A 144,179-nucleotide genomic window follows, 5' to 3' on the forward strand; every position below is an offset into this window, starting at 1 on the left:
AAATGTTTGAAGCTACTGACTGAATGAAAGGAGCTGGCATCTCACTCTCTTTGAATCTTCTTTATCATGCTAAGAGGAGCAGGAAAAAGCAAAAAATTTCAGAATTGCACCTTGCAATGCGGAGAAATTACTGTTTGTGCATTCACATTATTCATTGATTTTTGCCATTGAAAAACATCATGTTATTCATATACCAGAAATGTTTGAAGCTACTGACTGAATGAAAGGAGCTGGCATCTCACTCTCTTTGAATCTTCTTTATCATGCTAAGAGGAGCAGGAAAAAGCTAAAAATTTCAGAATTGCACCTTGCAATGCGGAGAAATTACTGTTTGTGCATTTACAATATTCATTGATTTTTGCCATTGAAAAACGTCCAGAAATGTTTGAAGCTACTGACTGAATGAAAAGAGCTGGCATCTCACTCTCTTTGAATCTTCTTTATCATGCTAAGAGGAGCAGGAAAAAGCAACAATTTTCAGAATTGCACCTTGCAATGCGGAGAAATTACTGTTTGTGCATTTACAATATTCATTGATTTTTGCCATTGAAAAACGTCCAGAAATGTTTGAAGCTACTGACTGAATGAAAGTAGCTGGCATCTCAATCTCTTTGAATCTTCTTTATCATGCTAAGAGGAGCAGGAAAAAGCAAAAAATTTCAGAATTGCACCTTGCATTGCCGAGAAATTACTGTTTGTGCATTCACATTATTCATTGATTTTTGCCATTGAAAAACATCATGTTATTCATATACCAGAAATGTTTGAAGCTACTGACTGAATGAAAAGAGCTGGCATCTCACTCTCTTTGAATATTCTTTATCATGCTAAGAGGAGCAGGAAAAAGCAAAAAATTTCAGAATTGCACCTTGCAATGCGGAGAAATTACTGTTTGTGCATTTACAATATTCATTGATTTTTGCCATTGAAAAAAGTCCAGAAATGTTTGAAGCTACTGACTGAATGAAAAGAGCTGGCATCTCACTCTCTTTGAATCTTCTTTATCATGCTAAGAGGAGCAGGAAAAAGCAAAAAATTTCAGAATTGCACCTTGCAATGCGGAGAAATTACTGTTTGTGCATTTACAATATTCATTGATTTTTGCCATTGAAAAACGTCCAGAAATGTTTGAAGCTACTGACTGAATGAAAGGAGCTGGCATCTCACTCTCTTTGAATCTTCTTTATCATGCTAAGAGGAGCAGGAAAAAGCAAAAAATTTCAGAATTGCACCTTGCAATGCGGAGAAATTACTGTTTGTGCATTCACATTATTCATTGATTTTTGCCATTGAAAAACATCATGTTATTCATATACCAGAAATGTTTGAAGCTACTGACTGAATGAAAGGAGCTGGCATCTCACTCTCTTTGAAACTTCTTTATCATGCTAAGAGGAGCAGGAAAAAGCTAAAAATTTCAGAATTGCACCTTGCAATGCGGAGAAATTACTGTTTGTGCATTTACAATATTCATTGATTTTTGCCATTGAAAAACGTCCAGAAATGTTTGAAGCTACTGACTGAATGAAAAGAGCTGGCATCTCACTCTCTTTGAATCTTCTTTATCATGCTAAGAGGAGCAGGAAAAAGCAACAATTTTCAGAATTGCACCTTGCAATGCGGAGAAATTACTGTTTGTGCATTTACAATATTCATTGATTTTTGCCATTGAAAAACGTCCAGAAATGTTTGAAGCTACTGACTGAATGAAAGGAGCTGGCATCTCAATCTCTTTGAATCTTCTTTATCATGCTAAGAGGAGCAGGAAAAAGCAAAAAATTTCAGAATTGCACCTTGCATTGCCGAGAAATTACTGTTTGTGCATTCACATTATTCATTGATTTTTGCCATTGAAAAACATCATGTTATTCATATACCAGAAATGTTTGAAGCTACTGACTGAATGAAAAGAGCTGGCATCTCACTCTCTTTGAATCTTCTTTATCATGCTAAGAGGAGCAGGAAAAAGCAAAAAATTTCAGAATTGCACCTTGCAATGCGGAGAAATTACTGTTTGTGCATTTACAATATTCATTGATTTTTGCCATTGAAAAACGTCCAGAAATGTTTGAAGCTACTGACTGAATGAAAAGAGCTGGCATTTCACTCTCTTTGAATCTTCTTTATCATGCTAAGAGGAGCAGGAAAAAGCAAAAAATTTCAGAATTGCACCTTGCAATGCGGAGAAATTACTGTTTGTGCATTCACATTATTCATTGATTTTTGCCATTGAAAAACATAATGTTATTCATATACCAGAAATGTTTGAAGCTACTGACTGAATGAAAAGAGCTGGCATCTCACTCTCTTTGAATCTTCTTTATCATGCTAAGAGGAGCAGGAAAAAGCAAAAATTTCAGAATTGCACCTTGCAATGCGGAGAAATTACTGTTTGTGCATTTACAATATTCATTGATTTTTGCCATTGAAAAATGTCCAGAAATGTTTGAAGCTACTGACTGAATGAAAAGAGCTGGCATCTCACTCTCTTTGAATCTTCTTTATCATGCTAAGAGGAGCAGGAAAAAGCAAAAAATTTCAGAATTGCACCTTGCATTGCCGAGAAATTACTGTTTGTGCATTCACATTATTCATTGATTTTTGCCATTGGAAAACATCATGTTATTCATATACCAGAAATGTTTGAAGCTACTGACTGAATGAAAAGAGCTGGCATCTCACTCTCTTTGAATCTTCTTTATCATGCTAAGAGGAGCAGGAAAAAGCAAAAAATTTCAGAATTGCACCTTGCAATGCCGAGAAATTACTGTTTGTGCATTTACAATATTCATTGATTTGTGCCATTGAAAAACGTCCAGAAATGTTTGAAGCTACTGACTGAATGAAAGGAGCTGGCATCTCACTCTCTTTGAATCTTCTTTATCATGCTAAGAGGAGCAGGAAAAAGCAAAAAATTTCAGAATTGCACCTTGCAATGCGGAGAAATTACTGTTTGTGCATTCACATTATTCATTGATTTTTGCCATTGAAAAACATCATGTTATTCATATACCAGAAATGTTTGAAGCTACTGACTGAATGAAAAGAGCTGGCATCTCACTCTCTTTGAATCTTCTTTATCATGCTAAGAGGAGCAGGAAAAAGCAAAAAATTTCAGAATTGCACCTTGCAATGCGGAGAAATTACTGTTTGTGCATTTACAATATTCATTGATTTTTGCCATTGAAAAACGTCCAGAAATGTTTGAAGCTACTGACTGAATGAAAGGAGCTGGCATCTCACTCTCTTTGAATCTTCTTCATCATGCTAAGAGGAGCAGGAAAAAGCAAAAAATTTCAGAATTGCACCTTGCAATGCGGAGAAATTACTGTTTGTGCATTCACATTATTCATTGATTTTTGCCATTGAAAAACATCATGTTATTCATATACCAGAAATATTTGAAGCTACTGACTGAATGAAAAGAGCTGGCATCTCACTCTCTTTGAATCTTCTTTATCATGCTAAGAGGAGCAGGAAAAAGCAAAAAATTTCAGAATTGCACCTTGCAATGCGGAGAAATTACTGTTTGTGCATTTACAATATTCATTGATTTTTGCCATTGAAAAACGTCCAGAAATGTTTGAAGCTACTGACTGAAGGAAAAGAGCTGGCATCTCACTCTCTTTGAATCTTCTTTATCATGCCAAGAGGAGCAGGAAAAAGCAAAAAATTTCAGAATTGCACCTTGCAATGCGGAGAAATTACTGTTTGTGCATTCACATTATTCATTGATTTTTGCCATTGAAAAACATCATGTTACTCATATACCAGAAATGTTTGAAGCTACTGACTGAATGAAAAGAGCTGGCATCTCACTCTCTTTGAATCTTCTTTATCATGCTAAGAGGAGCAGGAAAAAGCAAAAAATTTCAGAATTGCACCTTGCAATGCGGAGAAATTACTGTTTGTGCATTTACAATATTCATTGATTTTTGCCATTGAAAAACCTTCCAGAAATGTTTGAAGCTACTGACTGAAGGAAAAGAGCTGGCATCTCACTCTCTTTGAATCTTCTTTATCATGCCAAGAGGAGCAGGAAAAAGCAAAAAATTTCAGAATTGCACCTTGCAATGCGGAGAAATTACTGTTTGTGCATTCACATTATTCATTGATTTTTGCCATTGAAAAACATCATGTTATTCATATACCAGAAATGTTTGAAGCTACTGACTGAATGAAAAGAGCTGGCATCTCACTCTCTTTGAATCTTCTTTATCATGCTAAGAGGAGCAGGAAAAAGCAAAAAATTTCAGAATTGCACCTTGCAATGCGGAGAAATTACTGTTTGTGCACTTACAATATTCATTGATTTTTGCCATTGAAAAACGTCCAGAAATGTTTGAAGCTACTGACTGAATGAAAGGAGCTGGCATCTCACTCTCTTTGAATCTTCTTTATCATGCTAAGAGGAGCAGGAAAAAGCAAAAAATTTCAGAATTGCACGTTGCAATGCGGAGAAATTACTGTTTGTGCATTCACATTATTCATTGATTTTTCCCATTGAAAAACATCATGTTATTCATATACCAGAAATGTTTGAAGCTACTGACTGAATGAAAAGAGCTGGCATCTCACTCTCTTTGAATCTTCTTTATCATGCTAAGAGGAGCAGGAAAAAGCAAAAAATTTCAGAATTGCACCTTGCAATGTGGAGAAATTACTGTTTGTCCATTTACAATATTCATTGATTTTTGCCATTGAAAAAAGTCCAGAAATGTTTGAAGCTACTGACTGAATGAAAAGAGCTGGCATCTCACTCTCTTTGAATCTTCTTTATCATGCTAAGAGGAGCAGGAAAAAGCAAAAAATTTCAGAATTGCACCTTGCAATGCGGAGAAATTACTGTTTGTGCATTTACAATATTCATTGATTTTTGCCATTGAAAAACGTCCAGAAATGTTTGAAGCTACTGACTGAATGAAAGGAGCTGGCATCTCACTCTCTTTGAATCTTCTTTATCATGCTAAGAGGAGCAGGAAAAAGCAAAAAATTTCAGAATTGCACCTTGCAATGCGGAGAAATTACTGTTTGTGCATTCACATTATTCATTGATTTTTGCCATTGAAAAACATCATGTTATTCATATACCAGAAATGTTTGAAGCTACTGACTGAATGAAAGGAGCTGGCATCTCACTCTCTTTGAATCTTCTTTATCATGCTAAGAGGAGCAGGAAAAAGCTAAAAATTTCAGAATTGCACCTTGCAATGCGGAGAAATTACTGTTTGTGCATTTACAATATTCATTGATTTTTGCCATTGAAAAACGTCCAGAAATGTTTGAAGCTACTGACTGAATGAAAAGAGCTGGCATCTTACTCTCTTTGAATCTTCTTTATCATGCTAAGAGGAGCAGGAAAAAGCAACAATTTTCAGAATTGCACCTTGCAATGCGGAGAAATTACTGTTTGTGCATTTACAATATTCATTGATTTTTGCCATTGAAAAACGTCCAGAAATGTTTGAAGCTACTGACTGAATGAAAGTAGCTGGCATCTCAATCTCTTTGAATCTTCTTTATCATGCTAAGAGGAGCAGGAAAAAGCAAAAAATTTCAGAATTGCACCTTGCATTGCCGAGAAATTACTGTTTGTGCATTCACATTATTCATTGATTTTTGCCATTGAAAAACATCATGTTATTCATATACCAGAAATGTTTGAAGCTACTGACTGAATGAAAAGAGCTGGCATCTCACTCTCTTTGAATCTTCTTTATCATGCTAAGAGGAGCAGGAAAAAGCAAAAAATTTCAGAATTGCACCTTGCAATGCGGAGAAATTACTGTTTGTGCATTTACAATATTCATTGATTTTTGCCATTGAAAAACGTCCAGAAATGTTTGAAGCTACTGACTGAATGAAAAGAGCTGGCATCTCACTCTCTTTGAATCTTCTTTATCATGCTAAGAGGAGCAGGAAAAAGCAAAAAATTTCAGAATTGCACCTTGCAATGCGGAGAAATTACTGTTTGTGCATTCACATTATTCATTGATTTTTGCCATTGAAAAACATCATGTTATTCATATACCAGAAATGTTTGAAGCTACTGACTGAATGAAAAGAGCTGGCATCTCACTCTCTTTGAATCTTCTTTATCATGCTAAGAGGAGCAGGAAAAAGCAAAAATATCAGAATTGCACCTTGCAATGCGGAGAAATTACTGTTTGTGCATTTACAATATTCATTGATTTTTGCCATTGAAAAATGTCCAGAAATGTTTGAAGCTACTGACTGAATGAAAAGAGCTGGCATCTCACTCTCTTTGAATCTTCTTTATCATGCTAAGAGGAGCAGGAAAAAGCAACAATTTTCAGAATTGCACCTTGCAATGCGGAGAAATTACTGTTTGTGCATTTACAATATTCATTGATTTTTGCCATTGAAAAACGTCCAGAAATGTTTGAAGCTACTGACTGTATGAAAGGAGCTGGCATCTCAATCTCTTTGAATCTTCTTTATCATGCTAAGAGGAGCAGGAAAAAGCAAAAAATTTCAGAATTGCACCTTGCATTGCCGAGAAATTACTGTTTGTGCATGCACATTATTCATTGATTTTTGCCATTGAAAAACATCATGTTATTCATATACCAGAAATGTTTGAAGCTACTGACTGAATGAAAAGAGCTGACATCTCACTCTCTTTGAATCTTCTTTATCATGCTAAGAGGAGCAGGAAAAAGCAAAAAATTTCAGAATTGCACCTTGCAATGCGGAGAAATTACTGTTTGTGCATTTACAATATTCATTGATTTTTGCCATTGAAAAACGTCCAGAAATGTTTGAAGCTACTGACTGAATGAAAAGAGCTGGCATCTCACTCTCTTTGAATCTTCTTTATCATGCTAAGAGGAGCAGGAAAAAGCAAAAAATTTCAGAATTGCACCTTGCAATGCCGAGAAATTACTGTTTGTGCATTTACAATATTCATTGATTTGTGCCATTGAAAAACGTCCAGAAATGTTTGAAGCTACTGACTGAATGAAAGGAGCTGGCATCTCACTCTCTTTGAATCTTCTTTATCATGCTAAGAGGAGCAGGAAAAAGCAAAAAATTTCAGAATTGCACCTTGCAATGCGGAGAAATTACTGTTTGTGCATTCACATTATTCATTGATTTTTGCCATTGAAAAACATCATGTTATTCATATACCAGAAATGTTTGAAGCTACTGACTGAATGAAAAGAGCTGGCATCTCACTCTCTTTGAATCTTCTTTATCATGCTAAGAGGAGCAGGAAAAAGCAAAAAATTTCAGAATTGCACCTTGCAATGCGGAGAAATTACTGTTTGTGCATTTACAATATTCATTGATTTTTGCCATTGAAAAACATCCAGAAATGTTTGAAGCTACTGACTGAAGGAAAAGAGCTGGCATCTCACTCTCTTTGAATCTTCTTTATCATGCCAAGAGGAGCAGGAAAAAGCAAAAAATTTCAGAATTGCACCTTGCAATGCGGAGAAATTACTGTTTGTGCATTCACATTATTCATTGATTTTTGCCATTGAAAAACATCATGTTATTCATATACCAGAAATGTTTGAAGCTACTGACTGAATGAAAAGAGCTGGCATCTCACTCTCTTTGAATCTTCTTTATCATGCTAAGAGGAGCAGGAAAAAGCAAAAAATTTCAGAATTGCACCTTGCAATGCGGAGAAATTACTGTTTGTGCACTTACAATATTCATTGATTTTTGCCATTGAAAAACGTCCAGAAATGTTTGAAGCTACTGACTGAATGAAAGGAGCTGGCATCTCACTCTCTTTGAATCTTCTTTATCATGCTAAGAGGAGCAGGAAAAAGCAAAAAATTTCAGAATTGCACGTTGCAATGCGGAGAAATTACTGTTTGTGCATTCACATTATTCATTGATTTTTCCCATTGAAAAACATCATGTTATTCATATACCAGAAATGTTTGAAGCTACTGACTGAATGAAAAGAGCTGGCATCTCACTCTCTTTGAATCTTCTTTATCATGCTAAGAGGAGCAGGAAAAAGCAAAAAATTTCAGAATTGCACCTTGCAATGTGGAGAAATTACTGTTTGTGCATTTACAATATTCATTGATTTTTGCCATTGAAAAAAGTCCAGAAATGTTTGAAGCTACTGACTGAATGAAAAGAGCTGGCATCTCACTCTCTTTGAATCTTCTTTATCATGCTAAGAGGAGCAGGAAAAAGCAAAAAATTTCAGAATTGCACCTTGCAATGCGGAGAAATTACTGTTTGTGCATTTACAATATTCATTGATTTTTGCCATTGAAAAACGTCCAGAAATGTTTGAAGCTACTGACTGAATGAAAGGAGCTGGCATCTCACTCTCTTTGAATCTTCTTTATCATGCTAAGAGGAGCAGGAAAAAGCAAAAAATTTCAGAATTGCACCTTGCAATGCGGAGAAATTACTGTTTGTGCATTCACATTATTCATTGATTTTTGCCATTGAAAAACATCATGTTATTCATATACCAGAAATGTTTGAAGCTACTGACTGAATGAAAGGAGCTGGCATCTCACTCTCTTTGAATCTTCTTTATCATGCTAAGAGGAGCAGGAAAAAGCTAAAAATTTCAGAATTGCACCTTGCAATGCGGAGAAATTACTGTTTGTGCATTTACAATATTCATTGATTTTTGCCATTGAAAAACGTCCAGAAATGTTTGAAGCTACTGACTGAATGAAAAGAGCTGGCATCTCACTCTCTTTGAATCTTCTTTATCATGCTAAGAGGAGCAGGAAAAAGCAACAATTTTCAGAATTGCACCTTGCAATGCGGAGAAATTACTGTTTGTGCATTTACAATATTCATTGATTTTTGCCATTGAAAAACGTCCAGAAATGTTTGAAGCTACTGACTGAATGAAAGTAGCTGGCATCTCAATCTCTTTGAATCTTCTTTATCATGCTAAGAGGAGCAGGAAAAAGCAAAAAATTTCAGAATTGCACCTTGCATTGCCGAGAAATTACTGTTTGTGCATTCACATTATTCATTGATTTTTGCCATTGAAAAACATCATGTTATTCATATACCAGAAATGTTTGAAGCTACTGACTGAATGAAAAGAGCTGGCATCTCACTCTCTTTGAATATTCTTTATCATGCTAAGAGGAGCAGGAAAAAGCAAAAAATTTCAGAATTGCACCTTGCAATGCGGAGAAATTACTGTTTGTGCATTTACAATATTCATTGATTTTTGCCATTGAAAAACATCCAGAAATGTTTGAAGCTACTGACTGAATGAAAAGAGCTGGCATCTCACTCTCTTTGAATCTTCTTTATCATGCTAAGAGGAGCAGGAAAAAGCAAAAAATTTCAGAATTGCACCTTGCAATGCGGAGAAATTACTGTTTGTGCATTCACATTATTCATTGATTTTTGCCATTGAAAAACATAATGTTATTCATATACCAGAAATGTTTGAAGCTACTGACTGAATGAAAAGAGCTGGCATCTCACTCTCTTTGAATCTTCTTTATCATGCTAAGAGGAGCAGGAAAAAGCAAAAATTTCAGAATTGCACCTTGCAATGCCGAGAAATTACTGTTTGTGCATTTACAATATTCATTGATTTTTGCCTTTGAAAAATGTCCAGAAATGTTTGAAGCTACTGACTGAATGAAAAGAGCTGGCATCTCACTCTCTTTGAATCTTCTTTATCATGCTAAGAGGAGCAGGAAAAAGCAACAATTTTCAGAATTGCACCTTGCAATGCGGAGAAATTACTGTTTGTGCATTTACAATATTCATTGATTTTTGCCATTGAAAAACGTCCAGAAATGTTTGAAGCTACTGACTGAATGAAAGGAGCTGGCATCTCAATCTCTTTGAATCTTCTTTATCATGCTAAGAGGAGCAGGAAAAAGCAAAAAATTTCAGAATTGCACCTTGCAATGCGGAGAAATTACTGTTTGTGCATTTACAATATTCATTGATTTTTGCCATTGAAAAACGTCCAGAAATGTTTGAAGCTACTGACTGAATGAAAAGAGCTGGCATCTCACTCTCTTTGAATCTTCTTTATCATGCTAAGAGGAGCAGGAAAAAGCAAAAAATTTCAGAATTGCACCTTGCAATGCCGAGAAATTACTGTTTGTGCATTCACATTATTCATTGATTTTTGCCATTGAAAAACATCATGTTATTCATATACCAGAAATGTTTGAAGCTACTGACTGAATGAAAAGAGCTGGCATCTCACTCTCTTTGAATCTTCTTTATCATGCTAAGAGGAGCAGGAAAAAGCAAAAAATTTCAGAATTGCACCTTGCAATGCCGAGAAATTACTGTTTGTGCATTTACAATATTCATTGATTTGTGCCATTGAAAAACGTCCAGAAATGTTTGAAGCTACTGACTGAATGAAAGGAGCTGGCATCTCACTCTCTTTGAATCTTCTTTATCATGCTAAGAGGAGCAGGAAAAAGCAAAAAATTTCAGAATTGCACCTTGCAATGCGGAGAAATTACTGTTTGTGCATTCACATTATTCATTGATTTTTGCCATTGAAAAACATCATGTTATTCATATACCAGAAATGTTTGAAGCTACTGACTGAATGAAATGAGCTGGCATCTCACTCTCTTTGAATCTTCTTTATCATGCTAAGAGGAGCAGGAAAAAGCAAAAAATTTCAGAATTGCACCTTGCAATGCGGAGAAATTACTGTTTGTGCATTTACAATATTCATTGATTTTTGCAATTGAAAAACGTCCAGAAATGTTTGAAGCTACTGACTGAATGAAAGGAGCTGGCATCTCACTCTCTTTGAATCTTCTTCATCATGCTAAGAGGAGCAGGAAAAAGCAAAAAATTTCAGAATTGCACCTTGCAATGCGGAGAAATTACTGTTTGTGCATTCACATTATTCATTGATTTTTGCCATTGAAAAACATCATGTTATTCATATACCAGAAATATTTGAAGCTACTGACTGAATGAAAAGAGCTGGCATCTCACTCTCTTTGAATCTTCTTTATCATGCTAAGAGGAGCAGGAAAAAGCAAAAAATTTCAGAATTGCACCTTGCAATGCGGAGAAATTACTGTTTGTGCATTTACAATATTCATTGATTTTTGCCATTGAAAAACGTCCAGAAATGTTTGAAGCTACTGACTGAAGGAAAAGAGCTGGCATCTCACTCTCTTTGAATCTTCTTTATCATGCTAAGAGGAGCAGGAAAAAGCAAAAAATTTCAGAATTGCACCTTGCAATGCGGAGAAATTACTGTTTGTGCATTCACATTATTCATTGATTTTTGCCATTGAAAAACATCATGTTATTCATATACCAGAAATGTTTGAAGCTACTGACTGAATGAAAAGAGCTGGCATCTCACTCTCTTTGAATCTTCTTTATCATGCTAAGAGGAGCAGGAAAAAGCAAAAAATTTCAGAATTGCACCTTGCAATGCGGAGAAATTACTGTTTGTGCATTCACATTATTCATTGATTTTTGCCATTGAAAAACATCATGTTATTCATATACCAGAAATGTTTGAAGCTACTGACTGAATGAAAAGAGCTGGCATCTCACTCTCTTTGAATCTTCTTTATCATGCTAAGAGGAGCAGGAAAAAGTAAAAAATTTCAGAATTGCACCTTGCAATGCGGAGAAATTACTGTTTGTGCATTCACATTATTCATTGATTTTTGCCATTGAAAAACATCATGTTATTCATATACCAGAAATGTTTGAAGCTACTGACTGAATGAAAAGAGCTGGCATCTCACTCTCTTTGAATCTTCTTTATCATGCTAAGAGGAGTAGGAAAAAGCAAAAAATTTCAGAATTGCACCTTGCAATGCGGAGAAATTACTGTTTGTGCATTTACAATATTCATTGATTTTTGCCATTGAAAAACGTCCAGAAATGTTTGAAGCTACTGACTGATTGAAAGGAGCTTTCATCTCACTCTCTTTGAATCTTCTTTATCATGCCAAGAGGAGCAGGAAAAAGCAAAAAATTTCAGAATTGCACCTTGCAATGCGGAGAAATTACTGTTTGTGCATTCACATTATTCATTGATTTTTGCCATTGAAAAACATCATGTTATTCATATACCAGAAATGTTTGAAGCTACTGACTGAATGAAAAGAGCTGGCATCTCACTCTCTTTGAATCTTCTTTATCATGCTAAGAGGAGCAGGAAAAAGCAAAAAATTTCAGAATTGCACCTTGCAATGCGGAGAAATTACTGTTTGTGCATTTACAATATTCATTGATTTTTGCCATTGAAAAACGTCCAGAAATGTTTGAAGCTACTGACTGAATGAAAAGAGCTGGCATCTCACTCTCTTTGAATCTTCTTTATCATGCTAAGAGGAGCAGGAAAAAGCAAAAAATTTCAGAATTGCACCTTGCAATGCGGAGAAATTACTGTTTGTGCATTCACATTATTCATTGATTTTTGCCATTGAAAAACATCATGTTATTCATATACCAGAAATGTTTGAAGCTACTGACTGAATGAAAAGAGCTGGCATCTCACTCTCTTTGAATCTTCTTTATCATGCTAAGAGGAGCAGGAAAAAGCAAAAAATTTCAGAATTGCACCTTGCAATGCGGAGAAATTACTGTTTGTGCATTTACAATATTCATTGATTTTTGCCATTGAAAAACGTCCAGAAATGTTTGAAGCTAGTGACTGAATGAAAAGAGCTGGCTTCTCACTCTCTTTGAATCTTCTTTATCATGCTAAGAGGAGCAGGAAAAAGCAAAAAATTTCAGAATTGCACATTGCAATGCGGAGAAATTACTGTTTGTGCATTCACATTATTCATTGATTTTTGCCATTGAAAAACATCATGTTATTCATATACCAGAAATGTTTGAAGCTACTGACTGAATGAAAAGAGCTGGCATCTCACTCTCTTTGAATCTTCTTTATCATGCTAAGAGGAGCAGGAAAAAGCTAAAAATTTCAGAATTGCACCTTGCAATGCGGAGAAATTACTGTTTGTGCATTTACAATATTCATTGATTTTTGCCATTGAAAAACATCCAGAAATGTTTGAAGCTACTGACTTAATGAAAGGAGCTGGCATCTCACTCTCTTTGAATCTTCATTATCATGCTAAGAGGAGCAGGAAAAAGCAAAAAATTTTAGAATTGCACCTTGCAATGCGGAGAAATTACTGTTTGTGCATTCACATTATTCATTGATTTTTGCCATTGAAAAACATCATGTTATTCATATACCAGAAATGTTTGAAGCTACTGACTGAATGAAAAGAGCTGGCATCTCACTCTCTTTGAATCTTCTTTATCATGCTAAGAGGAGCAGGAAAAAGCAAAAAATTTCAGAATTTCACCTTGCAATGCCGAGAAATTACTGTTTGTGCATTTACAATATTCATTGATTTTTGCCATTGAAAAACGTCCAGAAATGTTTGAAGCTACTGACTGAATGAAAGGAGCTGGCATCTCACTCTCTTTGAATCTTCTTTATCATGCTAAGCGGAGCAGGAAAAATCAAAAAATTTCAGAATTGCACCTTGCAATGCGGAGAAATTACTGTTTGTGCATTCACATTATTCATTGATTTTTGCCATTGAAAAACATCATGTTATTCATATACCAGAAATGTTTGAAGCTACTGACTGAATGAAAAGAGCTGGCATCTAACTCTCTTTGAATCTTCTTTATCATGCTAAGAGGAGCAGGAAAAAGCAAAAAATTTCAGAATTGCACCTTGCAATGCGGAGAAATTACTGTTTGTGCATTTACAATATTCATTGATTTTTGCCATTGAAAAACGTCCAGAAATGTTTGAAGCTACTGACTGAAGGAAAAGAGCTGGCATCTCACTCTCTTTGAATCTTCTTTATCATGCTAAGAGGAGCAGGAAAAAGCAAAAAATTTCAGAATTGCACCTTGCAATGCCGAGAAATTACTGTTTGTGCATTCACATTATTCATTGATTTTTGCCATTGAAAAACATCATGTTATTCATAGACCAGAAATGTTTGAAGCTACTGACTGAATGAAAAGAGCTGGCATCTCACTCTCTTTGAATCTTCTTTATCATGCTAAGAGGAGCAGGAAAAAGCTAAAAATTTCAGAATTGCACCTTGCAATGCGGAGAAATTACTGTTTGTGCATTTACAATATTCATTGATTTTTGCCATTGAAAAACGTCCAGAAATGTTTGAAGCTACTGACTGAATGAAAGGAGCTGGCATCTCACTCTCTTTGAATCTTCTTTATCATGCTAAGAGGAGCAGGAAAAAGCAAAAAATTTCAGAATTGCACCTTGCAATGCGGAGAAATTACTGTTTGTGCATTCACATTATTCATTGATTTTTGCCATTGAAAAACATCATGTTATTCATATACCAGAAATGTTTGAAGCTACTGACTGAATGAAAAGAGCTGGCATCTCACTCTCTTTGAATCTTCTTTATCATGCTAAGAGGAGCAGGAAAAAGCAAAAAATTTCAGAATTGCACCTTGCAATGCGGAGAAATTACTGTTTGTGCATTCACATTATTCATTGATTTTTGCCATTGAAAAACATCATGTTATTCATATACCAGAAATGTTTGAAGCTACTGACTGAATGAAAAGAGCTGGCATCTCACTCTCTTTGAATCTTCTTTATCATGCTAAGAGGAGCAGGAAAAAGCAAAAAATTTCAGAATTGTACCTTGCAATGCGGAGAAATTACTGTTTGTGCATTTACAATATTCATTGATTTTTGCCATTGAAAAACGTCCAGAAATGTTTGAAGCTACTGACTGAATGAAAAGAGCTGGCATCTCACTCTCTTTGAATCTTCTTTATCATGCTAAGAGGAGCAGGAAAAAGCAAAAAATTTCAGAATTGCACCTTGCAATGCGGAGAAATTACTGTTTGTGCATTCACATTATTCATTGATTTTTGCCATTGAAAAACATCATGTTATTCATATACCAGAAATGTTTGAAGCTACTGACTGAATGAAAAGAGCTGGCATCTCACTCTCTTTGAATCTTCTTTATCATGCTAAGAGGAGCAGGAAAAAGCAAAAAATTTCAGAATTGCACCTTGCAATGCGGAGAAATTACTGTTTGTGCATTTACAATATTCATTGATTTTTGCCATTGAAAAACGTCCAGAAATGTTTGAAGCTACTGACTGAATGAAAAGAGCTGGCTTCTCACTCTCTTTAAATCTTCTTTATCATGCTAAGAGGAGCAGGAAAAAGCAAAAAATTTCAGAATTGCACATTGCAATGCGGAGAAATTACTGTTTGTGCATTCACATTATTCATTGATTTTTGCCATTGAAAAACATCATGTTATTCATATACCAGAAATGTTTGAAGCTACTGACTGAATGAAAAGAGCTGGCATCTCACTCTCTTTGAATCTTCTTTATCATGCTAAGAGGAGCAGGAAAAAGCAAAAAATTTCAGAATTTCACCTTGCAATGCCGAGAAATTACTGTTTGTGCATTTACAATATTCATTGATTTTTGCCATTGAAAAACGTCCAGAAATGTTTGAAGCTACTGACTGAATGAAAGGAGCTGGCATCTCACTCTCTTTGAATCTTCTTTATCATGCTAAGCGGAGCAGGAAAAATCAAAAAATTTCAGAATTGCACCTTGCAATGCGGAGAAATTACTGTTTGTGCATTCACATTATTCATTGATTTTTGCCATTGAAAAACATCATGTTATTCATATACCAGAAATGTTTGAAGCTACTGACTGAATGAAAAGAGCTGGCATCTAACTCTCTTTGAATCTTCTTTATCATGCTAAGAGGAGCAGGAAAAAGCAAAAAATTTCAGAATTGCACCTTGCAATGCGGAGAAATTACTGTTTGTGCATTTACAATATTCATTGATTTTTGCCATTGAAAAACGTCCAGAAATGTTTGAAGCTACTGACTGAAGGAAAAGAGCTGGCATCTCACTCTCTTTGAATCTTCTTTATCATGCTAAGAGGAGCAGGAAAAAGCAAAACATTTCAGAATTGCACCTTGCAATGCCGAGAAATTACTGTTTGTGCATTCACATTATTCATTGATTTTTGCCATTGAAAAACATCATGTTATTCATAGACCAGAAATGTTTGAAGCTACTGACTGAATGAAAAGAGCTGGCATCTCACTCTCTTTGAATCTTCTTTATCATGCTAAGAGGAGCAGGAAAAAGCTAAAAATTTCAGAATTGCACCTTGCAATGCGGAGAAATTACTGTTTGTGCATTTACAATATTCATTGATTTTTGCCATTGAAAAACGTCCAGAAATGTTTGAAGCTACTGACTGAATGAAAGGAGCTGGCATCTCACTCTCTTTGAATCTTCTTTATCATGCTAAGAGGAGCAGGAAAAAGCAAAAAATTTCAGAATTGCACCTTGCAATGCGGAGAAATTACTGTTTGTGCATTCACATTATTCATTGATTTTTGCCATTGAAAAACATCATGTTATTCATATACCAGAAATGTTTGAAGCTACTGACTGAATGAAAAGAGCTGGCATCTCACTCTCTTTGAATCTTCTTTATCATGCTAAGAGGAGCAGGAAAAAGCAAAAAATTTCAGAATTGCACCTTGCAATGCGGAGAAATTACTGTTTGTGCATTCACATTATTCATTGATTTTTGCCATTGAAAAACATCATGTTATTCATATACCAGAAATGTTTGAAGCTACTGACTGAATGAAAAGAGCTGGCATCTCACTCTCTTTGAATCTTCTTTATCATGCTAAGAGGAGTAGGAAAAAGCAAAAAATTTCAGAATTGCACCTTGCAATGCGGAGAAATTACTGTTTGTGCATTTACAATATTCATTGATTTTTGCCATTGAAAAACGTCCAGAAATGTTTGAAGCTACTGACTGATTGAAAGGAGCTGGCATCTCACTCTCTTTGAATCTTCTTTATCATGCTAAGAGGAGCAGGAAAAAGCAAAAAATTTCAGAATTGCACCTTGCAATGCCGAGAAATTACTGTTTGTGCATTTACAATATTCATTGATTTTTGCCATTGAAAAACGTCCAGAAATGTTTGAAGCTACTGACTGAATGAAAAGAGCTGGCATCTCACTCTCTTTGAATCTTCTTTATCATGCTAAGAGGAGCAGGAAAAAGCAAAAAATTTCAGAATTGCACCTTGCAATGCGGAGAAATTACTGTTTGTGCATTCACATTATTCATTGATTTTTGCCATTGAAAAACATCATGTTATTCATATACCAGAAATGTTTGAAGCTACTGACTGAATGAAAAGAGCTGGCATCTCACTCTCTTTGAATCTTCTTTATCATGCTAAGAGGAGCAGGAAAAAGCAAAAAATTTCAGAATTGCACCTTGTAATGCGGAGAAATTACTGTTTGTGCATTTACAATATTCATTGATTTTTGCCATTGAAAAACGTCCAGAAATGTTTGAAGCTACTGACTGAATGAAAAGAGCTGGCTTCTCACTCTCTTTGAATCTTCTTTATCATGCTAAGAGGAGCAGGAAAAAGCAAAAAATTTCAGAATTGCACCTTGCAATGCGGAGAAATTACTGTTTGTGCATTCACATTATTCATTGATTTTTGCCATTGAAAAACATCATGTTATTCATATACCAGAAATGTTTGAAGCTACTGACTGAATGAAAAGAGCTGGCAGCTCACTCTCTTTGAATCTTCTTTATCATGCTAAGAGGAGCAGGAAAAAGCTAAAAATTTCAGAATTGCACCTTGCAATGCGGAGAAATTACTGTTTGTGCATTTACAATATTCATTGATTTTTGCCATTGAAAAACATCCAGAAATGTTTGAAGCTACTGACTGAATGAAAGGAGCTGGCATCTCACTCTCTTTGAATCTTCATTATCATGCTAAGAGGAGCAGGAAAAAGCAAAAAATTTTAGAATTGCACCTTGCAATGCGGAGAAATTACTGTTTGTGCATTTACAATATTCATTGATTTTTGCCATTGAAAAACGTCCAGAAATGTTTGAAGCTACTGTCTGAAGGAAAAGAGCTGGCATCTCACTCTCTTTGAATCTTCATTATCATGCTAAGAGGAGCAGGAAAAAGCAAAAAATTTTAGAATTGCACCTTGCAATGCGGAGAAATTACTGTTTGTGCATTTACAATATTCATTGATTTTTGCCATTGAAAAACATCCAGAAATGTTTGAAGCTACTGACTGAATGAAAGGAGCTGGCATCTCACTCTCTTTGAATCTTCATTATCATGCTAAGAGGAGCAGGAAAAAGCAAAAAATTTTAGAATTGCACCTTGCAATGCGGAGAAATTACTGTTTGTGCATTTACAATATTCATTGATTTTTGCCATTGAAAAACGTCCAGAAATGTTTGAAGCTACTGACTGAAGGAAAAGAGCTGGCATCTCACTCTCTTTGAATGTTCTTTATCATGCTAAGAGGAGCAGGAAAAAGCAAAAAATTTCAGAATTTCACCTTGCAATGCCGAGAAATTACTGTTTGTGCATTTACAATATTCATTGATTTTTGCCATTGAAAAACGTCCAGAAATGTTTGAAGCTACTGACTGAATGAAAGGAGCTGGCATCTCACTCTCTTTGAATCTTCTTTATCATGCTAAGCGGAGCAGGAAAAAGCAAAAAATTTCAGAATTGCACCTTGCAATGCGGAGAAATTACTGTTTGTGCATTCACATTATTCATTGATTTTTGCCATTGAAAAACATCATGTTATTCATATACCAGAAATGTTTGAAGCTACTGACTGAATGAAAAGAGCTGGCATCTCACTCTCTTTGAATCTTCTTTATCATGCTAAGAGGACCAGGAAAAAGCAAAAAATTTCAGAATTGCACCTTGCAATGCGGAGAAATTACTGTTTGTGCATTTACAATATTCATTGATTTTTGCCATTGAAAAACGTCCAGAAATGTTTGAAGCTACTGACTGAAGGAAAAGAGCTGGCATCTCACTCTCTTTGAATCTTCTTTATCATGCTAAGAGGAGCAGGAAAAAGCAAAAAATTTCAGAATTGCACCTTGCAATGCCGAGAAATTACTGTTTGTGCATTCACATTATTCATTGATTTTTGCCATTGAAAAACATCATGTTATTCATAGACCAGAAATGTTTGAAGCTACTGACTGAATGAAAAGAGCTGGCATCTCACTCTCTTTGAATCCTCTTTATCATGCTAAGAGGAGCAGGAAAAAGCAAAAAATTTCAGAATTGCACCTTGCAATGCGGAGAAATTACTGTTTGTGCATTCACATTATTCATTGATTTTTGCCATTGAAAAACATCATGTTATTCATATACCAGAAATGTTTGAAGCTACTGACTGAATGAAAAGAGCTGGCATCTCACTCTCTTTGAATCTTCTTTATCATGCTAAGAGGAGCAGGAAAAAGCAAAAAATTTCAGAATTGCACCTTGCAATGCGGAGAAATTACTGTTTGTGCATTCACATTATTCATTGATTTTTGCCATTGAAAAACATCATGTTATTCATATACCAGAAATGTTTGAAGCTACTGACTGAATGAAAAGAGCTGGCATCTCACTCTCTTTGAATCTTCTTTATCATGCTAAGAGGAGTAGGAAAAAGCAAAAAATTTCAGAATTGCACCTTGCAATGCGGAGAAATTACTGTTTGTGCATTTACAATATTCATTGATTTTTGCCATTGAAAAACGTCCAGAAATGTTTGAAGCTACTGACTGATTGAAAGGAGCTGGCATCTCACTCTCTTTGAATCTTCTTTATCATGCTAAGAGGAGCAGGAAAAAGCAAAAAATTTCAGAATTGCACGTTGCAATGCGGAGAAATTACTGTTTGTGCATTCACATTATTCATTGATTTTTCCCATTGAAAAACATCATGTTATTCATATACCAGAAATGTTTGAAGCTACTGACTGAATGAAAAGAGCTGGCATCTCACTCTCTTTGAATCTTCTTTATCATGCTAAGAGGAGCAGGAAAAAGCAAAAAATTTCAGAATTGCACCTTGCAATGCGGAGAAATTACTGTTTGTGCATTTACAATATTCATTGATTTTTGCCATTGAAAAACGTCCAGAAATGTTTGAAGCTACTGACTGAATGAAAAGAGCTGGCATCTCACTCTCTTTAAATCTTCTTTATCATGCTAAGAGGAGCAGGAAAAAGCAAAAAATTTCAGAATTGCACCTTGCAATGCGGAGAAATTACTGTTTGTGCATTCACATTATTCATTGATTTTTGCCATTGAAAAACATCATGTTATTCATATACCAGAAATGTTTGAAGCTACTGACTGAATGAAAAGAGCTGGCATCTCACTCTCTTTGAATCTTCTTTATCATGCTAAGAGGAGCAGGAAAAAGCAAAAAATTTCAGAATTGCACCTTGTAATGCGGAGAAATTACTGTTTGTGCATTTACAATATTCATTGATTTTTGCCATTGAAAAACGTCCAGAAATGTTTGAAGCTACTGACTGAATGAAAAGAGCTGGCTTCTCACTCTCTTTGAATCTTCTTTATCATGCTAAGAGGAGCAGGAAAAAGCAAAAAATTTCAGAATTGCACCTTGCAATGCGGAGAAATTACTGTTTGTGCATTCACATTATTCATTGATTTTTGCCATTGAAAAACATCATGTTATTCATATACCAGAAATGTTTGAAGCTACTGACTGAATGAAAAGAGCTGGCAGCTCACTCTCTTTGAATCTTCTTTATCATGCTAAGAGGAGCAGGAAAAAGCTAAAAATTTCAGAATTGCACCTTGCAATGCGGAGAAATTACTGTTTGTGCATTTACAATATTCATTGATTTTTGCCATTGAAAAACATCCAGAAATGTTTGAAGCTACTGACTGAATGAAAGGAGCTGGCATCTCACTCTCTTTGAATCTTCATTATCATGCTAAGAGGAGCAGGAAAAAGCAAAAAATTTTAGAATTGCACCTTGCAATGCGGAGAAATTACTGTTTGTGCATTTACAATATTCATTGATTTTTGCCATTGAAAAACGTCCAGAAATGTTTGAAGCTACTGACTGAAGGAAAAGAGCTGGCATCTCACTCTCTTTGAATCTTCATTATCATGCTAAGAGGAGCAGGAAAAAGCAAAAAATTTTAGAATTGCACCTTGCAATGCCGAGAAATTACTGTTTGTGCATTCACATTATTCATTGATTTTTGCCATTGAAAAACATCATGTTATTCATAGACCAGAAATGTTTGAAGCTACTGACTGAATGAAAAGAGCTGGCATCTCACTCTCTTTGAATCCTCTTTATCATGCTAAGAGGAGCAGGAAAAAGCTAAAAATTTCAGAATTGCACCTTGCAATGCGGAGAAATTACTGTTTGTGCATTTACAATATTCATTGATTTTTGCCATTGAAAAACGTCCAGAAATGTTTGAAGCTACTGACTGAATGAAAGGAGCTGGCATCTCACTCTCTTTGAATCTTCTTTATCATGCTAAGAGGAGCAGGAAAAAGCAAAAAATTTCAGAATTGCACCTTGCAATGCGGAGAAATTACTGTTTGTGCATTCACATTATTCATTGATTTTTGCCATTGAAAAACATCATGTTATTCATATACCAGAAATGTTTGAAGCTACTGACTGAATGAAAAGAGCTGGCATCTCACTCTCTTTGAATCTTCTTTATCATGCTAAGAGGAGCAGGAAAAAGCAAAAAATTTCAGAAATGCACCTTGCAATGCGGAGAAATTACTGTTTGTGCATTCACATTATTCATTGATTTTTGCCATTGAAAAACATCATGTTATTCATATACCAGAAATGTTTGAAGCTACTGACTGAATGAAAAGAGCTGGCATCTCACTCCCTTTGAATCTTCTTTATCATGCTAAGAGGAGCAGGAAAAAGCAAAAAATTTCAGAATTGCACCTTGCAATGCCGAGAAATTACTGTTTGTGCATTCACATTATTCATTGATTTTTGCCATTGAAAAACATCATGTTATTCATATACCAGAAATGTTTGAAGCTACTGACTGAATGAAAAGAGCTGGCATCTCACTCTCTTTGAATCTTCTTTATCATGCTAAGAGGAGTAGGAAAAAGCAAAAAATTTCAGAATTGCACCTTGCAATGCGGAGAAATTACTGTTTGTGCATTTACAATATTCATTGATTTTTGCCATTGAAAAACGTCCAGAAATGTTTGAAGCTACTGACTGATTGAAAGGAGCTGGCATCTCACTCTCTTTGAATCTTCTTTATCATGCTAAGAGGAGCAGGAAAAAGCAAAAAATTTCAGAATTGCACCTTGCAATGCGGAGAAATTACTGTTTGTGCATTCACATTATTCATTGATTTTTGCCATTGAAAAACATCATGTTATTCATATACCAGAAATGTTTGAAGCTACTGACTGAATGAAAAGAGCTGGCATCTCACTCTCTTTGAATCTTCTTTATCATGCTAAGAGGAGCAGGAAAAAGCAAAAAATTTCAGAATTTCACCTTGCAATGCCGAGAAATTACTGTTTGTGCATTTACAATATTCATTGATTTTTGCCATTGAAAAACGTCCAGAAATGTTTGAAGCTACTGACTGAATGAAAGGAGCTGGCATCTCACTCTCTTTGAATCTTCTTTATCATGCTAAGCGGAGCAGGAAAAAGCAAAAAATTTCAGAATTGCACCTTGCAATGCGGAGAAATTACTGTTTGTGCATTCACATTATTCATTGATTTTTGCCATTGAAAAACATCATGTTATTCATATACCAGAAATGTTTGAAGCTACTGACTGAATGAAAAGAGCTGGCATCTCACTCTCTTTGAATCTTCTTTATCATGCTAAGAGGAGCAGGAAAAAGCAAAAAATTTCAGAATTGCACCTTGCAATGCGGAGAAATTACTGTTTGTGCATTTACAATATTCATTGATTTTTGCCATTGAAAAACGTCCAGAAATGTTTGAAGCTACTGACTGAAGGAAAAGAGCTGGCATCTCACTCTCTTTGAATCTTCTTTATCATGCTAAGAGGAGCAGGAAAAAGCAAAAAATTTCAGAATTGCACCTTGCAATGCCGAGAAATTACTGTTTGTGCATTCACATTATTCATTGATTTTTGCCATTGAAAAACATCATGTTATTCATAGACCAGAAATGTTTGAAGCTACTGACTGAATGAAAAGAGCTGGCATCTCACTCTCTTTGAATCTTCTTTATCATGCTAAGAGGAGCAGGAAAAAGCTAAAAATTTCAGAATTGCACCTTGCAATGCGGAGAAATTACTGTTTGTGCATTTACAATATTCATTGATTTTTGCCATTGAAAAACGTCCAGAAATGTTTGAAGCTACTGACTGAATGAAAGGAGCTGGCATCTCACTCTCTTTGAATCTTCTTTATCATGCTAAGAGGAGCAGGAAAAAGCAAAAAATTTCAGAATTGCACCTTGCAATGCGGAGAAATTACTGTTTGTGCATTCACATTATTCATTGATTTTTGCCATTGAAAAACATCATGTTATTCATATACCAGAAATGTTTGAAGCTACTGACTGAATGAAAAGAGCTGGCATCTCACTCTCTTTGAATCTTCTTTATCATGCTAAGAGGAGCAGGAAAAAGCAAAAAATTTCAGAATTGCACCTTGCAATGCGGAGAAATTACTGTTTATGCATTCACATTATTCATTGATTTTTGCCATTGAAAAACATCATGTTATTCATATACCAGAAATGTTTGAAGCTACTGACTGAATGAAAAGAGCTGGCATCTCACTCTCTTTGAATCTTCTTTATCATGCTAAGAGGAGCAGGAAAAAGCAAAAAATTTCAGAATTGCACCTTGCAATGCCGAGAAATTACTGTTTGTGCATTCACATTATTCATTGATTTTTGCCATTGAAAAACATCATGTTATTCATATACCAGAAATGTTTGAAGCTACTGACTGAATGAAAAGAGCTGGCATCTCACTTTCTTTGAATCTTCTTTATCATGCTAAGAGGAGCAGGAAAAAGCTAAAAATTTCAGAATTGCACCTTGCAATGCGGAGAAATTACTGTTTGTGCATTTACAATATTCATTGATTTTTGCCATTGAAAAACGTCCAGAAATGTTTGAAGCTAATGACTGAATGAAAGGAGCTGGCATCTCACTCTCTTTGAATCTTCATTATCATGCTAAGAGGAGCATAAAAAAGCAAAAAATTTTAGAATTGCACCTTGCAATGCCGAGAAATTACTGTTTGTGCATTCACATTATTCATTGATTTTTGCCATTGAAAAACATCATGTTATTCATATACCAGAAATGTTTGAAGCTACTGACTGAATGAAAAGAGCTGGCATCTCACTCTCTTTGAATCTTCTTTATCATGCTAAGAGGAAAAGGAAAAAGCAAAAAATTTCAGAATTTCACCTTGCAATGCCGAGAAATTACTGTTTGTGCATTTACAATATTCATTGATTTTTGCCATTGAAAAACGTCCAGAAATGTTTGAAGCTACTGACTGAATGAAAGGAGCTGGCATCTCACTCTCTTTGAATCTTCTTTATCATGCTAAGCGGAGCAGGAAAAAGCAAAAAATTTCAGAATTGCACCTTGCAATGCGGAGAAATTACTGTTTGTGCATTCACATTATTCATTGATTTTTGCCATTGAAAAACATCATGTTATTCATATACCAGAAATGTTTGAAGCTACTGACTGAATGAAAAGAGCTGGCATCTCACTCTCTTTGAATCTTCTTTATCATGCTAAGAGGAGCAGGAAAAAGCAAAAAATTTCAGAATTGCACCTTGCAATGCGGAGAAATTACTGTTTGTGCATTTACAATATTCATTGATTTTTGCCATTGAAAAACGTCCAGAAATGTTTGAAGCTACTGACTGAATGAAAGGAGCTGGCATCTCACTCTCTTTGAATCTTCTTTATCATGCTAAGAGGAGCAGGAAAAAGCAAAAAATTTCAGAATTGCACCTTGCAATGCGGAGAAATTACTGTTTGTGCATTCACATTATTCATTGATTTTTGCCATTGAAAAACATCATGTTATTCATATACCAGAAATGTTTGAAGCTACTGACTGAATGAAAGGAGCTGGCATCTCACTCTCTTTGAATCTTCTTTATCATGCTAAGAGGAGCAGGAAAAAGCAAAAAATTTCAGAATTGCACCTTGCAATGCGGAGAAATTACTGTTTGTGCATTTACAATATTCATTGATTTTTGCCATTGAAAAACGTCCAGAAATGTTTGAAGCTACTGACTGAATGAAAAGAGCTGGCATCTCACTCTCTTTGAATCTTCTTTATCATGCTAAGAGGAGCAGGAAAAAGCAAAAAATTTCAGAATTGCACCTTGCAATGCGGAGAAATTACTGTTTGTGCATTTACAATATTCATTGATTTTTGCCATTGAAAAACGTCCAGAAATGTTTGAAGCTACTGACTGAATGAAAGGAGCTGGCATCTCAATCTCTTTGAATCTTCTTTATCATGCTAAGAGGAGCAGGAAAAAGCAAAAAATTTCAGAATTGCACCTTGCATTGCCGAGAAATTACTGTTTGTGCATTCACATTATTCATTGATTTTTGCCATTGAAAAACATCATGTTATTCATATACCAGAAATGTTTGAAGCTACTGACTGAATGAAAAGAGCTGGCATCTCACTCTCTTTGAATCTTCATTATCATGCTAAGAGGAGCAGGAAAAAGCAAAAAATTTCAGAATTGCACCTTGCAATGCGGAGAAATTACTGTTTGTGCATTTACAATATTCATTGATTTTTGCCATTGAAAAACGTCCAGAAATGTTTGAAGCTACTGACTGAATGAAAAGAGCTGGCATCTCACTCTCTTTGAATCTTCTTTATCATGCTAAGAGGAGCAGGAAAAAGCAAAAAATTTCAGAATTGCACCTTGCAATGCGGAGAAATTACTGTTTGTGCATTCACATTATTCATTGATTTTTGCCATTGAAAAACATAATGTTATTCATATACCAGAAATGTTTGAAGCTACTGACTGAATGAAAAGAGCTGGCATCTCACTCTCTTTAAATCTTCTTTATCATGCTAAGAGGAGCAGGAAAATGCAAAAAATTTCAGAATTGCACCTTGCAATGCGGAGAAATTACTGTTTGTGCATTTACAATATTCATTGATTTTTGCCATTGAAAAACGTCCAGAAATGTTTGAAGCTACTGACTGAATGAAAGGAGTTGGCATCTCACTCTCTTTGAATCTTCTTTATCATGCTAAGAGGAGCAGGAAAAAGCAAAAAAATTCAGAATTGCACCTTGCAATGCGGAGAAATTACTGTTTGTGCATTCACATTATTCATTGATTTTTGCCATTGAAAAACATCATGTTATTCATATACCAGAAATGTTTGAAGCTACTGACTGAATGAAAGGAGCTGGCATCTCACTCTCTTTGAATCTTCTTTATCATGCTAAGAGGAGCAGGAAAAAGCAAAAAATTTCAGAATTGCACCTTGCAATGCGGAGAAATTACTGTTTGTGCATTCACATTATTCATTGATTTTTGCCATTGAAAAACATCATGTTATTCATATACCAGAAATGTTTGAAGCTACTGACTGAATGAAAGGAGCTGGCATCTCACTCTCTTTGAATCTTCTTTATCATGCTAAGAGGAGCAGGAAAAAGCAAAAAATTTCAGAATTGCACCTTGCAATGCGGAGAAATTACTGTTTGTGCATTTACAATATTCATTGATTTTTGCCATTGAAAAACGTCCAGAAATGTTTGAAGCTACTGACTGAATGAAAAGAGCTGGCATCTCACTCTCTTTGAATCTTCTTTATCATGCTAAGAGGAGCAGGAAAAAGCAAAAAATTTCAGAATTGCACCTTGCAATGCGGAGAAATTACTGTTTGTGCATTTACAATATTCATTGATTTTTGCCATTGAAAAACGTCCAGAAATGTTTGAAGCTACTGACTGAATGAAAGGAGCTGGCATCTCAATCTCTTTGAATCTTCTTTATCATGCTAAGAGGAGCAGGAAAAAGCAAAAAATTTCAGAATTGCACCTTGCATTGCCGAGAAATTACTGTTTGTGCATTCACATTATTCATTGATTTTTACCATTGAAAAACATCATGTTATTCATATACCAGAAATGTTTGAAGCTACTGACTGAATGAAAAGAGCTGGCATCTCACTCTCTTTGAATCTTCTTTATCATGCTAAGAGGAGCAGGAAAAAGCAAAAAATTTCAGAATTGCACCTTGCAATGCGGAGAAATTACTGTTTGTGCATTTACAATATTCATTGATTTTTGCCATTGAAAAACGTCCAGAAATGTTTGAAGCTACTGACTGAATGAAAAGAGCTGGCATCTCACTCTCTTTGAATCTTCTTTATCATGCTAAGAGGAGCAGGAAAAAGCAAAAAAATTCAGAATTGCACCTTGCAATGCGGAGAAATTACTGTTTGTGCATTCACATTATTCATTGATTTTTGCCATTGAAAAACATAATGTTATTCATATACCAGAAATGTTTGAAGCTACTGACTGAATGAAAAGAGCTGGCATCTCACTCTCTTTAAATCTTCTTTATCATGCTAAGAGGAGCAGGAAAAAGCAAAAAATTTCAGAATTGCACCTTGCAATGCGGAGAAATTACTGTTTGTGCATTTACAATATTCATTCATTTTTGCCATTGAAAAACGTCCAGAAATGTTTGAAGCTACTGACTGAATGAAAGGAGTTGGCATCTCACTCTCTTTGAATCTTCTTTATCATGCTAAGAGGAGCAGGAAAAAGCAAAAAATTTCAGAATTGCACCTTGCAATGCGGAGAAATTACTGTTTGTGCATTCACATTATTCATTGATTTTTGCCATTGAAAAACATCATGTTATTCATATACCAGAAATGTTTGAAGCTACTGACTGAATGAAAAGAGCTGGCATCTCACTCTCTTTGAATCTTCTTTATCATGCTAAGAGGAGCAGGAAAAAGCAAAAAATTTCAGAATTGCACCTTGCAATGCGGAGAAATTACTGTTTGTGCATTTACAATATTCATTGATTTTTGCCATTGAAAAACGTCCAGAAATGTTTGAAGCTACTGACTGAATGAAAGGAGCTGGCATCTCACTCTCTTTGAATCTTCTTTATCATTCTAAGAGGAGCAGGAAAAAGCAAAAAATTTCAGAATTGCACCTTGCAATGCGGAGAAATTACTGTTTGTGCATTCACATTATTCATTGATTTTTGCCATTGAAAAACATCATGTTATTCATATACCAGAAATGTTTGAAGCTACTGACTGAATGAAAAGAGCTGGCATCTCACTCTCTTTGAATCTTCTTTACCATGCTATGAGGAGCAGGAAAAAGCAAAAAATTTCAGAATTGCACCTTGCAATGCGGAGAAATTACTGTTTGTGCATTTACAATATTCATTGATTTTTGCCATTGAAAAACGTCCAGAAATGTTTGAAGCTACTGACTGAATGAAAAGAGCTGGCATCTCACTCTCTTTGAATCTTCTTTATCATGCTAAGAGGAGCATGAAAAAGCAAAAAATTTCAGAATTGCACCTTGCAATGCGGAGAAATTACTGTTTGTGCATTTACAATATTCATTGATTTTTGCCATTGAAAAACGTCCAGAAATGTTTGAAGCTACTGACTGAATGAAAGGAGCTGGCATCTCAATCTCTTTGAATCTTCTTTATCATGCTAAGAGGAGCAGGAAAAAGCAAAAAATTTCAGAATTGCACCTTGCAATGCCGAGAAATTACTGTTTGTGCATTCACATTATTCATTGATTTTTGCCATTGAAAAACATCATGTTATTCATATACCAGAAATGTTTGAAGCTACTGACTGAATGAAAAGAGCTGGCATCTCACTCTCTTTGAATCTTTTTTATCATGCTAAGAGGAGCAGGAAAAAGCAAAAAATTTCAGAATTGCACCTTGCAATGCGGAGAAATTACTGTTTGTGCATTCACATTATTCATTGATTTTTGCCATTGAAAAACATCATGTTATTCATATACCAGAAATGTTTGAAGCTACTGACTGAATGAAAAGAGCTGGCATCTCACTCTCTTTGAATCTTCTTTATCATGCTAAGAGGAGCAGGAAAAAGCAAAAAATTTCAGAATTGCACCTTGCAAAGCGGAGAAATTACTGTTTGTGCATTTACAATATTCATTGATTTTTGCCATTGAAAAACGTCCAGAAATGTTTGAAGCTACTGACTGAATGAAAAGAGCTGGCATTTCACTCTCTTTGAATCTTCTTTATCATGCTAAGAGGAGCATGAAAAAGCAAAAAATTTCAGAATTGCACCTTGCAATGCGGAGAAATTACTGTTTGTGCATTTACAATATTCATTGATTTTTGCCATTGAAAAACGTCCAGAAATGTTTGAAGCTACTGACTGAATGAAAGGAGCTGGCATCTCAATATCTTTGAATCTTATTTATCATGCTAAGAGGAGCAGGAAAAAGCAAAAAATTTCAGAATTGCACCTTGCAATGCCGAGAAATTACTGTTTGTGCATTCACATTATTCATTGATTTTTGCCATTGAAAAACATCATGTTATTCATATACCAGAAATGTTTGAAGCTACTGACTGAATGAAAAGAGCTGGCATCTCACTCTCTTTGAATCTTCTTTATCATGCTAAGAGGAGCAGGAAAAAGCAAAAAATTTCAGAATTGCACCTTGCAATGCGGAGAAATTACTGTTTGTGCATTTACAATATTCATTGATTTTTGCCATTGAAAAACGTCCAGAAATGTTTGAAGCTACTGACTGAATGAAAGGAGCTGGCATCTCACTCTCTTTGAATCTTCTTTATCATGCTAAGAGGAGCAGGAAAAAGCAAAAAATTTCAGAATTGCACCTTGCAATGCGGAGAAATTACTGTTTGTGCATTCACATTATTCATTGATTTTTGCCATTGAAAAACATCATGTTATTCATATACCAGAAATGTTTGAAGCTACTGACTGAATGAAAAGAGCTGGCATCTCACTCTCTTTGAATCTTCTTTATCATGCTAAGAGGAGCAGGAAAAAGCAAAAAATTTCAGAATTGCACCTTGCAATGCGGAGAAATTACTGTTTGTGCATTTACAATATTCATTGATTTTTGCCATTGAAAAACGTCCAGAAATGTTTGAAGCTACTGACTGAATGAAAAGAGCTGGCATCTCACTCTCTTTGAATCTTCTTTATCATGCTAAGAGGAGCATGAAAAAGCAAAAAATTTCAGAATTGCACCTTGCAATGCGGAGAAACTACTGTTTGTGCATTTACAATATTCATTGATTTTTGCCATTGAAAAACGTCCAGAAATGTTTGAAGCTACTGACTGAATGAAAGGAGCTGGCATCTCAATCTCTTTGAATCTTCTTTATCATGCTAAGAGGAGCAGGAAAAAGCAAAAAATTTCAGAATTGCACCTTGCAATGCCGAGAAATTACTGTTTGTGCATTCACATTATTCATTGATTTTTGCCATTGAAAAACATCATGTTATTCATATACCAGAAATGTTTGAAGCTACTGACTGAATGAAAAGAGCTGGCATCTCACTCTCTTTGAATCTTTTTTATCATGCTAAGAGGAGCAGGAAAAAGCAAAAAATTTCAGAATTGCACCTTGCAATGCGGAGAAATTACTGTTTGTGCATTTACAATATTCATTGATTTTTGCCATTGAAAAACGTCCAGAAATGTTTGAAGCTACTGACTGAAGGAAAGGAGCTGGCATCTCACTCTCTTTGAATCTTCTTTATCATGCTAAGAGGAGCAGGAAAAAGCAAAAAATTTCAGAATTCCACCTTGCAATGCGGAGAAATTACTGTTTGTGCATTCACATTATTCATTGATTTTTGCCATTGAAAAACATCATGTTATTCATATACCAGAAATGTTTGAAGCTACTGACTGAATGAAAGGAGCTGGCATCTCACTCTCTTTGAATCTTCTTTATCATGCTAAGAGGAGCAGGAAAAAGCAAAACATTTCAGAATTGCACCTTGCAATGCGGAGAAATTACTGTTTGTGCATTTGCAATATTCATTGATTTTTGCCATTGAAAAACGTCCAGAAATGTTTGAAGCTACTGACTGAATGAAAAGAGCTGGCATCTCACTCTCTTTGAATCTTCTTTATTATGCTAAGAGGAGCAGGAAAAAGCAAAAAATTTCAGAATTGCACCTTGCAATGCGGAGAAATTACTGTTTGTGCATTTACAATATTCATTGATTTTTGCCATTGAAAAACGTCCAGAAATATTTGAAGCTACTGACTGAATGAAAGGAGCTGGCATCTCACTCTCTTTGAATCTTCTTTATCATGCTAAGAGGAGCAGGAAAAAGCAAAAAATTTCAGAATTGCACCTTGCAATGCGGAGAAATTACTGTTTGTGCATTCACATTATTCATTGATTTTTGCCATTGAAAAACATCATGTTATTCATATACCAGAAATGTTTGAAGCTACTGACTGAATGAAAAGAGCTGGCATCTCACTCTCTTTGAATCTTCTTTACCATGCTATGAGGAGCAGGAAAAAGCAAAAAATTTCAGAATTGCACCTTGCAATGCGGAGAAATTACTGTTTGTGCATTTACAATATTCATTGATTTTTGCCATTGAAAAACGTCCAGAAATGTTTGAAGCTACTGACTGAATGAAAAGAGCTGGCATCTCACTCTCTTTGAATCTTCTTTATCATGCTAAGAGGAGCATGAAAAAGCAAAAAATTTCAGAATTGCACCTTGCAATGCGGAGAAATTACTGTTTGTGCATTTACAATATTCATTGATTTTTGCCATTGAAAAACGTCCAGAAATGTTTGAAGCTACTGACTGAATGAAAGGAGCTGGCATCTCAATCTCTTTGAATCTTCTTTATCATGCTAAGAGGAGCAGGAAAAAGCAAAAAATTTCAGAATTGCACCTTGCAATGCCGAGAAATTACTGTTTGTGCATTCACATTATTCATTGATTTTTGCCATTGAAAAACATCATGTTATTCATATACCAGAAATGTTTGAAGCTACTGACTGAATGAAAAGAGCTGGCATCTCACTCTCTTTGAATCTTTTTTATCATGCTAAGAGGAGCAGGAAAAAGCAAAAAATTTCAGAATTGCACCTTGCAATGCGGAGAAATTACTGTTTGTGCATTCACATTATTCATTGATTTTTGCCATTGAAAAACATCATGTTATTCATATACCAGAAATGTTTGAAGCTACTGACTGAATGAAAAGAGCTGGCATCTCACTCTCTTTGAATCTTCTTTATCATGCTAAGAGGAGCAGGAAAAAGCAAAAAATTTCAGAATTGCACCTTGCAAAGCGGAGAAATTACTGTTTGTGCATTTACAATATTCATTGATTTTTGCCATTGAAAAACGTCCAGAAATGTTTGAAGCTACTGACTGAATGAAAAGAGCTGGCATTTCACTCTCTTTGAATCTTCTTTATCATGCTAAGAGGAGCATGAAAAAGCAAAAAATTTCAGAATTGCACCTTGCAATGCGGAGAAATTACTGTTTGTGCATTTACAATATTCATTGATTTTTGCCATTGAAAAACGTCCAGAAATGTTTGAAGCTACTGACTGAATGAAAGGAGCTGGCATCTCAATATCTTTGAATCTTATTTATCATGCTAAGAGGAGCAGGAAAAAGCAAAAAATTTCAGAATTGCACCTTGCAATGCCGAGAAATTACTGTTTGTGCATTCACATTATTCATTGATTTTTGCCATTGAAAAACATCATGTTATTCATATACCAGAAATGTTTGAAGCTACTGACTGAATGAAAAGAGCTGGCATCTCACTCTCTTTGAATCTTCTTTATCATGCTAAGAGGAGCAGGAAAAAGCAAAAAATTTCAGAATTGCACCTTGCAATGCGGAGAAATTACTGTTTGTGCATTTACAATATTCATTGATTTTTGCCATTGAAAAACGTCCAGAAATGTTTGAAGCTACTGACTGAATGAAAGGAGCTGGCATCTCACTCTCTTTGAATCTTCTTTATCATGCTAAGAGGAGCAGGAAAAAGCAAAAAATTTCAGAATTGCACCTTGCAATGCGGAGAAATTACTGTTTGTGCATTCACATTATTCATTGATTTTTGCCATTGAAAAACATCATGTTATTCATATACCAGAAATGTTTGAAGCTACTGACTGAATGAAAAGAGCTGGCATCTCACTCTCTTTGAATCTTCTTTATCATGCTAAGAGGAGCAGGAAAAAGCAAAAAATTTCAGAATTGCACCTTGCAATGCGGAGAAATTACTGTTTGTGCATTTACAATATTCATTGATTTTTGCCATTGAAAAACGTCCAGAAATGTTTGAAGCTACTGACTGAATGAAAAGAGCTGGCATCTCACTCTCTTTGAATCTTCTTTATCATGCTAAGAGGAGCATGAAAAAGCAAAAAATTTCAGAATTGCACCTTGCAATGCGGAGAAACTACTGTTTGTGCATTTACAATATTCATTGATTTTTGCCATTGAAAAACGTCCAGAAATGTTTGAAGCTACTGACTGAATGAAAGGAGCTGGCATCTCAATCTCTTTGAATCTTCTTTATCATGCTAAGAGGAGCAGGAAAAAGCAAAAAATTTCAGAATTGCACCTTGCAATGCCGAGAAATTACTGTTTGTGCATTCACATTATTCATTGATTTTTGCCATTGAAAAACATCATGTTATTCATATACCAGAAATGTTTGAAGCTACTGACTGAATGAAAAGAGCTGGCATCTCACTCTCTTTGAATCTTTTTTATCATGCTAAGAGGAGCAGGAAAAAGCAAAAAATTTCAGAATTGCACCTTGCAATGCGGAGAAATTACTGTTTGTGCATTTACAATATTCATTGATTTTTGCCATTGAAAAACGTCCAGAAATGTTTGAAGCTACTGACTGAAGGAAAGGAGCTGGCATCTCACTCTCTTTGAATCTTCTTTATCATGCTAAGAGGAGCAGGAAAAAGCAAAAAATTTCAGAATTCCACCTTGCAATGCGGAGAAATTACTGTTTGTGCATTCACATTATTCATTGATTTTTGCCATTGAAAAACATCATGTTATTCATATACCAGAAATGTTTGAAGCTACTGACTGAATGAAAGGAGCTGGCATCTCACTCTCTTTGAATCTTCTTTATCATGCTAAGAGGAGCAGGAAAAAGCAAAACATTTCAGAATTGCACCTTGCAATGCGGAGAAATTACTGTTTGTGCATTTGCAATATTCATTGATTTTTGCCATTGAAAAACGTCCAGAAATGTTTGAAGCTACTGACTGAATGAAAAGAGCTGGCATCTCACTCTCTTTGAATCTTCTTTATTATGCTAAGAGGAGCAGGAAAAAGCAAAAAATTTCAGAATTGCACCTTGCAATGCGGAGAAATTACTGTTTGTGCATTTACAATATTCATTGATTTTTGCCATTGAAAAACGTCCAGAAATATTTGAAGCTACTGACTGAATGAAAGGAGCTGGCATCTCACTCTCTTTGAATCTTCTTTATCATGCTAAGAGGAGCAGGAAAAAGCAAAAAATTTCAGAATTGCACCTTGCAATGCGGAGAAATTACTGTTTGTGCATTCACATTATTCATTGATTTTTGCCATTGAAAAACATCATGTTATTCATATACCAGAAATGTTTGAAGCTACTGACTGAATGAAAGGAGCTGGCATCTCACTCTCTTTGAATCTTCTTTATCATGCTAAGAGGAGCAGGAAAAAGCAAAAAATTTCAGAATTGCACCTTGCAATGCGGAGAAATTACTGTTTGTGCATTTACAATATTCATTGATTTTTGCCATTGAAAAACGTCCAGAAATGTTTGAAGCTACTGACTGAATGAAAAGAGCTGGCATCTCACTCTCTTTGAATCTTCTTTATCATGCTAAGAGGAGCAGGAAAAAGCAAAAAATTTCAGAATTGCACCTTGCATTGCCGAGAAATTACTGTTTGTGCATTCACATTATTCATTGATTTTTGCCATTGAAAAATATCATGTTATTCATATACCAGAAATGTTTGAAGCTACTGACTGAATGAAAAGAGCTGGCATCTCACTCTCTTTGAATCTTCTTTATCATGCTAAGAGGAGCAGGAAAAAGCAAAAAATTTCAGAATTGCACCTTGCAATGCGGAGAAATTACTGTTTGTGCATTTACAATATTCATTGATTTTTGCCATTGAAAAACGTCCAGAAATGTTTGAAGCTACTGACTGAATGAAAAGAGCTGGCATCTCACTCTCTTTGAATCTTCTTTATCATGCTAAGAGGAGCAGGAAAAAGCAAAAAATTTCAGAATTGCACCTTGCAATGCGGAGAAATTACTGTTTGTGCATTCACATTATTCATTGATTTTTGCCATTGAAAAACATAATGTTATTCATATACCAGAAATGTTTGAAGCTACTGACTGAATGAAAAGAGCTGGCATCTCACTCTCTTTGAATCTTCTTTATCATGCTAAGAGGAGCAGGAAAAAGCAAAAAATTTCAGAATTGCACCTTGCAATGCGGAGAAATTACTGTTTGTGCATTTACAATATTCATTGATTTTTGCCATTGAAAAACGTCCAGAAATGTTTGAAGCTACTGACTGAATGAAAGGAGCTGAAATCTCACTCTCTTTGAATCTTCTTTATCATGCTAAGAGGAGCAGGAAAAAGCAAAAAATTTCAGAATTGCACCTTGCAATGCGGAGAAATTACTGTTTGTGCATTTACAATATTCATTGATTTTTGCCATTGAAAAACGTCCAGAAATGTTTGAAGCTACTGACTGAATGAAAAGAGCTGGCATCTCACTCTCTTTGAATCTTCTTTATCATGCTAAGAGGAGCAGGAAAAAGCAAAAAATTTCAGAATTGCACCTTGCAATGCGGAGAAATTACTGTTTGTGCATTCACATTATTCATTGATTTTTGCCATTGAAAAACATAATGTTATTCATATACCAGAAATGTTTGAAGCTACTGACTGAATGAAAAGAGCTGGCATCTCACTCTCTTTAAATCTTCTTTATCATGCTAAGAGGAGCAGGAAAAAGCAAAAAATTTCAGAATTGCACCTTGCAATGCGGAGAAATTACTGTTTGTGCATTTACAATATTCATTCATTTTTGCCATTGAAAAACGTCCAGAAATGTTTGAAGCTACTGACTGAATGAAAGGAGTTGGCATCTCACTCTCTTTGAATCTTCTTTATCATGCTAAGAGGAGCAGGAAAAAGCAAAAAATTTCAGAATTGCACCTTGCAATGCGGAGAAATTACTGTTTGTGCATTCACATTATTCATTGATTTTTGCCATTGAAAAACATCATGTTATTCATATACCAGAAATGTTTGAAGCTACTGACTGAATGAAAAGAGCTGGCATCTCACTCTCTTTGAATCTTCTTTATCATGCTAAGAGGAGCAGGAAAAAGCAAAAAATTTCAGAATTGCACCTTGCAATGCGGAGAAATTACTGTTTGTGCATTTACAATATTCATTGATTTTTGCCATTGAAAAACGTCCAGAAATGTTTGAAGCTACTGACTGAATGAAAGGAGCTGGCATCTCACTCTCTTTGAATCTTCTTTATCATTCTAAGAGGAGCAGGAAAAAGCAAAAAATTTCAGAATTGCACCTTGCAATGCGGAGAAATTACTGTTTGTGCATTCACATTATTCATTGATTTTTGCCATTGAAAAACATCATGTTATTCATATACCAGAAATGTTTGAAGCTACTGACTGAATGAAAAGAGCTGGCATCTCACTCTCTTTGAATCTTCTTTATCATGCTATGAGGAGCAGGAAAAAGCAAAAAATTTCAGAATTGCACCTTGCAATGCGGAGAAATTACTGTTTGTGCATTTACAATATTCATTGATTTTTGCCATTGAAAAACGTCCAGAAATGTTTGAAGCTACTGACTGAATGAAAAGAGCTGGCATCTCACTCTCTTTGAATCTTCTTTATCATGCTAAGAGGAGCATGAAAAAGCAAAAAATTTCAGAATTGCACCTTGCAATGCGGAGAAATTACTGTTTGTGCATTTACAATATTCATTGATTTTTGCCATTGAAAAACGTCCAGAAATGTTTGAAGCTACTGACTGAATGAAAGGAGCTGGCATCTCAATCTCTTTGAATCTTCTTTATCATGCTAAGAGGAGCAGGAAAAAGCAAAAAATTTCAGAATTGCACCTTGCAATGCCGAGAAATTACTGTTTGTGCATTCACATTATTCATTGATTTTTGCCATTGAAAAACATCATGTTATTCATATACCAGAAATGTTTGAAGCTACTGACTGAATGAAAAGAGCTGGCATCTCACTCTCTTTGAATCTTCTTTATCATGCTAAGAGGAGCAGGAAAAAGCAAAAAATTTCAGAATTGCACCTTGCAATGCGGAGAAATTACTGTTTGTGCATTTACAATATTCATTGATTTTTGCCATTGAAAAACGTCCAGAAATGTTTGAAGCTACTGACTGAATGAAAAGAGCTGGCATTTCACTCTCTTTGAATCTTCTTTATCATGCTAAGAGGAGCATGAAAAAGCAAAAAATTTCAGAATTGCACCTTGCAATGCGGAGAAATTACTGTTTGTGCATTTACAATATTCATTGATTTTTGCCATTGAAAAACGTCCAGAAATGTTTGAAGCTACTGACTGAATGAAAGGAGCTGGCATCTCAATATCTTTGAATCTTATTTATCATGCTAAGAGGAGCAGGAAAAAGCAAAAAATTTCAGAATTGCACCTTGCAATGCCGAGAAATTACTGTTTGTGCATTCACATTATTCATTGATTTTTGCCATTGAAAAACATCATGTTATTCATATACCAGAAATGTTTGAAGCTACTGACTGAATGAAAAGAGCTGGCATCTCACTCTCTTTGAATCTTCTTTATCATGCTAAGAGGAGCAGGAAAAAGCAAAAAATTTCAGAATTGCACCTTGCAATGCGGAGAAATTACTGTTTGTGCATTTACAATATTCATTGATTTTTGCCATTGAAAAACGTCCAGAAATGTTTGAAGCTACTGACTGAATGAAAGGAGCTGGCATCTCACTCTCTTTGAATCTTCTTTATCATGCTAAGAGGAGCAGGAAAAAGCAAAAAATTTCAGAATTGCACCTTGCAATGCGGAGAAATTACTGTTTGTGCATTCACATTATTCATTGATTTTTGCCATTGAAAAACATCATGTTATTCATATACCAGAAATGTTTGAAGCTACTGACTGAATGAAAAGAGCTGGCATCTCACTCTCTTTGAATCTTCTTTATCATGCTAAGAGGAGCAGGAAAAAGCAAAAAATTTCAGAATTGCACCTTGCAATGCGGAGAAATTACTGTTTGTGCATTTACAATATTCATTGATTTTTGCCATTGAAAAACGTCCAGAAATGTTTGAAGCTACTGACTGAATGAAAAGAGCTGGCATCTCACTCTCTTTGAATCTTCTTTATCATGCTAAGAGGAGCATGAAAAAGCAAAAAATTTCAGAATTGCACCTTGCAATGCGGAGAAACTACTGTTTGTGCATTTACAATATTCATTGATTTTTGCCATTGAAAAACGTCCAGAAATGTTTGAAGCTACTGACTGAATGAAAGGAGCTGGCATCTCAATCTCTTTGAATCTTCTTTATCATGCTAAGAGGAGCAGGAAAAAGCAAAAAATTTCAGAATTGCACCTTGCAATGCCGAGAAATTACTGTTTGTGCATTCACATTATTCATTGATTTTTGCCATTGAAAAACATCATGTTATTCATATACCAGAAATGTTTGAAGCTACTGACTGAATGAAAAGAGCTGGCATCTCACTCTCTTTGAATCTTTTTTATCATGCTAAGAGGAGCAGGAAAAAGCAAAAAATTTCAGAATTGCACCTTGTAATGCGGAGAAATTACTGTTTGTGCATTTACAATATTCATTGATTTTTGCCATTGAAAAACGTCCAGAAATGTTTGAAGCTACTGACTGAAGGAAAGGAGCTGGCATCTCACTCTCTTTGAATCTTCTTTATCATGCTAAGAGGAGCAGGAAAAAGCAAAAAATTTCAGAATTGCACCTTGCAATGCGGAGAAATTACTGTTTGTGCATTCACATTATTCATTGATTTTTGCCATTGAAAAACATCATGTTATTCATATACCAGAAATGTTTGAAGCTACTGACTGAATGAAAGGAGCTGGCATCTCACTCTCTTTGAATCTTCTTTATCATGCTAAGAGGAGCAGGAAAAAGCAAAACATTTCAGAATTGCACCTTGCAATGCGGAGAAATTACTGTTTGTGCATTTGCAATATTCATTGATTTTTGCCATTGAAAAACGTCCAGAAATGTTTGAAGCTACTGACTGAATGAAAAGAGCTGGCTTCTCACTCTCTTTGAATCTTCTTTATTATGCTAAGAGGAGCAGGAAAAAGCAAAAAAATTTCAGAATTGCACCTTGGAATGCGGAGAAATTACTGTTTGTGCATTTACAATATTCATTGATTTTTGCCATTGAAAAACGTCCAGAAATGTTTGAAGCTACTGACTGAATGAAAGGAGCTGGCATCTCAATCTCTTTGAATCTTCTTTATCATGGTAAGAGGAGCAGGAAAAAGCAAAAAATTTCAGAATTGCACCTTGCAATGCCGAGAAATTACTGTTTCTGCATTTACAATATTCATTGATTTTTGCCATTGAAAAACATCATGTTATTAATATACCAGAAATGTTTGAAGCTACTGACTGAATGAAAAGAGCTGGCATCTCACTCTCTTTGAATCTTCTTTATCATGCTAAGAGGAGCAGGAAAAAGCAAAAAATTTCAGAATTGCACCTTGCAATGCGGAGAAATTACTGTTTGTGCATTTACAATATTCATTGATTTTTGCCATTGAAAAACGTCCAGAAATATTTGAAGCTACTGACTGAATGAAAGGAGCTGGCATCTCACTCTCTTTGAATCTTCTTTATCATGCTAAGAGGAGCAGGAAAAAGCAAAAAATTTCAGAATTGCACCTTGCAATGCGGAGAAATTACTGTTTGTGCATTCACATTATTCATTGATTTTTGCCATTGAAAAACATCATGTTATTCATATACCAGAAATGTTTGAAGCTACTGACTGAATGAAAGGAGCTGGCATCTCACTCTCTTTGAATCTTCTTTATCATGCTAAGAGGAGCAGGAAAAAGCAAAAAATTTCAGAATTGCACCTTGCAATGCGGAGAAATTACTGTTTGTGCATTTACAATATTCATTGATTTTTGCCATTGAAAAACGTCCAGAAATGTTTGAAGCTACTGACTGAATGAAAAGAGCTGGCATCTCACTCTCTTTGAATCTTCTTTATCATGCTAAGAGGAGCAGGAAAAAGCAAAAAATTTCAGAATTGCACCTTGCATTGCCGAGAAATTACTGTTTGTGCATTCACATTATTCATTGATTTTTGCCATTGAAAAATATCATGTTATTCATATACCAGAAATGTTTGAAGCTACTGACTGAATAAAAAGAGCTGGCATCTCACTCTCTTTGAATCTTCTTTATCATGCTAAGAGGAGCAGGAAAAAGCAAAAAATTTCAGAATTGCACCTTGCAATGCGGAGAAATTACTGTTTGTGCATTTACAATATTCATTGATTTTTGCCATTGAAAAACGTCCAGAAATGTTTGAAGCTACTGACTGAATGAAAAGAGCTGGCATCTCACTCTCTTTGAATCTTCTTTATCATGCTAAGAGGAGCAGGAAAAAGCAAAAAATTTCAGAATTGCACCTTGCAATGCGGAGAAATTACTGTTTGTGCATTCACATTATTCATTGATTTTTGCCATTGAAAAACATAATGTTATTCATATACCAGAAATGTTTGAAGCTACTGACTGAATGAAAAGAGCTGGCATCTCACTCTCTTTGAATCTTCTTTATCATGCTAAGAGGAGCAGGAAAAAGCAAAAAATTTCAGAATTGCACCTTGCAATGCGGAGAAATTACTGTTTGTGCATTTACAATATTCATTGATTTTTGCCATTGAAAAACGTCCAGAAATGTTTGAAGCTACTGACTGAATGAAAGGAGCTGAAATCTCACTCTCTTTGAATCTTCTTTATCATGCTAAGAGGAGCAGGAAAAAGCAAAAAATTTCAGAATTGCACCTTGCAATGCGGAGAAATTACTGTTTGTGCATTCACATTATTCATTGATTTTTGCCATTGAAAAACATCATGTTATTCATATACCAGAAATGTTTGAAGCTACTGACTGAATGAAAGGAGCAGGCATCTCACTCTCTTTGAATCTTCTTTATCATGCTAAGAGGAGCAGGAAAAAGCAAAAAATTTCAGAATTGCACCTTGCAATGCGGAGAAATTACTGTTTGTGCATTTACAATATTCATTGATTTTTGCCATTGAAAAACGTCCAGAAATGTTTGAAGCTACTGACTGAATGAAAAGAGCTGGCATCTCACTCTCTTTGAATCTTCTTTATCATGCTAAGAGGAGCAGGAAAAAGCAAAAAATTTCAGAATTACACCTTGCATTGCCGAGAAATTACTGTTTGTGCATTCACATTATTCATTGATTTTTGCCATTGAAAAACATCATGTTATTCATATACCAGAAATGTTTGAAGCTACTGACTGAATGAAAAGAGCTGGCATCTCACTCTCTTTGAATCTTCTTTATCATGCTAAGAGGAGCAGGAAAAAGCAAAAAATTTCAGAATTGCACCTTGCAATGCGGAGAAATTACTGTTTGTGCATTTACAATATTCATTGATTTTTGCCATTGAAAAACGTCCAGAAATGTTTGAAGCTACTGACTGAATGAAAAGAGCTGGCATCTCACTCTCTTTGAATCTTCTTTATCATGCTAAGAGGAGCAGGAAAAAGCAAAAAATTTCAGAATTGCACCTTGCAATGCGGAGAAATTACTGTTTGTGCATTCACATTATTCATTGATTTTTGCCATTGAAAAACATAATGTTATTCATATACCAGAAATGTTTGAAGCTACTGACTGAATGAAAAGAGCTGGCATCTCACTCTCTTTGAATCTTCTTTATCATGCTAAGAGGAGCAGGAAAAAGCAAAAAATTTCAGAATTGCACCTTGCAATGCGGAGAAATTACTGTTTGTGCATTTACAATATTCATTGATTTTTGCCATTGAAAAACGTCCAGAAATGTTTGAAGCTACTGACTGAATGAAAGGAGCTGAAATCTCACTCTCTTTGAATCTTCTTTATCATGCTAAGAGGAGCAGGAAAAAGCAAAAAATTTCAGAATTGCACCTTGCAATGCGGAGAAATTACTGTTTGTGCATTCACATTATTCATTGATTTTTGCCATTGAAAAACATCATGTTATTCATATACCAGAAATGTTTGAAGCTACTGACTGAATGAAAGGAGCTGGCATCTCACTCTCTTTGAATCTTCTTTATCATGCTAAGAGGAGCAGGAAAAAGCAAAACATTTCAGAATTGCACCTTGCAATGCGGAGAAATTACTGTTTGTGCATTTGCAATATTCATTGAATTTTGCCATTGAAAAACGTCCAGAAATGTTTGAAACTACTGACTGAATGAAAAGAGCTGGCATCTCACTCTCTTTGAATCTTCTTTATTATGCTTAGAGGAGCAGGAAAAAGCAAAAAATTTCAGAATTGCACCTTGGAATGCGGAGAAATTACTGTTTGTGCATTTACAATATTCATTGATTTTTGCCATTCAAAAACGTCCAGAAATGTTTGAAGCTACTGACTGAATGAAAGGAGCTGGCATCTCAATCTCTTTGAATCTTCTTTATCATGCTAAGAGGAGCAGGAAAAAGCAAAAAATTTCAGAATTGCACCTTGCAATGCGGAGAAATTACTGTTTGTGCATTCACATTATTCATTGATTTTTGCCATTGAAAAACATCATGTTATTCATATACCAGAAATGTTTGAAGCTACTGACTGAATGAAAAGAGCTGGCATCTCACTCTCTTTGAATCTTCTTTATCATGCTAAGAGGAGCAGGAAAAAGCAAAAAATTTCAGAATTGCACCTTGCAATGCGGAGAAATTACTGTTTGTGCATTTACAATATTCATTGATTTTTGCCATTGAAAACGTCCAGAAATGTTTGAAGCTACTGACTGAATGAAAAGAGCTGGCATCTCACTCTCTTTGAATCTTCTTTATCATGCTAAGAGGAGCATGAAAAAGCAAAAAATTTCAGAATTGCACCTTGCAATGCGGAGAAATTACTGTTTGTGCATTTACAATATTCATTGATTTTTGCCATTGAAAAACGTCCAGAAATGTTTGAAGCTACTGACTGAATGAAAGGAGCTGGCATCTCACTCTCTTTGAATCTTTTTTATCATGCTAAGAGGAGCAGGAAAAAGCAAAAAATTTCAGAATTGCACCTTGCAATGCGGAGAAATTACTGTTTGTGCATTCACATTATTCATTGATTTTTGCCATTGAAAAACATCATGTTATTCATATACCAGAAATGTTTGAAGCTACTGACTGAATGAAAGAGCTGGCATCTCACTCTCTTTGAATCTTCTTTATCATGCTAAGAGGAGCAGGAAAAAGCAAAAAATTTCAGAATTGCACCTTGCAATGCGGAGAAATTACTGTTTGTGCATTTGCAATATTCATTGATTTTTGCCATTGAAAAACGTCCAGAAATGTTTGAAGCTACTGACTGAATGAAAAGAGCTGGCATCTCACTCTCTTTGAATCTTCTTTATTATGCTAAGAGGAGCAGGAAAAAGCAAAAAATTTCAGAATTGCACCTTGGAATGCGGAGAAATTACTGTTTGTGCATTTACAATATTCATTGATTTTTGCCATTGAAAAACGTCCAGAAATGTTTGAAGCTACTGACTGAATGAAAGGAGCTGGCATCTCAATCTCTTTGAATCTTCTTTATCATGCTAAGAGGAGCAAGAAAAAGCAAAAAATTTCAGAGTTGCACCTTGCAATGCCGAGAAATTACTGTTTGTGCATTCACATTATTCATTGATTTTTGCCATTGAAAAACATCATGTTATTCATATACCAGAAATGTTTGAAGCTACTGACTGAATGAAAAGAGCTGGCATCTCACTCTCTTTGAATCTTCTTTATCATGCTAAGAGGAGCAGGAAAAAGCAAAAATTTCAGAATTGCACCTTGCAATGCGGAGAAATTACAGTTTGTGCATTGACATTATTCATTGATTTTTGACATTGAAAAACATCATGTTATTCATATACCAGAAATGTTTGAAGCTACTGACTGAATGAAAGGAGCTGGCATCTCACTCTCTTTGAATCTTCTTTATCATGCTAAGATGAGCAGGAAAAAGCAAAAAATTTCAGAATTGCACCTTGCAATGCGGAGAAATTACTGTTTGTGCATTTACAATATTCATTGATTTTTGAAATTGAAAAACGTCCAGAAATGTTTGAAGCTACTGACTAAATGAAAAGAGCTGGAATCTCACTCTCTTTGAATTTTCTTTATCATGCTAAGCGGAGCAGGAAAAGCAAAAAACTTCAGAATTGCACCTTGCAATGCGGAGAAATTACTGTTTGTGCATTTACAATATTCATTGATTTTTGCCATTGAAAAGCGTCCAGAAATGTTTGAAGCTACCGACTGAATGAAAGGAGCTGGCATCTCACTCTCTTTGAATCTTATTTATCATGCTAAGAGGAGCAGGAAAAAGCAAAAAATTTCAGAATTGCACCTTGCAATGCGGAGAAATTACTGTTTGTGCATTTACAATATTCATTGATTTTTGCCATTGAAAAACGTCCAGAAATGTTTGAAGCTACTGACTGAATGAAAAGAGCTGGCATCTCACTCTCTTTGAATCTTCTTTATCATGCTAAGAGAAGCAGGAAAAAGCAAAAAATTTCAGAATTGCACCTTGCAATGCGGAGAAATTACTGTTTGTGCATTTACAATATTCATTGATTTTTGCCATTGAAAAACGTCCAGAAATGTTTGAAGCTACTGACTGAATGAAAGGAGATGGCATCTCAATCTCTTTGAATCTTCTTTATCATGCAGAGAGGAGCAGGAAAAAGCAAAAAATTTCAGAATTGCACTTTGCAATGCCGAGAAATTACTGTTTCTGCATTCACATTATTCATTGATTTTTGCCATTGAAAAACATCATGTTATTCATATACCAGAAATGTTTGAAGCTACTGACTGAATGAAAAGAGCTGGCACCTCACTCTCTTTGAATCTTCTTTATCATGCTAAGAGGATCAGGAAAAAGCAAAAAATTTCAGAATTGCACCTTGCAATGCCGAGAAATTACTGTTTGTGCATTCACATTATTCATTGATTTTTGCCATTGAAAAACATCATGTTATTCATATACCAGAAATGTTTGAAGCTACTGACTGAATGAAAAGAGCTGGCATCTCACTCTCTTTGAATCTTTTTTATCATGCTAAGAGGAGCAGGAAAAAGCAAAAAATTTCAGAATTGCACCTTGCAATGCGGAGAAATTACTGTTTGTGCATTTACAATATTCATTGATTTTTGCCATTGAAAAACGTCCAGAAATGTTTGAAGCTACTGACTGAATGAAAGGAGCTGAAATCTCACTCTCTTTGAATCTTCTTTATCTTGCTAAGAGGAGCAGGAAAAAGCAAAAAATTTCAGAATTGCACCTTGCAATGCGGAGAAATTACTGTTTGTGCATTCACATTATTCATTGATTTTTGCCATTGAAAAACATCATGTTATTCATATACCAGAAATGTTTGAAGCTACTGACTGAATGAAAGGAGCTGGCATCTCACTCTCTTTGAATCTTCTTTATCATGCTAAGAGGAGCAGGAAAAAGCAAAACATTTCAGAATTGCACCTTGCAATGCGGAGAAATTACTGTTTGTGCATTTGCAATATTCATTGATTTTTGCCATTCAAAAACGTCCAGAAATGTTTGAAGCTACTGACTCAATGAAAAGAGCTGGCATCTCACTCTCTTTGAATCTTCTTTATTATGCTAAGAGGAGCAGGAAAAAGCAAAAAATTTCAGAATTGCACCTTGGAATGCGGAGAAATTACTGTTTGTGCATTTACAATATTCATTGATTTTTGCCATTGAAAAACGTCCAGAAATGTTTGAAGCTACTGACTGAATGAAAGGAGCTGGCATCTCAATCTCTTTGAATCTTCTTTATCATGCTAAGAGGAGCAGGAAAAAGCAAAAAATTTCAGAATTGCACCTTGCAATGCGGAGAAATTACTGTTTGTGCATTCACATTATTCATTGATTTTTGCCATTGAAAAACATCATGTTATTCGTATACCAGAAATGTTTGAAGCTACTGACTGAATGAAAAGAGCTGGCATCTCACTCTCTTTGAATCTTCTTTATCATGCTAAGAGGAGCAGGAAAAAGCAAAAAATTTCAGAATTGCACCTTGCAATGCGGAGAAATTACTGTTTGTGCATTTACAATATTCATTGATTTTTGCCATTGAAAAACGTCCAGAAATGTTTGAAGCTACTGACTGAATGAAAAGAGCTGGCATCTCACTCTCTTTGAATCTTCTTTATCATGCTAAGAGGAGCATGAAAAAGCAAAAAATTTCAGAATTGCACCTTGCAATGCGGAGAAATTACTGTTTGTGCATTTACAATATTCATTGATTTTTACCATTGAAAAACGTCCAGAAATGTTTGAAGCTACTGACTGAATGAAAGGAGCTGGCATCTCAATCTCTTTGAATCTTCTTTATCATGCTAAGAGGAGCAGGAAAAAGCAAAAAATTTCAGAATTGCACCTTGCAATGCCGAGAAATTACTGTTTGTGCATTCACATTATTCCTTGATTTTTGCCATTGAAAAACATCATGTTATTCATATACCAGAAATGTTTGAAGCTACTGACTGAATGAAAAGAGCTGGCATCTCACTCTCTTTGAATCTTTTTTATCATGCTAAGAGGAGCAGGAAAAAGCAAAAAATTTCAGAATTGCACCTTGCAATGCGGAGAAATTACTGTTTGTGCATTTACAATATTCATTGATTTTTGCCATTGAAAAACGTCCAGAAATGTTTGAAGCTACTGACTGAATGAAAGGAGCTGGCATCTCACTCTCTTTGAATCTTCTTTATCATGCTAAGAGGAGCAGGAAAAAGCAAAAAATTTCAGAATTGCACCTTGCAATGCGGAGAAATTACTGTTTGTGCATTCACATTATTCATTGATTTTTGCCATTGAAAAACATCATGTTATTCATATACCAGAAATGTTTGAAGCTACTGACTGAATGAAAGGAGCTGGCATCTCACTCTCTTTGAATCTTCTTTATCATGCTAAGAGGAGCAGGAAAAAGCAAAAAATTTCAGAATTGCACCTTGCAATGCGGAGAAATTACTGTTTGTGCATTTGCAATATTCATTGATTTTTGCCATTGAAAAACGTCCAGAAATGTTTGAAGCTACTGACTGAATGAAAACAGCTGGCATCTCACTCTCTTTGAATCTTCTTTATTATGCTAAGAGGAGCAGGAAAAAGCAAAAAATTTCAGAATTGCACCTTGGAATGCGGAGAAATTACTGTTTGTGCATTTACAATATTCATTGATTTTTGCCATTGAAAAACGTCCAGAAATGTTTGAAGCTACTGACTGAATGAAAGGAGCTGGCATCTCAATCTCTTTGAATCTTCTTTATCATGCTAAGAGGAGCAGGAAAAAGCAAAAAATTTCAGAATTGCACCTTGCAATGCCGAGAAATTACTGTTTGTGCATTCACATTATTCATTGATTTTTGCCTTTGAAAAACATCATGTTATTCATATACCAGAAATGTTTGAAGCTACTGACTGAATGAAAAGAGCTGGCATCTCACTCTCTTTGAATCTTCTTTATCATGCTAAGAGGAGCAGGAAAAAGCAAAAATTTCAGAATTGCACCTTGCAATGCGGAGAAATTACAGTTTGTGCATTCACATTATTCATTGATTTTTGACATTGAAAAACATCATGTTATTCATATACCAGAAATGTTTGAAGCTACTGACTGAATGAAAGGAGCTGGCATCTCACTCTCTTTGAATCTTCTTTATCATGCTAAGATGAGCAGAAAAAAGCAAAAAATTTCAGAATTGCACCTTGCAATGCGGAGAAATTACTGTTTGTGCATTTACAATATTCATTGATTTTTGAAATTGAAAAACGTCCAGAAATGTTTGAAGCTACTGACTGAATGAAAGGAGCTGGAATCTCACTCTCTTTGAATTTTCTTTATCATGCTAAGAGGAGCAGGAAAAACTAAAACATTTCAGAATTGCACCTTGCAATGCGAAGAAATTACTGTTTGTGCATTTACAATATTCATTGATTTTTGCCATTGAAAAACGTCCAGAAATGTTTGAAGCAACTGACTGAATGAAAGGAGCTGGCATCTCAATCTCTTTGAATCTTCTTTATCATGCTAAGAGGAGCAGGAAAAAGCAAAAAACTTCAGAATTGCACCTTGCAATGCCGAGAAATTACTGTTTGTGCATTCACATTATTCATTGATTTTTGCCATTGAAAAACATCATGTTATTCATATACCAGAAATGTTTGAAGCTACTGACTGAATGAAAAGAGCTGGCATCTCACTCTCTTTGAATCTTCTTTATCATGTTAAGAGGAGCAGGAAAAAGCAAAATATTTCAGAATTGCACCTTGCAATGCGGAGAAATTACTGTTTGTGCATTTACAATATTCATTGATTTTTGCCATTGAAAAACGTCCAGAAATGTTTGAAGCTACTGACTGAATGAAAGGAGCTGGCATCTCACTCTCTTTGAATCTTCTTTATCATGCTAAGAGGAGCAGGAAAAAGCAAAAAATTTCAGAATTGCACCTTGCAATGCGGAGAAATTACTGTTTGTTCATTCACATTATTCATTGATTTTTGCCATTGAAAAACATCATGTTATTCATATACCAGAAATGTTTGAAGCTACTGACTGAATGAAAGGAGCTGGCATCTCACTCTCTTTGAATCTTCTTTATCATGCTAAGAGGAGCAGGAAAAAGCAAAAAATTTCAGAATTGCACCTTGCAATGCGGAGAAATTACTGTTTGTGCATTTGCAATATTCATTGATTTTTGCCATTGAAAAGCGTCCAGAAATGTTTGAAGCTACCGACTGAATGAAAGGAGCTGGCATCTCACTCTCTTTGAATCTTCTTTATCATGCTAAGAGAAGCAGGAAAAAGCAAAAAATTTCAGAATTGCACCTTGCAATGCAGAGAAATTACTGTTTGTGCATTTACAATATTCATTGATTTTTGCCATTGAAAAACGTCCAGAAATGTTTGAAGCTACTGACTGAATGAAAGGAGATGGCATCTCAATCTCTTTGAATCTTCTTTATCATGCAGAGAGGAGCAGGAAAAAGCAAAAAATTTCAGAATTGCACCTTGCAATGCGGAGAAATTACTGTTTGTGCATTTACAATATTCATTGATTTTTGAAATTGAAAAACGTCCAGAAATGTTTGAAGCTACTGACTGAATGAAAAGAGCTGGAATCTCACTCTCTTTGAATTTTCTTTATCATGCTAAGAGGAGCAGGAAAAACTAAAAAATTTCAGAATTGCACCTTGCAATGCGGAGAAATTACTGTTTGTGCATTTACAATATTCATTGATTTTTGCCATTGAAAAACGTCCAGAAATGTTTGAAGCTACTGACTGAATGAAAGGAGCTGGCATCTCAATCTCTTTGAATCTTCTTTATCATGCTAAGAGGAGCAGGAAAAAGCAAAAAACTTCAGAATTGCACCTTGCAATGCCGAGAAATTACTGTTTGTGCATTCACATTATTCATTGATTTTTGCCATTGAAAAACATCATGTTATTCATATACCAGAAATGTTTGAAGCTACTGACTGAATGAAAAGAGCTGGCATCTCACTCTCTTTGAATCTTCTTTATCATGCTAAGAGGAGCAGGAAAAAGCAAAATATTTCAAAATTGCACCTTGCAATGCGGAGAAATTACTGTTTGTGCATTTACAATATTCATTGATTTTTGCCATTGAAAAACGTCCAGAAATGTTTGAAGCTACTGACTGAATGAAAGGAGCTGGCATCTCACTCTCTTTGAATCTTCTTTATCATGCTAAGAGGAGCAGGAAAAAGCAAAAAATTTCAGAATTGCACCTTGCAATGCGAGAAATTACTGTTTGTGCATTCACATTATTCATTGATTTTTGCCATTGAAAAACATCATGTTATTCATATACCAGAAATGTTTGAAGCTACTGACTGAATGAAAAGAGCTGGCATCTCACTCTCTTTGAATCTTCTTTATCATGTTAAGAGGAGCAGGAAAAAGCAAAATATTTCAGAATTGCACCTTGCAATGCGGAGAAATTACTGTTTGTGCATTTACAATATTCATTGATTTTTGCCATTGAAAAACGTCCAGAAATGTTTGAAGCTACTGACTGAATGAAAGGAGCTGGCATCTCACTCTCTTTGAATCTTCTTTATCATGCTAAGAGGAGCAGGAAAAAGCAAAAAATTTCAGAATTGCACCTTGCAATGCGGAGAAATTACTGTTTGTGCATTCACATTATTCATTGATTTTTGCCATTGAAAAACATCATGTTATTCATATACCAGAAATGTTTGAAGCTACTGACTGAATGAAAGGAGCTGGCATCTCACTCTCTTTGAATCTTCTTTATCATGCTAAGAGGAGCAGGAAAAAGCAAAAAATTTCAGAATTGCACCTTGCAATGCGGAGAAATTACTGTTTGTGCATTTGCAATATTCATTGATTTTTGCCATTGAAAAGCGTCCAGAAATGTTTGAAGCTACCGACTGAATGAAAGGAGCTGGCATCTCACTCTCTTTGAATCTTCTTTATCATGCTAAGAGAAGCAGGAAAAAGCAAAAAATTTCAGAATTGCACCTTGCAATGCAGAGAAATTACTGTTTGTGCATTTACAATATTCATTGATTTTTGCCATTGAAAAACGTCCAGAAATGTTTGAAGCTACTGACTGAATGAAAGGAGATGGCATCTCAATCTCTTTGAATCTTCTTTATCATGCAGAGAGGAGCAGGAAAAAGCAAAAAATTTCAGAATTGCACCTTGCAATGCGGAGAAATTACTGTTTGTGCATTTACAATATTCATTGATTTTTGAAATTGAAAAACGTCCAGAAATGTTTGAAGCTACTGACTGAATGAAAAGAGCTGGAATCTCAATCTCTTTGAATCTTCTTTATCATGCTAAGAGGAGCAGGAAAAAGCAAAAAACTTCAGAATTGCACCTTGCAATGCCGAGAAATTACTGTTTGTGCATTCACATTATTCATTGATTTTTGCCATTGAAAAACATCATGTTATTCATATACCAGAAATGTTTGAAGCTACTGACTGAATGAAAAGAGCTGGCATCTCACTCTCTTTGAATCTTCTTTATCATGCTAAGAGGAGCAGGAAAAAGCAAAATATTTCAAAATTGCACCTTGCAATGCGGAGAAATTACTGTTTGTGCATTTACAATATTCATTGATTTTTGCCATTGAAAAACGTCCAGAAATGTTTGAAGCTACTGACTGAATGAAAGGAGCTGGCATCTCACTCTCTTTGAATCTTCTTTATCATGCTAAGAGGAGCAGGAAAAAGCAAAAAATTTCAGAATTGCACCTTGCAATGCGAGAAATTATTGTTTGTGCATTCACATTATTCATTGATTTTTGCCATTGAAAAACATCATGTTATTCATATACCAGAAATGTTTGAAGCTACTGACTGAATGAAAGGAGCTGGCATCTCACTCTCTTTGAATTTTCTTTATCATGCTAAGAGGAGCAGGAAAAAGCAAAAAATTTCAGAATTGCACCTTGCAATGCGGAGAAATTACTGTTTGTGCATTTACAATATTCATTGATTTTTGCCATTGAAAAGCGTCCAGAAATGTTTGAAGCTACCGACTGAATGAAAGGAGCTGGCATCTCACTCTCTTTGAATCTTATTTATCATGCTAAGAGGAGCAGCAAAAAGCAAAAAATTTCAGAATTGCACCTTGCAATGCGGAGAAATTACTGTTTGTGCATTTACAATATTCATTGATTTTTGCCATTGAAAAATGTCCAGAAATGTTTGAAGCTACTGACTGAATGAAAAGTGCTGGCATCTCACTCTCTTTGAATCTTCTTTATCATGCTAAGAGAAGCAGGAAAAAGCAAAAAATTTCAGAATTGCACCTTGCAATGCAGAGAAATTACTGTTTGTGCATTTACAATATTCATTGATTTTTGCCATTGAAAAACGTCCAGAAATGTTTGAAGCTACTGACTGATTGAAAGGAGATGGCATCTCAATCTCTTTGAATCTTCTTTATCATGCAGAGAGGAGCAGGAAAAAGCAAAAAATTTCAGAATTGCACCTTGCAATGCGGAGAAATTACTGTTTGTGCATTCACATTATTCATTGATTTTTGCCATTGAAAAACATCATGTTATTCATATACCAGAAATGTTTGAAGCTACTGACTGAATGAAAAGAGCTGGCATCTCACTCTCTTTGAATCTTCTTTATCATGCTAAGAGGAGCAGGAAAATCAAAAAATTTCAGAATTGCACCTTGCAATGCGGAGAAATTACTGTTTGTGCATTTACAATATTCATTGATTTTTGCCATTGAAAAACGTCCAGAAATGTTTGAAGCTACTGACTGAATGAAAAGAGCTGGCATCTCACTCTCTTTGAATCTTCTTTATCATGCTAAGAGGAGCATGAAAAAGCAAAAAATTTCAGAATTGCACCTTGCAATGCGGAGAAATTACTGTTTGTGCATTTACAATATTCATTGATTTTTGCCATTGAAAAACGTCCAGAAATGTTTGAAGCTACTGACTGAATGAAAGGAGCTGGCATTTCAATCTCTTTGTATCTTCTTTATCATGCTAAGAGGAACAGGAAAAAGCAAAAAATTTCAGAATTGCACCTTGCAATGCCGAGAAATTACTGTTTGTGCATTCACATTATTCATTGATTTTTGCCATTGAAAAACATCATGTTATTCATATACCAGAAATGTTTGAAGCTACTGACTGAATGAAAAGAGCTGGCATCTCACTCTCTTTGAATCTTTTTATCATGCTAAGAGGAGCAGGAAGAAGCAAAAAATTTCAGAATTGCACCTTGCAATGCGGAGAAATTACTGTTTGTGCATTTACAATATTCATTGATTTTTGCCATTGAAAAACGTCCAGAAATGTTTGAAGCTACTGACTGAATGAAAGGAGCTGGCATCTCACTCTCTTTGAATCTTCTTTATCATGCTAAGAGGAGCAGGAAAAAGCAAAAAATTTCAGAATTGCACCTTGCAATGCGGAGAAATTACTGTTTGTGCATTTGCAATATTCATTGATTTTTGCCATTGAAAAACGTCCAGAAATGTTTGAAGCTACTGACTGAATGAAAAGAGCTGGCATCTCACTCTCTTTGAATCTTCTTTATCATGCTAAGAGGAGCAGGAAAAAGCAAAAAAATTTCAGAATTGCACCTTGCAATGCCGAGAAATTACTGTTTGTGCATTCACATTATTCATTGATTTTTGCCTTTGAAAAACATCATGTTATTCATATACCAGAAATGTTTGAAGCTACTGACTGAATGAAAAGAGCTGGCATCTCACTCTCTTTGAATCTTCTTTATCATGCTAAGAGGAGCAGGAAAAAGCAAAAATTTCAGAATTGCACCTTGCAATGCGGAGAAATTACAGTTTGTGCATTCACATTATTCATTGATTTTTGACATTGAAAAACATCATGTTATTCATATACCAGAAATGTTTGAAGCTACTGACTGAATGAAAGGAGCTGGCATCTCACTCTCTTTGAATCTTCTTTATCATGCTAAGATGAGCAGGAAAAAGCAAAAAATTTCAGAATTGCACCTTGCAATGCGGAGAAATTACTGTTTGTGCATTTACAATATTCATTGATTTTTGAAATTGAAAAACGTCCAGAAATGTTTGAAGCTACTGACTGAATGAAAAGAGCTGGAATCTCACTCTCTTTGAATTTTCTTTATCATGCTAAGAGGAGCAGGAAAAACTAAAAAATTTCAGAATTGCACCTTGCAATGCGGAGAAATTACTGTTTGTGCATTTCCAATATTCATTGATTTTTGCCATTGAAAAACGTCCAGAAATGTTTGAAGCTACTGACTGAATGAAAGGAGCTGGCATCTCAATCTCTTTGAATCTTCTTTATCATGCTCAGAGGAGCAGGAAAAAGCAAAAAACTTCAGAATTGCACCTTGCAATGCCGAGAAATTACTGTTTGTGCATTCACATTATTCATTGATTTTTGCCATTGAAAAACATCATGTTATTCATATACCAGAAATGTTTGAAGCTACTGACTGAATGAAAAGAGCTGGCATCTCACTCTCTTTGAATCTTCTTTATCATGCTAAGAGGAGCAGGAAAAAGCAAAATATTTCAGAATTGCACCTTGCAATGCGGAGAAATTACTGTTTGTGCATTTACAATATTCATTGATTTTTGCCATTGAAAAACGTCCAGAAATGTTTGAAGCTACTGACTGAATGAAAGGAGCTGGCATCTCACTCTCTTTGAATCTTCTTTATCATGCTAAGAGGAGCAGGAAAAAGCAAAAAATTTCAGAATTGCACCTTGCAATGCGGAGAAATTACTGTTTGTGCATTCACATTATTCATTGATTTTTGCCATTGAAAAACATCATGTTATTCATATACCAGAAATGTTTGAAGCTACTGACTGAATGAAAGGAGCTGGCATCTCACTCTCTTTGAATCTTCTTTATCATGCTAAGAGGAGCAGGAAAAAGCAAAAAATTTCAGAATTGCACCTTGCAATGCGGAGAAATTACTGTTTGTGCATTTACAATATTCATTGATTTTTGCCATTGAAAATCGTCCAGAAATGTTTGAAGCTACCGACTGAATGAAAGGAGCTGGCATCTCACTCTCTTTGAATCTTATTTATCATGCTAAGAGGAGCAGGAAAAAGCAAAAAATTTCAGAATTGCACCTTGCAATGCGGAGAAATTACTGTTTGTGCATTTACAATATTCAATGATTTTTGCCATTGAAAAACGTCCAGAAATGTTTGAAGCTACTGACTGAATGAAAAGAGCTGGCATCTCACTCTCTTTGAATCTTCTTTATCATGCTAAGAGAAGCAGGAAAAAGCAAAAAATTTCAGAATTGCACCTTGCAATGCAGAGAAATTACTGTTTGTGCATTTACAATATTCATTGATTTTTGCCATTGAAAAACGTCCAGAAATGTTTGAAGCTACTGACTGAATGAAAGGAGATGGCATCTCAATCTCTTTGAATCTTCTTTATCATGCAGAGAGGAGCAGGAAAAAGCAAAAAATTTCAGAATTGCACCTTGCAATGCCGAGAAATTACTGTTTCTGCATTCACATTATTCATTGATTTTTGCCATTGAAAAACATCATGTTATTCATATACCAGAAATGTTTGAAGCTACTGACTGAATGAAAAGAGCTGGCACCTCACTCTCTTTGAATCTTCTTTATCATGCTAAGAGGAGCAGGAAAAAGCAAAAAATTTCAGAATTGCACCTTGCAATGCGGAGAAATTACTGTTTGTGCATTTACAATATTCATTGATTTTTCCATTGAAAAACGTCCAGAAATGTTTGAAGCTACTGACTGAATGAAAGGAGCTGGCATCTCACTCTCTTTGAATTTTCTTTATCATGCTAAGAGGAGCAGGAAAAAGCAAAAAATTTCAGAATTGCACCTTGCAATGCGGAGAAATTACGGTTTGTGCATTCACATTATTCATTGATTTTTCCCATTGAAAAACATCATGTTATTCATATACCAGAAATGTTTGAAGCTACTGACTGAATGAAAAGAGCTGGCATCTCACTCTCTTCGAATCTTCTTTATCATTCTAAGAGGAGCAGGAAAAAGCAAAAAATTTCAGAATTGCACCTTGCAATGCGAAGAAATTAGTGTTTGTGCATTCACATTATTCATTGATTTTTGCCATTGAAAAACATCATGTTATTCATATATCAGAAAAGTTTTATGCTACTGACTGAATGAAAAGAGCAGGCATCTCACTCTCTTTGAATCTTCTTTATCATGCTAAGAGGAGCAGGAAAAAGCAAAAAATTTCAGAATTGAACCTTGCAAAGCGGAGAAATTACTGTTTGTGCATATACAATATTCATTGATTTTTGCCATTGAAAAATGTCTAGAAATGTTTGAAGCTACTGACTGAATGAAAGGAGCTGGCATCTCACTCTCTTTGAATCTTCTTTATCATGCTAGGAGGAGCAGGAAAAAGCAAAAAATTTCAGAATTGCACCTTGCAATGCGGAGAAATTACTGTTTGTGCATTTACAATATTCATTGATTTTTGCCATTGAAAAACGTCCAGAAATGTTTGAATCTACTGACTGAATGAAAAGAGCTGGCATCTCACTCTCTTTGAATCTTCTTTATCATGCTAAGAGGAGCAGGAAAAAGCAAAAAATTTCAGAATTGCACCTTGCAATGCGGAGAAATTACTGTTTGTGCATTTACAATATTCATTGATTTTTACCATTGAAAAACGTCCAGAAATGTTTGAAGCTACTGACTGAATGAAAGGAGCTGGCATCTCAATCTCTTTGAATCTTCTTTATCATGCTAAGAGGAGCAGGAAAAAGCAAAAAATTTCAGAATTGCACCTTGCAATGCCGAGAAATTACTGTTTGTGCATTCACATTATTCATTGATTTTTGCCATTGAAAAACATCATGTTATTCATATACCAGAAATGTTTGAAGCTACTGACTGAATGAAAAGAGCTGGCATCTCACTCTCTTTGAATCTTCTTTATCATGCTAAGAGGAGCAGGAAAAAGCAAAAAATTTCAGAATTGCACCTTGCAATGCGGAGAAATTACTGTTTGTGCATTTACAATATTCATTGATTTTTGCCATTGAAAAACATCATGTTATTCATATATCAGAAATGTTTTATGCTACTGACTGAATGAAAAGAGCTGGCATCTCACTCTCTTTGAATCTTCTTTATCATGCTAAGAGGAGCAGGAAAAAGCAAAAAATTTCAGAATTGAACCTTGCAAAGTGGAGAAATTACTGTTTGTGCATATACAATATTCATTGATTTTTGCCATTGAAAAATGTCTAGAAATGTTTGAAGCTACTGACTGAATGAAAGGAGCTGGCATCTCACTCTCTTTGAATCTTCTTTATCATGCTAGGAGGAGCAGGAAAAAGCAAAAAATTTCAGAATTGCACCTTGCAATGCGGAGAAATTACTGTTTGTGCATTTACAATATTCATTGATTTTTGCCATTGAAAAACGTCCAGAAATGTTTGAATCTACTGACTGAATGAAAAGAGCTGGCATCTCACTCTCTTTGAATCTTCTTTATCATGCTAAGAGGAGCAGGAAAAAGCAAAAAATTTCAGAATTGCACCTTGCAATGCGGAGAAATTACTGTTTGTGCATTTACAATATTCATTGATTTTTGCCATTGAAAAACGTCCAGAAATGTTTGAAGCTACTGACTGAATGAAAGGAGCTGGCATCTCAATCTCTTTGAATCTTCTTTATCATGCTAAGAGGAGCAGGAAAAAGCAAAAAATTTCAGAATAGCACCTTGCAATGCCGAGAAATTACTGTTTGTGCATTCACATTATTCATTGATTTTTGCCATTGAAAAACATCATGTTATTCATATACCAGAAATGTTTGAAGCTACTGACTGAATGAAAAGAGCTGGCATCTCACTCTCTTTGAAACTTCTTTATCATGCTAAGAGGAGCAGGAAAAAGCAAAAAATTTCAGAATTGCACCTTGCAATGCGGAGAAATTACTGTTTGTGCATTTACAATATTCATTGATTTTTGCCATTGAAAAACATCCAGAAATGTTTGAAGCTACTGACTGAATGAAAGGAGCTGGCATCTCAATCTCTTTTAATCTTCTTTATCATGCTAAGAGGAGCAGGAAAAAGCAAAAAACTTCAGAATTGCACCTTGCAATGCCGAGAAATTACTGTTTGTGCATTCACATTATTCATTCATTTTTGCCATTGAAAAACGTCCAGAAATGTTTGAAGCTACTGACTGAATGAAAGGAGCTGGCATCTCACTCTCTTTGAATTTTCTTTATCATGCTAAGAGGAGCAGGAAAAAGCAAAAAATTTCAGAATTGCACCTTGCAATGCGGAGAAATTACTGTTTGTGCATTCACATTATTCATTGATTTTTCCCATTGAAAAACATCATGTTATTCATATACCAGAAATGTTTGAAGCTACTGACTGAATGAAAAGAGCTGGCATCTCACTCTCTTCGAATCTTCTTTATCATGCTAAGAGGAGCAGGAAAAAGCAAAAAATTTCAGAATTGCACCTTGCAATGCGAAAAAATTACTGTTTGTGCATTCACATTATTCATTGATTTTTGCCATTGAAAAACATCATGTTATTCATATATCAGAAATGTTTTATGCTACTGACTGAATGAAAAGAGCTGGCATCTCACTCTCTTTGAATCTTCTTTATCATGCTAAGAGGAGCAGGAAAAAGCAAAAAATTTCAGAATTGAACCTTGCAAAGCGGTGAAATTACTATTTGTGCATATACAATATTCATTGATTTTTGCCATTGAAAAACGTCCAGAAATGTTTGAATCTACTGACTGAATGAAAAGAGCTGGCATCTCACTCTCTTTGAATCTTCTTTATCATGCTAAGAGGAGCAGGAAAAAGCAAAAAATTTCAGAATTGCACCTTGCAATGCGGAGAAATTACTGTTTGTGCATTTACAATATTCATTGATTTTTGCCATTGAAAAACGTCCAGAAATGTTTGAAGCTACTGACTGAATGAAAGGAGCTGGCATCTCAATCTCTTTGAATCTTCTTTATCATGCTAAGAGGAGCAGGAAAAAGCAAAAAATTTCAGAATTGCACCTTGCAATGCCGAGAAATTACTGTTTGTGCATTCACATTATTCATTGATTTTTGCCATTGAAAAACATCATGTTATTCATATACCAGAAATGTTTGAAGCTACTGACTGAATGAAAAGAGCTGGCATCTCACTCTCTTTGAATCTTCTTTATCATGCTAAGAGGAGCAGGAAAAAGCAAAAAATTTCAGAATTGCACCTTGCAATGCGGAGAAATTACTGTTTGTGCATATACAATATTCATTGATTTTTGCCATTGAAAAACGTCCAGAAATGTTTGAAGCTACTGACTGAATGAAAGGAGCTGGCATCTAACTCTCTTTGAATCTTCTTTATCATGCTAGGAGGAGCAGGAAAAAGCAAAAAATTTCAGAATTGCACCTTGCAATGCGGAGAAATTACTGTTTGTGCATTTACAATATTCATTGATTTTTGCCATTGAAAAATCTCCAGAAATGTTTGAAGCTACTGACTGAATGAAAGGAGCTGGCATCTCAATCTCTTTGAATCTTCTTTATCATGCTAAGAGGAGCAGGAAAAAGCAAAAGATTTCAGAATTGCACCTTGCAATGCCGAGAAATTACTGTTTGTGCATTCACATTATTCATTGATTTTTGCCATTGAAAAACATCATGTTATTCATATACCAGAAATGTTTGAAGATACTGACTGAATGAAAAGAGCTGGCATCTCACTCTCTTTGAATCTTCTTTATCATGCTAAGAGGAGCAGGAAAAAGCAAAAAATTTCAGAATTGCACCTTGCAATGCGGAGAAATTACTGTTTGTGCATTTACAATATTCATTGATTTTTACCATTGAAAAACGTCCAGAAATGTTTGAAGCTACTGACTGAATGAAAGGAGCTGGCATCTCAATCTCTTTGAATCTTCTTTATCATGCTAAGAGGAGCAGGAAAAAGCAAAAAATTTCAGAATTGCACCTTGCAATGCCGAGAAATTACTGTTTGTGCATTCACAATATTCATTGATTTTTACCATTGAAAAACGTCCAGAAATGTTTGAAGCTACTGACTGAATGAAAGGAGCTGGCATCTCAATCTCTTTGAATCTTCTTTATCATGCTAAGAGGAGCAGGAAAAAGCAAAAAATTTCAGAATTGCACCTTGCAATGCCGAGAAATTACTGTTTGTGCATTCACATTATTCATTGATTTTTGCCATTGAAAAACATCATGTTATTCATATACCAGAAATGTTTGAAGCTACTGACTGAATGAAAAGAGCTGGCATCTCACTCTCTTTGAATCTTCTTTATCATGCTAAGAGGAGCAGGAAAAAGCAAAAAATTTCAGAATTGCACCTTGCAATGCGGAGAAATTACTGTTTGTGCATTTACAATATTCATTGATTTTTGCCATTGAAAAACATCATGTTATTCATATATCAGATTTGTTTTATGCTACTGACTGAATGAAAAGAGCTGGCATCTCACTCTCTTTGAATCTTCTTTATCATGCTAAGAGGAGCAGGAAAAAGCAAAAAATTTCAGAATTGAACCTTGCAAAGTGGAGAAATTACTGTTTGTGCATATACAATATTCATTGATTTTTGCCATTGAAAAATGTCTAGAAATGTTTGAAGCTACTGACTGAATGAAAGGAGCTGGCATCTCACTCTCTTTGAATCTTCTTTATCATGCTAGGAGGAGCAGGAAAAAGCAAAAAATTTCAGAATTGCACCTTGCAATGCGGAGAAATTACTGTTTGTGCATTTACAATATTCATTGATTTTTGCCATTGAAAAACGTCCAGAAATGTTTGAATCTACTGACTGAATGAAAAGAGCTGGCATCTCACTCTCTTTGAATCTTCTTTATCATGCTAAGAGGAGCAGGAAAAAGCAAAAAATTTCAGAATTGCACCTTGCAATGCGGAGAAATTACTGTTTGTGCATTTACAATATTCATTGATTTTTGCCATTGAAAAACGTCCAGAAATGTTTGAAGCTACTGACTGAATGAAAGGAGCTGGCATCTCAATCTCTTTGAATCTTCTTTATCATGCTAAGAGGAGCAGGAAAAAGCAAAAAATTTCAGAATAGCACCTTGCAATGCCGAGAAATTACTGTTTGTGCATTCACATTATTCATTGATTTTTGCCATTGAAAAACATCATGTTATTCATATACCAGAAATGGTTGAAGCTACTGACTGAATGAAAAGAGCTGGCATCTCACTCTCTTTGAAACTTCTTTATCATGCTAAGAGGAGCAGGAAAAAGCAAAAAATTTCAGAATTGCACCTTGCAATGCGGAGAAATTACTGTTTGTGCATTTACAATATTCATTGATTTTTGCCATTGAAAAACATCCAGAAATGTTTGAAGCTACTGACTGAATGAAAGGAGCTGGCATCTCAATCTCTTTTAATCTTCTTTATCATGCTAAGAGGAGCAGGAAAAAGCAAAAAACTTCAGAATTGCACCTTGCAATGCCGAGAAATTACTGTTTGTGCATTCACATTATTCATTCATTTTTGCCATTGAAAAACGTCCAGAAATGTTTGAAGCTACTGACTGAATGAAAGGAGCTGGCATCTCACTCTCTTTGAATTTTCTTTATCATGCTAAGAGGAGCAGGAAAAAGCAAAAAATTTCAGAATTGCACCTTGCAATGCGGAGAAATTACTGTTTGTGCATTCACATTATTCATTGATTTTTCCCATTGAAAAACATCATGTTATTCATATACCAGAAATGTTTGAAGCTACTGACTGAATGAAAAGAGCTGGCATCTCACTCTCTTCGAATCTTCTTTATCATGCTAAGAGGAGCAGGAAAAAGCAAAAAATTTCAGAATTGCACCTTGCAATGCGAAAAAATTACTGTTTGTGCATTCACATTATTCATTGATTTTTGCCATTGAAAAACATCATGTTATTCATATATCAGAAATGTTTTATGCTACTGACTGAATGAAAAGAGCTGGCATCTCACTCTCTTTGAATCTTCTTTATCATGCTAAGAGGAGCAGGAAAAAGCAAAAAATTTCAGAATTGAACCTTGCAAAGCGGTGAAATTACTATTTGTGCATATACAATATTCATTGATTTTTGCCATTGAAAAACGTCCAGAAATGTTTGAATCTACTGACTGAATGAAAAGAGCTGGCATCTCACTCTCTTTGAATCTTCTTTATCATGCTAAGAGGAGCAGGAAAAAGCAAAAAATTTCAGAATTGCACCTTGCAATGCGGAGAAATTACTGTTTGTGCATTTACAATATTCATTGATTTTTGCCATTGAAAAACGTCCAGAAATGTTTGAAGCTACTGACTGAATGAAAGGAGCTGGCATCTCAATCTCTTTGAATCTTCTTTATCATGCTAAGAGGAGCAGGAAAAAGCAAAAAATTTCAGAATTGCACCTTGCAATGCCGAGAAATTACTGTTTGTGCATTCACATTATTCATTGATTTTTGCCATTGAAAAACATCATGTTATTCATATACCAGAAATGTTTGAAGCTACTGACTGAATGAAAAGAGCTGGCATCTCACTCTCTTTGAATCTTCTTTATCATGCTAAGAGGAGCAGGAAAAAGCAAAAAATTTCAGAATTGCACCTTGCAATGCGGAGAAATTACTGTTTGTGCATATACAATATTCATTGATTTTTGCCATTGAAAAACGTCCAGAAATGTTTGAAGCTACTGACTGAATGAAAGGAGCTGGCATCTAACTCTCTTTGAATCTTCTTTATCATGCTAGGAGGAGCAGGAAAAAGCAAAAAATTTCAGAATTGCACCTTGCAATGCGGAGAAATTACTGTTTGTGCATTTACAATATTCATTGATTTTTGCCATTGAAAAATCTCCAGAAATGTTTGAAGCTACTGACTGAATGAAAGGAGCTGGCATCTCAATCTCTTTGAATCTTCTTTATCATGCTAAGAGGAGCAGGAAAAAGCAAAAGATTTCAGAATTGCACCTTGCAATGCCGAGAAATTACTGTTTGTGCATTCACATTATTCATTGATTTTTGCCATTGAAAAACATCATGTTATTCATATACCAGAAATGTTTGAAGATACTGACTGAATGAAAAGAGCTGGCATCTCACTCTCTTTGAATCTTCTTTATCATGCTAAGAGGAGCAGGAAAAAGCAAAAAATTTCAGAATTGCACCTTGCAATGCGGAGAAATTACTGTTTGTGCATATACAATATTCATTGATTTTTGCCATTGAAAAACGCCCAGAAATGTTTGAAGCTACTGACTGAATGAAAGGAGCTGGCATCTAACTCTCTTTGAATCTTCTTTATCATGCTAGGAGGAGCAGGAAAAAGCAAAAAATTTCAGAATTGCACCTTGCAATGCGGAGAAATTACTGTTTGTGCATTTACAATATTCATTGATTTTTGCCATTGAAAAATCTCCAGAAATGTTTGAAGCTACTGACTGAATGAAAGGAGCTGGCATCTCACTCTCTTTGAATCTTCTTTATCATGCTAAGAGGAGCAGGAAAAAGCAAAAAATTTGAGAATTGCACCTTGCAATGCCGAGAAATTACTGTTTGTGCATTTACAATATTCATTGATTTGTGCCATTGAAAAACGTCCAGAAATGTTTAAAGCTACTGACTGAATGAAAGGAGCTGGCATCTCACTCTCTTTGAATCTTCTTTATCATGCTAAGAGGAGCAGGAAAAAGCAAAAAATTTCAGAATTGCACCTTGCAATGCGGAGAAATTACTGTTTGTGCATTCACATTATTCATTGATTTTTGCCATTGAAAAACATCATGTTATTCATATACCAGAAATGTTTGAAGCTATTGACTGAATGAAAGGAGCTGGCATCTCACTCTCTTTGAATCTTCTTTATCATGCTAAGAGGAGCAGGAAAAAGCAAAAAATTTCAGAATTGCACCTTGCAATGCGGAGAAATTACTGTTTGTGCATTTACAATATTCATTGATTTTTGCCATTGAAAAACGTCCAGAAATGTTTGAAGCTACTGACTGAATGAAAAGAGCTGGCATCTCACTCTCTTTGAATCTTCTTTATCATGATAAGAGGAGCAGGAAAAAGCAAAAAATTTCAGAATTGCACCTTGCAATGCGGAGAAATTACTGTTTGTGCATTTACAATATTCATTGATTTTTGCCATTGAAAAACGTCCAGAAATGTTTGAAGCTACTGACTGAATGAAAGGAGCTGGCATCTCAATCTCTTTGAATCTTCTTTATCATGCTAAGAGGAGCAGGAAAAAGCAAAAAATTTCAGAATTGCACCTTGCAATGCCGAGAAATTACTGTTTGTGCATTCACATTATTCATTGATTTTTGCCATTGAAAAACATGTTATTCATATACCAGAAATGTTTGAAGCTACTGACTGAATGAAAAAAGCTGGCATCTCACTCTCTTTGAATCTTCTTTATCATGCTAAGAGGAGCAGGAAAAAGCAAAAAATTTCAGAATTGCACCTTGCAATGCGGAGAAATTACTGTTTGTGCATTTACAATATTCATTGATTTTTGCCATTGAAAAACGTCCAGAAATGTTTAAAGCTACTGACTGAATGAAAGGAGCTGGCATCTCACTCTCTTTGAATCTGCTTTATCATGCTAAGAGGAGCAGGAAAAAGCAAAAAATTTCAGAATTGCACCTTGCAATGCGGAGAAATTACTGTTTGTGCATTCACATTATTCATTGATTTTTGCCATTGAAAAACATCATGTTATTCATATACAAGAAATGTTTGAATCTACTGACTGAATGAAAGGAGCTGGCATCTCACTCTATTTGAATCTTCTTTATCATGCTAAGAGGAGCAGGAAAAAGCAAAAAATTTCAGAACTGCACCTTGCAATGCGGAGAAATTACTGTTTGTGCATTTACAATATACATTGATTTTTGCCATTGAAAAACGTCCAGAAATGTTTGAAGCTACTGACTGAATGAAAAGAGCTGGCATCTCACTCTCTTTGAATCTTCTTTATCATGCTAAGAGGAGCAGGAAAAAGCAAAAAATTTCAGAATAGCACCTTGCAATGCGGAGAAATTACTGTTTGTGCATTTGCAATATTCATTGATTTTTGCCATTGAAAAACGTCCAGAAATGTTTGAAGCTACTGACTGAATGAAAGGAGCTGGCATCTCAATCTCTTTGAATCTTCTTTATCATGCTAAGAGGAGCAGGAAAAAGCAAAAAATTTCAGAATTGCACCTTGCAATGCCGAGAAATTACTGTTTGTGCATTCACATTATTCATTGATTTTTGCCATTGAAAAACATCATGTTATTCATATACCAGAAATGTTTGAAGCTACTGACTGAATGAAAAGAGCTGGCATCTCACTCTCTTTGAATCTTCTTTATCATGCTAAGAGGAGCAGGAAAAAGCAAAAATTTCAGAATTGCACCTTGCAATGCGGAGAAATTACTGTTTGTGCATTTACAATATTCATTGATTTTTGCCATTGAAAAACATCCAGCAATGTTTGAAGCTACTGACTGAATGAAAGGAGCTGGCATCTCACTCTCTTTGAATCTTCTTTATCATGCTAAGAGGAGCAGGAAAAAGCAAAAAATTTCAGAATTGCACCTTGCAATGCGGAGAAATTACTGTTTGTGCATTTACAATATTCATTGATTTTTGCCATTGAAAAAAGGCCAGAAATGTTTGAAGCTACTGACTGAATGAAAGGAGCTGGCATCTCACTCTCTTTGAATCTTCTTTATCATGCTAAGATGAGCAGGAAAAAGCAAATAATTTCAGAATTGCACCTTGCAATGCGGAGAAATTACTGTTTGCGCATTTACAATATTCATTGATTTTTGCCATTGAAAAACGTCCAGAAATGTTTGAAGCTACTGACTGAATGAAAAGAGCTGGCATCTCACTATCTATGAATCTTCTTTATCATGCTAAGAGGAGCAGGAAAAAGCAAAAAATTTCAGAATTGCACCTTGCAATGCGGAGAAATTACTGTTTGTGCATTTACAATATTCATTGATTTTTGCCATTGAAAAACGTCCAGAAATGTTTGAAGCTACTGACTGAATGAAAGGAGCTGGCATCTCACTCTCTTTAAATCTTCTTTATCATGCTAAGAGGAGCAGGAAAAAGCAAAAAATTTCAGAATTGCACCTTGCAATGCGGAGAAATTACTGTTTGTGCATTTACAATATTCATTGATTTTTGCCATTGAAAAAAGGCCAGAAATGTTTGAAGCTACTGACTGAATGAAAGGAGCTGGCATCTCAATCTCTTTGAATCTTCTTTATCATGCTAAGATGAGCAGGAAAAAGCAAAAAATTTCAGAATTGCACCTTGCAATGCGGAGAAATTACTGTTTCTGCATTCACATTATTCATTGATTTTTGCCATTGAAAAACATCATGTTATTCATATACCAGAAATGTTTGAAGCTACTGACTGAATGAAAGGAGCTGGCATCTCACTCTCTTTGAATCTTCTTTATCATGCTAGGAGGAGCAGGAAAAAGCAAAAAATTTCAGAATTGCACCTTGCAATGCGGAGAAATTACTGTTTGTGCATTTACAATATTCATTGATTTTTGCCATTGAAAAACGTCCAGAAATGTTTGAAGCTACTGACTGAATGAAAAGAGCTGGCATCTAACTCTCCTTGAATCTTCTTTATCATGCTAAGAGGAGCAGGAAAAAGCAAAAAATTTCAGAATTGCACCTTGCAATGCGGAGAAATTACTGTTTGTGCATTTACAATATTCATTGATTTTTGCCATTGAAAAATCTCCAGAAATGTTTGAAGCTACTGACTGAATGAAAGGAGCTGGCATCTCAATCTCTTTGAATGTTCTTTATCATGCTAAGAGGAGCAGGAAAAAGCAAAAAATTTCAGAATTGCACCTTGCAATGCTGAGAAATTACTGTTTGTGCATTCACATTATTCATTGATTTTTGCCATTGAAAAACATCATGTTATTCATACACCAGAAATGTTTGAAGCTACTGACTGAATGAAAAAAGCTGGCATCTCACTCTCTTTGAATCTTCTTTATCTTGCTAAGAGGAGCAGGAAAAAGCAAAAAATTTCAGAATTGCACCTTGCAATGCGGAGAAATTACTGTTTGTGCATTTACAATATTCATTGATTTTTGCCACTGAAAAACATCCAGAAATGTTTGAAGCTACTGACTGAATGAAAGGAGCTGGCATCTCAATCTCTTTGAATCTTCTTTATCATGCTAAGAGGAGCAGGAAAAAGCAAAAAATGTCAGAATTGCACCTTGCAATGCGGAGAAATTACTGTTTGTGCATTTACAATATTCATTGATTTTTGCCATTGAAAAACGTCCAGAAATGTTAAAAGATACTGACTTAATGATAGGAGCTGGCATCTCACTCTCTTTGAATCTTCTTTATCATGCTAAGAGGAGCAGGAAAAAGCAAAAAATTTCAGAATTGCACCTTCCAATGCGGAGAAATTACTGTTTGTGCATTCACATTATTCATTGATTTTTGCCATTGAAAAACATCATGTTATTCATATACCAGAAATGTTTGAAGCTACTGACTGAATGAAAGGAGCTGGCATCTCACTCTCTTTGAATCTTCTTTATCATGCTAAGAGGAGCAGGAAAAAGCAAAAAATTTCAGAATTGCACCTTGCAATGCGGAGAAATTACTGTTTGTGCATTTACAATATTCATTGATTTTTGCCATTGAAAAACGTCCAGAAATGTTTGAAGCTACTGACTGAATGAAAAGAGCTGGCATCTCACTCTCTTTGAATCTTCTTTATCATGCTAAGAGGAGCAGGAAAAAGCAAAAAATTTCAGAATTGCACCTTGCAATGCCGAGAAATTACTGTTTCTGCATTCACATTATTCATTGATTTTTGCCATTGAAAAACATCATGTTATTCATATACCAGAAATGTTTGAAGCTACTGACTGAATGAAAGGAGCTGGCATCTCACTCTCTTTGAATCTTCTTTATCATGCTAGGAGGAGCAGGAAAAAGCAAAAAATTTCAGAATTGCACCTTGCAATGCGGAGAAATTACTGTTTGTGCATTTACAATATTCATTGATTTTTGAAATTGAAAAACGTCCAGAAATGTTTGAAGCTACTGACTGAATGAAAAGAGCTGGAATCTCACTCTCTTTGAATTTTCTTTATCATGCTAAGAGGAGCAGGAAAAACTAAAAAATTTCAGAATTGCACCTTGCAATGCGGAGAAATTACTGTTTGTGCATTTCCAATATTCATTGATTTTTGCCATTGAAAAACGTCCAGAAATGTTTGAAGCTACTGACTGAATGAAAGGAGCTGGCATCTCAATCTCTTTGAATCTTCTTTATCATGCTAAGAGGAGCAGGAAAAAGCAAAAAACTTCAGAATTGCACCTTGCAATGCCGAGAAATTACTGTTTGTGCATTCACATTATTCATTGATTTTTGCCATTGAAAAACATCATGTTATTCATATACCAGAAATGTTTGAAGCTACTGACTGAATGAAAAGAGCTGGCATCTCACTCTCTTTGAATCTTCTTTATCATGCTAAGAGGAGCAGGAAAAAGCAAAATATTTCAGAATTGCACCTTGCAATGCGGAGAAATTACTGTTTGTGCATTTACAATATTCATTGATTTTTGCCATTGAAAAACGTCCAGAAATGTTTGAAGCTACTGACTGAATGAAAGGAGCTGGCATCTCACTCTCTTTGAATCTTCTTTATCATGCTAAGAGGAGCAGGAAAAAGCAAAAAATTTCAGAATTGCACCTTGCAATGCGGAGAAATTACTGTTTGTGCATTCACATTATTCATTGATTTTTGCCATTGAAAAACATCATGTTATTCATATACCAGAAATGTTTGAAGCTACTGACTGAATGAAAGGAGCTGGCATCTCACTCTCTTTGAATCTTCTTTATCATGCTAAGAGGAGCAGGAAAAAGCAAAAAATTTCAGAATTGCACCTTGCAATGCGGAGAAATTACTGTTTGTGCATTTACAATATTCATTGATTTTTGCCATTGAAAATCGTCCAGAAATGTTTGAAGCTACCGACTGAATGAAAGGAGCTGGCATCTCACTCTCTTTGAATCTTATTTATCATGCTAAGAGGAGCAGGAAAAAGCAAAAAATTTCAGAATTGCACCTTGCAATGCGGAGAAATTACTGTTTGTGCATTTACAATATTCAATGATTTTTGCCATTGAAAAACGTCCAGAAATGTTTGAAGCTACTGACTGAATGAAAAGAGCTGGCATCTCACTCTCTTTGAATCTTCTTTATCATGCTAAGAGAAGCAGGAAAAAGCAAAAAATTTCAGAATTGCACCTTGCAATGCAGAGAAATTACTGTTTGTGCATTTACAATATTCATTGATTTTTGCCATTGAAAAACGTCCAGAAATGTTTGAAGCTACTGACTGAATGAAAGGAGATGGCATCTCAATCTCTTTGAATCTTCTTTATCATGCAGAGAGGAGCAGGAAAAAGCAAAAAATTTCAGAATTGCACCTTGCAATGCCGAGAAATTACTGTTTCTGCATTCACATTATTCATTGATTTTTGCCATTGAAAAACATCATGTTATTCATATACCAGAAATGTTTGAAGCTACTGACTGAATGAAAAGAGCTGGCACCTCACTCTCTTTGAATCTTCTTTATCATGCTAAGAGGAGCAGGAAAAAGCAAAAAATTTCAGAATTGCACCTTGCAATGCGGAGAAATTACTGTTTGTGCATTTACAATATTCATTGATTTTTCCATTGAAAAACGTCCAGAAATGTTTGAAGCTACTGACTGAATGAAAAGAGCTGGCACCTCACTCTCTTTGAATCTTCTTTATCATGCTAAGAGGAGCAGGAAAAAGCAAAAAATTTCAGAATTGCACCTTGCAATGCGGAGAAATTACTGTTTGTGCATTCACATTATTCATTGATTTTTGCCATTGAAAAACATCATGTTATTCATATATCAGAAAAGTTTTATGCTACTGACTGAATGAAAAGAGCAGGCATCTCACTCTCTTTGAATCTTCTTTATCATGCTAAGAGGAGCAGGAAAAAGCAAAAAATTTCAGAATTGAACCTTGCAAAGCGGAGAAATTACTGTTTGTGCATATACAATATTCATTGATTTTTGCCATTGAAAAATGTCTAGAAATGTTTGAAGCTACTGACTGAATGAAAGGAGCTGGCATCTCACTCTCTTTGAATCTTCTTTATCATGCTAAGAGGAGCAGGAAAAAGCAAAAAATTTCAGAATTGCACCTTGCAATGCGGAGAAATTACTGTTTGTGCATTTACAATATTCATTGATTTTTACCATTGAAAAACGTCCAGAAATGTTTGAAGCTACTGACTGAATGAAAGGAGCTGGCATCTCAATCTCTTTGAATCTTCTTTATCATGCTAAGAGGAGCAGGAAAAAGCAAAAAATTTCAGAATTGCACCTTGCAATGCCGAGAAATTACTGTTTGTGCATTCACATTATTCATTGATTTTTGCCATTGAAAAACATCATGTTATTCATATACCAGAAATGTTTGAAGCTACTGACTGAATGAAAAGAGCTGGCATCTCACTCTCTTTGAATCTTCTTTATCATGCTAAGAGGAGCAGGAAAAAGCAAAAAATTTCAGAATTGCACCTTGCAATGCGGAGAAATTACTGTTTGTGCATTTACAATATTCATTGATTTTTGCCATTGAAAAACATCATGTTATTCATATATCAGAAATGTTTTATGCTACTGACTGAATGAAAAGAGCTGGCATCTCACTCTCTTTGAATCTTCTTTATCATGCTAAGAGGAGCAGGAAAAAGCAAAAAATTTCAGAATTGAACCTTGCAAAGTGGAGAAATTACTGTTTGTGCATATACAATATTCATTGATTTTTGCCATTGAAAAATGTCTAGAAATGTTTGAAGCTACTGACTGAATGAAAGGAGCTGGCATCTCACTCTCTTTGAATCTTCTTTATCATGCTAGGAGGAGCAGGAAAAAGCAAAAAATTTCAGAATTGCACCTTGCAATGCGGAGAAATTACTGTTTGTGCATTTACAATATTCATTGATTTTTGCCATTGAAAAACGTCCAGAAATGTTTGAATCTACTGACTGAATGAAAAGAGCTGGCATCTCACTCTCTTTGAATCTTCTTTATCATGCTAAGAGGAGCAGGAAAAAGCAAAAAATTTCAGAATTGCACCTTGCAATGCGGAGAAATTACTGTTTGTGCATTTACAATATTTATTGATTTTTGCCATTGAAAAACGTCCAGAAATGTTTGAAGCTACTGACTGAATGAAAGAAGCTGGCATCTCAATCTCTTTGAATCTTCTTTATCATGCTAAGAGGAGCAGGAAAAAGCAAAAAATTTCAGAATTGCACCTTGCAATGCCGAGAAATTACTGTTTGTGCATTCACATTATTCATTGATTTTTGCCATTGAAAAACATCATGTTATTCATATACCAGAAATGTTTGAAGCTACTGACTGAATGAAAAGAGCTGGCATCTCACTCTCTTTGAAACTTCTTTATCATGCTAAGAGGAGCAGGAAAAAGCAAAAAATTTCAGAATTGCACCTTGCAATGCGGAGAAATTACTGTTTGTGCATTTACAATATTCATTGATTTTTGCCATTGAAAAACATCCAGAAATGTTTGAAGCTACTGACTGAATGAAAGGAGCTGGCATCTCAATCTCTTTTAATCTTCTTTATCATGCTAAGAGGAGCAGGAAAAAGCAAAAAACTTCAGAATTGCACCTTGCAATGCCGAGAAATTACTGTTTGTGCATTCACATTATTCATTCATTTTTGCCATTGAAAAACATCATGTTATTCATATACCAGAAATGTTTGAAGCTACTGACTGAATGAAAGGAGCTGGCATCTCACTCTCTTTGAATCTTCTTTATCATGCTAAGAGGAGCAGGAAAAAGCAAAAAATTTCAGAATTGCACCTTGCAATGCGGAGAAATTACTGTTTGTGCATTCACATTATTCATTGATTTTTGCCATTGAAAAACGTCCAGAAATGTTTGAAGCTACTGACTGAATGAAAGGAGCTGGCATCTCACTCTCTTTGAATTTTCTTTATCATGCTAAGAGGAGCAGGAAAAAGCAAAAAATTTCAGAATTGCACCTTGCAATGCGGAGAAATTACTGTTTGTGCATTCACATTATTCATTGATTTTTCCCATTGAAAAACATCATGTTATTCATATACCAGAAATGTTTGAAGCTACTGACTGAATGAAAAGAGCTGGCATCTCACTCTCTTCGAATCTTCTTTATCATGCTAAGAGGAGCAGGAAAAAGCAAAAAATTTCAGAATTGCACCTTGCAATGCGAAAAAATTACTGTTTGTGCATTCACATTATTCATTGATTTTTGCCATTGAAAAACATCATGTTATTCATATATCAGAAATGTTTTATGCTACTGACTGAATGAAAAGAGCTGGCATCTCACTCTCTTTGAATCTTCTTTATCATGCTAAGAGGAGCAGGAAAAAGCAAAAAATTTCAGAATTGAACCTTGCAAAGCGGTGAAATTACTGTTTGTGCATATACAATATTCATTGATTTTTGCCATTGAAAAACGTCCAGAAATGTTTGAATCTACTGACTGAATGAAAAGAGCTGGCATCTCACTCTCTTTGAATCTTCTTTATCATGCTAAGAGGAGCAGGAAAAAGCAAAAAATTTCAGAATTGCACCTTGCAATGCGGAGAAATTACTGTTTGTGCATTTACAATATTCATTGATTTTTGCCATTGAAAAACGTCCAGAAATGTTTGAAGCTACTGACTGAATGAAAGGAGCTGGCATCTCAATCTCTTTGAATCTTCTTTATCATGCTAAGAGGAGCAGGAAAAAGCAAAAAATTTCAGAATTGCACTTTGCAATGCCGAGAAATTACTGTTTGTGCATTCACATTATTCATTGATTTTTGCCATTGAAAAACATCATGTTATTCATATACCAGAAATGTTTGAAGCTACTGACTGAATGAAAAGAGCTGGCATCTCACTCTCTTTGAATCTTCTTTATCATGCTAAGAGGAGCAGGAAAAAGCAAAAAATTTCAGAATTGCACCTTGCAATGCGGAGAAATTACTGTTTGTGCATATACAATATTCATTGATTTTTGCCATTGAAAAACGTCCAGAAATGTTTGAAGCTACTGACTGAATGAAAGGAGCTGGCATCTAACTCTCTTTGAATCTTCTTTATCATGCTAGGAGGAGCAGGAAAAAGCAAAAAATTTCAGAATTGCACCTTGCAATGCGGAGAAATTACTGTTTGTGCATTTACAATATTCATTGATTTTTGCCATTGAAAAATCTCCAGAAATGTTTGAAGCTACTGACTGAATGAAAGGAGCTGGCATCTCAATCTCTTTGAATCTTCTTTATCATGCTAAGAGGAGCAGGAAAAAGCAAAAGATTTCAGAATTGCACCTTCCAATGCCGAGAAATTACTGTTTGTGCATTCACATTATTCATTGATTTTTGCCATTGAAAAACATCATGTTATTCATATACCAGAAATGTTTGAAGATACTGACTGAATGAAAAGAGCTGGCATCTCACTCTCTTTGAATCTTCTTTATCATGCTAAGAGGAGCAGGAAAAAGCAAAAAATTTCAGAATTGCACCTTGCAATGCGGAGAAATTACTGTTTGTGCATATACAATATTCATTGATTTTTGCCATTGAAAAACGTCCAGAAATGTTTGAAGCTACTGACTGAATGAAAGGAGCTGGCATCTAACTCTCTTTGAATCTTCTTTATCATGCTAGGAGGAGCAGGAAAAAGCAAAAAATTTCAGAATTGCACCTTGCAATGCGGAGAAATTACTGTTTGTGCATTTACAATATTCATTGATTTTTGCCATTGAAAAATCTCCAGAAATGTTTGAAGCTACTGACTGAATGAAAGGAGCTGGCATCTCACTCTCTTTGAATCTTCTTTATCATGCTAAGAGGAGCAGGAAAAAGCAAAAAATTTCAGAATTGCACCTTGCAATGCCGAGAAATTACTGTTTGTGCATTTACAATATTCATTGATTTGTGCCATTGAAAAACGTCCAGAAATGTTTAAAGCTACTGACTGAATGAAAGGAGCTGGCATCTCACTCTCTTTGAATCTTCTTTATCATGCTAAGAGGAGCAGGAAAAAGCAAAAAATTTCAGAATTGCACCTTGCAATGCGGAGAAATTACTGTTTGTGCATTCACATTATTCATTGATTTTTGCCATTGAAAAACATCATGTTATTCATATACCAGAAATGTTTGAAGCTATTGACTGAATGAAAGGAGCTGGCATCTCACTCTCTTTGAATCTTCTTTATCATGCTAAGAGGAGCAGGAAAAAGCAAAAAATTTCAGAATTGCACCTTGCAATGCGGAGAAATTACTGTTTGTGCATTTACAATATTCATTGATTTTTGCCATTGAAAAACGTCCAGAAATGTTTGAAGCTACTGACTGAATGAAAAGAGCTGGCATCTCACTCTCTTTGAATCTTCTTTATCATGATAAGAGGAGCAGGAAAAAGCAAAAAATTTCAGAATTGCACCTTGCAATGCGGAGAAATTACTGTTTGTGCATTTACAATATTCATTGATTTTTGCCATTGAAAAACGTCCAGAAATGTTTGAAGCTACTGACTGAATGAAAGGAGCTGGCATCTCAATCTCTTTGAATCTTCTTTATCATGCTAAGAGGAGCAGGAAAAAGCAAAAAATTTCAGAATTGCACCTTGCAATGCCGAGAAATTACTGTTTGTGCATTCACATTATTCATTGATTTTTGCCATTGAAAAACATCATGTTATTCATATACCAGAAATGTTTGAAGCTACTGACTGAATGAAAAAAGCTGGCATCTCACTCTCTTTGAATCTTCTTTATCATGCTAAGAGGAGCAGGAAAAAGCAAAAAATTTCAGAATTGCACCTTGCAATGCGGAGAAATTACTGTTTGTGCATTTACAATATTCATTGATTTTTGCCATTGAAAAACATCCAGAAATGTTTGAAGCTACTGACTGAATGAAAGGAGCTGGCATCTCAATCTCTTTGAATCTTCTTTATCATGCTAAGAGGAGCAGGAAAAAGCAAAAAATTTCAGAATTGCACCTTGCAATGCGGAGAAATTACTGTTTGTGCATTTACAATATTCATTGATTTTTGCCATTGAAAAACGTCCAGAAATGTTTAAAGCTACTGACTGAATGAAAGGAGCTGGCATCTCACTCTCTTTGAATCTGCTTTATCATGCTAAGAGGAGCAGGAAAAAGCAAAAAATTTCAGAATTGCACCTTGCAATGCGGAGAAATTACTGTTTGTGCATTCACATTATTCATTGATTTTTGCCATTGAAAAACATCATGTTATTCATATACAAGAAATGTTTGAATCTACTGACTGAATGAAAGGAGCTGGCATCTCACTCTATTTGAATCTTCTTTATCATGCTAAGAGGAGCAGGAAAAAGCAAAAAATTTCAGAATTACACCTTGCAATGCGGAGAAATTACTGTTTGTGCATTTACAATATACATTGATTTTTGCCATTGAAAAACGTCCAGAAATGTTTGAAGCTACTGACTGAATGAAAAGAGCTGGCATCTCACTCTCTTTGAATCTTCTTTATCATGCTAAGAGGAGCAGGAAAAAGCAAAAAATTTCAGAATAGCACCTTGCAATGCGGAGAAATTACTGTTTGTGCATTTGCAATATTCATTGATTTTTGCCATTGAAAAACGTCCAGAAATGTTTGAAGCTACTGACTGAATGAAAGGAGCTGGCATCTCAATCTCTTTGAATCTTCTTTATCATGCTAAGAGGAGCAGGAAAAAGCAAAAAATTTCAGAATTGCACCTTGCAATGCCGAGAAATTACTGTTTGTGCATTCACATTATTCATTGATTTTTGCCATTGAAAAACATCATGTTATTCAAATACCAGAAATGTTTGAAGCTACTGACTGAATGAAAAGAGCTGGCATCTCACTCTCTTTGAATCTTCTTTATCATGCTAAGAGGAGCAGGAAAAAGCAAAAATTTCAGAATTGCACCTTGCAATGCGGAGAAATTACTGTTTGTGCATTTACAATATTGATTGATTTTTGCCATTGAAAAACGTCCAGCAATGTTTGAAGCTACTGACTGAATGAAAGGAGCTGGCATCTCACTCTCTTTGAATCTTCTTTATCATGCTAAGAGGAGCAGGAAAAAGCAAAAAATTTCAGAATTGCACCTTGCAATGCGGAGAAATTACTGTTTGTGCATTTACAATATTCATTGATTTTTGCCATTGAAAAAAGGCCAGAAATGTTTGAAGCTACTGACTGAATGAAAGGAGCTGGCATCTCACTCTCTTTGAATCTTCTTTATCATGCTAAGATGAGCAGGAAAAAGCAAAAAATTTCAGAATTGCACCTTGCAATGCGGAGAAATTACTGTTTGCGCATTTACAATATTCATTGATTTTTGCCATTGAAAAACGTCCAGAAATGTTTGAAACTACTGACTGAATGAAAAGAGCTGGCATCTCACTATCTATGAATCTTCTTTATCATGCTAAGAGGAGCAGGAAAAAGCAAAAAATTTCAGAATTGCACCTTGCAATGCGGAGAAATTACTGTTTGTGCATTTACAATATTCATTGATTTTTGCCATTGAAAAACGTCCAGAAATGTTTGAAGCTACTGACTGAATGAAAGGAGCTGGCATCTCACTCTCTTTAAATCTTCTTTATCATGCTAAGAGGAGCAGGAAAAAGCAAAAAATTTCAGAATTGCACCTTGCAATGCGGAGAAATTACTGTTTGTGCATTTACAATATTCATTGATTTTTGCCATTGAAAAAAGGCCAGAAATGTTTGAAGCTACTGACTGAATGAAAGGAGCTGGCATCTCAATCTCTTTGAATCTTCTTTATCATGCTAAGAGGAGCAGGAAAAAGCAAAAAATTTCAGAATTGCACCTTGCAATGCCGAGAAATTACTGTTTCTGCATTCACATTATTCATTGATTTTTGCCATTGAAAAACATCATGTTATTCATATACCAGAAATGTTTGAAGCTACTGACTGAATGAAAAGAGCTGGCATCTCACTCTCTTTGAATCTTCTTTATCATGCTAAGAGGAGCAGGAAAAAGCAAAATATTTCAGAATTGCACCTTGCAATGCGGAGAAATTACTGTTTGTGCATTTACAATATTCATTGATTTTTGCCATTGAAAAACGTCCAGAAATGTTTGAAGCTACTGACTGAATGAAAGGAGCTGGCATCTCACTCTCTTTGAATCTTCTTTATCATGCTAAGAGGAGCAGGAAAAAGCAAAAAATTTCAGAATTGCACCTTGCAATGCGGAGAAATTACTGTTTGTGCATTCACATTATTCATTGATTTTTGCCATTGAAAAACATCATGTTATTCATATACCAGAAATGTTTGAAGCTACTGACTGAATGAAAGGAGCTGGCATCTCACTCTCTTTGAATCTTCTTTATCATGCTAAGAGGAGCAGGAAAAAGCAAAAAATTTCAGAATTGCACCTTGCAATGCGGAGAAATTACTGTTTGTGCATTTACAATATTCATTGATTTTTGCCATTGAAAATCGTCCAGAAATGTTTGAAGCTACCGACTGAATGAAAGGAGCTGGCATCTCACTCTCTTTGAATCTTATTTATCATGCTAAGAGGAGCAGGAAAAAGCAAAAAATTTCAGAATTGCACCTTGCAATGCGGAGAAATTACTGTTTGTGCATTTACAATATTCAATGATTTTTGCCATTGAAAAACGTCCAGAAATGTTTGAAGCTACTGACTGAATGAAAAGAGCTGGCATCTCACTCTCTTTGAATCTTCTTTATCATGCTAAGAGAAGCAGGAAAAAGCAAAAAATTTCAGAATTGCACCTTGCAATGCAGAGAAATTACTGTTTGTGCATTTACAATATTCATTGATTTTTGCCATTGAAAAACGTCCAGAAATGTTTGAAGCTACTGACTGAATGAAAGGAGATGGCATCTCAATCTCTTTGAATCTTCTTTATCATGCAGAGAGGAGCAGGAAAAAGCAAAAAATTTCAGAATTGCACCTTGCAATGCCGAGAAATTACTGTTTCTGCATTCACATTATTCATTGATTTTTGCCATTGAAAAACATCATGTTATTCATATACCAGAAATGTTTGAAGCTACTGACTGAATGAAAAGAGCTGGCACCTCACTCTCTTTGAATCTTCTTTATCATGCTAAGAGGAGCAGGAAAAAGCAAAAAATTTCAGAATTGCACCTTGCAATGCGGAGAAATTACTGTTTGTGCATTTACAATATTCATTGATTTTCCATTGAAAAACGTCCAGAAATGTTTGAAGCTACTGACTGAATGAAAGGAGCTGGCATCTCACTCTCTTTGAATTTTCTTTATCATGCTAAGAGGAGCAGGAAAAAGCAAAAAATTTCAGAATTGCACCTTGCAATGCGGAGAAATTACTGTTTGTGCATTCACATTATTCATTGATTTTTCCCATTGAAAAACATCATGTTATTCATATACCAGAAATGTTTGAAGCTACTGACTGAATGAAAAGAGCTGGCATCTCACTCTCTTCGAATCTTCTTTATCATTCTAAGAGGAGTAGGAAAAAGCAAAAAATTTCAGAATTGCACCTTGCAATGCGAAGAAATTACTGTTTGTGCATTCACATTATTCATTGATTTTTGCCATTGAAAAACATCATGTTATTCATATATCAGAAAAGTTTTATGCTACTGACTGAATGAAAAGAGCAGGCATCTCACTCCCTTTGAATCTTCTTTATCATGCTAAGAGGAGCAGGAAAAAGCAAAAAATTTCAGAATTGAACCTTGCAAAGCGGAGAAATTACTGTTTGTGCATATACAATATTCATTGATTTTTGCCATTGAAAAATGTCTAGAAATGTTTGAAGCTACTGACTGAATGAAAGGAGCTGGCATCTCACTCTCTTTGAATCTTCTTTATCATGCTAGGAGGAGCAGGAAAAAGCAAAAAATTTCAGAATTGCACCTTGCAATGCGGAGAAATTACTGTTTGTGCATTTACAATATTCATTGATTTTTGCCATTGAAAAACGTCCAGAAATGTTTGAATCTACTGACTGAATGAAAAGAGCTGGCATCTCACTCTCTTTGAATCTTCTTTATCATGCTAAGAGGAGCAGGAAAAAGCAAAATATTTCAGAATTGCACCTTGCAATGCGGAGAAATTACTGTTTGTGCATTTACAATATTCATTGATTTTTGCCATTGAAAAACGTCCAGAAATGTTTGAAGCTACTGACTGAATGAAAGGAGCTGGCATCTCAATCTCTTTGAATCTTCTTTATCATGCTAAGAGGAGCAGGAAAAAGCAAAAAATTTCAGAATTGCACCTTGCAATGCCGAGAAATTACTGTTTGTGCATTCACATTATTCATTGATTTTTGCCATTGAAAAACATCATGTTATTCAAATACCAGAAATGTTTGAAGCTACTGACTGAATGAAAAGAGCTGGCATCTCACTCTCTTTGAATCTTCTTTATCATGCTAAGAGGAGCAGGAAAAAGCAAAAATTTCAGAATTGCACCTTGCAATGCGGAGAAATTACTGTTTGTGCATTTACAATATTGATTGATTTTTGCCATTGAAAAACGTCCAGCAATGTTTGAAGCTACTGACTGAATGAAAGGAGCTGGCATCTCACTCTCTTTGAATCTTCTTTATCATGCTAAGAGGAGCAGGAAAAAGCAAAAAATTTCAGAATTGCACCTTGCAATGCGGAGAAATTACTGTTTGTGCATTTACAATATTCATTGATTTTTGCCATTGAAAAAAGGCCAGAAATGTTTGAAGCTACTGACTGAATGAAAGGAGCTGGCATCTCACTCTCTTTGAATCTTCTTTATCATGCTAAGATGAGCAGGAAAAAGCAAAAAATTTCAGAATTGCACCTTGCAATGCGGAGAAATTACTGTTTGCGCATTTACAATATTCATTGATTTTTGCCATTGAAAAACGTTCAGAAATGTTTGAAACTACTGACTGAATGAAAAGAGCTGGCATCTCACTATCTATGAAACTTCTTTATCATGCTAAGAGGAGCAGGAAAAAGCAAAAAATTTCAGAATTGCACCTTGCAATGCGGAGAAATTACTGTTTGTGCATTTACAATATTCATTGATTTTTGCCATTGAAAAACGTCCAGAAATGTTTGAAGCTACTGACTGAATGAAAGGAGCTGGCATCTCACTCTCTTTAAATCTTCTTTATCATGCTAAGAGGAGCAGGAAAAAGCAAAAAATTTCAGAATTGCACCTTGCAATGCGGAGAAATTACTGTTTGTGCATTTACAATATTCATTGATTTTTGCCATTGAAAAAAGGCCAGAAATGTTTGAAGCTACTGACTGAATGAAAGGAGCTGGCATCTCAATCTCTTTGAATCTTCTTTATCATGCTAAGAGGAGCAGGAAAAAGCAAAAAATTTCAGAATTGCACCTTGCAATGCCGAGAAATTACTGTTTCTGCATTCACATTATTCATTGATTTTTGCCATTGAAAAACATCATGTTATTCATATACCAGAAATGTTTGAAGCTACTGACTGAATGAAAAGAGCTGGCATCTCACTCTCTTTGAATCTTCTTTATCATGCTAAGAGGAGCAGGAAAAAGCAAAATATTTCAGAATTGCACCTTGCAATGCGGAGAAATTACTGTTTGTGCATTTACAATATTCATTGATTTTTGCCATTGAAAAACGTCCAGAAATGTTTGAAGCTACTGACTGAATGAAAGGAGCTGGCATCTCACTCTCTTTGAATCTTCTTTATCATGCTAAGAGGAGCAGGAAAAAGCAAAAAATTTCAGAATTGCACCTTGCAATGCGGAGAAATTACTGTTTGTGCATTCACATTATTCATTGATTTTTGCCATTGAAAAACATCATGTTATTCATATACCAGAAATGTTTGAAGCTACTGACTGAATGAAAGGAGCTGGCATCTCACTCTCTTTGAATCTTCTTTATCATGCTAAGAGGAGCAGGAAAAAGCAAAAAATTTCAGAATTGCACCTTGCAATGCGGAGAAATTACTGTTTGTGCATTTACAATATTCATTGATTTTTGCCATTGAAAATCGTCCAGAAATGTTTGAAGCTACCGACTGAATGAAAGGAGCTGGCATCTCACTCTCTTTGAATCTTATTTATCATGCTAAGAGGAGCAGGAAAAAGCAAAAAATTTCAGAATTGCTCCTTGCAATGCGGAGAAATTACTGTTTGTGCATTTACAATATTCAATGATTTTTGCCATTGAAAAACGTCCAGAAATGTTTGAAGCTACTGACTGAATGAAAAGAGCTGGCATCTCACTCTCTTTGAATCTTCTTTATCATGCTAAGAGAAGCAGGAAAAAGCAAAAAATTTCAGAATTGCACCTTGCAATGCAGAGAAATTACTGTTTGTGCATTTACAATATTCATTGATTTTTGCCATTGAAAAACGTCCAGAAATGTTTGAAGCTACTGACTGAATGAAAGGAGATGGCATCTCAATCTCTTTGAATCTTCTTTATCATGCAGAGAGGAGCAGGAAAAAGCAAAAAATTTCAGAATTGCACCTTGCAATGCCGAGAAATTACTGTTTCTGCATTCACATTATTCATTGATTTTTGCCATTGAAAAACATCATGTTATTCATATACCAGAAATGTTTGAAGCTACTGACTGAATGAAAAGAGCTGGCACCTCACTCTCTTTGAATCTTCTTTATCATGCTAAGAGGAGCAGGAAAAAGCAAAAAATTTCAGAATTGCACCTTGCAATGCGGAGAAATTACTGTTTGTGCATTTACAATATTCATTGATTTTCCATTGAAAAACGTCCAGAAATGTTTGAAGCTACTGACTGAATGAAAGGAGCTGGCATCTCACTCTCTTTGAATTTTCTTTATCATGCTAAGAGGAGCAGGAAAAAGCAAAAAATTTCAGAATTGCACCTTGCAATGCGGAGAAATTACTGTTTGTGCATTCACATTATTCATTGATTTTTCCCATTGAAAAACATCATGTTATTCATATACCAGAAATGTTTGAAGCTACTGACTGAATGAAAAGAGCTGGCATCTCACTCTCTTCGAATCTTCTTTATCATTCTAAGAGGAGTAGGAAAAAGCAAAAAATTTCAGAATTGCACCTTGCAATGCGAAGAAATTACTGTTTGTGCATTCACATTATTCATTGATTTTTGCCATTGAAAAACATCATGTTATTCATATATCAGAAAAGTTTTATGCTACTGACTGAATGAAAAGAGCAGGCATCTCACTCTCTTTGAATCTTCTTTATCATGCTAAGAGGAGCAGGAAAAAGCAAAAAATTTCAGAATTGAACCTTGCAAAGCGGAGAAATTACTGTTTGTGCATATACAATATTCATTGATTTTTGCCATTGAAAAATGTCTAGAAATGTTTGAAGCTACTGACTGAATGAAAGGAGCTGGCATCTCACTCTCTTTGAATCTTCTTTATCATGCTAGGAGGAGCAGGAAAAAGCAAAAAATTTCAGAATTGCACCTTGCAATGCGGAGAAATTACTGTTTGTGCATTTACAATATTCATTGATTTTTGCCATTGAAAAACGTCCAGAAATGTTTGAATCTACTGACTGAATGAAAAGAGCTGGCATCTCACTCTCTTTGAATCTTCTTTATCATGCTAAGAGGAGCAGGAAAAAGCAAAAAATTTCAGAATTGCACCTTGCAATGCGGAGAAATTACTGTTTGTGCATTTACAATATTCATTGATTTTTACCATTGAAAAACGTCCAGAAATGTTTGAAGCTACTGACTGAATGAAAGGAGCTGGCATCTCAATCTCTTTGAATCTTCTTTATCATGCTAAGAGGAGCAGGAAAAAGCAAAAAATTTCAGAATTGCACCTTGCAATGCCGAGAAATTACTGTTTGTGCATTCACATTATTCATTGATTTTTGCCATTGAAAAACATCATGTTATTCATATACCAGAAATGTTTGAAGCTACTGACTGAATGAAAAGAGCTGGCATCTCACTCTCTTTGAATCTTCTTTATCATGCTAAGAGGAGCAGGAAAAAGCAAAAAATTTCAGAATTGCACCTTGCAATGCGGAGAAATTACTGTTTGTGCATTTACAATATTCATTGATTTTTGCCATTGAAAAACATCATGTTATTCATATATCAGAAATGTTTTATGCTACTGACTGAATGAAAAGAGCTGGCATCTCACTCTCTTTGAATCTTCTTTATCATGCTAAGAGGAGCAGGAAAAAGCAAAAAATTTCAGAATTGAACCTTGCAAAGTGGAGAAATTACTGTTTGTGCATATACAATATTCATTGATTTTTGCCATTGAAAAATGTCTAGAAATGTTTGAAGCTACTGACTGAATGAAAGGAGCTGGCATCTCACTCTCTTTGAATCTTCTTTATCATGCTAGGAGGAGCAGGAAAAAGCAAAAAATTTCAGAATTGCACCTTGCAATGCGGAGAAATTACTGTTTGTGCATTTACAATATTCATTGATTTTTGCCATTGAAAAACGTCCAGAAATGTTTGAATCTACTGACTGAATGAAAAGAGCTGGCATCTCACTCTCTTTGAATCTTCTTTATCATGCTAAGAGGAGCAGGAAAAAGCAAAAAATTTCAGAATTGCACCTTGCAATGCGGAGAAATTACTGTTTGTGCATTTAAAATATTCATTGATTTTTGCCATTGAAAAACGTCCAGAAATGTTTGAAGCTGCTGACTGAATGAAAGAAGCTGGCATCTCAATCTCTTTGAATCTTCTTTATCATGCTAAGAGGAGCAGGAAAAAGCAAAAAATTTCAGAATTGCACCTTGCAATGCCGAGAAATTACTGTTTGTGCATTCACATTATTCATTGATTTTTGCCATTGAAAAACATCATGTTATTCATATACCAGAAATGTTTGAAGCTACTGACTGAATGAAAAGAGCTGGCATCTCACTCTCTTTGAAACTTCTTTATCATGCTAAGAGGAGCAGGAAAAAGCAAAAAATTTCAGAATTGCACCTTGCAATGCGGAGAAATTACTGTTTGTGCATTTACAATATTCATTGATTTTTGCCATTGAAAAACATCCAGAAATGTTTGAAGCTACTGACTGAATGAAAGGAGCTGGCATCTCAATCTCTTTTAATCTTCTTTATCATGCTAAGAGGAGCAGGAAAAAGCAAAAAACTTCAGAATTGCACCTTGCAATGCCGAGAAATTACTGTTTGTGCATTCACATTATTCATTCATTTTTGCCATTGAAAAACATCATGTTATTCATATACCAGAAATGTTTGAAGCTACTGACTGAATGAAAGGAGCTGGCATCTCACTCTCTTTGAATCTTCTTTATCATGCTAAGAGGAGCAGGAAAAAGCAAAAAATTTCAGAATTGCACCTTGCAATGCGGAGAAATTACTGTTTGTGCATTCACATTATTCATTGATTTTTGCCATTGAAAAACGTCCAGAAATGTTTGAAGCTACTGACTGAATGAAAGGAGCTGGCATCTCACTCTCTTTGAATTTTCTTTATCATGCTAAGAGGAGCAGGAAAAAGCAAAAAATTTCAGAATTGCACCTTGCAATGCGGAGAAATTACTGTTTGTGCATTCACATTATTCATTGATTTTTCCCATTGAAAAACATCATGTTATTCATATACCAGAAATGTTTGAAGCTACTGACTGAATGAAAAGAGCTGGCATCTCACTCTCTTCGAATCTTCTTTATCATGCTAAGAGGAGCAGGAAAAAGCAAAAAATTTCAGAATTGCACCTTGCAATGCGAAAAAATTACTGTTTGTGCATTCACATTATTCATTGATTTTTGCCATTGAAAAACATCATGTTATTCATATATCAGAAATGTTTTATGCTACTGACTGAATGAAAAGAGCTGGCATCTCACTCTCTTTGAATCTTCTTTATCATGCTAAGAGGAGCAGGAAAAAGCAAAAAATTTCAGAATTGAACCTTGCAAAGCGGTGAAATTACTGTTTGTGCATATACAATATTCATTGATTTTTGCCATTGAAAAACGTCCAGAAATGTTTGAATCTACTGACTGAATGAAAAGAGCTGGCATCTCACTCTCTTTGAATCTTCTTTATCATGCTAAGAGGAGCAGGAAAAAGCAAAAAATTTCAGAATTGCACCTTGCAATGCGGAGAAATTACTGTTTGTGCATTTACAATATTCATTGATTTTTGCCATTGAAAAACGTCCAGAAATGTTTGAAGCTACTGACTGAATGAAAGGAGCTGGCATCTCAATCTCTTTGAATCTTCTTTATCATGCTAAGAGGAGCAGGAAAAAGCAAAAAATTTCAGAATTGCACTTTGCAATGCCGAGAAATTACTGTTTGTGCATTCACATTATTCATTGATTTTTGCCATTGAAAAACATCATGTTATTCATATACCAGAAATGTTTGAAGCTACTGACTGAATGAAAAGAGCTGGCATCTCACTCTCTTTGAATCTTCTTTATCATGCTAAGAGGAGCAGGAAAAAGCAAAAAATTTCAGAATTGCACCTTGCAATGCGGAGAAATTACTGTTTGTGCATATACAATATTCATTGATTTTTGCCATTGAAAAACGTCCAGAAATGTTTGAAGCTACTGACTGAATGAAAGGAGCTGGCATCTAACTCTCTTTGAATCTTCTTTATCATGCTAGGAGGAGCAGGAAAAAGCAAAAAATTTCAGAATTGCACCTTGCAATGCGGAGAAATTACTGTTTGTGCATTTACAATATTCATTGATTTTTGCCATTGAAAAATCTCCAGAAATGTTTGAAGCTACTGACTGAATGAAAGGAGCTGGCATCTCAATCTCTTTGAATCTTCTTTATCATGCTAAGAGGAGCAGGAAAAAGCAAAAGATTTCAGAATTGCACCTTCCAATGCCGAGAAATTACTGTTTGTGCATTCACATTATTCATTGATTTTTGCCATTGAAAAACATCATGTTATTCATATACCAGAAATGTTTGAAGATACTGACTGAATGAAAAGAGCTGGCATCTCACTCTCTTTGAATCTTCTTTATCATGCTAAGAGGAGCAGGAAAAAGCAAAAAATTTCAGAATTGCACCTTGCAATGCGGAGAAATTACTGTTTGTGCATATACAATATTCATTGATTTTTGCCATTGAAAAACGTCCAGAAATGTTTGAAGCTACTGACTGAATGAAAGGAGCTGGCATCTAACTCTCTTTGAATCTTCTTTATCATGCTAGGAGGAGCAGGAAAAAGCAAAAAATTTCAGAATTGCACCTTGCAATGCGGAGAAATTACTGTTTGTGCATTTACAATATTCATTGATTTTTGCCATTGAAAAATCTCCAGAAATGTTTGAAGCTACTGACTGAATGAAAGGAGCTGGCATCTCACTCTCTTTGAATCTTCTTTATCATGCTAAGAGGAGCAGGAAAAAGCAAAAAATTTCAGAATTGCACCTTGCAATGCCGAGAAATTACTGTTTGTGCATTTACAATATTCATTGATTTGTGCCATTGAAAAACGTCCAGAAATGTTTAAAGCTACTGACTGAATGAAAGGAGCTGGCATCTCACTCTCTTTGAATCTTCTTTATCATGCTAAGAGGAGCAGGAAAAAGCAAAAAATTTCAGAATTGCACCTTGCAATGCGGAGAAATTACTGTTTGTGCTTTCACATTATTCATTGATTTTTGCCATTGAAAAACATCATGTTATTCATATACCAGAAATGTTTGAAGCTATTGACTGAATGAAAGGAGCTGGCATCTCACTCTCTTTGAATCTTCTTTATCATGCTAAGAGGAGCAGGAAAAAGCAAAAAATTTCAGAATTGCACCTTGCAATGCGGAGAAATTACTGTTTGTGCATTTACAATATTCATTGATTTTTGCCATTGAAAAACGTCCAGAAATGTTTGAAGCTACTGACTGAATGAAAAGAGCTGGCATCTCACTCTCTTTGAATCTTCTTTATCATGATAAGAGGAGCAGGAAAAAGCAAAAAATTTCAGAATTGCACCTTGCAATGCGGAGAAATTACTGTTTGTGCATTTACAATATTCATTGATTTTTGCCATTGAAAAACGTCCAGAAATGTTTGAAGCTACTGACTGAATGAAAGGAGCTGGCATCTCAATCTCTTTGAATCTTCTTTATCATGCTAAGAGGAGCAGGAAAAAGCAAAAAATTTCAGAATTGCACCTTGCAATGCCGAGAAATTACTGTTTGTGCATTCACATTATTCATTGATTTTTGCCATTGAAAAACATCATGTTATTCATATACCAGAAATGTTTGAAGCTACTGACTGAATGAAAAGAGCTGGCATCTCACTCTCTTTGAAACTTCTTTATCATGCTAAGAGGAGCAGGAAAAAGCAAAAAATTTCAGAATTGCACCTTGCAATGCGGAGAAATTACTGTTTGTGCATTTACAATATTCATTGATTTTTGCCATTGAAAAACATCCAGAAATGTTTGAAGCTACTGACTGAATGAAAGGAGCTGGCATCTCAATCTCTTTTAATCTTCTTTATCATGCTAAGAGGAGCAGGAAAAAGCAAAAAACTTCAGAATTGCACCTTGCAATGCCGAGAAATTACTGTTTGTGCATTCACATTATTCATTCATTTTTGCCATTGAAAAACATCATGTTATTCATATACCAGAAATGTTTGAAGCTACTGACTGAATGAAAGGAGCTGGCATCTCACTCTCTTTGAATCTTCTTTATCATGCTAAGAGGAGCAGGAAAAAGCAAAAAATTTCAGAATTGCACCTTGCAATGCGGAGAAATTACTGTTTGTGCATTCACATTATTCATTGATTTTTGCCATTGAAAAACGTCCAGAAATGTTTGAAGCTACTGACTGAATGAAAGGAGCTGGCATCTCACTCTCTTTGAATTTTCTTTATCATGCTAAGAGGAGCAGGAAAAAGCAAAAAATTTCAGAATTGCACCTTGCAATGCGGAGAAATTACTGTTTGTGCATTCACATTATTCATTGATTTTTCCCATTGAAAAACATCATGTTATTCATATACCAGAAATGTTTGAAGCTACTGACTGAATGAAAAGAGCTGGCATCTCACTCTCTTCGAATCTTCTTTATCATGCTAAGAGGAGCAGGAAAAAGCAAAAAATTTCAGAATTGCACCTTGCAATGCGAAAAAATTACTGTTTGTGCATTCACATTATTCATTGATTTTTGCCATTGAAAAACATCATGTTATTCATATATCAGAAATGTTTTATGCTACTGACTGAATGAAAAGAGCTGGCATCTCACTCTCTTTGAATCTTCTTTATCATGCTAAGAGGAGCAGGAAAAAGCAAAAAATTTCAGAATTGAACCTTGCAAAGCGGTGAAATTACTGTTTGTGCATATACAATATTCATTGATTTTTGCCATTGAAAAACGTCCAGAAATGTTTGAATCTACTGACTGAATGAAAAGAGCTGGCATCTCACTCTCTTTGAATCTTCTTTATCATGCTAAGAGGAGCAGGAAAAAGCAAAAAATTTCAGAATTGCACCTTGCAATGCGGAGAAATTACTGTTTGTGCATTTACAATATTCATTGATTTTTGCCATTGAAAAACGTCCAGAAATGTTTGAAGCTACTGACTGAATGAAAGGAGCTGGCATCTCAATCTCTTTGAATCTTCTTTATCATGCTAAGAGGAGCAGGAAAAAGCAAAAAATTTCAGAATTGCACTTTGCAATGCCGAGAAATTACTGTTTGTGCATTCACATTATTCATTGATTTTTGCCATTGAAAAACATCATGTTATTCATATACCAGAAATGTTTGAAGCTACTGACTGAATGAAAAGAGCTGGCATCTCACTCTCTTTGAATCTTCTTTATCATGCTAAGAGGAGCAGGAAAAAGCAAAAAATTTCAGAATTGCACCTTGCAATGCGGAGAAATTACTGTTTGTGCATATACAATATTCATTGATTTTTGCCATTGAAAAACGTCCAGAAATGTTTGAAGCTACTGACTGAATGAAAGGAGCTGGCATCTAACTCTCTTTGAATCTTCTTTATCATGCTAGGAGGAGCAGGAAAAAGCAAAAAATTTCAGAATTGCACCTTGCAATGCGGAGAAATTACTGTTTGTGCATTTACAATATTCATTGATTTTTGCCATTGAAAAATCTCCAGAAATGTTTGAAGCTACTGACTGAATGAAAGGAGCTGGCATCTCAATCTCTTTGAATCTTCTTTATCATGCTAAAAGGAGCAGGAAAAAGCAAAAGATTTCAGAATTGCACCTTCCAATGCCGAGAAATTACTGTTTGTGCATTCACATTATTCATTGATTTTTGCCATTGAAAAACATCATGTTATTCATATACCAGAAATGTTTGAAGATACTGACTGAATGAAAAGAGCTGGCATCTCACTCTCTTTGAATCTTCTTTATCATGCTAAGAGGAGCAGGAAAAAGCAAAAAATTTCAGAATTGCACCTTGCAATGCGGAGAAATTACTGTTTGTGCATATACAATATTCATTGATTTTTGCCATTGAAAAACGTCCAGAAATGTTTGAAGCTACTGACTGAATGAAAGGAGCTGGCATCTAACTCTCTTTGAATCTTCTTTATCATGCTAGGAGGAGCAGGAAAAAGCATAAAATTTCAGAATTGCACCTTGCAATGCGGAGAAATTACTGTTTGTGCATTTACAATATTCATTGATTTTTGCCATTGAAAAATCTCCAGAAATGTTTGAAGCTACTGACTGAATGAAAGGAGCTGGCATCTCACTCTCTTTGAATCTTCTTTATCATGCTAAGAGGAGCAGGAAAAAGCAAAAAATTTCAGAATTGCACCTTGCAATGCCGAGAAATTACTGTTTGTGCATTTACAATATTCATTGATTTGTGCCATTGAAAAACATCCAGAAATGTTTAAAGCTACTGACTGAATGAAAGGAGCTGGCATCTCACTCTCTTTGAATCTTCTTTATCATGCTAAGAGGAGCAGGAAAAAGCAAAAAATTTCAGAATTGCACCTTGCAATGCGGAGAAATTACTGTTTGTGCATTCACATTATTCATTGATTTTTGCCATTGAAAAACATCATGTTATTCATATACCAGAAATGTTTGAAGCTATTGACTGAATGAAAGGAGCTGGCATCTCACTCTCTTTGAATCTTCTTTATCATGCTAAGAGGAGCAGGAAAAAGCAAAAAATTTCAGAATTGCACCTTGCAATGCGGAGAAATTACTGTTTGTGCATTTACAATATTCATTGATTTTTGCCATTGAAAAACGTCCAGAAATGTTTGAAGCTACTGACTGAATGAAAAGAGCTGGCATCTCACTCTCTTTGAATCTTCTTTATCATGATAAGAGGAGCAGGAAAAAGCAAAAAATTTCAGAATTGCACCTTGCAATGCGGAGAAATTACTGTTTGTGCATTTACAATATTCATTGATTTTTGCCATTGAAAAACGTCCAGAAATGTTTGAAGCTACTGACTGAATGAAAGGAGCTGGCATCTCAATCTCTTTGAATCTTCTTTATCATGCTAAGAGGAGCAGGAAAAAGCAAAAAATTTCAGAATTGCACCTTGCAATGCCGAGAAATTACTGTTTGTGCATTCACATTATTCATTGATTTTTGCCATTGAAAAACATCATGTTATTCATATACCAGAAATGTTTGAAGCTACTGACTGAATGAAAAAAGCTGGCATCTCACTCTCTTTGAATCTTCTTTATCATGCTAAGAGGAGCAGGAAAAAGCAAAAAATTTCAGAATTGCACCTTGCAATGCGGAGAAATTACTGTTTGTGCATTTACAATATTCATTGATTTTTGCCATTGAAAAACATCCAGAAATGTTTGAAGCTACTGACTGAATGAAAGGAGCTGGCATCTCAATCTCTTTGAATCTTCTTTATCATGCTAAGAGGAGCAGGAAAAAGCAAAAAATTTCAGAATTGCACCTTGCAATGCGGAGAAATTACTGTTTGTGCATTTACAATATTCATTGATTTTTGCCATTGAAAAACGTCCAGAAATGTTTAAAGCTACTGACTGAATGAAAGGAGCTGGCATCTCACTCTCTTTGAATCTGCTTTATCATGCTAAGAGGAGCAGGAAAAAGCAAAAAATTTCAGAATTGCACCTTGCAATGCGGAGAAATTACTGTTTGTGCATTCACATTATTCATTGATTTTTGCCATTGAAAAACATCATGTTATTCATATACAAGAAATGTTTGAATCTACTGACTGAATGAAAGGAGCTGGCATCTCACTCTATTTGAATCTTCTTTATCATGCTAAGAGGAGCAGGAAAAAGCAAAAAATTTCAGAATTGCACCTTGCAATGCGGAGAAATTACTGTTTGTGCATTTACAATATACATTGATTTTTGCCATTGAAAAACGTCCAGAAATGTTTGAAGCTACTGACTGAATGAAAAGAGCTGGCATCTCACTCTCTTTGAATCTTCTTTATCATGCTAAGAGGAGCAGGAAAAAGCAAAAAATTTCAGAATAGCACCTTGCAATGCGGAGAAATTACTGTTTGTGCATTTGCAATATTCATTGATTTTTGCCATTGAAAAACGTCCAGAAATGTTTGAAGCTACTGACTGAATGAAAGGAGCTGGCATCTCAATCTCTTTGAATCTTCTTTATCATGCTAAGAGGAGCAGGAAAAAGCAAAAAATTTCAGAATTGCACCTTGCAATGCCGAGAAATTACTGTTTGTGCATTCACATTATTCATTGATTTTTGCCATTGAAAAACATCATGTTATTCATATACCAGAAATGTTTGAAGCTACTGACTGAATGAAAAGAGCTGGCATCTCACTCTCTTTGAAACTTCTTTATCATGCTAAGAGGAGCAGGAAAAAGCAAAAAATTTCAGAATTGCACCTTGCAATGCGGAGAAATTACTGTTTGTGCATTTACAATATTCATTGATTTTTGCCATTGAAAAACATCCAGAAATGTTTGAAGCTACTGACTGAATGAAAGGAGCTGGCATCTCAATCTCTTTTAATCTTCTTTATCATGCTAAGAGGAGCAGGAAAAAGCAAAAAACTTCAGAATTGCACCTTGCAATGCCGAGAAATTACTGTTTGTGCATTCACATTATTCATTCATTTTTGCCATTGAAAAACATCATGTTATTCATATACCAGAAATGTTTGAAGCTACTGACTGAATGAAAGGAGCTGGCATCTCACTCTCTTTGAATCTTCTTTATCATGCTAAGAGGAGCAGGAAAAAGCAAAAAATTTCAGAATTGCACCTTGCAATGCGGAGAAATTACTGTTTGTGCATTCACATTATTCATTGATTTTTGCCATTGAAAAACGTCCAGAAATGTTTGAAGCTACTGACTGAATGAAAGGAGCTGGCATCTCACTCTCTTTGAATTTTCTTTATCATGCTAAGAGGAGCAGGAAAAAGCAAAAAATTTCAGAATTGCACCTTGCAATGCGGAGAAATTACTGTTTGTGCATTCACATTATTCATTGATTTTTCCCATTGAAAAACATCATGTTATTCATATACCAGAAATGTTTGAAGCTACTGACTGAATGAAAAGAGCTGGCATCTCACTCTCTTCGAATCTTCTTTATCATGCTAAGAGGAGCAGGAAAAAGCAAAAAATTTCAGAATTGCACCTTGCAATGCGAAAAAATTACTGTTTGTGCATTCACATTATTCATTGATTTTTGCCATTGAAAAACATCATGTTATTCATATATCAGAAATGTTTTATGCTACTGACTGAATGAAAAGAGCTGGCATCTCACTCTCTTTGAATCTTCTTTATCATGCTAAGAGGAGCAGGAAAAAGCAAAAAATTTCAGAATTGAACCTTGCAAAGCGGTGAAATTACTGTTTGTGCATATACAATATTCATTGATTTTTGCCATTGAAAAACGTCCAGAAATGTTTGAATCTACTGACTGAATGAAAAGAGCTGGCATCTCACTCTCTTTGAATCTTCTTTATCATGCTAAGAGGAGCAGGAAAAAGCAAAAAATTTCAGAATTGCACCTTGCAATGCGGAGAAATTACTGTTTGTGCATTTACAATATTCATTGATTTTTGCCATTGAAAAACGTCCAGAAATGTTTGAAGCTACTGACTGAATGAAAGGAGCTGGCATCTCAATCTCTTTGAATCTTCTTTATCATGCTAAGAGGAGCAGGAAAAAGCAAAAAATTTCAGAATTGCACTTTGCAATGCCGAGAAATTACTGTTTGTGCATTCACATTATTCATTGATTTTTGCCATTGAAAAACATCATGTTATTCATATACCAGAAATGTTTGAAGCTACTGACTGAATGAAAAGAGCTGGCATCTCACTCTCTTTGAATCTTCTTTATCATGCTAAGAGGAGCAGGAAAAAGCAAAAAATTTCAGAATTGCACCTTGCAATGCGGAGAAATTACTGTTTGTGCATATACAATATTCATTGATTTTTGCCATTGAAAAACGTCCAGAAATGTTTGAAGCTACTGACTGAATGAAAGGAGCTGGCATCTAACTCTCTTTGAATCTTCTTTATCATGCTAGGAGGAGCAGGAAAAAGCAAAAAATTTCAGAATTGCACCTTGCAATGCGGAGAAATTACTGTTTGTGCATTTACAATATTCATTGATTTTTGCCATTGAAAAATCTCCAGAAATGTTTGAAGCTACTGACTGAATGAAAGGAGCTGGCATCTCAATCTCTTTGAATCTTCTTTATCATGCTAAAAGGAGCAGGAAAAAGCAAAAGATTTCAGAATTGCACCTTCCAATGCCGAGAAATTACTGTTTGTGCATTCACATTATTCATTGATTTTTGCCATTGAAAAACATCATGTTATTCATATACCAGAAATGTTTGAAGATACTGACTGAATGAAAAGAGCTGGCATCTCACTCTCTTTGAATCTTCTTTATCATGCTAAGAGGAGCAGGAAAAAGCAAAAAATTTCAGAATTGCACCTTGCAATGCGGAGAAATTACTGTTTGTGCATATACAATATTCATTGATTTTTGCCATTGAAAAACGTCCAGAAATGTTTGAAGCTACTGACTGAATGAAAGGAGCTGGCATCTAACTCTCTTTGAATCTTCTTTATCATGCTAGGAGGAGCAGGAAAAAGCATAAAATTTCAGAATTGCACCTTGCAATGCGGAGAAATTACTGTTTGTGCATTTACAATATTCATTGATTTTTGCCATTGAAAAATCTCCAGAAATGTTTGAAGCTACTGACTGAATGAAAGGAGCTGGCATCTCACTCTCTTTGAATCTTCTTTATCATGCTAAGAGGAGCAGGAAAAAGCAAAAAATTTCAGAATTGCACCTTGCAATGCCGAGAAATTACTGTTTGTGCATTTACAATATTCATTGATTTGTGCCATTGAAAAACATCCAGAAATGTTTAAAGCTACTGACTGAATGAAAGGAGCTGGCATCTCACTCTCTTTGAATCTTCTTTATCATGCTAAGAGGAGCAGGAAAAAGCAAAAAATTTCAGAATTGCACCTTGCAATGCGGAGAAATTACTGTTTGTGCATTCACATTATTCATTGATTTTTGCCATTGAAAAACATCATGTTATTCATATACCAGAAATGTTTGAAGCTATTGACTGAATGAAAGGAGCTGGCATCTCACTCTCTTTGAATCTTCTTTATCATGCTAAGAGGAGCAGGAAAAAGCAAAAAATTTCAGAATTGCACCTTGCAATGCGGAGAAATTACTGTTTGTGCATTTACAATATTCATTGATTTTTGCCATTGAAAAACGTCCAGAAATGTTTGAAGCTACTGACTGAATGAAAAGAGCTGGCATCTCACTCTCTTTGAATCTTCTTTATCATGATAAGAGGAGCAGGAAAAAGCAAAAAATTTCAGAATTGCACCTTGCAATGCGGAGAAATTACTGTTTGTGCATTTACAATATTCATTGATTTTTGCCATTGAAAAACGTCCAGAAATGTTTGAAGCTACTGACTGAATGAAAGGAGCTGGCATCTCAATCTCTTTGAATCTTCTTTATCATGCTAAGAGGAGCAGGAAAAAGCAAAAAATTTCAGAATTGCACCTTGCAATGCCGAGAAATTACTGTTTGTGCATTCACATTATTCATTGATTTTTGCCATTGAAAAACATCATGTTATTCATATACCAGAAATGTTTGAAGCTACTGACTGAATGAAAAAAGCTGGCATCTCACTCTCTTTGAATCTTCTTTATCATGCTAAGAGGAGCAGGAAAAAGCAAAAAATTTCAGAATTGCACCTTGCAATGCGGAGAAATTACTGTTTGTGCATTTACAATATTCATTGATTTTTGCCATTGAAAAACATCCAGAAATGTTTGAAGCTACTGACTGAATGAAAGGAGCTGGCATCTCAATCTCTTTGAATCTTCTTTATCATGCTAAGAGGAGCAGGAAAAAGCAAAAAATTTCAGAATTGCACCTTGCAATGCGGAGAAATTACTGTTTGTGCATTTACAATATTCATTGATTTTTGCCATTGAAAAACGTCCAGAAATGTTTAAAGCTACTGACTGAATGAAAGGAGCTGGCATCTCACTCTCTTTGAATCTGCTTTATCATGCTAAGAGGAGCAGGAAAAAGCAAAAAATTTCAGAATTGCACCTTGCAATGCGGAGAAATTACTGTTTGTGCATTCACATTATTCATTGATTTTTGCCATTGAAAAACATCATGTTATTCATATACAAGAAATGTTTGAATCTACTGACTGAATGAAAGGAGCTGGCATCTCACTCTATTTGAATCTTCTTTATCATGCTAAGAGGAGCAGGAAAAAGCAAAAAATTTCAGAATTGCACCTTGCAATGCGGAGAAATTACTGTTTGTGCATTTACAATATACATTGATTTTTGCCATTGAAAAACGTCCAGAAATGTTTGAAGCTACTGACTGAATGAAAAGAGCTGGCATCTCACTCTCTTTGAATCTTCTTTATCATGCTAAGAGGAGCAGGAAAAAGCAAAAAATTTCAGAATAGCACCTTGCAATGCGGAGAAATTACTGTTTGTGCATTTGCAATATTCATTGATTTTTGCCATTGAAAAACGTCCAGAAATGTTTGAAGCTACTGACTGAATGAAAGGAGCTGGCATCTCAATCTCTTTGAATCTTCTTTATCATGCTAAGAGGAGCAGGAAAAAGCAAAAATTTCAGAATTGCACCTTGCAATGCCGAGAAATTACTGTTTGTGCATTCACATTATTCATTGATTTTTGCCATTGAAAAACATCATGTTATTCAAATACCAGAAATGTTTGAAGCTACTGACTGAATGAAAAGAGCTGGCATCTCACTCTCTTTGAATCTTCTTTATCATGCTAAGAGGAGCAGGAAAAAGCAAAAATTTCAGAATTGCACCTTGCAATGCGGAGAAATTACTGTTTGTGCATTTACAATATTCATTGATTTTTGCCATTGAAAAACGTCCAGAAATGTTTAAAGCTACTGACTGAATGAAAGGAGCTGGCATCTCACTCTCTTTGAATCTGCTTTATCATGCTAAGAGGAGCAGGAAAAAGCAAAAAATTTCAGAATTGCACCTTGCAATGCGGAGAAATTACTGTTTGTGCATTCACATTATTCATTGATTTTTGCCATTGAAAAACATCATGTTATTCATATACAAGAAATGTTTGAATCTACTGACTGAATGAAAGGAGCTGGCATCTCACTCTATTTGAATCTTCTTTATCATGCTAAGAGGAGCAGGAAAAAGCAAAAAATTTCAGAATTGCACCTTGCAATGCGGAGAAATTACTGTTTGTGCATTTACAATATACATTGATTTTTGCCATTGAAAAACGTCCAGAAATGTTTGAAGCTACTGACTGAATGAAAAGAGCTGGCATCTCACTCTCTTTGAATCTTCTTTATCATGCTAAGAGGAGCAGGAAAAAGCAAAAAATTTCAGAATAGCACCTTGCAATGCGGAGAAATTACTGTTTGTGCATTTGCAATATTCATTGATTTTTGCCATTGAAAAACGTCCAGAAATGTTTGAAGCTACTGACTGAATGAAAGGAGCTGGCATCTCAATCTCTTTGAATCTTCTTTATCATGCTAAGAGGAGCAGGAAAAAGCAAAAATTTCAGAATTGCACCTTGCAATGCCGAGAAATTACTGTTTGTGCATTCACATTATTCATTGATTTTTGCCATTGAAAAACATCATGTTATTCAAATACCAGAAATGTTTGAAGCTACTGACTGAATGAAAAGAGCTGGCATCTCACTCTCTTTGAATCTTCTTTATCATGCTAAGAGGAGCAGGAAAAAGCAAAAATTTCAGAATTGCACCTTGCAATGCGGAGAAATTACTGTTTGTGCATTTACAATATTGATTGATTTTTGCCATTGAAAAACGTCCAGCAATGTTTGAAGCTACTGACTGAATGAAAGGAGCTGGCATCTCACTCTCTTTGAATCTTCTTTATCATGCTAAGAGGAGCAGGAAAAAGCAAAAAATTTCAGAATTGCACCTTGCAATGCGGAGAAATTACTGTTTGCGCATTTACAATATTCATTGATTTTTGCCATTGAAAAACGTCCAGAAATGTTTGAAACTACTGACTGAATGAAAAGAGCTGGCATCTCACTATCTATGAATCTTCTTTATCATGCTAAGAGGAGCAGGAAAAAGCAAAAAATTTCAGAATTGCACCTTGCAATGCGGAGAAATTACTGTTTGTGCATTTACAATATTCATTGATTTTTGCCATTGAAAAACGTCCAGAAATGTTTGAAGCTACTGACTGAATGAAAGGAGCTGGCATCTCAATCTCTTTGAATGTTCTTTATCATGCTAAGAGGAGCAGGAAAAAGCAAAAAATTTCAGAATTGCACCTTGCAATGCTGAGAAATTACTGTTTGTGCATTCACATTATTCATTGATTTTTGCCATTGAAAAACATCATGTTATTCATACACCAGAAATGTTTGAAGCTACTGACTGAATGAAAAAAGCTGGCATCTCACTCTCTTTGAATCTTCTTTATCTTGCTAAGAGGAGCAGGAAAAAGCAAAAAATTTCAGAATTGCACCTTGCAATGCGGAGAAATTACTGTTTGTGCATTTACAATATTCATTGATTTTTGCCACTGAAAAACATCCAGAAATGTTTGAAGCTACTGACTGAATGAAAGGAGCTGGCATCTCAATCTCTTTGAATCTTCTTTATCATGCTAAGAGGAGCAGGAAAAAGCAAAAAATGTCAGAATTGCACCTTGCAATGCGGAGAAATTACTGTTTGTGCATTTACAATATTCATTGATTTTTGCCATTGAAAAACGTCCAGAAATGTTAAAAGATACTGACTTAATGATAGGAGCTGGCATCTCACTCTCTTTGAATCTTCTTTATCATGCTAAGAGGAGCAGGAAAAATCAAAAAATTTCAGAATTGCACCTTGCAATGCGGAGAAATTACTGTTTGTGCATTCACATTATTCATTGATTTTTGCCATTGAAAAACATCATGTTATTCATATACCAGAAATGTTTGAAGCTACTGACTGAATGAAAGGAGCTGGCATCTCACTCTCTTTGAATCTTCTTTATCATGCTAAGAGGAGCAGGAAAAAGCAAAAAATTTCAGAATTGCACCTTGCAATGCGGAGAAATTACTGTTTGTGCATTTACAATATTCATTGATTTTTGCCATTGAAAAACGTCCAGAAATGTTTGAAGCTACTGACTGAATGAAAAGAGCTGGCATCTCACTCTCTTTGAATCTTCTTTATCATGCTAAGAGGAGCAGGAAAAAGCAAAAAATTTCAGAATTGCACCTTGCAATGCCGAGAAATTACTGTTTTTGCATTCACATTATTCATTGATTTTTGCCATTGAAAAACATCATGTTATTCATATACCAGAAATGTTTGAAGCTACTGACTGAATGAAAGGAGCTGGCATCTCACTCTCTTTGAATCTTCTTTATCATGCTAGGAGGAGCAGGAAAAAGCAAAAAATTTCAGAATTGCACCTTGCAATGCGGAGAAATTACTGTTTGTGCATTTACAATATTCATTGATTTTTGCCATTGAAAAACGTCCAGAAATGTTGGAAGCTACTGACTGAATGAAAAGAGCTGGCATCTAACTCTCCTTGAATCTTCTTTGTCATGCTAAGAGGAGCAGGAAAAAGCAAAAAATTTCAGAATTGCACCTTGCAATGCGGAGAAATTACCGTTTGTGCATTTACAATATTCATTGATTTTTGCCATTGAAAAATCTCCAGAAATGTTTGAAGCTACTGACTGAATGAAAGGAGCTGGCATCTCAATCTCTTTGAATGTTCTTTATCATGCTAAGAGGAGCAGGAAAAAGCAAAAAATTTCAGAATTGCACCTTGCAATGCCGAGAAATTACTGTTTGTGCATTCACATTATTCATTGATTTTTGCCATTGAAAAACATCATGTTATTCATACACCAGAAATGTTTGAAGCTACTGACTGAATGAAAAAAGCTGGCATCTCACTCTCTTTGAATCTTCTTTATCTTGCTAAGAGGAGCAGGAAAAAGCAAAAAATTTCAGAATTGCACCTTGCAATGCGGAGAAATTACTGTTTGTGCATTTACAATATTCATTGATTTTTGCCATTGAAAAACGTCCAGAAATGTTAAAAGATACTGACTGAATGATAGGAGCTGGCATCTCACTCTCTTTGAATCTTCTTTATCATGCTAAGAGGAGCAGGAAAAAGCAAAAAATTTCAGAATTGCACCTTGCAATGCGGAGAAATTACTGTTTGTGCATTCACATTATTCATTGATTTTTGCCATTGAAAAACATCATGTTATTCATATACCAGAAATGTTTGAAGCTACTGACTGAATGAAAGGAGCTGGCATCTCACTCTCTTTGAATCTTCTTTATCATGCTAAGAGGAGCAGGAAAAAGCAAAAAATTTCAGAATTGCACCTTGCAATGCGGAGAAATTACTGTTTGTGCATTTACAATATTCATTGATTTTTGCCATTGAAAAACGTCCAGAAATGTTTGAAGCTACTGACTGAATGAAAAGAGCTGGCATCTCACTCTCTTTGAATCTTCTTTATCATGCTAAGAGGAGCAGGAAAAAGCAAAAAATTTCAGAATTGCACCTTGCAATGCGGAGAAATTACTTTTTGTGCATTTACAATATTCATTGATTTTTGCCATTGAAAAACATAATGTTATTCATATACCAGAAATGTTTGAAGCTACTGACTGAATGAAAAAAGCTGGCATCTCACTCTCTTTGAATCTTCTTTATCATGCTAAGAGGAGCAGGAAAAAGCAAAAAATTTCAGAATTGCACCTTGCAATGCGGAGAAATTACTGTTTGTGCATTTACATTATTCATTGATTTTTGCCACTGAAAAACATCCAGAAATGTTTGAAGCTACTGACTGAATGAAAGGAGCTGGCATCTCAATCTCTTTGAATCTTCTTTATCATGCTAAGAGGAGCAGGAAAAAGCAAAAAATTTCAGAATTGCACCTTGCAATGCGGAGAAATTACTGTTTGTGCATTTACAATATTCATTGATTTTTGCCATTGAAAAACGTCCAGAAATGTTTGAAGCTACTGACTGAATGAAAAGAGCTGGCATCTCACTCTCTTTGAATCTTCTTTATCATGCTAAGAGGAGCAGGAAAAAGCAAAAAATTTCAGAATTGCACCTTGCAATGCCGAGAAATTACTGTTTCTGCATTCACATTATTCATTGATTTTTGCCATTGAAAAACATCATGTTATTCATATACCAGAAATGTTTGAAGCTACTGACTGAATGAAAGGAGCTGGCATCTCACTCTCTTTGAATCTTCTTTATCATGCTAGGAGGAGCAGGAAAAAGCAAAAAATTTCAGAATTGCACCTTGCAATGCGGAGAAATTACTGTTTGTGCATTTACAATATTCATTGATTTTTGCCATTGAAAAACGTCCAGAAATGTTGGAAGCTACTGACTGAATGAAAAGAGCTGGCATCTAACTCTCCTTGAATCTTCTTTGTCATGCTAAGAGGAGCAGGAAAAAGCAAAAAATTTCAGAATTGCACCTTGCAATGCGGAGAAATTACCGTTTGTGCATTTACAATATTCATTGATTTTTGCCATTGAAAAATCTCCAGAAATGTTTGAAGCTACTGACTGAATGAAAGGAGCTGGCATCTCAATCTCTTTGAATGTTCTTTATCATGCTAAGAGGAGCAGGAAAAAGCAAAAAATTTCAGAATTGCACCTTGCAATGCCGAGAAATTACTGTTTGTGCATTCACATTATTCATTGATTTTTGCCATTGAAAAACATCATGTTATTCATACACCAGAAATGTTTGAAGCTACTGACTGAATGAAAAAAGCTGGCATCTCACTCTCTTTGAATCTTCTTTATCTTGCTAAGAGGAGCAGGAAAAAGCAAAAAATTTCAGAATTGCACCTTGCAATGCGGAGAAATTACTGTTTGTGCATTTGCAATATTCATTGATTTTTGCCACTGAAAAACATCCAGAAATGTTTGAAGCTACTGACTGAATGAAAGGAGCTGGCATCTCAATCTCTTTGAATCTTCTTTATCATGCTAAGAGGAGCAGGAAAAAGCAAAAAATGTCAGAATTGCACCTTGCAATGCGGAGAAATTACTGTTTGTGCATTTACAATATTCATTGATTTTTGCCATTGAAAAACGTCCAGAAATGTTAAAAGATACTGACTGAATGATAGGAGCTGGCATCTCACTCTCTTTGAATCTTCTTTATCATGCTAAGAGGAGCAGGAAAAAGCAAAAAATTTCAGAATTGCACCTTGCAATGCGGAGAAATTACTGTTTGTGCATTCACATTATTCATTGATTTTTGCCATTGAAAAACATCATGTTATTCATATACCAGAAATGTTTGAAGCTACTGACTGAATGAAAGGAGCTGGCATCTCACTCTCTTTGAATCTTCTTTATCATGCTAAGAGGAGCAGGAAAAAGCAAAAAATTTCAGAATTGCACCTTGCAATGCGGAGAAATTACTGTTTGTGCATTTACAATATTCATTGATTTTTGCCATTGAAAAACGTCCAGAAATGTTTGAAGCTACTGACTGAATGAAAAGAGCTGGCATCTCACTCTCTTTGAATCTTCTTTATCATGCTAAGAGGAGCAGGAAAAAGCAAAAAATTTCAGAATTGCACCTTGCAATGCGGAGAAATTACTTTTTGTGCATTTACAATATTCATTGATTTTTGCCATTGAAAAACATAATGTTATTCATATAAGAGAAATGTTTGAAGCTACTGACTGAATGAAAAAAGCTGGCATCTCACTCTCTTTGAATCTTCTTTATCATGCTAAGAGGAGCAGGAAAAAGCAAAAAATTTCAGAATTGCACCTTGCAATGCGGAGAAATTACTGTTTGTGCATTTACATTATTCATTGATTTTTGCCACTGAAAAACATCCAGAAATGTTTGAAGCTACTGACTGAATGAAAGGAGCTGGCATCTCAATCTCTTTGAATCTTCTTTATCATGCTAAGAGGAGCAGGAAAAAGCAAAAAATTTCAGAATTGCACCTTGCAATGCGGAGAAATTACTGTTTGTGCATTTACAATATTCATTGATTTTTGCCATTGAAAAACGTCCAGCAATGTTTGAAGCTACTGACTGAATGAAAGGAGCTGGCATCTCACTCTCTTTGAATCTTCTTTATCATTCTAAGATGAGCAGGAAAAAGCAAAAAATTTCAGAATTGCACCTTGCAATGCGGAGAAATTACTGTTTGTGCATTTACAATATTCATTGATTTTTGCCATTGAAAAACGTCCAGAAATGTTTGAAGCTACTGACTGAATGAAAAGAGCTGGCATCTCACTATCTTTGAATCTTCTTTATCATGCTAAGAGGAGCAGGAAAAAGCAAAAAATTTCAGAATTGCACCTTGCAATGCGGAGAAATTACTGTTTGTGCATTTACAATATTCATTGATTTTTGCCATTGAAAAACGTCCAGAAATGTTTGAAGCTACTGACTGAATGAAAGGAGCTGGCATCTCACTCTCTTTAAATCTTCTTTATCATGCTAAGAGGAGCAGGAAAAAGCAAAAAATTTCAGAATTGCACCTTGCAATGCGGAGAAATTACTGTTTGTGCATTTACAATATTCATTGATTTTTGCCATTGAAAAAAGGCCAGAAATGTTTGAAGCTACTGACTGAATGAAAGGAGCTGGCATCTCAATCTCTTTGAATCTTCTTTATCATGCTAAGAGGAGCAGGAAAAAGCAAAAAATTTCAGAATTGCACCTTGCAATGCCGAGAAATTACTGTTTCTGCATTCACATTATTCATTGATTTTTGCCATTGAAAAACATCATGTTATTCATATACCAGAAATGTTTGAAGCTACTGACTGAATGAAAGGAGCTGGCATCTCACTCTCTTTGAATCTTCTTTATCATGCTAGGAGGAGCAGGAAAAAGCAAAAAATTTCAGAATTGCACCTTGCAATGCGGAGAAATTACTGTTTGTGCATTTACAATATTCATTGATTTTTGCCATTGAAAAACGTCCAGAAATGTTTGAAGCTACTGACTGAATGAAAAGAGCTGGCATCTAACTCTCCTTGAATCTTCTTTATCATGCTAAGAGGAGCAGGAAAAAGCAAAAAATTTCAGAATTGCACCTTGCAATGCGGAGAAATTACTGTTTGTGCATTTACAATATTCATTGATTTTTGCCATTGAAAAATCTCCAGAAATGTTTGAAGCTACTGACTGAATGAAAGGAGCTGGCATCTCAATCTCTTTGAATGTTCTTTATCATGCTAAGAGGAGCAGGAAAAAGCAAAAAATTTCAGAATTGCACCTTGCAATGCCGAGAAATTACTGTTTGTGCATTCACATTATTCATTGATTTTTGCCATTGAAAAACATCATGTTATTCATACACCAGAAATGTTTGAAGCTACTGACTGAATGAAAAAAGCTGGCATCTCACTCTCTTTGAATCTTCTTTATCTTGCTAAGAGGAGCAGGAAAAAGCAAAAAATTTCAGAATTGCACCTTGCAATGCGGAGAAATTACTGTTTGTGCATTTACAATATTCATTGATTTTTGCCACTGAAAAACATCCAGAAATGTTTGAAGCTACTGACTGAATGAAAGGAGCTGGCATCTCAATCTCTTTGAATCTTCTTTATCATGCTAAGAGGAGCAGGAAAAAGCAAAAAATGTCAGAATTGCACCTTGCAATGCGGAGAAATTACTGTTTGTGCATTTACAATATTCATTGATTTTTGCCATTGAAAAACGTCCAGAAATGTTAAAAGATACTGACTGAATGATAGGAGCTGGCATCTCACTCTCTTTGAATCTTCTTTATCATGCTAAGAGGAGCAGGAAAAAGCAAAAAATTTCAGAATTGCACCTTGCAATGCGGAGAAATTACTGTTTGTGCATTCACATTATTCATTGATTTTTGCCATTGAAAAACATCATGTTATTCATATACCAGAAATGTTTGAAGCTACTGACTGAATGAAAGGAGCTGGCATCTCACTCTCTTTGAATCTTCTTTATCATGCTAAGAGGAGCAGGAAAAAGCAAAAAATTTCAGAATTGCACCTTGCAATGCGGAGAAATTACTGTTTGTGCATTTACAATATTCATTGATTTTTGCCATTGAAAAACGTCCAGAAATGTTTGAAGCTACTGACTGAATGAAAAGAGCTGGCATCTCACTCTCTTTGAATCTTCTTTATCATGCTAAGAGGAGCAGGAAAAAGCAAAAAATTTCAGAATTGCACCTTGCAATGCCGAGAAATTACTGTTTCTGCATTCACATTATTCATTGATTTTTGCCATTGAAAAACATCATGTTATTCATATACCAGAAATGTTTGAAGCTACTGACTGAATGAAAGGAGCTGGCATCTCACTCTCTTTGAATCTTCTTTATCATGCTAGGAGGAGCAGGAAAAAGCAAAAAATTTCAGAATTGCACCTTGCAATGCGGAGAAATTACTGTTTGTGCATTTACAATATTCATTGATTTTTGCCATTGAAAAACGTCCAGAAATGTTTGAAGCTACTGACTGAATGAAAAGAGCTGGCATCTAACTCTCCTTGAATCTTCTTTATCATGCTAAGAGGAGCAGGAAAAAGCAAAAAATTTCAGAATTGCACCTTGCAATGCGGAGAAATTACTGTTTGTGCATTTACAATATTCATTGATTTTTGCCATTGAAAAATCTCCAGAAATGTTTGAAGCTACTGACTGAATGAAAGAAGCTGGCATCTCAATCTCTTTGAATGTTCTTTGTCATGCTAAGAGGAGCAGGAAAAAGCAAAAAATTTCAGAATTGCACCTTGCAATGCCGAGAAATTACTGTTTGTGCATTCACATTATTCATTGATTTTTGCCGTTGAAAAACATCATGTTATTCATACACCAGAAATGTTTGAAGCTACTGACTGAATGAAAAAAGCTGGCATCTCACTCTCTTTGAATCTTCTTTATCTTGCTAAGAGGAGCAGGAAAAAGCAAAAAATTTCAGAATTGCACCTTGCAATGCGGAGAAATTACTGTTTGTGCATTTACAATATTCATTGATTTTTGCCACTGAAAAACATCCAGAAATGTTTGAAGCTACTGACTGAATGAAAGGAGCTGGCATCTCAATCTCTTTGAATCTTCTTTATCATGCTAAGAGGAGCAGGAAAAAGCAAAAAAATGTCAGAATTGAACCTTGCAATGCGGAGAAATTACTGTTTGTGCATTTACAATATTCATTGATTTTTGCCATTGAAAAACGTCCAGAAATGTTAAAAGATACTGACTGAATGATAGGAGTTGGCATCTCACTCTCTTTGAATCTTCTTTATCATGCTAAGAGGAGCAGGAAAAAGCAAAAAATTTCAGAATTGCACCTTGCAATGCGGAGAAATTACTGTTTGTGCATTCACATTATTCATTGATTTTTGCCATTGAAAAACATCATGTTATTCATATACCAGAAATGTTTGAAGCTACTGACTGATTGAAAGGAGCTGGCATCTCACTCTCTTTGAATCTTCTTTATCATGCTAAGAGGAGCAGGAAAAAGCAAAAAATTTCAGAATTGCACCTTGCAATGCGGAGAAATTACTGTTTGTGCATTTACAATATTCATTGATTTTTGCCATTGGAAAACGTCCAGAAATGTTTGAAGCTACTGACTGAATGAAAAGAGCTGGCATCTCACTCTCTTTGAATCTTCTTTATCATGCTAAGAGGAGCAGGAAAAAGCAAAAAATTTCAGAATTGCACCTTGCAATGCCGAGAAATTACTGTTTCTGCATTCACATTATTCATTGATTTTTGCCATTGAAAAACATCATGTTATTCATATACCAGAAATGTTTGAAGCTACTGACTGAATGAAAGGAGCTGGCATCTCACTCTCTTTGAATCTTCTTTATCATGCTAGGAGGAGCAGGAAAAAGCAAAAAATTTCAGAATTGCACCTTGCAATGCGGAGAAATTACTGTTTGTGCATTTACAATATTCATTGATTTTTGCAATTGAAAAACGTCCAGAAATGTTTGAAGCTACTGACTGAATGAAAAGAGCTGGCATCTAACTCTCCTTGAATCTTCTTTATCACGCTAAGAGGAGCAGGAAAAAGCAAAAAATTTCAGAATTGCACCTTGCAATGCGGAGAAATTACTGTTTGTGCATTTACAATATTCATTGATTTTTGCCATTGAAAAATCTCCAGAAATGTTTGAAGCTACTGACTGAATGAAAGGAGCTGGCATCTCAATCTCTTTGAATGTTCTTTATCATGCTAAGAGGAGCAGGAAAAAGCAAAAAATTTCAGAATTGCACCTTGCAATGCCGAGAAATTACTGTTTGTGCATTCACATTATTCATTGATTTTTGCCATTGAAAAACATCATGTTATTCATACACCAGAAATGTTTGAAGCTACTGACTGAATGAAAAAAGCTGGCATCTCACTCTCTTTGAATCTTCTTTATCTTGCTAAGAGGAGCAGGAAAAAGCAAAAAATTTCAGAATTGCACCTTGCAATGCGGAGAAATTACTGTTTGTGCATTTGCAATATTCATTGATTTTTGCCACTGAAAAACATCCAGAAATGTTTGAAGCTACTGACTGAATGAAAGGAGCTGGCATCTCAATCTCTTTGAATCTTCTTTATCATGCTAAGAGGAGCAGGAAAAAGCAAAAAATGTCAGAATTGCACCTTGCAATGCGGAGAAATTACTGTTTGTGCATTTACAATATTCATTGATTTTTGCCATTGAAAAACGTCCAGAAATGTTAAAAGATACTGCCTGAATGATAGGAGCTGGCATCTCACTCTCTTTGAATCTTCTTTATCATGCTAAGAGGAGCAGGAAAAAGCAAAAAATTTCAGAATTGCACCTTGCAATGCGGAGAAATTACTGTTTGTGCATTCACATTATTCATTGATTTTTGCCATTGAAAAACATCATGTTATTCATATACCAGAAATGTTTGAAGCTACTGACTGAATGAAAGGAGCTGGCATCTCACTCTCTTTGAATCTTCTTTATCATGCTAAGAGGAGCAGGGAAAAGCAAAAAATTTCAGAATTGCACCTTGCAATGCGGAGAAATTACTGTTTGTGCATTTACAATATTCATTGATTTTTGCCATTGAAAAACGTCCAGAAATGTTTGAAGCTACTGACTGAATGAAAAGAGCTGGCATCTCACTCTCTTTGAATCTTCTTTATCATGCTAAGAGGAGCAGGAAAAAGCAAAAAATTTCAGAATTGCACCTTGCAATGCGGAGAAATTACTTTTTGTGCATTTACAATATTCATTGATTTTTGCCATTGAAAAACATAATGTTATTCATATACCAGAAATGTTTGAAGCTACTGACTGAATGAAAAAAGCTGGCATCTCACTCTCTTTGAATCTTCTTTATCATGCTAAGAGGAGCAGGAAAAAGCAAAAAATTTCAGAATTGCACCTTGCAATGCGGAGAAATTACTGTTTGTGCATTTACATTATTCATTGATTTTTGCCACTGAAAAACATCCAGAAATGTTTGAAGCTACTGACTGAATGAAAGGAGCTGGCATCTCAATCTCTTTGAATCTTCTTTATCATGCTAAGAGGAGCAGGAAAAAGCAAAAAATTTCAGAATTGCACCTTGCAATGCGGAGAAATTACTGTTTGTGCATTTACAATATTCATTGATTTTTGCCATTGAAAAACGTCCAGAAATGTTTAAAGCTACTGACTGAATGATAGGAGCTGGCATCTCATTCTCTTTGAATCTTCTTTATCATGCTAAGAGGAGCAGGAAAAAGCAAAAAATTTCAGAATTGCACCTTGCAATGCGGAGAAATTACTGTTTGTGCATTCACATTATTCATTGATTTTTGCCATTGAAAAACATCATGTTATTCATATTCCAGAAATGTTTGAAGCTACTGACTGAATGAAAGGAGCTGGCATCTCACTCTCTTTGACTCTTCTTTATCATGCTAAGAGGAGCAGGAAAAAGCAAAAAATTTCAGAATTGCACCTTGCAATGCGGAGAAATTACTGTTTGTGCATTTACAATATTCATTGATTTTTGCCATTGAAAAACGTCCAGAAATGTTTGAAGCTACTGACTGAATGAAAAGAGCTGGCATCTAACTCTCTTTGAATATTCTTTATCATGCTAAGAGGAGCAGGAAAAATCAAAAAATTTCAGAATTGCACCTTGCAATGCGGAGAAATTACTGTTTGTGCATTTACAATATTCATTGATTTTTGCCATTGAAAATGGAGAGAAATGTTTGAAGCTACTGACTGAATGAAAGGAGCTGGCATCTCAATCTCTTTGAATCTTCTTTATCATGCTAAGAGGAGCAGGAAAAAGGAAAAAATTTCAGAATTGCACCTTGCAATGCCGAGAAATTACTGTTTCTGCATTCACATTATTCATTGATTTTTTCCATTGAAAAACATCATGTTATTCATATACCAGAAATGTTTGAAGCTACTGACTGAATGAAAGGAGCTGGCATCTCACTCTCTTTGAATCTTCTTTATCATGCTAGGAGGAGCAGGAAAAAGCAAAAAATTTCAGAATTGCACCTTGCAATGCGGAGAAATTACTGTTTGTTCATTTACAATATTCATTGATTTTTGCCATTGAAAAACGTCCAGAAATGTTTGAAGTTACTGACTGAATGAAAGGAGCTGGCATCTCACTCTCTTTCAAACTTCTTTATCATGCTAAGAGGAGCAGGAAAAAGCAAAAAATTTCAGAATTGCACCTTGCAATGCGGAGAAATTACTGTTTGTGCATTTACAATATTCATTGATTTTTGCCATTGAAAAAAGGCCAGAAATGTTTGAAGCTACTAACTGAATGAAAGGAGCTGGCATCTCAATCTCTTTGAATCTTCTTTATCATGCTAAGAGGAGCAGGAAAAAGCAAAAAATTTACAGAATTGCACCTTGCAATGCCGAGAAATTACTGTTTCTGCATTCACATTATTCATTGATTTTTGCCATTGAAAAACATCATGTTATTCATATACCAGAAATGTTTGAAGCTACTGACTGAATGAAAGGAGCTGGCATCTCACTCTCTTTGAATCTTCTTTATCATGCTAGGAGGAGCAGGAAAAAGCAAAAAATTTCAGAATTGCACCTTGCAATGCGGAGAAATTCCTGATTGTGCATTTACAATATTCATTGATTTTTGCCATTGAAAAACATCCAGAAATGTTTGAAGCTACTGACTGAATGAAAAGAGCTGGCATCTAACTCTCTTTGAATCTTCTTTATCATGCTAAGAGGAGCAGGAAAAATCAAAAAATTTCAGAATTGCACCTTGCAATGCAGAGAAATTACTGTTTGTGCATTTACAATATTCATTGATTTTTGCCATTGAAAAACGTCCAGAAATGTTTGAAGCTACTGACTGAATGATAAGTTCTGGCATCTAACTCTCTTTGAATCTTCTTTATCATGCTAAGAGGAGCAGGAAAAATCAAAAAATTTCAGAATTGCACCTTGCAATGCGGAGAAATTACTGTTTGTGCATTTACAATATTCATTGATTTTTGCCATTGAAAAACGTCCAGAAATGTTTGAAGCTACTGACTGAATGAAAGGAGCTGGCATCTCAATCTCTTTGAATCTTCTTTATCATGCTAAGTGGAGCAGGGAAAAGCAAAAAATTTCAGAATTGCACCTTGCAATGCCGAGAAATTACTGTTTCTGCATTCACATTATTCATTGATTTTTGCCATTGAAAAACATCATGTTATTCATATACCAGAAATGTTTGAAGCTACTGACTGAATGAAAGGAGCTGGCATCTCACTCTATTTGAATCTTCTTTATCATGCTAGGAGGAGCAGGAAAAAGCAAAAAATTTCAGAATTGCACCTTGCAATGCGGAGAAATTACTGTTTGTGCATTTACAATATTCATTGATTTTTGCCATTGAAAAACGTCCAGAAATGTTTGAGCTACTGACTGAATGAAAAGAGCTGGCATCTACCTCTCTTTGAATCTTCTTTATCATGCTAAGAGGAGCAGGAAAAATCAAAAAATTTCAGAATTGCACCTTGCAATGCGGAGAAATTACTGTTTGTGCATTTACAATATTCATTGATTTTTGCCATTGAAAAACGTCCAGAAATGTTTGAAGCTACTGACTGAATGAAAGGAGCTAGCATCTCAATCTCTTTGAATCTTCTTTATCATGCTAAGAGGAGCAGGAAAAAGCAAAAAATTTCAGAATTGCACCTTGCAATGCCGAGAAATTACTGTTTGTGCATTCACATTATTCATTGATTTCTGCCATTGAAAAACATCATGATATTCATATACCAGAAATGTTTGAAGCTACTGACTGAATGAAAAGAGCTGGCATCTCACTCTCTTTGAATCTTCTTTATCATGCTAAGAGGAGCAGGAAAAAGCAAAAAATTTCAGAATTGCACCTTGCAATGCGGAGAAATTACTGTTTGTTCATTTACAATATTCATTGATTTTTGCCATTGAAAAACGTCCAGAAATGTTTGAAGCTACTGACTGAATGAAAGGAGCTGGCATCTCACTCTCTTTCAAACTTCTTTATCATGCTAAGAGGAGCAGGAAAAAGCAAAAAATTTCAGAATTGCACCTTGCAATGCGGAGAAATTACTGTTTGTGCATTTACAATATTCATTGATTTTTGCCATTGAAAAAAGGCCAGAAATGTTTGAAGCTACTAACTGAATGAAAGGAGCTGGCATCTCAATCTCTTTGAATCTTCTTTATCATGCTAAGAGGAGCAGGAAAAAGCAAAAAATTTACAGAATTGCACCTTGCAATGCCGAGAAATTACTGTTTCTGCATTCACATTATTCATTGATTTTTGCCATTGAAAAACATCATGTTATTCATATACCAGAAATGTTTGAAGCTACTGACTGAATGAAAGGAGCTGGCATCTCACTCTCTTTGAATCTTCTTTATCATGCTAGGAGGAGCAGGAAAAAGCAAAAAATTTCAGAATTGCACCTTGCAATGCGGAGAAATTCCTGATTGTGCATTTACAATATTCATTGATTTTTGCCATTGAAAAACATCCAGAAATGTTTGAAGCTACTGACTGAATGAAAAGAGCTGGCATCTAACTCTCTTTGAATCTTCTTTATCATGCTAAGAGGAGCAGGAAAAATCAAAAAATTTCAGAATTGCACCTTGCAATGCAGAGAAATTACTGTTTGTGCATTTACAATATTCATTGATTTTTGCCATTGAAAAACGTCCAGAAATGTTTGAAGCTACTGACTGAATGATAAGTGCTGGCATCTAACTCTCTTTGAATCTTCTTTATCATGCTAAGAGGAGCAGGAAAAATCAAAAAATTTCAGAATTGCACCTTGCAATGCGGAGAAATTACTGTTTGTGCATTTACAATATTCATTGATTTTTGCCATTGAAAAACGTCCAGAAATGTTTGAAGCTACTGACTGAATGAAAGGAGCTGGCATCTCAATCTCTTTGAATCTTCTTTATCATGCTAAGAGGAGCAGGAAAAAGCAAAAAATTTACAGAATTGCACCTTGCAATGCCGAGAAATTACTGTTTCTGCATTCACATTATTCATTGATTTTTGCCATTGAAAAACATCATGTTATTCATATACCAGAAATGTTTGAAGCTACTGACTGAATGAAAGGAGCTGGCATCTCACTCTCTTTGAATCTTCTTTATCATGCTAGGAGGAGCAGGAAAAAGCAAAAAATTTCAGAATTGCACCTTGCAATGCGGAGAAATTCCTGATTGTGCATTTACAATATTCATTGATTTTTGCCATTGAAAAACATCCAGAAATGTTTGAAGCTACTGACTGAATGAAAAGAGCTGGCATCTAACTCTCTTTGAATCTTCTTTATCATGCTAAGAGGAGCAGGAAAAATCAAAAAATTTCAGAATTGCACCTTGCAATGCAGAGAAATTACTGTTTGTGCATTTACAATATTCATTGATTTTTGCCATTGAAAAACGTCCAGAAATGTTTGAAGCTACTGACTGAATGATAAGTGCTGGCATCTAACTCTCTTTGAATCTTCTTTATCATGCTAAGAGGAGCAGGAAAAATCAAAAAATTTCAGAATTGCACCTTGCAATGCGGAGAAATTACTGTTTGTGCATTTACAATATTCATTGATTTTTGCCATTGAAAAACGTCCAGAAATGTTTGAAGCTACTGACTGAATGAAAGGAGCTGGCATCTAACTCTCTTTGAATCTTCTTTATCATGCTAAGAGGAGCAGGAAAAATCAAAAAATTTCAGAATTGCACCTTGCAATGCAGAGAAATTACTGTTTGTGCATTTACAATATTCATTGATTTTTGCCATTGAAAAACGTCCAGAAATGTTTGAAGCTACTGACTGAATGATAAGTGCTGGCATCTAACTCTCTTTGAATCTTCTTTATCATGCTAAGAGGAGCAGGAAAAATCAAAAAATTTCAGAATTGCACCTTGCAATGCGGAGAAATTACTGTTTGTGCATTTACAATATTCATTGATTTTTGCCATTGAAAAACGTCCAGAAATGTTTGAAGCTACTGACTGAATGAAAGGAGCTGGCATCTCAATCTCTTTGAATCTTCTTTATCATGCTAAGAGGAGCAGGAAAAAGCAAAAAATTTACAGAATTGCACCTTGCAATGCCGAGAAATTACTGTTTCTGCATTCACATTATTCATTGATTTTTGCCATTGAAAAACATCATGTTATTCATATACCAGAAATGTTTGAAGCTACTGACTGAATGAAAGGAGCTGGCATCTCACTCTCTTTGAATCTTCTTTATCATGCTAGGAGGAGCAGGAAAAAGCAAAAAATTTCAGAATTGCACCTTGCAATGCGGAGAAATTCCTGATTGTGCATTTACAATATTCATTGATTTTTGCCATTGAAAAACATCCAGAAATGTTTGAAGCTACTGACTGAATGAAAAGAGCTGGCATCTAACTCTCTTTGAATCTTCTTTATCATGCTAAGAGGAGCAGGAAAAATCAAAAAATTTCAGAATTGCACCTTGCAATGCAGAGAAATTACTGTTTGTGCATTTACAATATTCATTGATTTTTGCCATTGAAAAACGTCCAGAAATGTTTGAAGCTACTGACTGAATGATAAGTGCTGGCATCTAACTCTCTTTGAATCTTCTTTATCATGCTAAGAGGAGCAGGAAAAATCAAAAAATTTCAGAATTGCACCTTGCAATGCGGAGAAATTACTGTTTGTGCATTTACAATATTCATTGATTTTTGCCATTGAAAAACGTCCAGAAATGTTTGAAGCTACTGACTGAATGAAAGGAGCTGGCATCTCAATCTCTTTGAATCTTCTTTATCATGCTAAGTGGAGCAGGGAAAAGCAAAAAATTTCAGAATTGCACCTTGCAATGCCGAGAAATTACTGTTTCTGCATTCACATTATTCATTGATTTTTGCCATTGAAAAACATCATGTTATTCATATACCAGAAATGTTTGAAGCTACTGACTGAATGAAAGGAGCTGGCATCTCACTCTATTTGAATCTTCTTTATCATGCTAGGAGGAGCAGGAAAAAGCAAAAAATGTCAGAATTGCACCTTGCAATGCGGAGAAATTACTGTTTGTGCATTTACAATATTCATTGATTTTTGCCATTGAAAAACGTCCAGAAATGTTTGAGCTACTGACTGAATGAAAAGAGCTGGCATCTAACTCTCTTTGAATCTTCTTTATCATGCTAAGAGGAGCAGGAAAAATCAAAAAATTTCAGAATTGCACCTTGCAATGCGGAGAAATTACTGTTTGTGCATTTACAATATTCATTGATTTTTGCCATTGAAAAACGTCCAGAAATGTTTGAAGCTACTGACTGAATGAAAGGAGCTAGCATCTCAATCTCTTTGAATCTTCTTTATCATGCTAAGAGGAGCAGGAAAAAGCAAAAAATTTCAGAATTGCACCTTGCAATGCCGAGAAATTACTGTTTGTGCATTCACATTATTCATTGATTTCTGCCATTGAAAAACATCATGTTATTCATATACCAGAAATGTTTGAAGCTACTGACTGAATGAAAAGAGCTGGCATCTCACTCTCTTTGAATCTTCTTTATCATGCTAAGAGGAGCAGGAAAAAGCAAAAAATTTCAGAATTGCACCTTGCAATGCGGAGAAATTACTGTTTGTTCATTTACAATATTCATTGATTTTTGCCATTGAAAAACGTCCAGAAATGTTTGAAGCTACTGACTGAATGAAAGGAGCTGGCATCTCACTCTCTTTCAAACTTCTTTATCATGCTAAGAGGAGCAGGAAAAAGCAAAAAATTTCAGAATTGCACCTTGCAATGCGGAGAAATTACTGTTTGTGCATTTACAATATTCATTGATTTTTGCCATTGAAAAAAGGCCAGAAATGTTTGAAGCTACTAACTGAATGAAAGGAGCTGGCATCTCAATCTCTTTGAATCTTCTTTATCATGCTAAGAGGAGCAGGAAAAAGCAAAAAATTTACAGAATTGCACCTTGCAATGCCGAGAAATTACTGTTTCTGCATTCACATTATTCATTGATTTTTGCCATTGAAAAACATCATGTTATTCATATACCAGAAATGTTTGAAGCTACTGACTGAATGAAAGGAGCTGGCATCTCACTCTCTTTGAATCTTCTTTATCATGCTAGGAGGAGCAGGAAAAAGCAAAAAATTTCAGAATTGCACCTTGCAATGCGGAGAAATTCCTGATTGTGCATTTACAATATTCATTGATTTTTGCCATTGAAAAACATCCAGAAATGTTTGAAGCTACTGACTGAATGAAAAGAGCTGGCATCTAACTCTCTTTGAATCTTCTTTATCATGCTAAGAGGAGCAGGAAAAATCAAAAAATTTCAGAATTGCACCTTGCAATGCAGAGAAATTACTGTTTGTGCATTTACAATATTCATTGATTTTTGCCATTGAAAAACGTCCAGAAATGTTTGAAGCTACTGACTGAATGATAAGTGCTGGCATCTAACTCTCTTTGAATCTTCTTTATCATGCTAAGAGGAGCAGGAAAAATCAAAAAATTTCAGAATTGCACCTTGCAATGCGGAGAAATTACTGTTTGTGCATTTACAATATTCATTGATTTTTGCCATTGAAAAACGTCCAGAAATGTTTGAAGCTACTGACTGAATGAAAGGAGCTGGCATCTCAATCTCTTTGAATCTTCTTTATCATGCTAAGTGGAGCAGGGAAAAGCAAAAAATTTCAGAATTGCACCTTGCAATGCCGAGAAATTACTGTTTCTGCATTCACATTATTCATTGATTTTTGCCATTGAAAAACATCATGTTATTCATATACCAGAAATGTTTGAAGCTACTGACTGAATGAAAGGAGCTGGCATCTCACTCTATTTGAATCTTCTTTATCATGCTAGGAGGAGCAGGAAAAAGCAAAAAATTTCAGAATTGCACCTTGCAATGCGGAGAAATTACTGTTTGTGCATTTACAATATTCATTGATTTTTGCCATTGAAAAACGTCCAGAAATGTTTGAGCTACTGACTGAATGAAAAGAGCTGGCATCTAACTCTCTTTGAATCTTCTTTATCATGCTAAGAGGAGCAGGAAAAATCAAAAAATTTCAGAATTGCACCTTGCAATGCGGAGAAATTACTGTTTGTGCATTTACAATATTCATTGATTTTTGCCATTGAAAAACGTCCAGAAATGTTTGAAGCTACTGACTGAATGAAAGGAGCTAGCATCTCAATCTCTTTGAATCTTCTTTATCATGCTAAGAGGAGCAGGAAAAAGCAAAAAATTTCAGAATTGCACCTTGCAATGCCGAGAAATTACTGTTTGTGCATTCACATTATTCATTGATTTCTGCCATTGAAAAACATCATGTTATTCATATACCAGAAATGTTTGAAGCTACTGACTGAATGAAAAGAGCTGGCATCTCACTCTCTTTGAATCTTCTTTATCATGCTAAGAGGAGCAGGAAAAAGCAAAAAATTTCAGAATTGCACCTTGCAATGCCGAGAAATTACTGTTTGTGCATTCACATTATTCATTGATTTTTGATATTGAAAAACATCATGTTATTCATATACCAGAAATGTTTAAAGCTACTGATTGAATGAAAGGATCTGGCATCTCACTCTCTTTGAATCTTCTTTATCATGCTAAGAGGAGTAGGAAAAAGCAAAAAATTTCAGAATTGCACCTTGCAATGCGGAGAAATTACTGTTTGTGCATTTACAATATTCATTGATTTTTGCCATTGAAAAGCGTCCAGAAATGTTTGAAGCTACTGACTGAATGAAAGGAGCTGGCATCTCACTCTCTTTGAATCTTCTTTATCATGCTAAGAGGAGCAGGAAAAAGCAAAAAATTTCAGAATTGCACCTTGCAATGCGGAGAAATTACTGTTTGTGCATATACAATATTCATTGATTTTTGCCATTGAAAAAAGGCCAGAAATGTTTGAAGCTACTGACTGAATGAAAGGAGCTGGCATCTCAATCTCTTTGAATCTTCTTTATCATGCTAAGAGGAGCAGGAAAAAGCAAAAAATTTCAGAATTGCACCTTGCAATGCCGAGAAATTACTGTTTGTGCATTCACATTATTCATTGATTTTTGCCATTGAAAAACATCATGTTATTCATATACCAGAAATGTTTGAAGCTACTGACTGAATGAAAGGAGCTGGCATCTCACTCTCTTTGAATCTTCTTTATCATGCTAAGAGGAGCAGGAAAAAGCAAAAAATTTCAGAATTGCACCTTGCAATGCGGAGAAATTACTGTTTGTGCATTTACAATATTCATTGATTTTTGCCATTGAAAAATGTCCAGAAATGTTTGAAGCTACTGACTGAATGAAAAGAGCTGGAATCTCACTCTCTTTGAATCTTCTTTACCATGCAAAGAGGAGCAGGAAAAACCAAAAAATTTCAGAATTGCACCTTGCAATGCGGAGAAATTACTGTTTGTGCATTTACAATATTCATTGATTTTTGCCATTGAAAAGCGTCCAGAAATGTTTGAAGCTACTGACTGAATGAAAGGAGCTGGCATCTCACTCTCTTTTAATCTTCTTTATCATGCTAAGATGAGCAGGAAAAAGCAAAAAATTTCAGAATTGCACCTTGCAATGCCGAGAAATTACTGTTTCTGCATTCACATTATTCATTGATTTTTGCCATTGAAAAACATCATGTTATTCATATACCAGAAATGTTTGAAGCTACTGACTGAATGAAAGGAGCTGGCATCTCACTCTATTTGAATCTTCTTTATCATGCTAGGAGGAGCAGGAAAAAGCAAAAAATTTCAGAATTGCACCTTGCAATGCGGAGAAATTACTGTTTGTGCATTTACAATATTCATTGATTTTTGCCATTGAAAAACGTCCAGAAATGTTTGAGCTACTGACTGAATGAAAAGAGCTGGCATCTAACTCTCTTTGAATCTTCTTTATCATGCTAAGAGGAGCAGGAAAAATCAAAAAATTTCAGAATTGCACCTTGCAATGCGGAGAAATTACTGTTTGTGCATTTACAATATTCATTGATTTTTGCCATTGAAAAACGTCCAGAAATGTTTGAAGCTACTGACTGAATGAAAGGAGCTAGCATCTCAATCTCTTTGAATCTTCTTTATCATGCTAAGAGGAGCAGGAAAAAGCAAAAAATTTCAGAATTGCACCTTGCAATGCCGAGAAATTACTGTTTGTGCATTCACATTATTCATTGATTTCTGCCATTGAAAAACATCATGTTATTCATATACCAGAAATGTTTGAAGCTACTGACTGAATGAAAAGAGCTGGCATCTCACTCTCTTTGAATCTTCTTTATCATGCTAAGAGGAGCAGGAAAAAGCAAAAAATTTCAGAATTGCACCTTGCAATGCCGAGAAATTACTGTTTGTGCATTTACAATATTCATTGATTTTTGCCATTGAAAAATGTCCAGAAATGTTTGAAGCTACTGACTGAATGAAAAGAGCTGGAATCTCACTCTCTTTGAATCTTCTTTACCATGCAAAGAGGAGCAGGAAAAACCAAAAAATTTCAGAATTGCACCTTGCAATGCGGAGAAATTACTGTTTGTGCATTTACAATATTCATTGATTTTTGTCATTGAAAAACGTCCAGAAATGTTTGAAGCTACTGACTGAATGAAAGGAGCTGGCATCTCTATCTCTTTGAATCTTCTTTATCATGCTAAGAGGAGCAGGAAAAAGCAAAAAATTTCAGAATTGCACCTTGCAATGCCGAGAAATTACTGTTTGTGCATTCACAATATTCATTGATTTTTGCCATTGAAAAACATCATGTTATTCATATACCAGAAATGTTTAAAGCTACTGACTGAATGAAAGGATCTGGCATCTCACTCTCTTTGAATCTTCTTTATCATGCTAAGAGGAGCAGGAAAAAGCAAAAAATTTCAGAATTGCACCTTGCAATGCGGAGAAATTACTGTTTGTGCATTTACAATATTCATTGATTTTTGCCATTGAAAAGCGTCCAGAAATGTTTGAAGCTACTGACTGAATGAAAGGAGCTGGCATCTCACTCTCTTTTAATCTTCTTTATCATGCTAAGATGAGCAGGAAAAAGCAAAAAATTTCAGAATTGCACCTTGCAATGCGGAGAAATTACTGTTTGTGCATTTACAATATTCATTGATTTTTGCCATTGAAAAACGTCCAGAAATGTTTGAAGCTACTGACTGAATGAAAGGAGCTGGCATCTCAATCTCTTTGAATCTTCTTTATCATGCTAAGTGGAGCAGGGAAAAGCAAAAAATTTCAGAATTGCACCTTGCAATGCCGAGAAATTACTGTTTCTGCATTCACATTATTCATTGATTTTTGCCATTGAAAAACATCATGTTATTCATATACCAGAAATGTTTGAAGCTACTGACTGAATGAAAGGAGCTGGCATCTCACTCTATTTGAATCTTCTTTATCATGCTAGGAGGAGCAGGAAAAAGCAAAAAATTTCAGAATTGCACCTTGCAATGCGGAGAAATTACTGTTTGTGCATTTACAATATTCATTGATTTTTGCCATTGAAAAACGTCCAGAAATGTTTGAGCTACTGACTGAATGAAAAGAGCTGGCATCTAACTCTCTTTGAATCTTCTTTATCATGCTAAGAGGAGCAGGAAAAATCAAAAAATTTCAGAATTGCACCTTGCAATGCGGAGAAATTACTGTTTGTGCATTTACAATATTCATTGATTTTTGCCATTGAAAAACGTCCAGAAATGTTTGAAGCTACTGACTGAATGAAAGGAGCTAGCATCTCAATCTCTTTGAATCTTCTTTATCATGCTAAGAGGAGCAGGAAAAAGCAAAAAATTTCAGAATTGCACCTTGCAATGCCGAGAAATTACTGTTTGTGCATTCACATTATTCATTGATTTCTGCCATTGAAAAACATCATGTTATTCATATACCAGAAATGTTTGAAGCTACTGACTGAATGAAAAGAGCTGGCATCTCACTCTCTTTGAATCTTCTTTATCATGCTAAGAGGAGCAGGAAAAAGCAAAAAATTTCAGAATTGCACCTTGCAATGCCGAGAAATTACTGTTTGTGCATTCACATTATTCATTGATTTTTGATATTGAAAAACATCATGTTATTCATATACCAGAAATGTTTAAAGCTACTGATTGAATGAAAGGATCTGGCATCTCACTCTCTTTGAATCTTCTTTATCATGCTAAGAGGAGTAGGAAAAAGCAAAAAATTTCAGAATTGCACCTTGCAATGCGGAGAAATTACTGTTTGTGCATTTACAATATTCATTGATTTTTGCCCATGAAAAGCGTCCAGAAATGTTTGAAGCTACTGACTGAATGAAAGGAGCTGGCATCTCACTCTCTTTGAATCTTCTTTATCATGCTAAGATGAGCAGGAAAATGCAAAAAATTTCAGAATTGCACCTTGCAATGCGGAGAAATTACTGTTTGTGCATTTACAATATTCATTGATTTTTGCCATTGAAAAACGTCCAGAAATGTTTGAAGCTACTGACTGAATGAAAAGAGCTGGCATCTCACTCTCTTTGAATCTTCTTTATCATGCTAAGAGGAGCAGGAAAAAGCAAAAAATTTCAGAATTGCACCTTGCAATGCGGAGAAATTACTGTTTGTGCATATACAATATTCATTGATTTTTGCCATTGAAAAAAGGCCAGAAATGTTTGAAGCTACTGACTGAATGAAAGGAGCTGGCATCTCAATCTCTTTGAATCTTCTTTATCATGCTAAGAGGAGCAGGAAAAAGCAAAAAATTTCAGAATTGCACCTTGCAATGCCGAGAAATTACTGTTTGTGCATTCACATTATTCATTGATTTTTGCCATTGAAAAACATCATGTTATTCATATACCAGAAATGTTTGAAGCTACTGACTGAATGAAAGGAGCTGGCATCTCACTCTCTTTGAATCTTCTTTATCATGCTAAGAGGAGCAGGAAAAAGCAAAAAATTTCAGAATTGCACCTTGCAATGCGGAGAAATTACTGTTTGTGCATTTACAATATTCATTGATTTTTGCCATTGAAAAATGTCCAGAAATGTTTGAAGCTACTGACTGAATGAAAAGAGCTGGAATCTCACTCTCTTTGAGTCTTCTTTACCATGCAAAGAGGAGCAGGAAAAACCAAAAAATTTCAGAATTGCACCTTGCAATGCGGAGAAATTACTGTTTGTGCATTTACAATATTCATTGATTTTTGTCATTGAAAAACGTCCAGAAATGTTTGAAGCTACTGACTGAATGAAAGGAGCTGGCATCTCTATCTCTTTGAATCTTCTTTATCATGCTAAGAGGAGCAGGAAAAAGCAAAAAATTTCAGAATTGCACCTTGCAATGCCGAGAAATTACTGTTTGTGCATTCACAATATTCATTGATTTTTGCCATTGAAAAACATCATGTTATTCATATACCAGAAATGTTTAAAGCTACTGACTGAATGAAAGGATCTGGCATCTCACTCTCTTTGAATCTTCTTTATCATGCTAAGAGGAGCAGGAAAAAGCAAAAAATTTCAGAATTGCACCTTGCAATGCGGAGAAATTACTGTTTGTGCATTTACAATATTCATTGATTTTTGCCATTGAAAAGCGTCCAGAAATGTTTGAAGCTACTGACTGAATGAAAGGAGCTGGCATCTCACTCTCTTTTAATCTTCTTTATCATGCTAAGATGAGCAGGAAAAAGCAAAAAATTTCAGAATTGCACCTTGCAATGCGGAGAAATTACTGTTTGTGCATTTACAATATTCATTGATTTTTGCCATTGAAAAACGTCCAGAAATGTTTGAAGCTACTGACTGAATGAAAAGAGCTGGCATCTCACTCTCTTTGAATCTTCTTTATCATGCTAAGAGGAGCAGGAAAAAGCAAAAAATTTCAGAATTGCACCTTGCAATGCGGAGAAATTACTGTTTGTGCATTTACAATATTCATTGATTTTTGCCATTGAAAAACGTCCAGAAATGTTTGAAGCTACTGACTGAATGAAAAGAGCTGGCATCTCACTCTCTTTGAATCTTTTTTATCATGGTAAGAGGAGCAGGAAAAAGCAAAAAATTTCAGAATTGCACCTTGCAATGCGGAGAAATTACTGTTTGTGCATTTACAATATTCATTGATTTTTGCCATTGAAAAAAGGCCAGAAATGTTTGAAGCTACTGATTGAATGAAAGGAGCTGGCATCTCAATCTCTTTGAATCTTCTTTATCATGCTAAGAGGAGCAGGAAAAAGCAAAAAATTTCAGAATTGCACCTTGCAATGCCGAGAAATTACTGTTTCTGCATTCACATTATTCATTGATTTTTGCCATTGAAAAACATCATGTTATTAATATACCAGAAATGTTTGAAGCTACTGACTGAATGAAAGGAGCTGGCATCTCACTCTCTTTGAATCTTCTTTATCATGCTAGGAGGAGCAGGAAAAAGCAAAAAATTTCAGAATTGCACCTTGCAATGCGGAGAAATTACTGTTTGTGCATTTACAATATTCATTGATTTTTGCCATTGAAAAACGTCCAGAAATGTTTGAAGCTACTGACTGAATGAAAAGAGCTGGAATCTAACTCTCTTTGAATCTTCTTTATCATGCTAAGAGGAGCAGGAAAAATCAAAAAATTTCAGAATTGCACCTTGCAATGCGGAGAAATTACTGTTTGTGCATTTACAATATTCATTGATTTTTGCCATTGAAAAACGTCCAGAAATGTTTGAAGCTACTGACTGAATGATAAGAGCTGGCATCTAACTCTCTTTGAATCTTCTTTATCATGCTAAGAGGAGCAGGAAAAATCAAAAAATTTCAGAATTGCACCTTGCAATGCTGAGAAATTACTGTTTGTGCATTTACAATATTCATTGATTTTTGCCATTGAAAAACGTCCAGAAATGTTTGAAGCTACTGACTGAATGAAAGGAGCTGGCATCTCAATCTCTTTGAATCTTCTTTACCATGCTAAGAGGAGCAGGAAAAAGCAAAAAATTTCAGAATTGCACCTCGCAATGCGGAGAAATTACTGTTTGTGCATTTACAATATTCATTGATTTTTGCCATTGAAAAAAGGCCAGAAATGTTTGAAGCTACTGACTGAATGAAAGGAGCTGGCATCTCAATCTCTTTGAATCTTCTTTATCATGCTAAGAGGAGCAGGGACAATCAAAAAATTTCAGAATTGCACCTTGCAATGCCGAGAAATTACTGTTTCTGCATTCACATTATTCATTGATTTTTGCCATTGAAAAACATCATGTTATTCATATACCAGAAATGTTTGAAGCTACTGAATGAATGAAAGGAGCTGGCATCTCACTCTCTTTGAATCTTCTTTATCATGCTAGGAGGAGCAGGAAAAAGTAAAAAATTTCAGAATTGCACCTTGCAATGCGGAGAAATTACTGTTTGTGCATTTACAATATTTATTGATTTTTGCCATTGAAAAACGTCCAGAAATGTTTGAAGCTACTGACTGAATGAAAAGAGCTGGCATCTAAATCTCTTTGAATCTTCTTTATCATGCTAAGAGGAGCAGGAAAAATCAAAAAATTTCAGAATTGCACCTTGCAATGCGGAGAAATTACTGTTTGTGCATTTACAATATTCATTGATTTTTGCCATTGAAAAACGTCCAGAAATGTTTGAAGCTACTGACTGAATGAAAGGAGCTGGCATCTCAATCTCTTTGAATCTTCTTTATCATGATAAGAGGAGCAGGAAAAAGCAAAAAATTTCAGAATTGCACCTTGCAATGCCGAGAAATTACTGTTTGTGCATTCACATTATTCATTGATTTTTGCCATTGAAAAACATCATGTTATTCATATACCAGAAATGTTTGAAGCTACTGACTGAATGAAAAGAGCTGGCATCTCACTCTCTTTGAATCTTCTTTATCATGCTAAGAGGAGCAGGAAAAAGCAAAAAATTTCAGAATTGCACCTTGCAATGCGGAGAAATTACTGTTTGTGCATTCACACTATTCATTGATTTTTGCCATTGAAAAACGTCCAGAAATGTTTGAAGCTACTGACTGAAAGAAATGAGCTGGCATCTCACTCTCTTTGAATCTTCTTTATCATGCTAAGAGGAGCAGGAAAAAGCAAAAAATTTCAGAATTGCACCTTGCAATGCGGAGAAATTACTGTTTGTGCATTCACACTATTCATTGATTTTTGCCATTGAAAAACATCATGTTATTCATATACCAGAAATGTTTGAAGCTACTGACTGAATGAAAAGAGCTGGCATCTCACTCTCTTTGAATCTTCTTTATCATGCTAAGAGGAGCAGGAAAAAGCAAAAAATTTCAGAATTGCACCTTGCAATGCGGAGAAATTACTGTTTGTGCATTTACAATATTCATTGATTTTTGCCATTGAAAAACGTCCAGAAATGTTTGAAGCTACTGACTGAATGAAAGGAGCTGGCATCTCAATCTCTTTGAATCTTCTTTATCTTGCTAAGAGGAGCAGGAAAAAGCAAAAAATTTCAGAATTGCACCTTGCAATGCCGAGAAATTACTGTTTGTACATTCACATTATTCATTGATTTTTGCCATTGAAAAACATCATGTTATTCATATACCAGAAATGTTTGAAGCTACTGACTGAGTGAAAAGAGCTGGCATCTCACTCTCTTTGAATCTTCTTTATCATGCTAAGAGGAGCAAGAAAAAGCAAAAAATTTCAGAATTGCACCTTGCAATGCGGAGAAATTACTGTTTGTGCATTTACAATATTCATTGATTTTTGCCATTGAAAAACGTCCAGAAATGTTTGAAGCTACTGACTGAATGAAAGGAGCTGGCATCTCACTCTCTTTGAATCTTCTTTATCATGCTAAGAGGAGCAGGAAAAAGCAAAAAATTTCAGAATTGCACCTTGCAATGCCGAGAAATTACTTTTTCTGCATTCACATTATTCATTGATTTTTGCCATTGAAAAACATCATGTTATTCATATACAAGAAATGTTTGAAGCTACTGACTGAATGAAAGGAGCTGGCATCTCACTCTCTTTGAATCTTCTTTATCATGCTAGGAGGAGCAGGAAAAAGCAAAAAATTTCAGAATTGCACCTTGCAATGCGGAGAAATTACTGTTTGTGCATTTACAATATTCATTGATTTTTGCCATTGAAAAACGTCCAGAAATGTTTGAAGCTACTGACTGAATGAAAAGAGCTGGCATCTAACTCTCTTTGAATCTTCTTTATCATGCTAAGAGGAGCAGGAAAAATCAAAAAATTTCAGAATTGCACCTTGCAATGCGGAGAAATTACTGTTTGTGCATTTACAATATTCATTGATTTTTGCCATTGAAAAACGTCCAGAAATGTTTGAAGCTACTGACTGAATGATAAGAGCTGGCATCTAACTCTCTTTGAATCTTCTTTATCATGCTAAGAGGAGCAGGAAAAATCAAAAAATTTCAGAATTGCACCTTGCAATGCGGAGAAATTACTGTTTGTGCATTTACAATATTCATTGATTTTTGCCATTGAAAAACGTCCAGAAATGTTTGAAGCTACTGACTGAATGAAAGGAGCTGGCATCTCAATCTCTTTGAATCTTCTTTATCATGCTAAGAGGAGCAGGAAAAAGCAAAAAATTTCAGAATTGCACCTTGCAATGCGGAGAAATTACTGTTTGTGCATTTACAATATTCATTGATTTTTGCCATTGAAAAAAGGCCAGAAATGTTTGAAGCTACTGACTGAATGAAAGGAGCTGGCATCTCAATCTCTTTGAATCTTCTTTATCATGCTAAGAGGAGCAGGGACAAGCAAAAAATTTCAGAATTGCACCTTGCAATGCCGAGAAATTACTGTTTCTGCATTCACATTATTCATTGATTTTTGCCATTGAAAAACATCATGTTATTCATATACCAGAAATGTTTGAAGCTACTGACTGAATGAAAGGAGCTGGCATCTCACTCTCTTTGAATCTTCTTTATCATGCTAGGAGGAGCAGGAAAAAGCAAAAAATTTCAGAATTGCACCTTGCAATGCGGAGAAATTACTGTTTGTGCATTTACAATATTCATTGATTTTTGCCATTGAAAAACGTCCAGAAATGTTTCAAGCTACTGACTGAATGAAAGGAGCTGGCATCTCACTCTCTTTGAATCTTCTTTATCATGCTAGGAGGAGCAGGAAAAAGCAAAAAATTTCAGAATTGCACCTTGCAATGCGGAGAAATTACTGTTTGTGCATTTACAATATTCATTGATTTTTGCCATTGAAAAACGTCCAGAAATGTTTGAAGCTACTGACTGAATGAAAGGAGCTGGCATCTCAATCTCTTTGAATCTTCTTTATCATGCTAAGAGGAGCAGGAAAAAGCAAAAAATTTCAGAATTGCACCTTGCAATGCGGAGAAATTACTGTTTGTGCATTCACATTATTCATTGATTTTTGCCATTGAAAAACATCATGTTATTCATATACCAGAAATGTTTGAAGCTACTGACTGAATGAAAGGAGCTGGCATCTCACTCTCTTTGAATCTTCTTTATCATGCTAAGAGGAGCAGGAAAAAGCAAAAAAATTTCAGAATTGCACCTTGCAATGCGGAGAAATTACTGTTTGTGCATTTACAATATTCATTGATTTTTGGCATTGAAAAACGTCCAGAAATGTTTGAAGCTACTGACTGAATGAAAAGAGCTGGCATCTCACTCTCTTTGAATCTTATTTATCATGCTAAGAGGAGCAGGAAAAAGCAAAAAATTTCAGAATTACACCTTGCAATGCGGAGAAATTACTGTTTGTGCATTTACAATATTCATTGATTTTTGCCATTGAAAAACGTCCAGAAATGTTTGAAGCTACTGACTGAATGAAAGGAGCTGGCATCTCAATCTCTTTGAATCTTCTTTATCATGCTAAGAGGAGCAGGAAAAAGCAAAAAATTTCAGAATTGCACCTTGCAATGCCGAGAAATTACTGTTTGTACATTCACATTATTCATTGATTTTTGCTATTGAAAAACATCATGTTATTCATATACCAGAAATGTTTGAAGCTACTGACTGAGTGAAAAGAGCTGGCATCTCACTCTCTTTGAATCTTCTTTATCATGCTAAGAGGAGCAAGAAAAAGCAAAAAATTTCAGAATTGCACCTTGCAATGCGGAGAAATTACTGATTGTGCATTTACAATATTCATTGATTTTTGCCATTGAAAAACGTCCAGAAATGTTTGAAGCTACTGACTGAATGAAAGGAGCTGGCATCTCACTCTCTTTGAATCTTCTTTATCCTGCTAAGAGGAGGAGGAAAAAGCAAAAAATTTCAGAATTGCACCTTGCAATGCGGAGAAATTACTGTTTGTGCATTCACATTATTCATTGATTTTTGCCATTGAAACACATCATGTTATTCATATACCAGAAATGTTTGAAGCTACTGACTGAATGAAAGGAGCTGGCATCTCACTCTCTTTGAATCTTCATTATCATGCTAAGAGGAGCAGGAAAAAGCAAAAAATTTCAGAATTGCACCTTGCAATGCGGAGAAATTACTGTTTGTGCATTTGCAATATTCATTGATTTTTGCCATTGAAGAGCGTCCAGAAATGTTTGAAGCTACTGACTGAATGAAAGGAGCTGGCATCTCACTCTCTTTGAATCTTCTTTATCATGCTAAGATGAGCAGGAAAAAGCAAAAAATTTCAGAATTGCACCTTGCAATGCGGAGAAATTACTGTTTGTGCATTTACAATATTCATTGATTTTTGCCATTGAAAAACGTCCAGAAATGTTTGAAGCTACTGACTGAATGAAAAGAGCTGGCATGTCACTCTCTTTGAATCTTCTTTATCATGCTAAGAGGAGCAGGAAAAAGCAAAAAATTTCAGAATTGCACCTTGCAATGCCGAGAAATTACTGTTTTTGCATTCACATTATTCATTGATTTTTGCCATTGAAAAACATCATGTTATTCATATACCAGAAATGTTTTATGCTACTGACTGAATGAAAAGAGCTGTCATCTCACTCTCTTTGAATCTTCTTTATCATGCTAAGAGGAGCAGGAAAAAGCAGAAAATTTCAGAATTGCACCTTGCAAAGCGGAGAAATTACTGTTTGTGCATATACAATATTCATTGATTTTTGCCATTGAAAAACGTCCAGAAATGTTTGAAGCTACTGACTGAATGAAAGGAGCTGGCATCTCACTCTCTTTGAATCTTCTTTATCATGCTAGGAGGAGCAGGAAAAAGCAAAAAATTTCAGAATTGCACCTTGCAATGCGGAGAAATTACTGTTTGTGCATTTACAATATTCATTGATTTTTGCCATTGAAAAACGTCCAGAAATGTTTGAAGCTACTGACTGAATGAAAAGAGCTGGCATCTCACTCTCTTTGAATCTTCTTTATCATGCTAAGAGGAGCAGGAAAAAGCAAAAAATTTCAGAATTGCACCTTGCAATGCGGAGAAATTACTGTTTGTGCATTCACATTATTCATTGATTTTTGCCATTGAAAAACATCATGTTATTCATATACCAGAAATGTTTGAAGCTACTGACTGAATGAAAGGAGCTGGCATCTCACTCTCTTTGAATCTTCTTTATCATGCTAAGAGGAGCAGGAAAAAGCAAAAAATTTCAGAATTGCACCTTGCAATGCGGAGAAATTACTGTTTGTGCATTTACAATATTCATTGATTTTTGCCATTGAAAAAAGTCCAGAAATGTTTGAAGCTACTGACTGAATGAAAAGAGCTGGCATCTCACTCTCTTTGAATCTTCTTTATCATGCTAAGAAGAGCAGGAAAAAGCAAAAAATTTCAGAATTGCACCTTACAATGCGGAGAAATTACTGTTTGTGCATTTACAATATTCATTGATTTTTGCCATTGAAAAACGTCCAGAAATGTTTGAAGCTACTGACTGAATGAAAGGAGCTGGCATCTCAATCTCTTTGAATCTTCTTTATCATGCTAAGAGGAGCAGGAAAAAGCAAAAAATTTCAGAATTGCACCTTGCAATGCCGAGAAATTACTGTTTGTACATTCACATTATTCATTGATTTTTGCCATTGAAAAACATCATGTTATTCATATACCAGAAATGTTTGAAGCTACTGACTGAATGAAAGGAGCTGGCATCTCACTCTCTTTGAATCTTCATTATCATGCTAAGAGGAGCAGGAAAAAGCAAAAAATTTCAGAATTGCACCTTGCAATGCGGAGAAATTACTGTTTGTGCATTTACAATATTCATTGATTTTTGCCATTGAAGAGCGTCCAGAAATGTTTGAAGCTACTGACTGAATGAAAGGAGCTGGCATCTCACTCTCTTTGAATCTTCTTTATCATGCTAAGATGAGCAGGAAAAAGCAAAAAATTTCAGAATTGCACCTTGCAATGCGGAGAAATTACTGTTTGTGCATATACAATATTCATTGATTTTTGCCATTGAAAAACGTCCAGAAATGTTTGAAGCTACTGACTGAATGAAAAGAGCTGGCATGTCACTCTCTTTGAATCTTCTTTATCATGCTAAGAGGAGCAGGAAAAAGCAAAAAATTTCAGAATTGCACCTTGCAATGCCGAGAAATTACTGTTTTTGCATTCACATTATTCATTGATTTTTGCCATTGAAAAACATCATGTTATTCATATACCAGAAATGTTTGAAGCTACTGACTGAATGAAAGGAGCTGGCATCTCACTCTCTTTGAATCTTCATTATCATGCTAAGAGGAGCAGGAAAAAGCAAAAAATTTCAGAATTGCACCTTGCAATGCGGAGAAATTACTGTTTGTGCATTTGCAATATTCATTGATTTTTGCCATTGAAGAGCGTCCAGAAATGTTTGAAGCTACTGACTGAATGAAAGGAGCTGGCATCTCACTCTCTTTGAATCTTCTTTATCATGCTAAGATGAGCAGGAAAAAGCAAAAAATTTCAGAATTGCACCTTGCAATGCGGAGAAATTACTGTTTGTGCATTTACAATATTCATTGATTTTTGCCATTGAAAAACGTCCAGAAATGTTTGAAGCTACTGACTGAATGAAAAGAGCTGGCATGTCACTCTCTTTGAATCTTCTTTATCATGCTAAGAGGAGCAGGAAAAAGCAAAAAATTTCAGAATTGCACCTTGCAATGCCGAGAAATTACTGTTTTTGCATTCACATTATTCATTGATTTTTGCCATTGAAAAACATCATGTTATTCATATACCAGAAATGTTTTATGCTACTGACTGAATGAAAAGAGCTGTCATCTCACTCTCTTTGAATCTTCTTTATCATGCTAAGAGGAGCAGGAAAAAGCAGAAAATTTCAGAATTGCACCTTGCAAAGCGGAGAAATTACTGTTTGTGCATATACAATATTCATTGATTTTTGCCATTGAAAAACGTCCAGAAATGTTTGAAGCTACTGACTGAATGAAAGGAGCTGGCATCTCACTCTCTTTGAATCTTCTTTATCATGCTAGGAGGAGCAGGAAAAAGCAAAAAATTTCAGAATTGCACCTTGCAATGCGGAGAAATTACTGTTTGTGCATTTACAATATTCATTGATTTTTGCCATTGAAAAACGTCCAGAAATGTTTGAAGCTACTGACTGAATGAAAAGAGCTGGCATCTAACTCTCTTTGAATCTTCTTTATCATGCTAAGAGGAGCAGGAAAAATCAAAAAATTTCAGAATTGCACCTTGCAATGCGGAGAAATTACTGTTTGTGCATTTACAATATTCATTGATTTTTGCCATTGAAAAACGTCCAGAAATGTTTGAAGCTACTGACTGAATGATAAGAGCTGGCATCTAACTCTCTTTGAATCTTCTTTATCATGCTAAGAGGAGCAGGAAAAATCAAAAAATTTCAGAATTGCACCTTGCAATGCGGAGAAATTACTGTTTGTGCATTTACAATATTCATTGATTTTTGCCATTGAAAAACGTCCAGAAATGTTTGAAGCTACTGACTGAATGAAAGGAGCTGGCATCTCAATCTCTTTGAATCTTCTTTATCATGCTAAGAGGAGCAGGAAAAAGCAAAAAATTTCAGAATTGCACCTTGCAATGCGGAGAAATTACTGTTTGTGCATTTACAATATTCATTGATTTTTGCCATTGAAAAAAGGCCAGAAATGTTTGAAGCTACTGACTGAATGAAAGGAGCTGGCATCTCAATCTCTTTGAATCTTCTTTATCATGCTAAGAGGAGCAGGGACAAGCAAAAAATTTCAGAATTGCACCTTGCAATGCCGAGAAATTACTGTTTCTGCATTCACATTATTCATTGATTTTTGCCATTGAAAAACATCATGTTATTCATATACCAGAAATGTTTGAAGCTACTGACTGAATGAAAGGAGCTGGCATCTCACTCTCTTTGAATCTTCTTTATCATGCTAGGAGGAGCAGGAAAAAGCAAAAAATTTCAGAATTGCACCTTGCAATGCGGAGAAATTACTGTTTGTGCATTTACAATATTCATTGATTTTTGCCATTGAAAAACGTCCAGAAATGTTTCAAGCTACTGACTGAATGAAAGGAGCTGGCATCTCACTCTCTTTGAATCTTCTTTATCATGCTAGGAGGAGCAGGAAAAAGCAAAAAATTTCAGAATTGCACCTTGCAATGCGGAGAAATTACTGTTTGTGCATTTACAATATTCATTGATTTTTGCCATTGAAAAACGTCCAGAAATGTTTGAAGCTACTGACTGAATGAAAGGAGCTGGCATCTCAATCTCTTTGAATCTTCTTTATCATGCTAAGAGGAGCAGGAAAAAGCAAAAAATTTCAGAATTGCACCTTGCAATGCGGAGAAATTACTGTTTGTGCATTCACATTATTCATTGATTTTTGCCATTGAAAAACATCATGTTATTCATATACCAGAAATGTTTGAAGCTACTGACTGAATGAAAGGAGCTGGCATCTCACTCTCTTTGAATCTTCTTTATCATGCTAAGAGGAGCAGGAAAAAGCAAAAAAATTTCAGAATTGCACCTTGCAATGCGGAGAAATTACTGTTTGTGCATTTACAATATTCATTGATTTTTGCCATTGAAAAACGTCCAGAAATGTTTGAAGCTACTGACTGAATGAAAAGAGCTGGCATCTCACTCTCTTTGAATCTTCTTTATCATGCTAAGAGGAGCAGGAAAAAGCAAAAAATTTCAGAATTACACCTTGCAATGCGGAGAAATTACTGTTTGTGCATTTACAATATTCATTGATTTTTGCCATTGAAAAACGTCCAGAAATGTTTGAAGCTACTGACTGAATGAAAGGAGCTGGCATCTCAATCTCTTTGAATCTTCTTTATCATGCTAAGAGGAGCAGGAAAAAGCAAAAAATTTCAGAATTGCACCTTGCAATGCCGAGAAATTACTGTTTGTACATTCACATTATTCATTGATTTTTGCTATTGAAAAACATCATGTTATTCATATACCAGAAATGTTTGAAGCTACTGACTGAGTGAAAAGAGCTGGCATCTCACTCTCTTTGAATCTTCTTTATCATGCTAAGAGGAGCAAGAAAAAGCAAAAAATTTCAGAATTGCACCTTGCAATGCGGAGAAATTACTGTTTGTGCATTTACAATATTCATTGATTTTTGCCATTGAAAAACGTCCAGAAATGTTTGAAGCTACTGACTGAATGAAAGGAGCTGGCATCTCACTCTCTTTGAATCTTCTTTATCCTGCTAAGAGGAGGAGGAAAAAGCAAAAAATTTCAGAATTGCACCTTGCAATGCGGAGAAATTACTGTTTGTGCATTCACATTATTCATTGATTTTTGCCATTGAAACACATCATGTTATTCATATACCAGAAATGTTTGAAGCTACTGACTGAATGAAAGGAGCTGGCATCTCACTCTCTTTGAATCTTCATTATCATGCTAAGAGGAGCAGGAAAAAGCAAAAAATTTCAGAATTGCACCTTGCAATGCGGAGAAATTACTGTTTGTGCATTTGCAATATTCATTGATTTTTGCCATTGAAGAGCGTCCAGAAATGTTTGAAGCTACTGACTGAATGAAAGGAGCTGGCATCTCACTCTCTTTGAATCTTCTTTATCATGCTAAGATGAGCAGGAAAAAGCAAAAAATTTCAGAATTGCACCTTGCAATGCGGAGAAATTACTGTTTGTGCATTTACAATATTCATTGATTTTTGCCATTGAAAAACGTCCAGAAATGTTTGAAGCTACTGACTGAATGAAAAGAGCTGGCATGTCACTCTCTTTGAATCTTCTTTATCATGCTAAGAGGAGCAGGAAAAAGCAAAAAATTTCAGAATTGCACCTTGCAATGCCGAGAAATTACTGTTTTTGCATTCACATTATTCATTGATTTTTGCCATTGAAAAACATCATGTTATTCATATACCAGAAATGTTTTATGCTACTGACTGAATGAAAAGAGCTGTCATCTCACTCTCTTTGAATCTTCTTTATCATGCTAAGAGGAGCAGGAAAAAGCAGAAAATTTCAGAATTGCACCTTGCAAAGCGGAGAAATTACTGTTTGTGCATATACAATATTCATTGATTTTTGCCATTGAAAAACGTCCAGAAATGTTTGAAGCTACTGACTGAATGAAAGGAGCTGGCATCTCACTCTCTTTGAATCTTCTTTATCATGCTAGGAGGAGCAGGAAAAAGCAAAAAATTTCAGAATTGCACCTTGCAATGCGGAGAAATTACTGTTTGTGCATTTACAATATTCATTGATTTTTGCCATTGAAAAACGTCCAGAAATGTTTGAAGCTACTGACTGAATGAAAAGAGCTGGCATCTCACTCTCTTTGAATCTTCTTTATCATGCTAAGAGGAGCAGGAAAAAGCAAAAAATTTCAGAATTGCACCTTGCAATGCGGAGAAATTACTGTTTGTGCATTCACATTATTCATTGATTTTTGCCATTGAAAAACATCATGTTATTCATATACCAGAAATGTTTGAAGCTACTGACTGAATGAAAGGAGCTGGCATCTCACTCTCTTTGAATCTTCTTTATCATGCTAAGAGGAGCAGGAAAAAGCAAAAAATTTCAGAATTGCACCTTGCAATGCGGAGAAATTACTGTTTGTGCATTTACAATATTCATTGATTTTTGCCATTGAAAAAAGTCCAGAAATGTTTGAAGCTACTGACTGAATGAAAAGAGCTGGCATCTCACTCTCTTTGAATCTTCTTTATCATGCTAAGAAGAGCAGGAAAAAGCAAAAAATTTCAGAATTGCACCTTACAATGCGGAGAAATTACTGTTTGTGCATTTACAATATTCATTGATTTTTGCCATTGAAAAACGTCCAGAAATGTTTGAAGCTACTGACTGAATGAAAGGAGCTGGCATCTCAATCTCTTTGAATCTTCTTTATCATGCTAAGAGGAGCAGGAAAAAGCAAAAAATTTCAGAATTGCACCTTGCAATGCCGAGAAATTACTGTTTGTACATTCACATTATTCATTGATTTTTGCCATTGAAAAACATCATGTTATTCATATACCAGAAATGTTTGAAGCTACTGACTGAATGAAAGGAGCTGGCATCTCACTCTCTTTGAATCTTCATTATCATGCTAAGAGGAGCAGGAAAAAGCAAAAAATTTCAGAATTGCACCTTGCAATGCGGAGAAATTACTGTTTGTGCATTTACAATATTCATTGATTTTTGCCATTGAAGAGCGTCCAGAAATGTTTGAAGCTACTGACTGAATCAAAGGAGCTGGCATCTCACTCTCTTTGAATCTTCTTTATCATGCTAAGATGAGCAGGAAAAAGCAAAAAATTTCAGAATTGCACCTTGCAATGCGGAGAAATTACTGTTTGTGCATATACAATATTCATTGATTTTTGCCATTGAAAAACGTCCAGAAATGTTTGAAGCTACTGACTGAATGAAAAGAGCTGGCATGTCACTCTCTTTGAATCTTCTTTATCATGCTAAGTGGAGCAGGAAAAAGCAAAAAATTTCAGAATTGCACCTTGCAATGCCGAGAAATTACTGTTTTTGCATTCACATTATTCATTGATTTTTGCCATTGAAAAACATCATGTTATTCATATACCAGAAATGTTTGAAGCTACTGACTGAATGAAAGGAGCTGGCATCTCACTCTCTTTGAATCTTCATTATCATGCTAAGAGGAGCAGGAAAAAGCAAAAAATTTCAGAATTGCACCTTGCAATGCGGAGAAATTACTGTTTGTGCATTTGCAATATTCATTGATTTTTGCCATTGAAGAGCGTCCAGAAATGTTTGAAGCTACTGACTGAATGAAAGGAGCTGGCATCTCACTCTCTTTGAATCTTCTTTATCATGCTAAGATGAGCAGGAAAAAGCAAAAAATTTCAGAATTGCACCTTGCAATGCGGAGAAATTACTGTTTGTGCATTTACAATATTCATTGATTTTTGCCATTGAAAAACGTCCAGAAATGTTTGAAGCTACTGACTGAATGAAAAGAGCTGGCATGTCACTCTCTTTGAATCTTCTTTATCATGCTAAGAGGAGCAGGAAAAAGCAAAAAATTTCAGAATTGCACCTTGCAATGCCGAGAAATTACTGTTTTTGCATTCACATTATTCATTGATTTTTGCCATTGAAAAACATCATGTTATTCATATACCAGAAATGTTTTATGCTACTGACTGAATGAAAAGAGCTGTCATCTCACTCTCTTTGAATCTTCTTTATCATGCTAAGAGGAGCAGGAAAAAGCAGAAAATTTCAGAATTGCACCTTGCAAAGCGGAGAAATTACTGTTTGTGCATATACAATATTCATTGATTTTTGCCATTGAAAAACGTCCAGAAATGTTTGAAGCTACTGACTGAATGAAAGGAGCTGGCATCTCACTCTCTTTGAATCTTCTTTATCATGCTAGGAGGAGCAGGAAAAAGCAAAAAATTTCAGAATTGCACCTTGCAATGCGGAGAAATTACTGTTTGTGCATTTACAATATTCATTGATTTTTGCCATTGAAAAACGTCCAGAAATGTTTGAAGCTACTGACTGAATGAAAAGAGCTGGCATCTCACTCTCTTTGAATCTTCTTTATCATGCTAAGAGGAGCAGGAAAAAGCAAAAAATTTCAGAATTGCACCTTGCAATGCGGAGAAATTACTGTTTGTGCATTCACATTATTCATTGATTTTTGCCATTGAAAAACATCATGTTATTCATATACCAGAAATGTTTGAAGCTACTGACTGAATGAAAGGAGCTGGCATCTCACTCTCTTTGAATCTTCTTTATCATGCTAAGAGGAGCAGGAAAAAGCAAAAAATTTCAGAATTGCACCTTGCAATGCGGAGAAATTACTGTTTGTGCATTTACAATATTCATTGATTTTTGCCATTGAAAAAAGTCCAGAAATGTTTGAAGCTACTGACTGAATGAAAAGAGCTGGCATCTCACTCTCTTTGAATCTTCTTTATCATGCTAAGAAGAGCAGGAAAAAGCAAAAAATTTCAGAATTGCACCTTACAATGCGGAGAAATTACTGTTTGTGCATTTACAATATTCATTGATTTTTGCCATTGAAAAACGTCCAGAAATGTTTGAAGCTACTGACTGAATGAAAGGAGCTGGCATCTCAATCTCTTTGAATCTTCTTTATCATGCTAAGAGGAGCAGGAAAAAGCAAAAAATTTCAGAATTGCACCTTGCAATGCCGAGAAATTACTGTTTGTACATTCACATTATTCATTGATTTTTGCCATTGAAAAACATCATGTTATTCATATACCAGAAATGTTTGAAGCTACTGACTGAATGAAAGGAGCTGGCATCTCACTCTCTTTGAATCTTCATTATCATGCTAAGAGGAGCAGGAAAAAGCAAAAAATTTCAGAATTGCACCTTGCAATGCGGAGAAATTACTGTTTGTGCATTTACAATATTCATTGATTTTTGCCATTGAAGAGCGTCCAGAAATGTTTGAAGCTACTGACTGAATGAAAGGAGCTGGCATCTCACTCTCTTTGAATCTTCTTTATCATGCTAAGATGAGCAGGAAAAAGCAAAAAATTTCAGAATTGCACCTTGCAATGCGGAGAAATTACTGTTTGTGCATATACAATATTCATTGATTTTTGCCATTGAAAAACGTCCAGAAATGTTTGAAGCTACTGACTGAATGAAAAGAGCTGGCATGTCACTCTCTTTGAATCTTCTTTATCATGCTAAGAGGAGCAGGAAAAAGCAAAAAATTTCAGAATTGCACCTTGCAATGCCGAGAAATTACTGTTTTTGCATTCACATTATTCATTGATTTTTGCCATTGAAAAACATCATGTTATTCATATACCAGAAATGTTTGAAGCTACTGACTGAATGAAAGGAGCTGGCATCTCACTCTCTTTGAATCTTCATTATCATGCTAAGAGGAGCAGGAAAAAGCAAAAAATTTCAGAATTGCACCTTGCAATGCGGAGAAATTACTGTTTGTGCATTTGCAATATTCATTGATTTTTGCCATTGAAGAGCGTCCAGAAATGTTTGAAGCTACTGACTGAATGAAAGGAGCTGGCATCTCACTCTCTTTGAATCTTCTTTATCATGCTAAGATGAGCAGGAAAAAGCAAAAAATTTCAGAATTGCACCTTGCAATGCGGAGAAATTACTGTTTGTGCATTTACAATATTCATTGATTTTTGCCATTGAAAAACGTCCAGAAATGTTTGAAGCTACTGACTGAATGAAAAGAGCTGGCATGTCACTCTCTTTGAATCTTCTTTATCATGCTAAGAGGAGCAGGAAAAAGCAAAAAATTTCAGAATTGCACCTTGCAATGCCGAGAAATTACTGTTTTTGCATTCACATTATTCATTGATTTTTGCCATTGAAAAACATCATGTTATTCATATACCAGAAATGTTTTATGCTACTGACTGAATGAAAAGAGCTGTCATCTCACTCTCTTTGAATCTTCTTTATCATGCTAAGAGGAGCAGGAAAAAGCAGAAAATTTCAGAATTGCACCTTGCAAAGCGGAGAAATTACTGTTTGTGCATATACAATATTCATTGATTTTTGCCATTGAAAAACGTCCAGAAATGTTTGAAGCTACTGACTGAATGAAAGGAGCTGGCATCTCACTCTCTTTGAATCTTCTTTATCATGCTAGGAGGAGCAGGAAAAAGCAAAAAATTTCAGAATTGCACCTTGCAATGCGGAGAAATTACTGTTTGTGCATTTACAATATTCATTGATTTTTGCCATTGAAAAACGTCCAGAAATGTTTGAAGCTACTGACTGAATGAAAAGAGCTGGCATCTCACTCTCTTTGAATCTTCTTTATCATGCTAAGAGGAGCAGGAAAAAGCAAAAAATTTCAGAATTGCACCTTGCAATGCGGAGAAATTACTGTTTGTGCATTCACATTATTCATTGATTTTTGCCATTGAAAAACATCATGTTATTCATATACCAGAAATGTTTGAAGCTACTGACTGAATGAAAGGAGCTGGCATCTCACTCTCTTTGAATCTTCTTTATCATGCTAAGAGGAGCAGGAAAAAGCAAAAAATTTCAGAATTGCACCTTGCAATGCGGAGAAATTACTGTTTGTGCATTTACAATATTCATTGATTTTTGCCATTGAAAAAAGTCCAGAAATGTTTGAAGCTACTGACTGAATGAAAAGAGCTGGCATCTCACTCTCTTTGAATCTTCTTTATCATGCTAAGAAGAGCAGGAAAAAGCAAAAAATTTCAGAATTGCACCTTACAATGCGGAGAAATTACTGTTTGTGCATTTACAATATTCATTGATTTTTGCCATTGAAAAACGTCCAGAAATGTTTGAAGCTACTGACTGAATGAAAGGAGCTGGCATCTCAATCTCTTTGAATCTTCTTTATCATGCTAAGAGGAGCAGGAAAAAGCAAAAAATTTCAGAATTGCACCTTGCAATGCCGAGAAATTACTGTTTGTACATTCACATTATTCATTGATTTTTGCCATTGAAAAACATCATGTTATTCATATACCAGAAATGTTTGAAGCTACTGACTGAATGAAAGGAGCTGGCATCTCACTCTCTTTGAATCTTCATTATCATGCTAAGAGGAGCAGGAAAAAGCAAAAAATTTCAGAATTGCACCTTGCAATGCGGAGAAATTACTGTTTGTGCATTTACAATATTCATTGATTTTTGCCATTGAAGAGCGTCCAGAAATGTTTGAAGCTACTGACTGAATGAAAGGAGCTGGCATCTCACTCTCTTTGAATCTTCTTTATCATGCTAAGATGAGCAGGAAAAAGCAAAAAATTTCAGAATTGCACCTTGCAATGCGGAGAAATTACTGTTTGTGCATATACAATATTCATTGATTTTTGCCATTGAAAAACGTCCAGAAATGTTTGAAGCTACTGACTGAATGAAAAGAGCTGGCATGTCACTCTCTTTGAATCTTCTTTATCATGCTAAGAGGAGCAGGAAAAAGCAAAAAATTTCAGAATTGCACCTTGCAATGCCGAGAAATTACTGTTTTTGCATTCACATTATTCATTGATTTTTGCCATTGAAAAACATCATGTTATTCATATACCAGAAATGTTTTATGCTACTGACTGAATGAAAAGAGCTGTCATCTCACTCTCTTTGAATCTTCTTTATCATGCTAAGAGGAGCAGGAAAAAGCAGAAAATTTCAGAATTGCACCTTGCAAAGCGGAGAAATTACTGTTTGTGCATATACAATATTCATTGATTTTTGCCATTGAAAAACGTCCAGAAATGTTTGAAGCTACTGACTGAATGAAAGGAGCTGGCATCTCACTCTCTTTGAATCTTCTTTATCATGCTAAGAGGAGCAGGAAAAAGCAAAAAATTTCAGAATTGCACCTTGCAATGCGGAGAAATTACTGTTTGTGCATTCACATTATTCATTGATTTTTGCCATTGAAAAACATCATGTTATTCATATACCAGAAATGTTTGAAGCTACTGACTGAATGAAAGGAGCTGGCATCTCACTCTCTTTGAATCTTCTTTATCATGCTAAGAGGAGCAGGAAAAAGCAAAAAATTTCAGAATTGCACCTTGCAATGCGGAGAAATTACTGTTTGTGCATTTACAATATTCATTGATTTTTGCCATTGAAAAAAGTCCAGAAATGTTTGAAGCTACTGACTGAATGAAAAGAGCTGGCATCTCACTCTCTTTAAATCTTCTTTATCATGCTAAGAGGAGCAGGAAAAAGCAAAAAATTTCAGAATTGCACCTTACAATGCGGAGAAATTACTGTTTGTGCATTTACAATATTCATTGATTTTTGCCATTGAAAAACGTCCAGAAATGTTTGAAGCTACTGACTGAATGAAAGGAGCTGGCATCTCAATCTCTTTGAATCTTCTTTATCATGCTAAGAGGAGTAGGAAAAAGCAAAAAATTTCAGAATTGCACCTTGCAATGCCGAGAAATTACTGTTTGTACATTCACATTATTCATTGATTTTTGCATTGAAAAACATCATGTTATTCATATACCAGAAATGTTTGAAGCTACTGACTGAATGAAAAGAGCTGGCATCTCACTCTCTTTGAATCTTCTTTATCATGCTAAGAGGAGCAGGAAAAAGCAAAAAATTTCAGAATTGCACCTTGCAATGCGGAGAAATTACTGTTTGTGCATTTACAATATTCATTGATTTTTGCCATTGAAAAACGTCCAGAAATGTTTGAAGCTACTGACTGAATGAAAGGAGCTGGCATCTCACTCTCTTTGAATCTTCTTTATCATGCTAAGAGGAGGAGGAAAAAGCAAAAAATTTCAGAATTGCACCTTGCAATGCGGAGAAATTACTGTTTGTGCATTCACATTATTCATTGATTTTTGCCATTGAAAAACATCATGTTATTCATATACCAGAAATGTTTGAAGCTACTGACTGAATGAAAGGAGCTGGCATCTCACTCTCTTTGAATCTTCATTATCATGCTAAGAGGAGCAGGAAAAAGGAAAAAATTTCAGAATTGCACCTTGCAATGCGGAGAAATTACTGTTTGTACATTTACAATATTCATTGATTTTTGCCATTGAAAAGCGTCCAGAAATGTTTGAAGCTACTGACTGAATGAAAGGAGCTGGCATCTCACTCTCTTTGAATCTTCTTTATCATGCTAAGATGAGTAGGAAAAAGCAAAAAATTTCAGAATTGCACCTTGCAATGCGGAGAAATTACTGTTTGTGCATTTACAATATTCATTGATTTTTGCCATTGAAAAACGTCCAGAAATGTTTGAAGCTACTGACTGAATGAAAAGAGCTGGCATCTCACTCTCTTTCAATCTTCTTTATCATGCTAAGAGGAGCAGGAAAAAGCAAAAAATGTCAGAATTGCACCTTGCAATGCGGAGAAATTACTGTTTGTACATTCACATTATTCATTGATTTTTGCCATTGAAAAACATCATGTTATTCATATACCAGAAATGTTTGAAGCTACTGACTGAATGAAAAGAGCTGGCATCTCACTCTCTTTGAATATTCTTTATCATGCTAAGAGGAGCAGGAAAAAGCAAAAAATTTCAGAATTGCACCTTGCAATGCGGAGAAATTACTGTTTGTGCATTTACAATATTCATTGATTTTTGCCATTGAAAAACGTCCAGAAATGTTTGAAGCTACTGACTGAATGAAAAGAGCTGGCATCTCACTCTCTTTGAATATTCTTTATCATGCTAAGAGGAGCAGGAAAAAGCAAAAAATTTCAGAATTGCACCTTGCAATGCGGAGAAATTACTGTTTGTGCATTTACAATATTCATTGATTTTTGCCATTGAAAAACGTCCAGAAATGTTTGAAGCTACTGACTGAATGAAAGGAGCTGGCATCTCACTCTCTTTGAATCTTCTTTATCATGCTAAGAGGAGCAGGAAAAAGCAAAAAATTTCAGAATTGCACCTTGCAATGCGGAGAAATTACTGTTTGTGCATTTACAATGTTCATTGATTTTTGCCATTGAAAAATGTCCAGAAATGTTTGAAGCTACTGACTGAATGAAAAGAGCTGGCATCTCACTCTCTTTGAATCTTCTTTATCATGCTAAGAGGAGCAGGAAAAAGCAAAAAATTTCAGAATTGCACCTTGCAATGCGGAGAAATTACTGTTTGTGCATTTACAATATTCATTGATTTTTGCCATTGAAAAACGTCCAGAAATGTTGGAAGCTACTGACTGAATGAAAGGAGCTGGCAACTCAATCTCTTTGAATGTTCTTTATCATGCTAAGAGGAGCAGGAAAAAGCAAAAAATTTCAGAATTGCACCTTGCAATGCGGAGAAATTACTGTTTGTGCATTCACATTATTCATTGATTTTTGCCATTGAAAAACATCATGTTATTCATATACCAGAAATGTTTGAAGCTACTGACTGAATGAAAGGAGCTGGCATCTCACTCTCTTTGAATCTTCTTTATCATGCTAAGAGGAGCAGGAAAAGCAAAAAATTTCAGAATTGCACCTTGCAATGCGGAGAAATTACTGTTTGTGCATTTACAATATTCATTGATTTTTGCCATTGAAAAACGTCCAGAAATGTTTGAAGCTACTGACTGAATGAAAAGAGCTGGCATTTCACTCTCTTTGAATCTTCTTAATCATGCTAAGAGGAGCAGGAAAAAGCAAAAAATTTCAGAATTGCACCTTGCAATGCGGAGAAATTACTGTTTGTGCATTTACAATATTCATTGATTTTTGCCATTGAAAAACATCATGTTATTCATATACCAGAAATGTTTGAAGCTACTGACTGAATGAAAAGAGCTGGCATCTCACTCTCTTTGAATCTTCTTTATCATGCTAAGAGGAGCAGGAAAAAGCAAAAAATTTCAGAATTGCACCTTGCAATGCGGAGAAATTACTGTTTGTGCATTTACAATATTCATTGATTTTTGCCATTGAAAAACATCCAGAAATGTTTGAAGCTACTGACTGAATGAAAGGAGCTGGCATCTCAATCTCTTTGAATCTTCTTTATCATGCTAAGAGGAGCAGGAAAAAGCAAAAAATTTCAGAATTGCACCTTGCAATGCCGAGAAATTACTGTTTGTACATTCACATTATTCATTGATTTTTGCCATTGAAAAACATCATGTTATTCATATACCAGAAATGTTTGAAGCTACTGACTGAATGAAAGGAGCTGGCATCTCACTCTCTTTGAATCTTCATTATCATGCTAAGAGGAGCAGGAAAAAGCAAAAAATTTCAGAATTGCACCTTGCAATGCGGAGAAATTACTGTTTGTGCATTTACAATATTCATTGATTTTTGCCATTGAAGAGCGTCCAGAAATGTTTGAAGCTACTGACTGAATGAAAGGAGCTGGCATCTCACTCTCTTTGAATCTTCTTTATCATGCTAAGATGAGCAGGAAAAAGCAAAAAATTTCAGAATTGCACCTTGCAATGCGGAGAAATTACTGTTTGTACATTCACATTATTCATTGATTTTTGCCATTGAAAAACATCATGTTATTCATATACCAGAAATGTTTGAAGCTACTGACTGAATGAAAGGAGCTGGCATCTCACTCTCTTTGAATCTTCATTATCATGCTAAGAGGAGCAGGAAAAAGCAAAAAATTTCAGAATTGCACCTTGCAATGCGGAGAAATTACTGTTTGTGCATTTACAATATTCATTGATTTTTGCCATTGAAAAACATCATGTTATTCATATACCAGAAATGTTTGAAGCTACTGACTGAATGAAAAGAGCTGGCATCTCACTCTCTTTGAATCTTCTTTATCATGCTAAGAGGAGCAGGAAAAAGCAAAAAATTTCAGAATTGCACCTTGCAATGCGGAGAAATTACTGTTTGTGCATTTACAATATTCATTGATTTTTGCCATTGAAAAACATCCAGAAATGTTTGAAGCTACTGACTGAATGAAAGGAGCTGGCATCTCAATCTCTTTGAATCTTCTTTATCATGCTAAGAGGAGCAGGAAAAAGCAAAAAATTTCAGAATTGCACCTTGCAATGCCGAGAAATTACTGTTTGTACATTCACATTATTCATTGATTTTTGCCATTGAAAAACATCATGTTATTCATATACCAGAAATGTTTGAAGCTACTGA

This window comes from Phyllobates terribilis, unplaced genomic scaffold (assembly GCF_046119375.1).
Source record: "Phyllobates terribilis strain yellow unplaced genomic scaffold, ASM4611937v1 Scaffold_8__6_contigs__length_399053987, whole genome shotgun sequence".
Taxonomy (NCBI): Eukaryota; Metazoa; Chordata; class Amphibia; order Anura; family Dendrobatidae; genus Phyllobates; species Phyllobates terribilis.